Below are 142,848 nucleotides of genomic sequence, written 5' to 3' on the forward strand. Positions count from 1 at the left end.
GGGAGTTGGTGATGGACAGCCTGGCGTGCTGTGATTCATGGGGTCGCAAAGAGTCGGACACGACTGAGCGACTGAACTGAACTGAACTAAAGTTTGTGACTGTCCTAGGGATTCTTATTCAGAAAGTATTGGGTGGAATTCAGGGAACTGAATGAAAAAGTACCATTATTCAGTAAACTCCATGAACTGGAGGGTATGGTTCAGTTTTGCTCACCATTCTTTCTCAATCGTCTGACATATGGTCAGGACTCAGAATTATTTGTCAAAAAAAAAAAAAAAAGAACCAAAATGTGATGTATCTGAAGCCCTCTAATTAAGTAATAAACAACTGTATGTCTCAGTGTCTGATGACTTTTATAGGAATTAGGTGAAACAAGCCTTTTGGAAGATGAATATTTCCTTCAAAGCTGCCATTTATTGCAGGGCATCAGTTATTCAATAAATGATGTACTTGTGGCTCATCTAATAGTTCCAGCTACTGATTTAGGTTGTGGGAGAATTTTGAGAAACAAGACTTGAAACCTAAAAGTTTTAACCAAGTTAAATTTTGCATTATTTTTTTCTATCAGGAGAACTTGCCATGCTGAACTTACTAACAAACGGAACTGGGTTCAACGCCTGGCATGCAACAAAGTGAATCTACTGACCCCAGCTTGTGGAGAAGGTAAAATACAGCATTTATTTGTAGAGCACTAAGCAAGGAGAATGGGAACTCATGCTCAAAGACCTGAACTCCCCAGTGGCTTTCAGGAAAGGGTTGTTGAAGAGAGTGTGAGGGAAAGGGTCACAGATGCGTGATCAGCTTGTGCAGTTCTCTGATTGTTGATGATGAGGTAAGAGGGTGATGTTTTAGGAATCTCAATCAACCTTCTGGCTCCAACCTTTCTGAGGTTTCTGTGCCAGTGGCCCCCAATTTTCATCTGGTAGGAGTTTGGTTTCTGTTAAAACAACCCGAGGATATGGCTAGGGATATTATCTGTAGCCCTTGAAGCATCAGGAATCCTTGACTTTGTTTTATAGCTAAATTATTATTATTCTCTTTTACTTGACTGCTTTCCTTTGTGTTTTCATTTTCTCACTTCTCTGATGAAATTTGCTTTTTGGAACTCAGAAGGCCTGGGAGGCTAAAACTTTTCTGTTGATACAAACAAGAGGCAGGGGACACAGGGTGGGGATTTGCCCCATGAAGGCTCTATAGGTTCCTGCTCAGGTTCAAACTCTTTGGGGTTTTCTGATCTTCCTGACTAGTGAGTATGATGTGAGCTCTTGTACCCTACAGAATGAAGGACAATCCTTCTGCATTCCACCTTCGGATATAGGTAGAATAAACTAGAGCTAAAGGGGTATAATTTCCAGAAAACCGTAATTTACATTCGAACAAAAGGCTGTCAGAGCATATATTTTGCTCTTTAAATAGCATGTCACTGATGTATTGATTCTACTATGTGAAAATCATTGTTTAAGACCTTCAGGGAAATCTGAGAAATATTCCTACCCTCCAAGAGCTCACAACCCAGGAGAGAAGGTGAAGCAGGAATACAGCTCGAATCCCTCCTCATCCTCTTTAGTGCTTCCCAGGGCCTTTGCCAGTTGATTTCTTTAATTATCTTTTCACTTCATTGTGGGTTTACTGTCTTTCTGCATTACAAGGCAGAGCATTCTTTTCACAGTTGAGCACTGCCGTGGTTTTCTGTCTCTTGCTTTTCTTTTTCTTGTAAAAATCATTGTTGTTGCTGTTTGTTCAGTCACTCAGTCGAGTCTGACTCTTGGCAACCCAATGGACTGCTGCACGCCAGGCTTCCCTGTCCTTCACCAACTCCCAGAGCTTGCTCAAGCTCACGTCCATTGAGTCAGCGATGCCATCCAACCATCTGTCCTCTATCGTCCCCTTCTCCTCCTGCCTTCAGTCTTTCCCTGCATCGGGGTCTTTTCTAATGAGTCTGTTCTTCACATCAGGTAGCCAAAGTATTGGAGCTTCAACTTCAGCCTCAGTCCTTCCAATGAATATTCAGGATTGATTTCCTTTAGGAGGGACTGGTTTGATCTCCTTGCAGTCCAAGGGACTCTCAAGAGTCTTCTTCAACGCATTGGAAAATGCAAATCAGTAAACATTTACTAACCCTGGATCTGGGCTAAAAGAGTCTTCTTATTCCTTGAAAACTACTTCTTACTGGGGAACTGGGCCTTGGATGGCAAAGGGAACAAAAAGCCCTGCTGGCCAGGGAGGTCTGGCTGTCACTTAGCACAAACGTCCTTCTCTTATGACAGCCTCTCGCAGACTTGACAGGCCTGTCTCCAGGCTTCCAAGGCTCTTCTCTCAGACCTCTTTCCTCCTACCACTACGTGCTAAAGTTAGTTGAAGTTAAGCGTTTTTTTTTTGTTTGTTTGTCTGTTTTAACAATAAATAATACATTGCTCTTTGTAGTGAAAAACTGTTTAAAGTGAAGTATGCAGGGTAAATGTAGACCTCCTCCTCCCCTCTCTCCCAGGTCAGCAGCTAGAGCAAGCCCTCCAGGTCAGTGTATGCAGCTTCAATATAAAGACATCTTTCTGTGCATTTTGCACTACATTTTCCAAATCTTTTCATGTTGGAGCATATGTAAATATACCTATTCCGTAGCATGAATGTGCGTCCTGTAACTTCTGATGGACATTTCTTTCTTTGTTGTCTTTCTCACTCTCTCCCTTTGCTGTTACAAAGGATGCTCCGGTGGATATTCTTACACAGATTTCTGAAGAAAACTTACAATCTTATACAATTAACGAATCTTTAATGTAGCTAAGTTTTATTTTAATACATTAATGTGATATAATCGTACTTTGAAAGAAATAGGTATCCTTTGTTCCCAACCATTTATTTAATAGGCCCTCTTGTTCCTATTAGGACTTCCCTGGTGGCTCAGATGGTAAAGCGTCTATCTACAATGTGGGAGACCTGGGTTTGATCCCTGGGTTGGGAAGATCCCCTGGAGAAGGAAATGGCAATCCACTCCAGTACTATTGCCTGGAAAATCCCATGGACAGAGGAGCCTGGTAGGCTACAGTCCGTGGGGTTGTGTTGGACATGACTGAGCGACTTCACTTGTTCCTATTGGTCTAAGATGTAAACTGTATCCTGAACTAAATTTGCATGTATACCTGCTTCTGACTCTTCCAGTGATTTGCCTTTCTATAGATTTCTTTGTCTAAACCAACCATACTTTCCATGCCATACAGTTAGGATAATCTTATAGGATGTTTTCAAATTTGGTGGGGCAGGTCTTCAAACACTGTTCTCAAAATATTTTCATTATTTTTGTTCATTTTTTTTCCTTATGGCTGAGCTTTAGTGTTAGTTTGTCAAGTTCCACTTAAAAATTACATTGGAAATTTTTTAAAAAAATTAACATATAGTAGAATTAACTTTGGGGGAAATGTACAGTTCTGTGAATACCGACGTGTGCAGATTGGTGTAGGCACCACCCCAGCCAGGATATGCAACACTTTCATCAACCTGTTACTGTCAGACTTTCCTCCAGCTGTAGCTCCTGTCATCCACTGTCTATTCTCTGCCACTATAATTTTGTCTTTTTGAGGATCTTATATGCATGGAATCGAATAGTATGTAGTCCTCTGAGACTGATCTCTCAGTCAGCATGGTGCCTTTGAGATTCACCCAAGTTCTTGAGTGTGTTTCTTGCATTGTAAAGTAATATCCCACGGCATGAATGATTCCAGTTTATTCATTCTTCTCTGCTGAAGGACACTCAAGTTGTTTGCAGTTCGGGGCCACTCTGAAGAGAGAGTCATCTTAAACACTCACGTACAGATTTTCATGTGAACATAAACCTTCATTTTTCTTGGCTAAATACCCAGATGTGGGATTTCTGGGTTGCATGCTGAGTTTCTGTTTAATTGTAAAGACTGCCAAACTCTTCCAGAGCAGCAGTCCTGTTTGCATTCCCCCCAGTCGTGTCTGAGAGTACAGGCCCTGCAATATCCTCATCAGCCCTTGCTGTCGTGAGTTCTTTGTATTCTGTCATTCTGATCAGTGTGCAGTGGGATCTCATCATGGTTTTAGTTTGCATTTGCCTAATGGTTAATGATGCTGAACATCTTTTCATGTCCTTATTTGCCATTCTCACATTCTCTTTGGTGCAAGTGTCTGTTCACATCTTTTGCTCATTTTAAAAATGGGCTATTTGTTTCCTTATTATTGAGTTTTGAGGGTTCTTTATATATTCTGGATGCAAATCCTTTGTTGGTAAGGGTGGCTTCATGGGAGTGTGACCTGTGTGGTCACACAGACCTATGCTCAGAGGAGCCCCATTTAATGTTCTGCTGTTGCAGCTGAAATTCTTAATAAGTTTTCATCAAGGGGTCCCACATTTTCAATTGGTACTGGGCCTCATAAATTATGTAGCTCATCTTATTTGTTGATATAAGATTTGCAGATATTTTTCCCCATCAGTAGCTTGTCTTTTTTTTTTTTTTCTCTTAACAGTGTCTTTCTCAGAGCAAAAGTTTTACATTTTGGTAAAGTCCAGTGGTGTCATGACCAAGATCCCTTTGATCACAAAAAGTTTCTCTTGTTATCTTATAAGTGCTTTATAGTTTTATGTTTTAAAACCTTAAGATATATGATCTGCTTTCAGTTAATTTTTGTGTAGTATATATGATTATGATTTAGGTTTTACATTGAAACTTTGGCAACGTATTTAATTTATAGATTCATTTAGGAAGCACTGGCATCTTTACAATGTAATATTTTTATATCCAAGAACATGATCATGTTTTTTAAATGATTCAAGTCTTTTATGTCTGTAAAACTTTATAGTTTTATCCACATATATTGTGCTCATTTTAGTAGTTTATTCCAAGATATTTTGGAGTTTTTGTTGCCACTTGAGTGAGATTTGTTTTCCATTATGTTGATCAATTCCTTTATAGTTGATGGATATAGTTGAAAAGAAAGCTGTTGTTTTTATGCTTTGATCGTGTGTCACAACCGCTTTACTAAAGGGTCCTGCTCATTGTTTTCTTTAGGCAGGTCTCCAACAATCCCTTCCCTCCCACTTCCTGTCTTTCCCTTCTGTCAGCTAGGAGCAGGAATGGGGTGGGGTGTCAGTCCTGTGAATTCTGCTGAAATGACAGATGCCGACCAGCGCTGAGGGTCAGGAACTGACCCCATTTGCTGTGAGGTACTTAATGCCATTGTTCTTAGCTCTGGGGTTTAAGAGCTAATTGCATCAGATAAACACTAAACACATTTTATCAGTCCATATTTTATTCAGCTCAAGTAACAGACTAGTTGAGTGGCATTTACTTTTTAAGATGTGTTTTGTTTTTCTCACATAACAAGAAATCTGAAGGTAGGCTGTTGCTGGTGTTGGTTCAGCGCTTCAATACTACCACTAGGAATCCAAACTCTTTTAGACTTGGGGGAAAAAAAAAAACTTTTTACATTGAAATAATTTTATATTCACAGGAAAATCACAAAGAAATTACAAAGAGTTCTCATATACCCTTCCCCGAGTTTCTCCTAACATTATTGTCTCCTATAAAGAACATTTGTCAAAAGTAAAAAGTTGGTACATTGTTATTAACTAAACCACAGTTTTTTGGAATTTCATCAGTTTTTCTACTAATGTGTTTGTCCAATTCCACCCAATCCAGGTATCACATTACATTTGGATTTCATGTCTCCTTAGGATCCTTGGAAGGATCTGGTGGCTCAGATGGTAAAGCATCTGTCTACAATGCGAGAGACCTGGGTTCGATCCCTGGGTTGGGAAGATTCCCTGGAGAATGAAATGGCAACCCACTCCAGTACTCTTGCCTTGAAAATCCCATGGATGGAGGAGCTTGGTGCAGGCTACTGTCCATGGGGTCGCAAAGAGTCAGGCATGACTGAATGATTTGACTGACTTACTTTAGGATCCTTGTGTGTCTCTAAGCCTTCACTTGTTTTTCATGACTTTGACACTTTTTGAAGATTACTAGCCAGTTTGTAAATGGTTCCTCAACATGGTTTGGCTGGTGTTTCTGATACTTAGCCTGGGATTGTGGGTTTAGGGGAAGAATGCCCCAGAGGTGGAGTGCCCCTCTCATTGCATCATATCAGGGGCTACATGACCTCGACAAGATTAATCCCCTGTGATGTTAGCCCTGTGACTGTCAACTGGTAGTGCTAAACTTAATTACAGAAGTAGTGTCTGCCAAATCTTTCAGTCTTTTTATTATGGAGAATTTGAAACATACACAGAAGTAGAGAGAAGATGCTTGTATGTCTAACTTCAACAGTTATCTATCTATAATTGATCTTGTTTCAATCTATACTTACACTCACTTTCCCAGCAGCCACCACTGAGCTATTTTGAAGCAAGCTGTAGATACCATAGTTCAGTCCAGTTCAGTTGCTCAGTCATGTCCGACTCTTTGCGACTCCATGAATCGCAGCACGCCAGGCCTCCCTGTCCATCACCAACTCCCGGAGTTTACTCAAGCTCATGTCCATCGAGTCAGTGATGCCATCCAGCCATCTCATCCTCTGTCATCCCCTTCTCCTCCTGCCCCCAATCCCTCCCAGCATCAGGGTCTTTTCCAATGAGTCAACTCTTCGCATGAGGTGGCCAAAGTATTGGAGTTTCAGCTTTAGCATCAGTCCTTCCAGTGAAAACCCAGGACTGATCTCCTTTAGGATGGACTGGTTGGACCTTCTTGCAGTCCAAGGGACTCTCAAGAGTCTTCTCCAACACCACAGTTCAAAAGTATCAATTCTTTGGCGCTCAGCTTTCTTCACAGTCCAACTCTCACATCCGTACATGACCACTGGAAAAACCATAGCCTTGACTAGACAGACCTTTATTGGCAAAGTAATGTCTCTGCTTTTTAATATGCTGTCTAGGTTGGTCATAACTTTCCTTCCAAGGAGTAAGCCTCTTTTAATTTCATGGCTGCAATCACTACCTGCAGTGATTTTGGAGCCCAAAAAAATAAAGTCTGACACTGTTTCCACTGTTTCCCCATCTATTTCCCATGAAGTGATGGGACCAGATGCCATGAACTTCATTTTCTGAATGTTGAGCTTTAAGCCAACTTTTTCACTCTCCTCTTTTACTTTCATCAAGAGGCTGTTTAGTTCCTCTTCACTTTCTGCCATAAGGGTGGTATCATCTGAGGTTATTGATATTTCTCCTGGCAATCTTGATTCCAGCTTGTGCTTCTTCCAGCCCAGCGTTTCTCATGATGTACTCTGCAGAGAAGTTAAATAAGCAGGGTGACAATATACAGCCTTGACGTACTCCTTTTCCTATTTGGAACCAATCTGTTGTTCCATGTCCAGTTCTAACTGTTGCTTCCTGACCTGCATATAGGTTTCTCAAGAGGCATGTCAGGTGGTCTGGTATTCCCATCTCTTTCAGAATATTCCACAGTTTGTTGTGATCTTCAGTACGGATCACTAAAGTATAAGGACTTCAAGAAAAATAGCCACAATATCACGGGGCTTCCCTGATGGTAGAGTCTTCCCAGATGGTAAAGAATCTGCCTGCAATGCAGGAAACCTGGGTTTGATCCCCGGGTCGATATCATTACCATTTCTTAAAAGCTTTATAATCTTGAAGCTGTTTCTATTTTCCCAGTCTGCCCTCCTTGGCGTGTGATTCTTTATCTTGCTGTTTAACAGTTGCAAGAAAGCTACTCTATCTTCAGCCATCACATTGAAGTTCAAGGCAAGACACCACGAGGCAGAGTAGCAAGAAATCACCTTTCCCAGACCCCTCCTCCCTCCCTTACACCCGCAGACCTGAGTGAGGTCTCGCCTTTCATCTGCCAGAACTATGTCGGTGGCTGCCATTACTAACAAGGCAAGTTGGAAAACTGAGTGTTTGTCTTTCCAACCTCTGTAATAGAGGATTATATGGATTAATAAGGTGAGGCATAGTTGCTAATAAGCCAACATATAGTATCTTTCACACTAGTTTTGGGAAGAGAAAAGTTTTACTTGGCACCTGTCTCCATTCTGTGAAACTAATCATTAGAACTGGATGAGGACAGAGTGGAATTGGCAGCAGGAGTAGCTGAGCTGCTGAGCCGTGGCGGTGATCACATGTTGCTGCTCTTGGCCTGATGAGGCCTTCAGGATGAAGCACGAATGAGCATATTAGTGGAGGAGCCCCAGGTGTGGGTGCTAGAGCCACATGGGGCTGGAGCCTGGCAGTCATTGTGCTGCTTCAGTCGTGTTCAGTCGCTTCAGTCGTGTTCGACTCTCTGTGATCCCAGAGACGGCAGCTCACCAGGCTCCCCCGGCCTTGGGATTCTCCAGGCAAGAACACTGGAGTGGGTTGCCATTTCCTTCTCCAATGTACGAAAGTGAAAAGTGAAAGTGAAGTTGCTCAGTCGTGTCTGACTCTTCGAGACCCCATGGACTGCAGCCTACCAGGCTCCTCCGTCCATGGGATTTTCCAGGTAAGAGTACTGGAGTGGGGTGCCATTGCCTTCTGCGGGCAGTCATTGTAGTTTGTCTTCAAACTTCAGGGACATGGGTGTTAAAGAATGTCATTCCGTAGGTCATAAAATGGAGGCTTTTCTAGATTACTGAGTAGGCTAAGTAGGGAGTCTGAGAAAAGTTTGATTTTGATAATTTTAGTAAGAACTTTGCAAAATAAAAAAATTTAGAAAGAAGATTCCAAGTTTCAATGAATCTAAGATGTATCATTAGTTTATATACTTCTAGCAACAAAAATATGCTACCAGTAAACCATGATGTGCCTTTGAGTATAAGGCATATCCTGACTTCAGAAATGTTAAAATGTGTGGAAATGTGTCTTAGTATTGATAAAATATGGTGTTTTAATTATGTTAGACAAGTAAATTTCAGGTTTTATATATTACAGCGTTTAGACTTTATAGAAATTGAGGCATAATCAGATCAATGGACTTTCACTTGTACTACCACCAAGATTAACATATAACACTTTTCCACCATCTCAGGAAGTTTCTTTGTGTGCCTTCTCAGTCAGAGCCTACCACAAAGGTCACCACTTCTGATTTTTCCACCACAAATCAGGTTTGTCTATTTGGGGACTTCATATAAATGTAATCCTTCAGTTTGTTCTCTTTTGTGTCTGGCTCCTTAATTCAGTGTAATGTTTTTGAGATATATTGATCTATATAAAAGTATAATCATTGTTTATAAAGTATAATCTATTCTCCTGTTGATGGACATTTGGGCTGTCTACATTTTTTCTTTTTTACTATTGTAGTAAAAGCGTCTGTGAGCATATGTGAACAAGTCTCTGTACAGACTTGAGTTTTTATTTCTTTGGGATAAATACCTAGAGTGGAATTACTAGATCATAGGGTGGAGAAGGCAATGGCACCCCACTCCAGTACTGTTGCCCGGAAAATCCCATGGATGGAGGAGCCTGGTAGGCTGCAGTCCATGGGGTCGCGAAGAGTCGGACACGATGGAGCGACTTCCCTTTCACTTTTCACTTTCATGCATTGGAGAAGGAAATGGCAACCCACTCCAGTGTTCTTGCCTGGAGAATCCCATGGACAGAGAAGCCTCGTAGGCTGCAGTCCATGGGGTCGCACAGAGTTGGACACGACTGAAGCGACTTAGCAGCAGCAGCAGGGTGGTGCAGGCTTAACTTCATAGTAAGGCACCAAACAGCTTTGCAGAGTGGTTTTACTGGTTTATACTCTCAGCTACAAAGTAGAAGAGCTCCAGTTTCTCCATATCCTCCAAACATTAGAAATTGATAGTCTTTTAATAAAATTTTAACTAAGTAGTACGTATAAAGAAGTATCTCATTGTGGTTTTAATTTGCATGTCCCAGACGGCTAATGAAGTTGAATGTATTATCATGTGCTTTTTGACCACTTGGATATCTTCTCTTGGGGAATTCTCATTGAAATCTTCTATCTATTTTTAAAACCTGAGTGATTTGGTTTTTTTCTTATTGAATTGTAGGAATTCTTAATTCTTAAAGATTTTCAGGGCAGACAGAACACTTGAGACCACCACCTCCTCTTCCTTCTTGCTCTCCCAGTTATGTGTAGACTTTGTCAGGGTGTCCATCTCACATTAAATCTGGTATTATCATCTTTACCTTCTTTTTGGTAAAACTGACAATTACTAGTATAATTCATAGTCATTTGCTATCTAGGTAAAGCCTTTTTGTTATGACTCCCCAAAACTGGGAGAGTAAATGACCCTAAATGGGAATCAAGTCTATTAGCAGGACATGTGATTTCCAAATCTTTGTTTCCAACAAAATTAAGAAAAAACTCTAACTTACCTACTAACTGATCATTAAAAAAGTTTTTTGCATACCACTTTATGATTTTAGCTATATGACCTGTGAAGCTAATAGTAAAATATTAATTTCTTTGATAGAATCCCTTTTCTTCTGTTTATTTATATGAGTGAAGTTTCAGCACTTACATCTATAAAAAGAAAGACAATAGCAAAAGAATTAACTCTGGAAACCTTTTCTCAAAATTAGTAACAGCTATCCATGGATTTATGAACTAATTAAAATATAAAAACAGCCACATCCATCTCATTAAAAAATACCTTTTCAGTACAACTTTACTATTTATGTTTGGTCATTACTTATCAAAACATCATATATTTAGATTTTTTAATTAAATTTTTACTTACCAAAATTGTAATAATAGCAATGCAGAAAAACCTCAAAAAATTAATCTCAAATAATAGACATATTTTATTGCATGAAGGAATGATGGCTCACTTAATAGCAAAAAAGAACATTCATTACATTGTGATCAAATTCTGGGGAAGAAATAAAATAGAAATACAATTTTAAGTAATAAAAAGAACAGTGGAAATTTGGCCTGTTATAGAAGATCTTGTTCACATATTTTAGATTTTGGAAACCAGATGCCATGGTATTTAGATTCTGTTGTAGCCACATAAAAGAGTTAATTAATAGTTTTATTTAAAAATGTCAAAATGTCAAAAAATGTCAAAATAAATGCAAGATTATTTCTTTTCCAGCCATTTAAAACTGATAATGAAGGATTTTGGATGTCAAACTAAAAATATGGGAGGGGACTCAGTTTTTCAAAATTCCCAGTGGTACATGAAGGATAACAACAAATTGATCATGGCTTCAGTTTTGGTTCAGGCCAGTGCCCCCTCCATCCCTGGAGGTAGTAGGGTGAGGGGAATCACCTTCTCTGGAACTGTCTAGAAATACAAACAGAAAGCGGAGAATATTGGGAAGGGGCAAAAGAGGTTGGCTGATTCAGAGGCAAGCAATCAACAAGTATAAGAGGAGAGACCATTGAAAGGTCAGTAGAGTCAAGGTAAGCATTTCCCCCATCTTCAATAGGAGTAAATGCGCTTGTTTGAAAGCAGAAGGGAAGAAGCACTGGTTAAATGGGGTCTAGGGGTCCAGTGGTGATGTCCTGGGGGAGGAGAGGAAGGGAGGAGAGAGAGACAGTGGGTGTGTGACTTTGTAAACAGGTTGTGGCAATTGACTGACGCCCCTGAACTTGAACTGCCTGGTAGGTGGACAAGCACAGCCCGTTATGGCTGAGTAGAGTCTCCTGGGGATTCCTGTGGTAACAGAGAAGCTTTTTTCTGCAAGGTCTACTCCCAAGCCACAAGAGAGCAAAACACTCTGTTGAGTAAATGGATACTGTTCAGACAAAGGGTCCAAACTTCCAGTTGTAAGATGAATAAGTTCTGGGGATCTAATGTTTAGCGTAGTGATTATAGTTAATAATTTTGTATCATACACTTGAAAATTGCTAAGTGAGTACATCCTGTATGTTCTCACCACAGAAAAGAAATGGTAATTATGATGTAGAGGTGAGTTTAGGTTATGGAGGTAATCATTTAAAATACGTAAGTGTATCAGATCAATACATTGTGTACCTTGAACTTACACTTGTATCTCAGTAAAGCTGGGGAAGAAAGGGATATTTTTGTTGTTTGTTAGGCATACCCCAACAAATAAAAATGCACTTCCAGGGTATAAGACTGAGTCCCTGAACTTATTACTCTTTATTGGTTTCAGGCAACAACCATTGCAGTAGTTTGACCAGAAAAGCTCTTGGTAAATCATATCTCCTTGGTAAATCATATCATAACTGTCTATAGCTCCTGTATCTTTATGTGAAGATAGCATGTTTAGTTTTTAAAACTCTTTCTTGAAGTATAATATAAACACAAAAAGGTAAATGTATCATAAGATTATTGCTTGATGAATTTTTATAAGCCGAATCCACCAGGTAACCCTCATCCAGGTAGAAAGAGAACATCACCTGCACCTCACCGCCCCTTCTCCGTGTTAATCTGATAGTGTTTAAACTTAGCTTAGACCTGAAGCTAGGAAAACAAAAAACGAACCAAAAAAAATTATAGTCTGCCTTTGAAATAACACGACAGCGGGTTTAAACTGTTAACTTAGTTCTCTGAGCATTTCACTGCTGGAAAACTGATTTCAGAAACACTTTGGGCCTAAAAACCACATCTTTAAGCAAAAATCTGAATTGCTCATAGAATGATTTTCTTCTTTTGATACATCAGCAGAATCTGTCAAATGACTGGTGGATTGGAGAGAAGTAGAAGATGTGAGTTTTTATTAAGCAACAATGAATGAGCAGAGAAGCAAAATATTAGCCAAAAAAGTGGGAACTAGACCTAATTTGACCTAGGATCCTGCTTTATAAGTGTGCTCTGTGAGTGAAGTGTACCTAGTAGCTTTGTAAGGTGTTTTATTTTGTAAAGGTGATTATTGTTTGGAGAAGCCCTTTTTTTTCCACCTTGTTTTATACTATAATAATGTCAATAGTGTCTAGTCACAGTATCTAGTTTTATATTTTTATAGAGTGTCAATACATTCATTTTCATTGTTCTGATTTTTTCCTTTTTTATTTTGTAGCTATACAGATCTGATGTCTATCCTCATTTGTTCTAATTAGCATACCTATGCTTATGTCAATGGAGGGTGAGGCATATGAGTGGATATGGGGCCTGTCTTTTATAAAACACTGGTGTAGAGCCCCCATTTCTTTTTTTCCCCTGGAGTAAGATAGAAAAAGCAGTTGAGGGTTGGAATGGGAAAGGGCAGGATGGGAAGGGAAGAGATCAGAGTCTGAAAAGTCCTGGGAGTTGTTTCTGCTGAAGCTGTTGGTTAAACCAGGGGACCAGATAGCCAAGCAGAGGTAGACAGGATACTTTCCCCGTGTCCTGGGCTCCCTAACCCCACCTGGCTCTGCAGGGTCTGAGGGCTAGGAGGCAGCTGCCATTGGCTGGTGCCTTCCAGTTCCCTTTCCTCTAACCATGCCCTGGCTCCTGGGGCTGGGCTAGGTCTTTTATAAGTACACGTATTTATTAGTGCACACCCTCAGCCTGGCGCATCTAGCTATTAGAAAAATAGCATTGACAGCTGTTTGCTTGATTATCAACAGTAGCCAGAGAAGTCAGGTGAGTGTCAACTTTTTTTTGGTAGTTAGAACATTTAACATGAGGGTGAGAAACATCAAAGTGTTAGTTGCTCAGTTGTATCCAACTCTTCGCAATCCTATGGACTGTAGCCTGCCAGGCTCCTCTGTCCTTGGGATTCTCCAGGCAACAGTACTGGAGTGAGTAGCCATTCCCTTCTCCAGGGGATCTTCCTGACCCAGGGATCAAACCTGGGTCTCCCACATTGCAGGCAGGTTCTTTACCATCTGAGCCACCAGGGAAGCCTCTTAATAATTTTTTAAGTGTACAATAAATACAGCACTGTTAGCTCCAGACACGATGTTGCACTGCAGATCTCTAGAACTTTTTCATCTTGCATGACTGAAACATCACACCTGTTGACAAGCAACTCAGCATTTCCCCCTCCTTACAGCCCTGGAAACCACTATTTTGCTTTCTGCTTCTATGAGTCTGACTATTGTAGGTTTTGCATATAAGACGAATCATGTAATATTTATCCTTTTGTGACTTATTTCACTTAGCTTGCTGTCATCAAGGTTCATCCATGTTGTGACAAATGGCAGGATTGCCTTCTTTTTCAAGGCTAATATCCTATTGTGTGTATAGTATAAAACACATTTTCTTTATCCATTTATCCACTGATGTACATCTAGGTTGTTTGTACATCTTGGCTACTGTGAATAATATTGCAATGAACAGGTGAGTATAAATACCTCTTTGAGGTCCTGACTTCAATTCTTTTGAACAGATACCCAGAAATGGGATTGCTGGATCATATGGTAGTTCTATTTTTAATTTTTTGAGGAACCTCCATACCATTTTCCATAGCAGCTGCACCATTTGTGAATATATGATATGTTATCTTAAGTTACTTAAGTAACTGTCTCATTGCAGTATGGACACCATGTGTACCATTACCACTTCTCAAGAAATACCTATGCCAGTAGTTATAACTTTATAGGCATTTAACTTTTGATAAGAAAGGAACTTGAATATCAGAAAGGAACTTGGAAATTGGGAAGATCTTGCCCTTTGATTTTTAAAAAATATATATGATTTTTTTTTTCTATCAAAGGTAGTTACCACTAGCTTTTCCTTTTTCCTTCCCAATTCAATACTTTAAGTTTATTACTTTTGGGCTTCATTTAAATGTCCACTTAAACTAATTTAAATGTAATACATGGCCCTTGACACTCTGCTACTTTCTGTCAAAATGGACTATTGAAAATGCAGCCTTTCAAGGGGAAAGGTTTCTGCCCACAGAGTGGGGTTGTATCATCACTCTGTGAAACAACAGTGACTCAGAAGCTCAGACCTGTAGGCAACTGACATGTTGAGGTCAAAAAAGTTACAAATGTGTTCCTGTTAATGGAAAAGTGTGAGGGTGTCTGGTGATTGGAGATCAAGTAAAATATGGAGGGAGGAGTTAAGACAGTGGGCTGCGAAGCTGCAGGGAGGAGGCTGTGGGGGTTGAGGACCAGTATAAGTTTTGGAGGACACTGGTGATGGGAGAGCAGGGCTCAGCCAGTGGAGAGAGGAGGAGAAGGAAGCAGACAGGATGAAATTAGAAAGAGTGAAATAAGATGAGAGGTGGCCCCTGGAATACGAGAAGAGGGCATCATGATACTGTGGAAGGAGGGATGGAAGGAGAGCAGAGAAACCGAGGATGGCAGGACAGGTAGATGGGGGGAGGGCAGTGAAATTGGTTTCCAGTAAACCCACCAGCATCCTATCTGCCTATAGAACTATGGCCTTGAAATAGCTCCCATGGAATGCTAGAATATCTAGAAAGGTAATTGGATGCAGAGCATCTGTCAGTTTACTGAGCTTCGGGAAAGGCAAGAGCTTGGTTTCCTGACTTGTGAATACACATTTACTCCACTAAGAAAAATTCAGGGACTCTACCTCATCCAAAGCAAAGTGAGTCCATTTTTTTTTGATCAGCTTAAAAAAATCTTTTCACTTGTCAAAAGTTCCAAAAGTAGTACATAAGAATATTGGTATTATATATTTTGCTAGCAACTAGTAATAGTTATATCAGGCAACAATCTTAATAGAAATGAGCATGTCTTATGCAGAGATTTCTTCTTTATTCATCAGTCCATCAAAATAAAAGAGTTTAGGCAAAGAATTAAAATCTCCCAGCTGAAATGTTCTCACTGTTACTGTCCTGAAAGAATGAAATAAGTTCATATGCAGGAGAGATGCCTCCATTTAAGAAATGAACTGTGTCTGCTAGTAAGGAAAGAATACTGCCTGCCCTGCGTCTTCTGAGGCTTTATGCTGCCCAGGCACATCCAGAGCCTGGAGTGCTAACTAGATTGTTACCCTTGGGTGGCTCATGTTCAACTCGATGAAAGACGACTTGTGTTGAAAGACATGCCACCTTCATCTGGAACTCGTAAATTTGAGCTGGGACACATTTCTCACATAGCAACCTTGAAATAAACAGGGTGGCTGCTCACCCAGAAAAAAGTTTTCATATGCTGAGGGGGCTGGATTAGATGATCTTTCTGATCTTGATACAATTCTAGTCCTCTGTAGCCCATTCTTCTGCCTTTTAAATATGCCTATGGTCAGGGGTGGAGAAGGCAATGGCACCCCACTCCAATACTTTTACCTAGAAAATCCCATGGACGGAGGAATGCTGCAGTCCATGGGGTCGCTAGAGTCGGACACGACTGAGCAACTTCACTTTCACTTTTCACTTTCATGCATTGGAGAAGCAAATGGCAACCCACTCCAGTGTTCTTGCCTGGAGAATCCCAGGGACGGGAAGCCTGGTGGGCTGCCATCTATGGGGTCGCACAGAGTCGGACACGACTGAAGCGACTTAGCAGCAGCATGGTGAGGGGTTCTCAACTTGTGCTGCTGGTGGTATACACTGAGGCAGTGTCTCTAAGAGGGCAACTTGGGAGTATCTATCAACACTTGAAATGCACAAATCCTTTAGCCAAGCAGTTCTGCTTCTAGAAATTTAAATTTTACCCTTAGTCATACTGGTGCACCAGTATATATGCTGAAGACTCGTTGTAGCAGTTTTGTAACAGGAAAGAAAAAAACAAGATGGAAAAGGCCTGTATATCCATCACTGGGAGATTGAATGACTATGTCATGAATACACATTCAGTGAAATACTACTAATCTGTCTAATCAGTATTAGAAAAAGTATGAGATAAATTTACATGTGTTCTTACCTCTGTTAAGGCATATATTTTTGTCTTTTCCCCCTCCAACACTTACAACAGTACCCAGAACATAAATAGGTACTTGTAATTATTGTAAGTGACTAAAAGAATAATGAATGGGTTTTTAAATGAGTTTAAAAATACCTATTATAAATGCCCAAAGAGCACTCTGTAGTTCCCAGGCCATTTCATAACTGGATCCTTGGTCTTTTCCAGTTGTAATTGTAGGAGGTATAAATATTTTACACTACTCTATCCTTGAAGAGTAGTTTGTTTTGTTTAGTAGTGATTAGGCTTCATCCCAAATTCCAGTGACACCCCCTGGGGCTGTAGACTGTGAAAGAACCACTGAAGAGCCACACAAACACGGTTCACCATTCAGAGCACTCACAGACGAGATGCTTACAGCCACAGGTGGCTTAACTATGCTTGAAAACTGAATAGAAAACAGATTGCCAGCTGTTCCATTTAAAAACATTTTCCTTGATTCCATGTTAGTTTTAACACAAACTCAGCAAAGCTCACTCCTTAAATGAGACAAAATATTTCAAAAGAATGTGTGTTTGCAATGAACATGAAGTTTCCTGTCAAAGAGTTTAAAGTGTTAAAAAGAACCTTCAGGCCCCAGCTGGAGTCACTCATGCAAAGTCCCACCAAGACTGATTACCTAACCTCACTGCAGTTTCAGCCAGGAGTAGAATTTTATTTTATTTTATTTTTTTTTTGAGAGGAGTAGAATTTTAAACCAGGCAGACTGGAAATTTCTAGTCAACACCAGTGAGCTAGTCTGCTGGAGAAGACCCCCTGTCCTCCCCTAAAGGCACATGACCTTGCCTGAGATAATCCACTCCTTTAATCTCTCTGTCTGTCCTTCCTTCTGCCTATAAAAGCTTTCCATTTTGTACAACTCCTAGACCACTCTTCTGTTTGTTGGGTAGGATGCTCCCTTATCAGGACTCTTGAATAAAGCCAATGGGATCTTTAAATTTACTTGGTTGAATTTTTTTTTTTTTTTTTACTAAAGATATATACTTAGTGAAAAGAAAATAAAAGTGTTCTTTTCTTGAATAATAATGTAAGAAACTTTTAAGTCCTACCATGAACCTATTTGTTACTATACTTTGAAAGGTTGGAGAGCATGATTTCCTTCCCTTTTGCTATTTCATTTCTTTACCTCATGTTTATTTTTATTTTTCTACTCTGTGCATTTCAACAAAACACCTGGGGATATACTCTTACAGGAATTTGAAATTTATAGGGCCACATTCCCAAGTCCTTTGTAGAAGAAATCATAAAGCCAAATAAATACAGCCACACCTGTTGGTTAAAGATACATGTTACAGGAAATAGAGCTGTCACTCATTTTCCTTTGCGTGTTTGTGAGAATATTTAAGGACTTGTTTCAAAAGAACTGCTGAAAATGTAGAAACCTAGCATCATCATAAAACTTGCTGAGATGCTGGGTCCTGGATTTACAAATACACTCCCTCAGCACCCTCGTTGCACTGGATAAGCCAAGCCTTGGCAGCCTGTCATGGCCACTGAAATCGGTATGACTCTTGTATAGTCTGACTTAGAAACTTAGAAGAGTATAGCTTTGGATTGGCAGCTCTAGGACCTTAAGGACCACGATATTGCCCTCCACACCTTCTTATTTGGGGAGACAGAATTGAAGGAGATGAATGACGTCACTGCTTACTATGAGCTAGATCCTGCCTGCATCCCTGCACCTTTCTAATGGACTAACTGAGGAATGTGAAGAAATGTGTTGGAAATTTGGACTCCTCGTATAAGTGGAGCCTAAGGCCGCTTTGTCAGTTTATTCTATGGCAACAGTTCTCCCCACTTCCCCACCCCCACTTTTTAATGCCTTTAAAACATCCAACAGATTTTAGTTTTCCACCTCATATTCCTTTCCTGTCCCAGGATCCTGTGCGGCACACCGCATTTCACTGAGCTGTTCATGAGCCTTTAGGCTCTTCTTGGCTGTGACGTTTTCTCAGACGTCACTTGCTTTTGATGACCTTGACGGTTTTGAGGAGCACTGCTCTGGTGTTTTTTAGGATGGTCCTCTAATGTCTGATGTTTTCTCATGACTAGGTGGGCTTTGGGTTGGGGATTATTATCCCAGAGGTAGAATACATTTTCTGATAACACTGACTTTGACTACATATTGGTAGTATTGGCCAGGTTCTCCACTCTGAACTCTTCTTTCCCCTGCCTGTACTGTGTTCTTTGGTTGGCTCCTGTGTCCCTTTGACGTAATTCCCATTATTGTGTGTGTGTGGAGGGGTGGGAGGGTATTGGTTTCATCACTTCCTTACTTTCTAGCACCATGAGATGCTCCAGGCTCATTCTATATTTCCCTCCCAATTTTTCATTAAGCTATTTCTCCAATAAATCCTCTTTCCTTTTATTGGAGAATGCTTTTGGAAACAAGTATCTAGGTTTAAGGTGTGTTTGTTGCTCCTGGGGTCTTTTAGGCCTTTGCTGACAGCAAAGAAATACATGTGTATCTACTAATCTGTGTACATACACATTTATGTAACTATCTATCTATTAAGCTAAACATGAGTTCATCCTGATGAGCTTTAATCTAGTACCACAGGGCTCATTCCAGCCTCCTTCCTTTGCTTATATGTAAACTCTCAGTCCAACAGGAGACACTTGGCTCCCAGTACTGGCCATTTACTTCATTGTTCAGCTTCAGTATACATGTATAGAAGCATCAGAATTATCATCCTGTACCCCAGTCCATTCTAAAGGAGATCGGTCCTGGGTGTTCATTGGAAGGAATGATGCTAAAGCTGAAACTCCAATACTTTGGCCACCTCATGCAAAGAGTTGACTCGTTGGAAAAGACTCTGATGCTGGGAGGGATTGGGGGCAGGAGGAGAAGGGGACGACAGAGGATGAGATGGCTGGATGGCATCACTGACTCGATGGACATGAATCTGAGTGAACTCCGGGAGTTGGTGACAGGGAAGCCTGGCGTGCTGCGATTCATGGGGTTGCAAAGAGTCGGGCACGACTGAGCGACTGAACTGAACTGACCCCCATGAAACAATTGTATCAACTAGAGCACCATGCTCATGCTGAGTCCCTTTTGCTTTTGGTCTTGTAGACCTATTTCCAAATTACTTAGGTCAGCACTTTTTAGCCTGACTCCCTTCAATAAAGTGGTTTCATACATTTGTAATATAGTTACAGTCTCTTAGAGTCTGCCTTCCTTACTGGGATCCCCTGACCTCCTAAATTTTTTTTCCCCCCAAATTGCTTACATCAAAGTTCACTCTTCATGCTATAAATTCTATGGGTTCTGACAAATGCACAGTGTCCAACAAGTAGAGTATCATGAAGCATAGTTTCAGTGCATGTCAGACAGAGAAAGAAAATACTGCATGATATCACTTACATGCGGAATCTAAAAACCACAACAAAGTAGTAAATGTAAGAAAAGAGAAGCAGACTCATGGATATGGAGAACAAACTAGTGGTTGCCAGTGAGGAGTCAGCCTGGCATAGGGTGGCGGAGTGGGAGGCACAAGCTATTGGGTATAAAACAGGCTTCTAAGGATGTATTATGCAGCACAGGGAGTGGAGCCAATGTTTTGTAGTAACCGTAAATAAAAATGAAAACTTTTGAAGTAAAACCTTAAAAGAAAAGTATATAACAGATCCAGGAAAATGAAACAGTTGTTTCACTGGCCTAAATATCCCCTGTGATTCACCTGTTCATGACACTCCCTTTCCCTGAGCTCCTTGCAGCCGCTGATCTTTTTACTGTTTCTACAATTTTGCCTTTGATAGAATTCTATATACATAATTGGAATCACACAGCGTGTAGTCTTTTTAAAGTTTTTTTTCACATAGTCATATGCACGTACGTTTCCTTCATGTCTTTGTGGTTTGGTAGCTCTCTGTTTTTATCATTCAGTATTCACTCCACACAGTTTGTTTATCCATTCACTTATTGAAAGACAATTTGACTGCTTCCAGTTTTTGACGACTTCATATAGTTGTTAATACACATTCACATGCAGGCTTTTGTGTGGAGATAATTTTTCACATCAATTAGGTAAATCAATTTCATTTTGACATGAAACTCACAGAGAAATGTGAATGTTTTTAATTTAACAACGATAGGAAAGGAGAAGCCACTTTCCAGTGGTTTATGACTCTTTTTCTTTCTAAGTTCTTAAAGTGGCCATGTGATCAACATTTATCCTGTTCTTCTAACCACCATCACCTTGAGTTTTAACTAAACACAGTTGTACTAAGACATTCCACAAGTGGATAGGACTGAGTAGTTTTGGTAGTATCTATTTGAGTATGAGTACCTCAATTATAACTGACGTAATGATGGACGAATTTGGTTCTTTCCTAGCTACCCCACCCCCTAAGCAAAATCTGCCTGATACAAGAAGCCTCAAATGAGAAAATTCTCCAATAGAAATGCAATAACCTATTCTGGGTTCCAGTCAAAGGGGTGGGAGGGTCTGAGTTCTGCTGACATTTCAAGCTCACCTTTGTCCATGTTCCCTTTCCCTGTAGTCTCCTGGGTAGTGTTTTCATCATACTAGCTCCCAGGGTTTTCTCTCATAATAGGCTCCCTGTTGTGACTGGGGAGAAAGAGTTATAGTTCTTAACCCTCACTGAACTGTGATGTTGGCCTGATGCAGGGAGACCTCTCCATGCTCAAAGCCAGGAGCCATGGGCAACAGGATACCGAGAGTTCAAGAAGAAAGTCGTCATAAGGAAACCCAAAGATAAGTGTTTCCAAACTGGGGAGGAGGGGGCTGCATCGTTCTCTTCTGGGACTCCTGCTCACTGTTACAGCTGGTGGTCTGCTGTGGTAATGGGAGGAGCTGTTGTGGAGAGTGGCCTGTGCAGTGGCGAGCTGGGTCGCAGCCTCTGCAAGCCTCCTCCTTCAGTGTGCTCGAGACGTCCCTCGCCTGTTCTCAGGATAGTCGGCAGTGTCATATTGCAAGAGAAGTTTCCCAAAATTCTGGGTGTCAGACTGATCTATATACTACCTTGGGACCCTACAGAGGTGTAAGGAAAAGCTGGAGTTTCTTTCAGTTCTACTCTGAAATCTTTCATTCCATATCTCTATCAGGTTATGATTTGTATTCCACGTTTATAAGCACAGTTTGCTAAATTGCCTTCTTTTTCATATATATGTTTATACTGGTGTTTCAAAGCCTCTTTAACAATTCATTTCATGTACATATTTGGCAATGTCAACATCCTTGTTCTGTAAGAAATTGTGGCTGGCCCTATCTACAGATTAAATAAGATCTTATTTAAATATCTAAAAGCAGAAGATCACCTTCTAACTTACCAACAGTGACACCACTGAACTCTTTAGATAACTGTTAGTAATATGAAGCATATCGTACATGTAAAGGCATGTACAAGGTATATGCATAGTTTAAATAAAAATCAGTTTTATTCACTTTGAGGTTGTGGCCTTTCCTGATGTGGAAAGACCCCATGCATGTCACCTTGGGTCTGCAGAGATTTTCTGACTTCCAGCAGCAGGATTGGAACCTGCTTCTACTCATTCTTGATCCAGTGGGCTGTCACTGTTCAGCTATACAATGCTATTATATTTTCTTTTTCTCTTTCGGTTTTACTGAGATACAGTTGACATGCACAGCATAGTGGATTGACTTACACAGGCCATGAAATGGTTACCACAGTAAGTTTAGTGAACATCCATCATCTCATGTAGATACAAAAAAGAAAAAGAAAACAAACTTTTTCCTTGTGATGAGAACTCTTAAATTTACTCTCCTGACAACTTTCATATATAACACACTGCAGGGTTGATTATTTTTATCACGTTGTGTGTTACATCCCTCCTACGTACCTATTTTATAACTGCAACTTGTGTCTTTTGACGGCCTTCATCCAACTCCCTCTCCCCCTGCCTCAGTAACCACAAGACTGATCTCTTTCTCTATGGGGAGTTTGTCTTAAAAAGCATATATTTGACATTAATTCTGAACAAGAACCATCCTTCAAGTCAAAGTAGGTGCCTAATGATTATTATCTACAGCCATTCTCTATTACTTTTCACTTGATATAAAAGTTCACGTGTTTTGGACCCTCAGAGGAGCAAAGACCCCAAAAGTTTGATCTCATTGCATAATGAAGGTAGTGAGTGGATAGAAATAGTTTCTGAATTCTAGAAATGATGACCACATGGCTTTCAGACAGTGACAGATTCTAACAAAGTGCAACTTAGATTCCTCTGTACTCTGGTGCTACTCAAAAGTGGTCCACAGACCAGTAGCATCCACATCACCTGGAAGCTTGTTGGACATGCTGTGGCCCTGCTGAATCAGCATCTGCATTTAGCAAGACCCCCAGGTGATCCTCACGTACCATAAAGCATGCTTCCTAGTCCAGTGTCCAGGATGCATAGTCAGACATTCACCTAATTCACATTTAGGGCACAGAAGATGATTCCCCAAATTCTAGAGTCTCACGAGGAAGTAAGAATGGGGTTTTTTAGAATGACTTTATCTCCTAACATGTTGTTTCTTATATACACACATTAATGTATATCTTAGAGTGAGTAGTCAGTCTCTATGTCTTTGTCATCCTTCTACTTGGCCGCCTGAAGCCGTCCTGAGATACATACCTAAGAGTGGGAGCCAGTCTTGTCTCTGCAGGGCTCAGGACTAGAGAGAGAGCCTATGAAATTGCAGCTTACATCAAATAAGCTGGAGTCAGCTTCATTCAGTGTCATTGTTAAATGACAGTTTTGAGGATGTGGAGATAAAATGAGGAAATCAGTTGAGTCAGCAGGGCAAGACTCAAAGATGAAATGCTCTACAGTGTGACTGAGAGTAAGCATCTCTAAAATTAATTCTCATGTCTGAATTTTTGGTTGTCAATCATATATCAAACCCCGAGCTGTAAGTCATGAGTTTCATGGGTTTGTTAGCAGATTGACTTGTTTGAAGTAACGCTTGAAAGACATTTCAAGCATCTTAAACTTTGATCTCCCTATTCCAGGGTTTCTCAAGCTGTGCCCTGTTGATGTGATCATTCTTTGCTGTGGGGGCAGACCTGTCTTTGTGCATAGTATGTTTAGTAGCATCCCTGGTCTTTCCTCTATGAGACACCAATAGCATCTCCCCTCCTGAGGTGTGACACAACCAGAAATGTCCCCAAGGGGGAGCAAAATTGCCCCCAGTTGAGAACCACCACCATATGCGAAAGTGAGTATTCACGAGAAAGGTAATGTCTGTTCCTTGGGAATTCTGCCTAGGTCATGACCACAGTATATACCAGTGAAGCTTCTGCCTGGTGCCTCTGCAGCCATTAGAATCTGGAGATCCTGGGAGACAGCTGTAAACCAGGTAGGGCATTGTTTGGATATGCAGAACCATCAATTCTCAAGAACAGAATGGTGACTCTTTCCGAAAAAGCCTCACAGCCATGGTGACCCTTGGTCTTGTCTTCCTTGACCATAACCCTGGACTCCCGGTGACCCTATAATTTCTTAGTCAGTTCAGGCTGCTCTAACAAAATAACAAAATTGTCCCCAATTCTTAGATTCTACATCCAGTGCAAATATCCTCTTTGAAAAAGCTTTAGGAATGGCTGGTAATAACAATAGCCCCTAAAATGACCTCTGAGACTTTGCCCTTCTTAAGACAGATCAGCCTTGGTCACTGCAATTCACATAAGTGCTGACTCAGGGGGAGTTTCTTCTCTTGTCTTCTCCCCAGCCCTGACTGTCTTCTTAGATGTTAGCTGGGTCACAAAGATCATCCCTCTAGTCCTTTTGCTCCTCTTGAGACCCCTCCGGTTCTTCCACATTCACAGTTACTCGCTACTTCATTTACCCGCCTGCTGCTTTTTCTCCCTGCCTGCTATTTGCCCAAGACTCATCTCGGTTTTCATTTGTCCAACTTCTCTCCTTTGAGATCCCACTCCCACCTCTTCCCAAGATGCTTGTGTGAAAGGACACTCTGAGAACATCACTGACCTGTCCTCCCATCCTGGAGAGAGCCTTCTGTGCCCCCTCTGTGAATATTGACTTCGTCGTCCTCTTCCTGGAGCTCTGTGCCTCGAAGAGGGGACCGCTCCCGACAGCATCTCTTTCAGCCTCACCGCACTTATCCATCTGACTGAACTGTGGCTTTTATCATTTGTGTGAAAATAGGGGGAAATTATATCACTCTAATGGATAGTTTGTACAATTGACTCTCTCATTTTTTGATGATTCTACATTTGCTAGTTTGCCTGGTTGCTAAAATTAATTGGTACCCCACTCCCAAAATAAGTGCTCAGGAACTTTTGTGGCTGGGACGGATTGGGGGCAGGAGGAGAAGGGGACGACAGAGGATGAGATGGCTGGATGGCATCACTGACTCGATGGACGTGAGTCTGAGTGAACTCCGGGGGTTGGTGATGGACAGGGAGGCCTGGCGTGCTGCGATTCATGGGGTCGCAAAGAGTCAGACACGACTGAGAGACTGAACTGAACTGAACTGTGGATAATGCTTAGGGTGGTGAAAACTTTGAGTCACCAAAGTTGGACATTCTCAGCTGAGGGAGAGCAGGGTGACACTCTGCCTTCTCACTGAAAGTATCTTCTCAGGGTCTATTTGGTGTCACCTTTTTTTGGTAACTTTTTTTTTTTTTTTTTTGCATTTTTATGACTGTGTTGGTGATCTTGCTGTTTAAAATGGCCCTCAAGCATAATGATACCATCCTGTTTCATGTTCCAAAGCACAAAAATGCTATGATGTGCCTTATGGAGGAAATAACGTGTTAGATAAGCTTCTTTCAGCCATCAGTGATAGTGTTATTAACTGTGGTTTCAAGGTCAATGGATCAACCACATGTATTAGACAAGTTGTCTTTAAGCAGAAACACACAAAACATTGCTTATTGATTGATTGATGAAAATATTGTGACCAAAAGTTAGCAGGAACAGAACCTTGTATTCCCCCTAGGAGCAATCAGCCAGTATTCACTAACTTAGTGTTCACAGCAGCAGTTTCATAGCATGTGACAACCACGAATAACAAGGCTCATGTGTACATCGGTGTGTATATGTGTGTATGAGCGCTCACTTGAAGGATATGCAGACCACTACTAGCACTGATTGCTTCAGAGACGAAACCAGGCAGCTGGGGAACAGCAGGGAGGAGACTTCTTACTATAATACCTTTGTGTTTTGTGCCATATAATTAATACCCATCAACAAACTAAATTAAAACAGTTTAAAAGCAAATAATGAAGACAATACAGTTTAATCATTTTCTCTTCCATTTTAGGGAAGCAAAGCAGCTCCCACCAAAACTCCAGTCACTCAGACTCCCTCCCTGGTCTTCTAGGCCCTGCAGAAGCCGCCCCCATGCTCTGCCTCCCCAGCTGTGCTTCTCACCACCCCCTTCATGAGCATCTCAGGCCATCCATCTGGTCTGCTCATTGCTCAGCACGTTGGCGACTCTGCCATCGCTCACTCCATACTTGCCATCAGAAACACTTTTGTCCCCTCTCCCTAGCAACACCTTGCTTTTCCTTCAAAGTCTTTGGCAATTTTCCTGATTGCCCCACCCAAGGAGGTCTTTCTCTTCCTTGTTGCAACCCCTTACAGAAGTCCATGGCCCAGGAGTTTTCCCTAGTTTGGTGATTTTAAAGTCTGGTCCCCAGACCAGCAGCATTAGCATCACCTGAAACATCTTAGAATTGCAACTTCTAGGGCCCCACCCCAGACTCACTGACATAGAAACTCTGGGGCAGGGCTCAGCAATCGTGTTTTAAACCCTCCAAATGATTCTGATGTATATAGTAAGGTGTGAGAACCACTGTTCTTGAAAATTCACGGGAAAGAAACACAAATAAACAAAGGAAAGTCAGTAAACAAATGAAAAAGCACTCAATCTCACAATTAGGGAAGTAGAAATGAAAACAACAAGGAGATATACTTTTTATCTTTCAGATTGGTAAAAATTTTAAAGATTGATTAAAATCTCATGTAGCAGTAGGAGCCAGGAAACAGATACTTGCATATCCCACTAGAAGCATAAACCAATATAACATATTTGGGAGAGGGGGTTGGTAGTTGAACTTATAATTTAAAAATGCACATCTCATGACCAAGCAATTCCTCTTCTCAACTTCTCTGCTAGAGAAACACTTGATTCAGTGCATAGATAGACACACAAAGACATTCATAGTGCTGCTGTTGGCAATGGGAGGAAGCTGGAAAGCGCCTAAATGTTTCAGTAGAGAAGTGCCCAAGCACCCTAGTACAGCCACTGAGAAGTATTATGCAGTAGGTGAAAAGGATGGGGTGGCTGTTTATGTACACACGTGGGATTTACCCTGAGACATTGCGGAATGCAAAGGCAAGTTGTAGAAATATATATAAAATATGGCACCATTCAAGTTAGAAAAGACACACCCAAATGCTCTAAATTTTCTCTGAGTGTGTAATTATGAAAGTGCATAGAAAAGCAGAACAATTATTACCTCTGTAGGGGGCAGAAGTAAGGAAGACAGATCTGGAACAGAATTTTAAAAAGACTTCCAATTTAGCTATAATTTTAAAATTTCTTAGAAGATTTGTGTATGCAAGTATTTCTTGACCAATAAACAATTTTCAGTAGCAAAAAAAAAAACCTTTGGAAATAATATACTAATTTGATGGTTCTTAATCATTTTTTGGTCATGACTTCTGAGATTTTAATGAAGACTTTCCCCCTACATTCCACAAAGTTATAGAAGTTTTAGTTTCATTTCAGGGAATTTCTAGATACTCCAAAGCCCACCCCTAGAGCTCTCAGGCTTTCTGGACCCTGGGCTGAGAGTTTCTGGCCTGCATGAGGATCCTTCTTTGCTTTTTGCTCTGGGCTCCATGACCCTCTTTGGCATCCGTGTCCCAGAGGAGTCATAACGTCTGACAGCTATGTTTATGAGTGTCAGCAACTCTTCTTCGACAGATTAAATTTCCCCAGAAGGTAGATTTTCGCTGACATCTTAATACTTGGAAAGGAGCGGGTGATCCTTGAGGAGTGAGTGAATATAGCATATGGGTTGTTGAGCCACAAACAGAAGCTGATCTGTGTCAAGGAAGCTTCAAGCGCCCTGCATCTGATCTTGGAATTCATCGGGTTCTTTTTTTAAGTTCTGCCACGTCATTCTCTCATCACATGCACACGGACCCTTTTATAGTGTTTTCCACTTGGCTGTAAAAATAGATTTTGGTTTTTGCTTTTATATTTTTAAAGAAGAAAAGGTGAAGAAAAGGGCTGACTGTTAGCCCTTCAGCTGACCACCATTTTCAGCCCTAAAATTTTAATCAAATTTTCTTTCCACTGTTTCAAAATGGTTGCTGAAGGAAGGCTTTTATTTGCCCCTTTTTTAGTGTCCTTTACGAAGAAGGTGCTGGGAACCCACTCCAGTACTCTTGCCTGGAAACTCCCATGGACGGAGGAGCCTGGTAGGCTGCAGTCCATGGGATCGCTAAGAGTCGGATACGACTGAGTGACTTCCCTTTCACTTTCCACTTTCATGCATTGGAGAAGGAAATGGCAACCCACTCCAGTGTTCTTGCCTTGAGAATCCCAGGGACAGAGAAGCCTGATGGGCTGCCGTCTATGGGGTCGCACAGAGTCAGACACGACTGAAGCGACTTAGCAGTAGCAGCAGCAGTGTCCTTTAACTTCTATGCAGAGTACATCATGAGAAACGCTGGGCTGGAAGAAGCACAAGCTGGAATCAAGATTGCCGGGAGAGATATCAATAACCTCAGATATGCAGATGACACCATCCTTATGGCAGAAAGTGAAGAGGAACTAAAAAACCTCTTGATGAAAATGAAAGAGGAGACTGAAAAAGTTGGCTTAAAGCTCAACATTCAGAAAACTAAGGTCATGGCATCTTGTCCCATCACTTCATGGGAAATAGATGGGGAATCAGTGGAAACAGTGTCAGACTTTATTTTTTTGGGCTCCAAAATCACTGCAGGTGGTGATTGCAGCCATGAAATTAAAAGACGCTTACTCCTTGGAAGGAAAGTTATGACCAACCTAGATAGCATATTGAAAAGCAGAGACATTACTTTGCCAACAAAGGTCCGTCTAGTCAAGGCTATGGTTTTTCCAGTAGTCATGTATGGATGTGAGAGTTGGATTGTGAAGAAAGCTGAGCGCCGAAGAATTGATGCTTTTGAACTGTGGTGTTGGAGAAGACTCTTGGAGATCCAACCAGTCCATTCTAAAGGAGATCAGTCCTGGGTGTTCATTGGAAGGAATGATGCTAAAGCTGAAACTCCAATACTTTGGCCACCTCATGCAAAGAGTTGACTCATTGGAAAAGACTCTGATGCTGGAAGGGATTGGGGGCAGGAGGAAAAGGGGACGACAGAGGATGAGATGGCTGGATGGCATCACTGATTCGATGGACGTGGATTTGAGTGAACTCTGGGAGTTGGTGATGGATGGGGAGGCCTGGCGTGCTGCAATTCATGGGGTCACAAAGGGTCAGACACGACTGAGCGACTGAACTGAACTGAAACTGTGTTAAGTGACGGAGTCAGTTCTCGGAAAAATAAGCTCCCTGGTAACCTACTTCTTGTTCTGTCCAGCAGTTGCCAGTAAATTTCTGGTCCGTATGTGCCGAGCCTGAATCTAAATATGCCATGCATACCTTTGCCGTGCGTGCCTTGCACACAGGCTCTCTGGGGAAGCACTTGGAACCTTCTCTCTGTGCCCTGCCCCAGTCCCCACACCATGACAGGTTTAGGGGAGCCCTGGAGAAGCTGGCTGTGGCTGGATTTATTCATCCTTTCCCTAACTTCTCTTTGATTTACTTGTATCCTAAGTAGAAAACGAGAGGTCCACACACTGTATAGTATTTTCCAGGAAATGTGGATGGGCATTCCTTTAAAACAACAAGAGCAACAACTGTGCACTCTGTTCATTAGGAATGCAGCTGAGTATCCTTGAGTGCTTTTTCCTCTTGGGGAATATTTTCTGCAGGTGGCATGGAAGCCTTTCCATAGGCTGCTCTAACCTGTCTTCTCAGGCTGACTGCTTGCTTCCATGAACTCTTGGGTCCAGCCACACTTTAAAAAACCTTTCCTGCTTCTGAGTTTCTGCTTGTGCCCTTCTGACCCTCCATCATATGGCCTCTGAAACAGTTTTATTCATCATGACTCAGATTCCCATCTGAGTTTCTCAGAGAGAACCCAGATGAGCATCCTCATTCTCCCTTGAGTGTTTATAGAACTTCTCTCTTCCACTCACAGAGGACTTCTCTGTGGAACATTTGTTGTAGCTGCTGCTCAACAAACACGCATTGTTTGGTAAGATGCTCAGGAGGGTTTCCTGTGAGGAAAGAGCATCTGAGTTGAAATCTGTGTCTTCAAAAGTACCAGCCATGCAAGAATCAGAGAAAGAGTATTAGGTCCAAGAACAGTAGGTGCAGAGGCCTTGAGGCAGGAAGGAGCTTAGCATGTGGGTGATCAAAGGTTTCCTTTTTAAAAAGACTTTTTATACAAGGACTGTAACCCCTTACAGCCTCTAGCATGAAGTAAGGCTGCTAGACTGTCATCTCCATGAGGGTAGATTCCAACTCTGTCTCACTTTTCGTGACCAGGACAGCGATTGGTTCATACCAGACACTCAGACAGATGGAGGGATGGATGACTGCTCATTGAGTAACTGAACGACTTCTCTCTGGCCTGATGACAGTTTTGCATCAAAGCCAGAATGGACCAAAGGACTCCTTGCCTTCCTAAATGTGGGTCCGTGCTGAGCAAGCCCCTTCAGCTCTCTGTCTAGGTGGTTCAGCTCACCATGCATTCAGTGAAATAAGAACAGGGCACTTACTTCCTTTTTGGAGGGACATTGTCCACATGAGTGAGATCTCATCTACCAAATGTTTGGAACTTTTGGAAGCTGCTCAATAAATTCAGACAATTCCTACAGCATGGCTCAGCCAGCGGGCAGCCAGAAGCCATCGTATGTGAGGTTTCACCCCAACAGCGTGGGAAGCCACTGTGATGGTCCCTGCGCTCACCGCTGTAGGATTCCAAAGCCTCGCACCTCTGTTAAGCTTTTGGAATGTGGACAAAGCATTCCATCATGTTAGCGGGGCACTCGCTTCCATGGTGCTCGGCTTATTGTTGTGGTCATTCCAGGGCTTCTGTCTGGCCTTTGTCTTGCATTCTCTCATGGAGAAGCCTCTGCTACAATCACTCAGAGTAATCCCTAGTGCAGTGGTGCTTTTAGTGAATTGAGGAGGCCGTCCATTCACAGAAGCAGCTCTGCAGTAAAGTCAGTTTTCAGGAGCATCAGGTCTAATAAAGAATTATAATCAAGAGCTTTGTTAAATAATGAGCCTCCCTACTAATACCTTCCCTCTCAAACAACAGTAACAAGCGCAATAGTTAAAACTCCCGGCCTGCGTCAGCATTCGGGATAAGCATCAGGCATATAAACTACTTTAGACATCTTTGAAATGGCTAAGTGTAATTTATCCTTTTGGTGCTCTACTTTTCAGTATTGTTTCAGGGTTATAAAATAGTAGAAATAGTGGAAGTGGTGGTCACACGTTCAGGTAGGGGAGTGGGTGAAGCACTTAGATGCTCTTTCTCCAGTGATACCAAGACATGCCAGTTCACCCCACCAAGGGGTCAAATGTTCTCTAAACAGCAAAAGGAAGTGCTGGTGGAGTGATAGTTTTTAGAAAGAATTCTCAGCGCATTCCTATTTGCAAAGCCGCCCTATTGCTATTACCACTGCCGTGGCAATCCAGACTTGAGTGCAAGTACAGAGACCAAATAGGAACTGTCCTGTGGTTCGCGAGCTGAGCTAAACTTGTGGTTCAGCTTCGTTTTTGCGCAGCAACAAATGACCTGGGCCGTTTTTCAGCACACACCTAGCTGTTTTCACTATTCGACTTGAAATGTCAGGTCCAGCACTGACCTGGTGCAGTAGTCAGGGTCACACATTGCATGTATGCTGCTGGTGATGGTTTATTCACTAAGTCACGTCCAACTCTTGCAGCCCTGTGGATTGTAGCCTGCCAGGCTCCTCTGTCCACAGGATTTCCTGTACTAATGTATAACTGGTAAGGGTGGGAAGAAGAGACAGGATGCGACGGCAGGGTCCATGCCTCCTGGCCTAGCCTGCTTTACCATCTCCCGATTACTGTCTCAGAGGGCATTGCCTGAGATGCAGTTTGGGCTTAGACACGTGGTAGCACTGGATCTAATCATATGACCCTTTTTGCAAATTGAATTGGGGCATCAGTTTGGCAGCTGAATTCCCCCAGTGTTCCCTGGTGCACATGTCATAGCTCCAAAGCATTGGCCAGCCTCTAACATTAGAGGGCCTCTACCTCCCAGGACTCACAGTCCAGATGCTGCCAGGCAAGACCACCAGTGTGCCCAGGGTAACCATGCTCTGGGTCTCTCTAAGTAGAGCCCAGTTTGGAATGAACTGGAAAGACTCTCTTAGCAGCAGGAGGGCACATCATGAAAGACTATTATTTGTCCCACAGTTATAATAAAACTTGTTTCTAGCTGGTTTCTATTTATTTCCAGAAGAAGCAATTTTCCCTCTTTCTCAAGAGGTCCCAGGAAGGAATGTTTGACTCTTAATAGTCAACAGATAAGGAAAGTCTCCTTGAATCCTTCTGGATGAAAATCTTCCAATTAGACCCTTACGCATCATCAAACAAACTCAGTTTTAAGGGCATGTTTTCCACCTGTTAGGACTAGTTTTCTAGTCCTAAATAAAATTCATGACTAGGAGACTGAGGGTTTACTCGATGGACTATTTTAGCTTTTGCCTTTAGTTCTTTTGGGATTTGCATCATGTTAATATGACTCTAAACCAAAAACTGTGAGCCTTAGAGCCTGCAACTGCAAACCAAACCCTAGGCTAACAATTCTCTCCAAAGTCCTAATTATATTTCCAATTAAATCCACTTTATGCCTTCACTCATACAAAATACTCTGAGAGTCCAATGTAATTAGGTACTATAGTACTAGTATTTATTCACCATAAAGATGAGTGAGATAAAGCAAGAGAGAACAACCATCGCCTCTGCTGAGTCTGGTGGGAAAGACGGACGTGGACACAAATGATAACGAGCAATATGCCAGGGGCTAGATTCATGGGTCTGACACAGTGCGGTGGGGAGAGGAAGAGTCATTCTTGCGGGACTAGGGGAGGTTTTGCTGAGACAAGGACAGAATTGGAATTTGTTCTTGGCCGGGGGCTTCGCCAGACAGACTCAAGAAAGCGCATTCCCATTGGGGAAACCACATGGGTGGGATCTGCAATGTTGGAGCTTCAGGAGGACTTGATGTGTCTGTGAGGCAGGAAGAAAACGCAGAAGTATCTGGAGACATACTAGAGACAAGGGACAAAGGGCCTTCACTTAGAACAGTTCTGGACACTGTGACACATAAGCAACTAAAGTCCAAAGGGCTCTACCATGCAGCCTTTTATTATTGTTATTTATGTAATTTTTTTGCCATGCTGGGTCTTCAGCGCTTCACATTGGCTTTCTCTAGTTGCAGTAAGCGGGGGCTGCTCATCGCAGTGACGTCTCTTGTCGCAGAGCACGGGCTGTAGGACGTGGGGTCAGTAGTTTCAGCACATGGGCTTAGTTGCCCCACAGCATGTGGAATCTTCCTGGACCAGCGACCGAACCCAGGTCCCCTGCACTGGCAGGCAGATTCTCAACCTCTGGACCACTAGGGAAGTCCCTCCCACACAGTCTACCAATAATATTATTACATTATTTGTAAAATAGGGGTAAGAGTAGCTACCTTCTTAACTGGAAACATAAGGAGCAAGTAAGAGAATATATGTGATGTGGTCAATCAATGCTGATTGCTAACTATTTACAAATGTTGAATTCGCGTTAAACCAAGACTAATGCTAACATTTTGTGGGAAACCTATGATTGATGATATAGGCCAGGTCTCCTTGGTCAGGTCAGTGCAGAAGTCCGGAGTTGGGTAGATCAGTTGAGGTCAGGTAACCCCACCACTTGATTTCTGAGAACAGCCCCGATGGGATTTACAGCTTCGGCCCCATCCCTTGGCCAAGTTTGCAGTGTGGGGAGGACATTGAGAAGCTCATTCTGTCCTCAGATTTCTTTCCATGTGGGGATCAAGGAGGGGAGCCCAAGCCTTGAATCATGAAGATGTCCTAGCCTCTCCTTATGTAAGATGATAATGTCAAGGGTGCCTGGCACCAGCAAGGGAATGTTTCCTCCCTCCAAGGCTCCTCATCCCCACATGATGACTAGGTGCCTGCTGATATTAGACCTTGCAGACTGCCTTGAAAGCCCTTGTTTCTCTCCCCCTTTTTCTTTAATAGCTGTATAGCAGAGTGGGTTGTGTTTATGCCTCCTGGCAGTGATTATTACCTTAAGCAAATTTTTAGTAGACTTTTTTTTCTTTTGATCTATCTTATGATCACAGCAAATTGGGCAGAAAGCACAGAGAACGCCCATTCACTTCTTCTCCCTGAAACACACAAGAGCCCCGCCCCCATCAACATCCCCCATTGGAAGGCACAGTTGTGACCGTCAGTGGATCAACAATGACAAGTCATTATCATCCACATTCCATACTTTACTTTAGTCTTCACTCTTGGTGTTATACCGTCTGTAGGAATTGCTGACTTTATATGAGAAACTGTCCCCAGGAAAGCCTGTTCAAATAATTTAGTGTGAGGCTTGTGATGCTAACTTATTTTCAAATAACCTGATTTGAAGGAAAGCATTGAAGGTGGAGTAGAAGGAGAAAAGAGAGAAAGATAGACATGATGGGAGGAAGGAAAGAAAGAAGAGCGAGGACATCCACTCACCCAGGCGGGTCCCACCCCCAATCTCAGAAGCTCATCACCAAGAGAGGTTAATGATTACTCTTGCCTAAAATGCCCATGCTTTACTCCTGTTTCCTAAGTCTTTTTCTGCCGTCTCACAATGTCTCCGGGCCTTCCTCTTCCTGGAAGGAGAATTCTGCCTTTGAATCTTTCCTTGAAGCTTTTCACACACATCCTCCAGGCCTCTGAGATGAGGCCCCCAAAATGTGAAAGAGGAAAGTTTTATTTTGAAATAAAAGGCTCAGAAACAGATTGAGGCAGTTCTAGAGATTTTTTTTTTCAGCACCTAAGATAGCTTATTTTAATTGCTCTTGGAAAGTTCTTCTGAGGAAAGCTAAGTCAGCCTCTTGGGCTGACAGATGAAACCTTCTGAGAAGTTGGCTGCCCCCAGAGCCCTGGGCAATGCTGAGACGTCCTTCCAAACAGGGACCCAAACAGCTGAAGGGCTCCAGTTACCCAAGACGTGAGTGACATGGACACTTGGGCAGTTGGAGAAAAGGAAGGAGTGGGCAAGGGAGCTGGAGGAGGAAAGGTCAGAGGAGAAAGAAGGGCAGTGACAAGAGGGAGGGGGCAGTGAGGAGGAGGAAGGCAGGGCTGGCTGAGCCATGGCTGTCCCTCAGTCTGAGGAGATCGAACTGCCCCTGACCACACCCCCACTGGACTTTGGGGACAGGGTGGTGCCCTGCTGTGAGCCTCAGGGTGTGATTGGCTGTTTACCAACCCTGCTCAGGCCGGAAGTAGAAACCCCTCTGGCCTTCATCATTAAAGTCCCCTCACGCCAAACAACCACGGTACATGAAGCTGGCCGTCCTGGACCCAGCAAGCAGAGTTTGTGCTGAACCTTTGATTCAGGATTTAAAGATGTTATTGAGTTTTTTCCGAACAGTGCATTAAAGTGCACACCCATTTAAATGTGTTGATTTTACCCCATTTCTGCTCTTTTGCACTTTCTGTATTTTTCTACAATGATTGTGGATAGCACTGATAGTGATAAAGATAAATGATTGCCATTATAAACACTGAATTGGCTTGAAAAAATTCACAAAGTAATTTGTAAAATTTTATAGAGAAATCAAAAATTTAACCTTGGTTAATGTGTGAGATGGAATTGAAACAAGGGCTGGGAGTTGCCAACTTTTTAAACCGTGTCTATATTGTTTGACCTGGTAAAAACCAGTGTGTATTAGTTTTATCATTTATTTTAAGGTAAACTCAAACACTTTTTTATTTTTGTCATTTGAAAAAAAATTTGTTGAACGGTATTTTCTTGGCTCTTTAGCAAATCCTTTCTGCCAATTTTGCATGCTTTGGACCACCTGACAAAAATTGAATTTGGCGTTTGTCCCCTATATGAGTCATAGAGGCCTTTCTGTCACAAGCAGATGTTCACTGTATGAATTCATATGTGTGCATTAATTCAGAGCTTCAATAACTTTATTTCAACTATGAAGTTTCAAGCTGACGGAATAGTCTGGAAAATAATTTAACAAATATTCTTGACCCACCATTTAGATTTAACAAATGTTATTTTTCCATGCTTGCTTCACATCCTTAAAAAAAAATAATAAAATACTACAGTTATTTATCCTCTGCTTTCATCTCAGCAGCATCTGTTTCCCTGAAGTTGGTGTGTATCTTCCTCTCCAGTGTTTTACACTTTTATTTTATGTGTGTATTCTCAAACACTATGCACTATTATTTCATATTTTAAAAGTGAAATTGCTCAGTCATGTTCGACTCTTTGTGACCCCATGGACTGTAAGTGCATAGAATTCTCCAGGCCAGAATAATGGAGTGGGTAGCCTTTCCCTTCTCCAGGGGATCTTCTCAACCCAGGAATCGAACCCAGGTCTCTCATATTGCAGGCAGATTCTTTACCAGCTGAGCCACCAGGGAAGCCCAAGAATACTGGAGTGGGTAACCTATCCCTTTTCCAGCAGATCTTCCCAACCCAGGAATCTAACTGGGGTCTCCTGCATTGCAGGCAGATTCTTTACCAGCTGAACTACCAGGGAAACCCTATTTTAAAACTAAACCCAAATATTTTGGTGAAAGTGAAAGTGAAGTCACTCAGTCGTGTCCGACTCTTTGCGACCCCATGGACTGTAGCCTACCAGGCTCCTCCGTCCATGGAATTTTCCAGGCAAGAATATTGGAGTGGGCTGCCATTTCCTTCTCCAGAGGATCTTCCCAACCCAGGAATTGAACCCGGGTCTCCTGCATTGCAGGCAGACGCTTTACCATCTGAGCCACCAGGGAAGCCCTAATATTTTGGTGCTGCTTACATAATTACTTTTTGATGTTTTTCATCAACTTTTTTTTTGAGATTTGTCCAAGTAAATATATGTAGCTCTGGTTCATTCATTTTCATTGCTGAATAGCTATTCTATTGTAACTTATTTATCCATTCTCTTATTGATTCAAGACATTTCTGATTTTTTCCATTGTAAAAAATGCTGCATTGGACATCTTGTCTGTGTCTTCTTGTACACTTGAGTCAGAGTACATTCCTGGGTTGTCTGAGCAGTGGAACTGATGGGTCACTGAAACACCTTTCAAAATTTAAGAAGAGAGAAATGTGCATGGTTTTAGGTTTTCTTCTGGAAGTTTGGTTTTAATAATAATTCTGGGTCATTTCATTTCATCTAAGGATAAATTCTTCACTTCCATTCTCTACTTCTTTCCCAAAGTTTAAAACTGGGAAACCTCTTAATCAAAGCCCAGATTATGAACAATCTATCATTCAGAACTCAAAGAACTGGAAATTCCCTGGTGGCCCAGTGGCTTTAGGACTCTGTGTTTTCACTGCCCAGGCCCAAGTACAATCCCTGGTCGGGGAACTAAGATCCCACAAAGCCACATGGTCAAAAAAAAAGAGAATTAACTCAGCCTGAAGCTAAAGTGGAAACTGGCCAATAAGTTACTTTTTCTTTCTTTTCTCTCCAAATATTGCACAGCAATTTGAAACATTAAACAAGATGCCAAGATCAATGAGCTTATTCAAAAAAGAAAATAGGTTTTGGTAACTAGGATGATGGATTTAGAATCCCGAATGGTTCTGAACCAGGCTGAAGGACGGCCCCATGCTGTTCCCTGATGGGGGTCCCATAATGGCATTTTCCCCTCCTTCTAGATCAATTTCAGCATGTGGGCATCAGCAGATTCTGGGTGATGGATAGGCAGCTTCATTTTAATAGCCTGTTGGTTCCAAGTGACCTATGGCCTTTCCAGAAGAGGGAAGATAAACCCTGCTGCCACTGCCCTGTTCCCACCTCACGCCAACCCTGGGATCCATCACGCCTCTCAGTCTGAGTGCCCCCAAAGCTGACAGGCCTCTGACAGGCCAGCGGCTGCCTGGTACCTGCGCTCACCTGAGCTTTCAGCCCCTCCCCGCGTGAGCACCTGCCCTGAGGTGTGCAGCACCTGTTCCCAACCTTCCTGAGACTTCTCGGTGCTGCAGGCACCTCAGCCCATGCGCCCCAAAGAGTGCCGCAGGCACTAGCTATGACACAACGTGGCCTCTGGTGGCCTAGGGCTAAATCTGTTGCATTTTATTAGTTACTAATTTCCAGGCATATTTCACAAATTTTATTGCTGAAGACAAGGCTAAAAGGCTAAAATAAGCATTTAAGTTAAAAAAAAAGTTTTAAAGAAAAATATTAAGTACATAAAAGTGGGAGTGTCTGTGACACATGCTTTGAAGAGCACGTGCAGGTAACTAGATTTAGGAAACATCGCCTGAGCCAAAGCAGTCTGGGGTAAGGACTCCAAGTCACTGGATTTCCATGCATTTCACTCACGTGTGGATTGGTTTGGGCCTGTCGTTTTGATTCTCTGTTTGCTGCTGCTGCTGCTAAGTCGCTTCAGTCGTGTCCAACTCTGTGCGACCCCATAGACAGCAGCCCACTAGGCTCCCCTGTCCCTGGGATTCTCCAGGCAAGAACACTGGAGTGGGTTGCTATTGCCTTCTCCAATGCATGAAAGTGAAAAGTGAAAGTGAAGTTGCTCAGTCATGCCCAACTCTTAGCGACCCCATGGACTGCAACCATTTTCCGGGCAAGAGTACTGGAGCGGGTTGCCATTGCCTTCTCCGGATTCTCTGTTTACCAACCTGGAAAATATGGGGGTTGGACTAATCAGTGATTCTTAGCCCCGTCTTTACCTTTGAATCTCCTGGGCAGTGTTTGAGTACTGATCCTCCCATCCTCTCCAGACCCACTCAGTTAACATCTCTAGCTCAGTGTGGTTTAGAAGCTTCTCCAGGTAGTTATAGGCAGGCGAGACTGAGACTCACTAGACACAGCGATGTCTGAGGTTCCTCCCAGGTCTAAGGTTAATTGATTTTCTGATCCCGCAGACAGAAAATGAATGCAAAGTAAGTGCCAATGCAGTAACAGCAGAGGAGGCTCGTTGTCCCCTCAGGCTCAGCCCCTCAGGTGTAATCTTTAACCGCTGCCCAGGCCTGGGGCGACGCTGAAGGCAGGGGCCACGTCCTTTCTCTTGGTTTCACCAGTTCCTAGGACAGCAGTTGATGTGGAGTAGTTAATAGATATTGGATGAAAGAATGAAAAATTGAAGTTCAGGAACATAGGTTTATCGGGGCATCTAGGATTAATCATGTGATCAGAGGTGAGTAGACAGATACACAGGAGAGGGTTTTTTTGTACCATGATTCCAGTTTATCAGTTTTTCAAGGGATCTCTCCTGGGTCCAAGAAGTGGAGCCAGTCTTTGTCCCCGGTGGTCTCTTCCTGGTGAATGGGATCAGAAGGATACTTGGTGACCACACAGAAAAGGTGGACCTTCTGTATGTGCTATTTCTATACAGTTCTGGTGATCCCATAACCTGGCCTCCATTTCTTTAAGGCTGTTTTTACGTAAAGGGTCAAAAATCGACCAGCCAGAATCAGAGTCCCTGTTGGACTTCCTAGTGACACGATGATAGATTTTCCTCCTCCAGTTTCCCTTTGTGAATATTCACACAGACCCTCACCCCGCCATTTACACTTGTTACCACAACACTGCCTCCTGAGTGTCGGGTTGTTTTGGGTTGAGTTGGGCTGCTTGCTCACAGCATACTTGGGACAGGCGCTTTAATCTCCGCAGTAAGTCGCTCAGATCACCCTGCAAGATGGGTTACTTCTGGAAAGCCATCCTGGAGACAGCTAATCCTGTCCTTCTTGCAGGCTTGACTTACGGAGATGGCATCTGCTGATCTCGCTTTCTGAGAGCAGTCTTATTTTGAGTACTGCAGTGCTTCGTCCACCTTCTACAATTACTGCGACTAAAAATACTTCAGAGGGTGAAGAATCTTCAAGGGGACTTTGCAACCTGGCCTGTCCTCCTTGTATCTTGATGCCATATTTCAAGGCAGTATCCTTGTTGCTGTGCTAAGCTGCGTATTACCCGCTAGACCAATATTTCAGGTGATGGTTGATTGTAGGCCAGCCTTTATGCTGACCTTTCTGATCTTTTTGCCTTTTCCCTACAAATGCATCCAAGACTCATGTTGCTGTTATTCTCCTGAACCCAGTACAACCACCATTTTGACTCAATGTGCAGAATTAGCGGCCTTCCCTGTGCCTCATGCCAAGGCTTCATTTTCTCACATAGATGTGAGTGTCCACCCATGGGTATCAGCCATGATAACCCTTCAGGCCCCTGCCCTTTCCCACCAACAATAGTATAATTTGGGATATTCCAGAGAAACCTAAAACCAGAAGAACAGAGATGTATTTGTGTTGCATAAGTGCTATGATATTCTAGAGAAAATTATGAAACATACTGCTACAAGTCCAAACTGAACTCTGAGTGCTCCACATTCCTGTTTGCCATTGATTCTGTTACTGAAGGGAACGTGAATCTACTCTCCCGATGTGTAGCAAAGCCAATCTACTGATACCAGTTTGTGCTGAAGGAAAGTACAGGGAGCCAAGCAAGGAGAATGGGCAGCTCATGCTCAAGAGATCTGAACTCCCTGATGGCTTTCAGGGAAGAGTTTTTAAAGACAGGGTGAGGGAGAGGTTCATGGGTGTGTGATCAGCTTCTCCATAATTCCCTGATTGGTTGATGATGAGATAACAGAAAGATGTTTTGGGAATCTCAGTTTTCTGGTTCCAGCTGGTCATACAGCCAACTTCTACCTGGTGGGGTTTTATTATCTGCAGAACAACTCAAGGATATGGCTCAGGGTATTATCTACAGCCCTTGAGGAGCAACTAAAGGTCCTTGGCTTTGTTTAATGACTAAACTATTACTAATTTTGTCCTGTTTGACTGTTCTCCTTTGTTTCTGCATTTTCTCACTTCTCTGATTAAATTTCTTCTTTGGAACTTGAAGAAGGTCTGGGAGGCTAAAGCTTTTCTATAGACAAGAGGTGGAGGACACAGGGGAGTCTCTCTTAGGGAAGGCCCTACAGGTCTTGCTTGGTTTCAATTTGACGAGCTCTGTGTCACTCAGAGTCCCTCACATGCCGGTCAGTTGCCAGTCCTGGATTTCAGTTGTATATTTGTTAGACTCCACCACCTTGCTGCCCCTGGTTTTCAGCATGATAAATAAAAGCAAGTGCTTCCACCATATAAAAATGAAGGAGTGACTTTGAGGACTTGCTCTTGTGTTAAGGAAAATCTTTCTTAAACTTAATTTCTATGTTTCTTCCTGTACCTGTGGTCTAATTGCACCATAGGGAGTGGCTGTGTCTGTAGGTCCTTGCATGTGATTAAAACATTTAAAGGACATACAAAAAAGTGAAGACAGTGATTACTTTAGGGAAGAGTACTGATGAACTGGGTGGGGTGGGAAGAGACATTACTTTTTAATTTACTTTTAACTTTTGGTACTGCTTTAGACTTCTTCATTCATTAAGTAAGACATTATGTCTGAGATTATATGATCTTCTGAGTCCCTTCTCTACACATGTGCTCAGTCACGTCCAACTCTTTGTAATCCCTTAGGCCGTAACCCACCAGGCTCCTCTGTCCATGGGATTTCCCAGGCAAGAATACTGGAGTGGGTTGCTATTTCCTACTCCAAGGAATTTTCCCAAACCAGAGATTGAACTCGTGTCTCCTACATTAGCAGGTGGATTCTTTACCACTGAGCCACCTGAGGAGCAGTCCCTTCTCTAAGAGTTTGTAATTCTCTTGTGTGAGGGTTTATTTTGTACTTTCTTTCTACAGTCTCTTTACTGAATTCAGTTTGGTTGGTTATATAGAAACACCTCGTTTTTCCAAGCATTACCTGAGAATGAAATTTTCCACACTGAATTCTCCAGGTTAAGGATTCTAATTCCTTTACATTGTTGAAGTTTGGAGTAATTACTAATGGAATACTTATAAGTTGTGTTACATCCCTTCCTACCCTCTTTTTATACAGCTTTATTGAGAAACAGTTCACCTACCATAACATTCACCTGTTGAAATTTGAGTGGTATTCAGCATATTCACAGAGATGGACAACCATCACCGCAGTCTAATGTTAGGGCATTTCAACACCCCGCAGAGAAACCCCATACCCAGTAAGTGGTCAGCCCTGCTAATTGTAGTTCTGTCTCTATGGATTGGCCTATTCTAGACATTCCACATAAATGGAATCATATAGTATGTGGTCCTTTGTTTCTATCCTCTTAAACAGATCAGAGTTAACAGGGTTTTGCCTTTTTCTGATAAATCTGGCTTGCTGTTGTTGACAGTATGCTTATGATGACTTCAAGAAATACCAAGGCAGGGAGGCCATTTGACTTACATTCCCTGGTCCATTAAGATGTACATGACCCTCTCTCTTGCCCAAGTCATCAAATGACTTCAATGCCTTGTCCCATGACTTTAACCCCTGTTTTAACCATCATTTCTTTTCTGGTTCCCCCAATTTTGCAAAGTTGGACCAATAGCTCCTAAATTAGATCAGACCCAAAGTCTCATGCCTTCTCTTGACCCAGGCTCATAATATAACTCAAATGTAAACCTCTTTGGTATCTCTCTTTCTCCTGGAGTGATGAAATGAACCGACATCTTCCTCCTTTAATTGCTATCTTGAGCATCTCGTATCATCCTGCCAGCTAAATTCCACTTTAGCAATAAATCCCCACAAGTATTTTATGATCTCTCTGGTTTAAGCGGTGTTAAACCCTTTGATTCCTTGTATCCTTCCTCTCCCCTTTCTTAAAATAGTCTGTAGCCCTATGTCGAGGACTTTCTCCACTTCCCTTTCTCTAAAATTGCCTAATTGTAAAGGAACAGTTTCTCTGAAGAACATGCATGAGCATAACATTTCTGAATGCAAACCTCCAGGCAGGGTGGGGCAGGGCAACCCCTAAGTCAGTGTGGCACATGTCTGCCAAGGCCAAGGGCATCTGAGTGTTTACAGGGAGAGAGGATACTTGACTGTCCTGGGCAGTAGCATCTCTGTAAGTATCTTCTTTATCTTTCGGTGGGCATGGTGTGAAGAGGGCAAGTTTACTCTGGGGCACTGTTTCCAGTTTGGGTCAGACTCTTGCAGGGTTGTTGGAGGTCTGAGTCAGAATGGCAGGGAGGGAGTTGTCACCACTCTGAATTTGGTCAGAGGAACATGAGACGGTCGGACCAGGAGTATGTCACAGGAATTTGGGGTTTCATGGCTTCGTACGCTCATTGTCAGGATAAGCCCAGAAGTTTGAAAGGGCACCCTTGCCGGGAGCAGTTCTGAGACATGGTAAATCTGGAGACCCAAGAAAATTGAGCCTGTGTCAGGGAAACCAAGCCTTCATTGGGCCTGATGTGGGCAGGGAAAGGATGACAAGAGAGCCTGGCATAGAGCAGACCCAGGAAGTATCTGCCCAGTGACTGAACCACAGGTGTTGAGTCCGAGCAGCTGGTGGCAACTTTCTGACATGGGATGCTGAGGAAAATTTTCAGGCTTGGCTCTGTGGGAAAAGCTGTAATTTAGGACTGACCTGCGGGGGTGCAGATGAGCAAGTAGAAGTCAGTGTGCGTGTGGGAGTCCTGGTGTGGGAAGTGAGAAAAGAACCTGGACTTGAAATCACTTAAGTGGCCCTGAATTGAGGCTGGGCACCAGAGAACAGTCTGGGTGCATCCAGCTCTGGACAATCTGATAGCAGGGGAGCCTGCTGACCTCAGGCCTGGGCAAGGGACACCCCGGCTCAACCTGGGATCAGCAGAATCCAGGCAGCCCCACAGCACCGTGCTCGGTGGGTTCACACTTGGTGGGCCAGGAAGCAGGCCTCCATAAGTGGCCCAGCACTGCCCCCTGGTGGTACACCCCATCAAACGCACACTGACTTAAAAGGATCCCTTCAGGAGCCTTCTTTATTTACAGCTTGGTGGATGCTCTCAGCCTTTGAGCTTTGGGACTAATTATGCTAACCTACATGGGCCCAATCCTGCTGTGATGTGAGAATAATAATCAGGAAAAAAATGTACTTCGTGCCTCTGTTTCCACCAACTGTCTAATCCAGTTAGCCCTAAGAAATTCCCACTTAGTAGACGTTTGAGTGTGCATGCTCAGTCGTATCCAACTGTTTACGATCCCATGGAGTGACCCACCAGGCTCCTCTGTCCATGGGATTCTCCAGGCAAGAATACTGGAGTGGGTTGCCATCCACTTCTCCAGGGGATCTTCCCAATCCAGGGGTTCTTCCCAATCCAGGGGTTGAACTCGTGTCTCCTGCATCTCCTGCACTGGTAGGCAATTCTTTACCCCTGAGCCACCTGGGAAGAGTAAATGCTTAGTATGTGTTCACAGGCATTGTGCTAGACCCTTTACAGGCATCAAACTAACTTGTAATTGCTAGGAGAGGTGCTCTAATTATTCACATGTGACAGATGCGTGAGCTGGTACTAAAAGGGAGGTCTCACTCTTGCTGCAAAGGGGTGACCTTCAGTTCTGAGTGCCACCAACCTGTTAGCAACAGAACCCCCCGGCCCCACCCATAACAGTGGGAGTGAGAGTGGAGAATGGAATGGGTGAGGGCACTTCTGTTTTATGTTTAATTAACATATTTTTATGATGAATATGTGTTATTTTTCTAAATATTTTAAAATTAGGCTAAATTCTGGGTGTCCCATGATGAAGGGATGTGGCCCGTCTCACATATCCAGATGAAGACAGCTAGGAAGGAGGGGCAGGAAAAGGAAGCAGGCTCTTTCACCCTGAGAGGCAGGGATCCAGACGAGTTTGGTAGCTGAAGAGTTGGGGGGGGTAGTTTATTCTGTGTGCATTTCCGGAGTGCAGACCTGGGGCCAGGGGAGCAGCGCTCTCAAGGCAGGGTTCAGCCGCATGTCCAAGCATGTTACTAGCCAGAAAGGGCTGCCGCATGGGTGAAAATGGTGGCCTGTGGAGATGAGACATCTCTGGAAGACGCTGACTGGAGGCCACTGGGGAGTTTATACAGGAGACTTGTTGGTTGGGCAGGGGGAGACTCTTTAGAAGGTGGGCCCTCAGTTCCAAAGCCTCTGCTGTCTGTCTGTCCCCTGACCTGCCTTCTCCCCACTGGGCAGGAGTGTGTGTTCTCACCTGTAGGTGACAGCCTTGACTCAGTAGGGGCCCAGCCTGCTCCATGCAGGGGTTCTTACCTTTGGCCCTGTATCTTCCCAAGGAGAAGGGGATGCCAGAGGATGAGATGGTCGGATGGCATCACCAACTCAATGGACATGGGTTTGGGTGGACTCTGGGAGTTGGTGATGGACAGGGAGGCCTGGCGTGCTGCAGTCCATGGGGTTGTAAAGAGTCGAACATGACTGAGCGACTGAACTGAACTGAACTGAACTGAACTCACCTGAGAGTGTTTACGAACTCCTAATGCCTGGAGAGTGAGAGGTGAAAGAGGGGGAGGACTGCACCCCAGAGTGTGATGAAGTTGGTTTGGGTGTGGCCTGGGCAGTCGTAGAGCTCCCCGGTGGTTCTAGAGGGAGTGACTGAGCTGTGACTCTGTCATTTCTGTGGGGTCCGTGGCCCGCTTTTTTCACCTTCTATGCTCTCAGTCTTCTGCAGGGGGTGCCTGGACACACAGGAGGAAACTGGGAGCATCAGGAGAGGTGTCACAAAAAGCTGGAAAGAATACAAGCTCATTAGAAGGGAGAAAAGACTCCCCTGAAACATGGGTAGAGAGGAGACAGGAGCCCACACAGCACCCAGGAGGGAGCAGCAGGCATTGCATTCCCTCAGGAAATAAGTTCAGTCAGGCCCTGCAGAGGGCAAGCAGTCCTCTAGAATCCTCTGGAGGACAGGACTGGGGAGGTTAGACTGGTCTTCTGTAGCAGGGGCTTTGGCTTCTGGCCAAGTGGTGGTATTCCTGGGATTCAGGCCTCTTTGGGGACCTGGCAGAAGTGGATCCACAGGGAGGTTGAGGGTCTCCTGAGACAGAGATTAGCCTGAGGGGAACTGGGCTCCTGCTATGACGGTGAACTGACCCAAGCGCCTGCCCTCAGCTCTGCTCCAGCCTAGCGTTGGTATCCACAGAGAAGGGGCCCTCCATTCATCACAGCACATACAGCTCTTTCTATAGCGCCCAGGTCACTGGGGAAAACCACGCTGCTCTGGCCAGGGTGGGACGAGGGTGAGGCAAGTCCATGTCAAACTTGAGGAGGCAACAAAAGACTCAATTATTAGTAAGACTGGTGAGATTTGACCAATATTTTCAAAATCAGAGTTGATGCAAAAGAATGCGTGATGGACAAAATATCAAGATTTTGAATTAAGATGGGATGGGATTAGTGGGTTTTCCTTTTGCCCTAATTCCATTGTGGCATGGCTCTGCTCTGGACTCTCCACCAAAGCGCAGGCAAAGGGCAGAGGGGTATCTTCTCCCACTTTCCACCTGCACTTTGCCTGAGTCACCCATCAGCTCTGGCACCTAGAGAACTTCAGATCTTTGGTCCTGCTGGGAACTGTGGCGGTGGGCAGAGCAGTGGTGCCACCTAGCGGGAGACTCAGGCAGAGCACCAGAGGGCTTGTTACACATGGGGAAGACGTGGCTTGTGGACTTGTGGCAGTGGAAGTGGGCAGCCAGGGGCTTGGGAACAGATAGACTAGCGGGTGTTGAGCAGTGTTGCTGAGATGCTGTTAGTTCTTAGGGTATGCTTCCCTGGTGACTCAGCTGGTAGAGAACCCGCCTGCAATGCGGGAGACCTGGGTTTGATCCCTGGGTTGGGAAGATCCCTGGAGAAGGGAAAGGCTACCCATTCCAGTATTCAGGCCTGGAGAATTCCATGGACTGTATAGTCCACGGGGTCACAAAGAGTCGGACACAACTGAGCGACTTTCACTTCACTTCGCCTCTAGGGCAGTGTGTTCCCATCACATAGTACCAGGAATCTAGATCATTACAATCAACAGGGGAGCCTGAGATGTATACTCCCAAGCTCCAGCTCGGTTAGGAAGCTTGTGATTGCTCCAATGGCTCATTTTCCAGGTAAGGACTCAAAACCTCGAGAATGAGCAGCCCATGATGGTGAAAGAAACTGGAAGCCACCTTAAGACTGGAATTTGAATTTCCTTACTCCTAGTTCTCATCCTAGTTCTTCTATTGACTAAACTCTCTGTTTGAAATAAAAAGATATTGAGGCAGGAACTGTGATTCAAAGATAAGGAAGACAGTAAGTCCCAGCTCCATAGGAGAGTAGAAGAAATAAAAACGGGTCCCTGGAAATGTATGGTAAGTCTTAGGTTGTGACTGCTGGTGAGTGCAGAGGACCAAAGGGGCCTGAGATATGTTTGGATTTCAACACTTGGAGGTGGCCTTGCGGGAGGTGGCTAGGCAGAAGGAGCATGTCTGTGGGCATTTGGGGCATAGGTGAGCTGTTGTCGCAGGGGTATGTGCTCAGCTGGAGGCAGAGGGGACTGTTGATGGCGTCTGAGCAGAGCAGTGACAGATCAGAGTCGTGTTTTGAATAAGATGACTCGGGAGGATGAAGCCGTCTCAGGTAATTTGTGTGGACTTGGCTATGCTTTTGGTTGCCTTGAACCCGATCCTCTTTTGGCCAGATAGCCTGAGTGGACCTCAGAGCCCATGTCCTCACATTACCAGCCTTCAGAGCCCAGGAGGGGTTTCTGTACAACCATGAAAGGCAGGAGGAAACCTATCAAAATTGCCTCATGCTTTCACTGTGATGATTAATATTCAAACTGTCTTTTTATCTCAGGAGCCCGGGACGATTTAAAGCATGGAACCGCTATTAATATTTCCTTACGGAGATGGCTCGAGCGTAAAAAAAAAAAAAAGCCTGTGTTCATCGTCAAGCCCACATTTCAGACAGTAAAACAAAGGCAGTAGCAGACTGCTCAGGATTCAAGGCAGCACAGGTCGAGCAGGTGTGAGCCGAGTGTCAGCGCCCAGCCACGCAGGCAGGGGCCACGGTCCTGCGACCAGAGTTGGGAATTTAAATCCCTGCATGTGGAGCTGTCTGGGGCTCCTCGTGGCCGACAGGACTGATTCTGGGCGTGGGCGCAGCCCATTGGTGCTGCCGCTCTGACCCTCTCCAGGGGGACACAGAGGAAGGGGGAGAAGTGGCGGGAGACGCTATTTTAAGGCTCCCTGCGATCGCATCAGGACCAGCTGACCCTCCAGGGGGCTTGGCCCCTTTCCGACTGGGTCCCCAGGACCATGGGCTGCTCGCTCTTGGCCATGGGAGGTTGATTGTGGCCACATCACACTGACTCAATGTAAGTCTATGGGCCACTCATGACACTACACCCAGGACCTTCTGTGGTCTGGATTCACTGTGGGACTGAAGGCAAGTCACTTAAACTGAGAAAAACTCATGTCCTTTAGTCTACTTCCAAAAGGACCACCCCATCTTTGCTGGCTTGTAGGCTGGTGTAGGAATGACCTGCGAGTGCCCTTGAGAAAGAGCCTAAATGGTGTCTGGCCACCGCAGGCACGCTCCCCTCATCACCATGTTGGGCTCCCCAGTGTGAGCAGTGGGGTGGGTGGTGCGAAGGGGCCGACTTGTCTCTGCCTCCCAGACTTACTCGGTGGGCGTCTCAAGCAAGCCTGGGAGTGGAAGGGAGACAGAAGGAGATGTTAGGTTTCTGGCCTAGGACCCTTATGCGAAAGGCTGACTCCGGTCCCTGGGCCTGAGGCCAGGAAGCCCCCAAAATAAACGCCCCTGTAAATGCCTTGCTCCCAGTCTCTGCACCTGTTGCCCAGGGGACAGAGACCCCAGGCCCAAATAGGCACAGCTGCCACGGCTGCTAATCCTGCCCCAAGCTGAGGCTGCGCCATATTTGGGAATGTTTGTCCCTCCACCGGCTGGCCCTCCCCACTCGGCCCCGGGAGCTCAGAGCAAGGGGTCTCTCTCTACATGGTCCTGATCTGGCTTTCTTGGAGACTTCTGTTGGCCCATTTCCCGTTCCTGGGCATGGAGTAGGCAGTGGGTGAACACAGGGGGATGAGTCAGTGTGAGACCTCAGGCCTGAGACGGCAGCAGCGTTGGAGCCTGGGGAGGTGCCGCCTCTGCCCCGGGCGGTCTTCACACCTCGCTCCCCACCACCCCCCACACCCCCTTCCAGGGCCTCCTCGCTGATGCTTGACTCTCTACCCAGGTTTCTGAGCCAGTGTGAACTGCAAACAGCCGTGCCCACACCTGCTGTTTTGGGAAGCCAAGAAATTCATGTGCATGGTTAGGATTGTTGACAGATTTGTAAAGAACATCTTCTGGGTTATTATTATGTCTTTACTACTGATAGGAGAGGCAGAAAGTCAGAAGAACCAGTTCTCCCCAAGGGTACACTGAGTCCCCCCATTTCCCCCTCTTACCAGGAGTTGAGTTCAGCTGTGCGTAGAGTGCCTGCTGCGTGCAGAGCACTGTGCTCACCGCTAAAGGGACTGCCTGTCTGTTGGTTTCTGATTGTGAAACATGTCACCCTGTCACCTTCCTCGGCTCCCTGCTACCTCTGTGGTTTGCTTTGTTTCCCATCACCTTTGAGTACTCCTATTTCCTTGACTGTTCTTGAGGCTCTGACTCATTTACTCTGTATCTCTGGGTCACTGGGTAACCCTCTGCTGACGACAATGGTCCATTTTCTTTACCTGAGCTGCCCCTTCTCTCTGCAGGCTGGCGTCAGGGGTCTTGATGAAGGCAGCCTGAGGGTGTCTAGCACCCGCTCCCCTGCTCCTCCTTGGGGCTCTGAGGACCACCTCTTGTTTGATAAAACATGGAGAAGGCCCTCAGATGCCCAGGCTTCTTGCTCCTCACTGCCATGGAAAGCATGACACATCTTAGCTAAAAATAATCGGTACCATCCTGGGTCCCGGCTGCTGCACCATGGGCTTGAGGGCCTCCGGAACGTCTAGGCCTTGCTCAGGGTAACCGGACCGTGGCTGGGCCCCAGCAAGCAGCCTCAGGAGAGCTCAGCCTCAGCTGTTTTTAGCAGTGGGATTATTGGGAGGGGTAGAAATAGACCTCCACCTTCTGGGAGGCTTCCTCAGCCCACATTCCCAGGCACACTTTGCTTTATTAAAGCTTTCAGCTGTCGCAGGGACCAGGCGTGGAGAAAGGGTTGGGAGGAGGGGGGAGGCGGCCTTGTCCAGCAGGAGGAGGAGGAGGCTGCAGAGCACTGCCAATTGTCCGCCTTCCCCTCCCACCCCTGCCATGAGGACATGTGGCTCTTATTAGAAGCCGAGTCCCTTACACGTTGTGAGGAAGGGGGCCCCCTGACCATCATAAATCAGGATCTCCTCACTTCCAAATAAAGCAGTCTGCCATCCTAGCCCACAGTCCCTTTAGAGCTGACAGATGTATTTTTTAAATCCTGTGTTGATCATGTATTTCTTGTGTAATTAAAAAATTATAAAAGGTAATAAAAAATAGAAATCTACTGCCAAGAGATTTGGCTCAGTAAAGACTTCAGAAAGTTTTCTGGATAGTGTAAGAATTACAGGGGGAGAATTAATAAATTCTATGTTCAAGTACCAGGAAAAAAATAATAAAAGGTGAGGCTATCTATGAAAAGGAAAAGTAACTTGAAATGGCTCTTAATCTGAAGGTGGTGGGATTCCACCCAGAGAACTTAGCCTGAAGGGGGGACCCTCACCATTTTTGCCACTCTGTTTTGGGGCTCACGTGCAAAAGGACCAAGCGATATTGCAGATGAGCTAAAGGTCACCGAGTTCCTAGGGACTTGGCCTGTCTGAGGGGAGACTCTCTTAAGACAGAGTGGGCCGGGCTGATGGGACAAGAAGAGTCAGAGTGGAGGCCTGGAGGAACTTAACAGAAATGGTAACAGTCAAAAGGAAAAAAACGTGTGTGCCATGTGTTTATCTGTCCAGCTATGACGGACTCTCACCCTCAAGCCCGCCGCCTCGAGGTCCTTGTCACGTTTGTTTCCCAGCTGCTCAGGGAGGGGTGTTTTGTAGTGCAGGGGAGTTTGGGCGCTAGGGAGAATCCCAGTTCTAGAGGCCAGCGTGACCTTGAGCTCATTACCCTGTGGTTCCGTTTCTTCCTCTGTGAAGCAGGGCCAACAGCCTCGATTTGTCCTCACTGGGTCAACCGGGGATGGAGTTCAGGGGACAGGCTCGAGTCCACCGCCCCCCTCTCTGCTCCCAGACTCAACTCGCCCTGCTCCCACGTAGGGCACGGCTGGGGCTTATTTGGAATGAGGTTCATGCTTTCCTTTCTCTCTGCAGTAATAGGGCTTATATTTTCTATAGTCATGGGCATCCTTTGCTTTGTGGAATAAACGAACACTGGCACAGTTGATCACAATATTAACAGAAAATGAATGTTACCATTTTGTTGTTGTTCGTTGCTCAGTTGTGTCCGACTCTTTGTGACCCCACGGACTGCAGCACACCAGGCTTCCCCATCCTTCATCATCTCCCGGAATTTCCTCAAACTCATGTCCATTGAGTCAGTGATGCCATCCAACCATCTCTTCTTCTGTCATCCCCTTCTCCCCCTGCCTTCAATCTTTACCAACATCAGGGTCTTTTCTAATGAGTCGGCTCTTTGCATCAAGTGGCCAATGTATCGGAGCTTCAGCTTCAGCATCAGTCCTTCCAATGAATATTCAGGACTGATTTCCTTTAGGATTGACTGGTTGTATCTCCTTGCAGTCCAGGGGACTCTGAAGAGTCTTCTCCAACACCATGGTTAAAAAGCATCAATTCTTCGGGACTCAGCTTTCTTTCCAATTGATTATTTTATTTTATTTTATTTATCTTTAAAAATAAATTTATTTCTTTTAATTGGAGGTTAATTACTTTACAATATTGTATTGGTTTTGCCATAGATCAACATGAATCCGCCACAGGTATACACGGGCTCAGCTTTCTTTATGGTCCAACTCTCACATCCATACATGACTACTGGAAAAACCACAGCTTTGACTATACGGGCCTTTGTTGGCAAAGTAATGTCCCTCACCAAATCAGAGCCTAACTGGAAAGTTACAGATTCCTTCCAGAACCCACCTGCTCACCTTCTTCGTGTGAAATGTTGCGCTGTCAGTGTGTGGGCGTGGCAGGTCCTACAGCCTCAGGGGTTTTCAGCTTTATGGCCCCGGTCTACATAAAATGCATTAGGTATCTCTCTCATCAATTCTTTGTTTAAAATTCTATAAAATGAGTTCACTTCAGAGGTGGTCTTGCTTGCCTGCCTGCCTCTTTTTTCTTTCTTCCTTTCTTATCTGTATTTTATTACATATTTTTAAAAGATAAGGACTATTTTAGAAAACATTATCATAGTATCACCTTGAAAATGAACAATAATCCCATATCATCATCAAATATCTAGTCAGTATTCACATTTTACCTGATGGGATATACATGTGTATCCTTACAAGCAGTTGGTGGATAGGGCGGAGTCTCTTTTAATCTAGAATTCCTCCTTCCATTTCTTTCACGGATTTTTTCCCTTGTGATTCATTTATTGAAAAAATTAGATGTTGTGTTCAGTTGCGTTCCCCAGTATCCTAGAGTTTATTGGTTCTATCTTGGGTCTGTTTCTGCTTTCCTGTAAGTTGGTGGATGTGATTAGGGTCTGGATCAGACCCCAGTGTGATTGCTGGATGGGAATTTTTCCTGGGCAGTGATGTATATACTTCTTTCTGCAGGCATGCCATGTCTTGTCTTATTTTTGTGATACTAGTAGCCATAATTCGTCAGGGGTTCATAATTTGTATAAAAATGGTGACGTGCCAGACCTTTCATTCCTTCTTCATCTACCAGTATGAACACCTCTGTAACAAGCTTTGTCTGCTTTTTCCATCCCCTGCTTTCCCTGGAAGGTGGCCTATAGCCATCGGTGTGCAGCAGAGAGGCTCTGGGCAAACGCAACCTTTGGCCCAGCCTTGGTCTCACTGCTGGGATTCCTTTCAACAACAGACCCCCCAGGAGGACACCGCGCGTTCTAGTCACAGCGTTGCCAGAAAGGAGGAAAGCACGAGAGACAGATGTGGTCTTTGAGGTAAGGTGATCTGAAATCAATGACAGGCCACAGTGGCCCCCTTTCTGTGGATGACAAATCCCAGAAGGCGCTGAGCTCTCCTGGTGCTTTAACTCCTCCTGAGTAAGTCTGGGTCATCTCATCCCCCAGAATCAGATAAAGGAGGGCATTTGACAATATTTCTGATAATGACGAACAAATAATTCCAAGTTTGACGATTCTGTTTCTGTAGCAGTTCGCCCAGGTAGTATTCTGACTTCCTACTGTATTTTCTCATAAAGACAGGCTTACCCTGGGTAGGGGTGGGATTTTCTGCTGTGCGGCTTTGAAACCATGTAGACTGAGCCAAGAACTCAGTGGTAGATGTCGCCTGGGGTCCGGGGGAACTGGCGCTATTTCACTGATTTGTGTTTCCAGTACTTAGTGCAGCGCTCACGTGGAGTGCTGCCTAACAAACTTTTCCCGTACTCCAGGGCAGTTCCCTGAGAGGGTGTAGGGGGACTCTAGCCCCTGCCTCATAATCCAGTTCAACTTGAGACAGGGCTTTCCTGAACCAAGCCTTCGTGCTTCCCTCATGTTGTACTGGGAGATGTCTCTTTAGACAAACTCCCCCTTCTCCTGCCAGAGCAGTGGTTAACCTAATCTCAAATGTAAACCAAAAGCAATCTCTCCCTGTCCCCACATACACACCCCAGAAAATATGCAGAATCGCTTTATCAAGCCATCTGCTGAGATTTCCACATTGGGCATAAGTATGACCAGCGAACCATTTCCACACTGGGAAGAGAAGACAAATACAGTGAAACAGCCCCAAACTGAAAACAAAGTTTATTGCATGTGAAAAGCAGTCACATGGAAAGTATCAGAGTCAGGAACCATGAAAATACACATTTTGCATATTTTCCGTCCTGTTGCAGAGGAGGGGGCTCACTCTTCACTCTCGTGGACCACCATCTGGGGGAAAATGGGCAGTTCTAGTTCTAGTTCTGTCAGCAGAGCCTCACTTCCTGCTGCTCCCCCTCCCCGCAAGCATCCGGGGTGCATGCTTGTCTGTCTCAGAGGACACGGGGTACTCTTTGGCTCGCAGGCAAATGGATACACGACTATCTACGTGGTGGCAGTCACCCCAGGCCCGAGAGCCTGGTCCTTAGAACAGCCCAGGGAAGGTCTTCCCTAGTATCTCAGGTGGTAAAGAATCCACCTGCAATGCAGGAGACCTGGGTTCGATCCCTGAGTTGGGAAGAGCCCCTGGAGAAGGGAATGGCTACCCACTCCAGTATTCTTGCCTGGAGAATCCCATGGACAGAGGAACCTGGTGCGCTACAGTCCACGGGTCACAAAGAGTCAGACAAGACTGAGCGACTTCCACTTAGGGACCTACACGCCATGAGTGCGGTGACGGAGGCCGGCGGCAGAGGGCGCCCGAGAGCTCCCTTCCCACGGAGGGATCGCTCCCTGCTCTTCAGGACAGTGTTTTATTGGGACTCCCAGACCTGGGTTTAGCCGGGCTCTTCTCAGCTGTGTGATTCTAAGCAAATCCCAGATGGACCAGTTCTAAAGTCGATGGTGTTCCAGGGTCCCGTCCATCTCAAAAATGTCTCCATCTCGGGGGCTTCCTCCCCGGGAGCCACACCTCCCCTCCTAGCCCTCCCCACCCAGTGCCTCAGGACCACCTACCCGGCTGGAGGTGAAGTCTCGGGTCTTTGCTCGCAGCTTATTGACTTGAGATTCGGCAATATCAGCCCGTTCTTCAGCCTCCTCCAGCTCATGCTGAGCTTTTCGGAACTTGGTGAGATGAGCATTGGCTTGTTCATCCTAAAAGCGAGTCAAGTGGGTATGAGCAGTGAGCCCCTCTCTGGAGCTCCCAGGCAAGCAGGGCGGGTGTCGCCCTGGGATCTTGCTGACTTACAGCCTCCTCCGCCTGCCTCTTGTAGGACTTGACCTTCATTTGAAGTTTGTCCACCAGATCCTGTAATCTCAGCACATTCTTCCTGTCCTCTTCACTCTTCAAGAGAGAACATGGGATGGCAGGTCACCAGGAGGGGACAGGGACACACAGGGTCCCAGTGCCTGGGCTAAAGAGTTTCTTCCTGTTTTCTGGAGAGGACCCAGGGTGAGGTTCCGCGTTACAGAGGAAATGCCCCTGGGGTTTCCTTCCACTTGCCTGGTAAGTTAACTCCTTGACCCGCCGCTCATATTTCCTCAGGCCCTTGACAGACTCAGTGTTCTTCTTCTGCTCCCCCTCAAGCTCGGACTCCAGCTCTCGGATCTGGGGGAGCACTTGGGAAGTTAGTCGGGCTGAAGCATGACCAGGGCAGGCTGGAAAGCTCCGCTTATTATGCTGGGGTCCCTCCCCCAAGTACCCGAGTCTCCAGCTTCTGGATCTGCTTCTTCCCACCCTTGAGGGCCAGCTGCTCAGCCTCGTCCAGGCGGTGCTGCAGGTCCTTCACCGTCTGCTCCAGGTTTTTCTTCATCCGCTCCAGGTGGGCGCTGGTGTCCTGCTCCTTCTTCAGCTCCTCGGCCATCATGGCCGCCTGAAAAGCACATCATCCCACTGAGATGTAAACAAAGGTCAGGTGCTTGGAACTGTCAAAATCTGGGGACTCGGAGGACTAGAGCCATGCTGCTGACAAAGGACACAGGTGACATGATGCCTGAGCCCACCACGCCACCATGGACTCTGGGAAGAGCTGCACCAGGCATATAAGCCAGACAGTGAGACCTCCAAGGGCTGGATGGAAAGTGGTTTCTCCCCTTTCTTAAACTGGCCCCTTTAGGACCTCCCCACCCCCAAGGAAATCCCGTCTTTCATTACCAACCCGTGAGTTATAGGACTCTGAGTCTATAACCCAGCATCACGGGTGTGGGGTCTGGAGGCTAAGGGAACTGGAGATGCGGACGGTGCAGGGCGGGGATAATCGCGGGGTAGTGCTCCCCACCAGCAGCAGGTGGCGCTGTGGGACTCGCGCGTCCAGGGACCGGCCTCTGGAGCAGCAAGGTGGGTGCTGGGGCGGGAAGCGGGCTTTCTGTGAGGTGACATTAGGTACGATCCAAACAAATTGCGGGGGGTGGTGTTGTCTCGTTTTCATATTTGGAATCAGTCATACATAGAACCGAAGAAGAGCATACCTCTCCCAGGGCACAAGACATGAACAGAATTCCGGTCTTTTTCATCCACACTCCTGTTATTTTTCATGCCCCCCCTTATTAATGTGTGGGAGGGCACACGCTGAGTTCTGGGGGTCGGGGGAGTGCTTCTAGAGCAGAGCTCACCCCACATGTGCCCTGGGGAGGCCCCACCCCTTCTGATGGGAACCAGCTCAGGGCTGGAGAGGGTGGGAGGGGCCTCACGTCGGTGATGGCCTTCTTCGCTTTCTCTTCAGCGTTCCTCGCGTCCCTGCTGGCATCCTCAACCTCACTCTGGAGCTGCGCGAGGTCCGTCTCCAGCTTCTTCTTGGTGTGGATGAGGCTGGTGTTCTAGGGCGGGAGGAGCAGGGTTACCACGTGGCACGTCCAAGGCCAGGACCCTGCCCCGCCTCCACTCCGCTCACCTGGGTGTGCAGGAGCTGGACGCGCTCACTGGCATCCAGGAGCTCCTGCTCTGCGATCTTCCTGCTCCTCTCCGTCTGCTCCAGGGTGGCCCGCAGCTCCTCCACCTCGGCCTGCAGCAGGTTGGCTCTGCGCTCCACGATCGCCAGCTGCTCCTTCAGGTCCTCCTGGCCCCGGAGAGCATCATCCAGGTGGAGCTGGGTATCCTGGCCAGACAGTAATGGAAGTGTCTGCTTGAAGTTGAGGCCAGAGGATGCTGAGGCCAGCCCATAGCTGTGCGTGTCTGAGGATGGAGAGGTTCCCCACCAGGGAGCCCACACACCTTCAGCTGCCCCTGGACACTCCGGAGGTGTCTGACGGTCTCCGCGGCCTGGCGGTTGGCATGGCTCAGCTGGATCTCGATTTCATTCAGGTCCCCCTCCATCTTCTTCTTGATCCTGATGGCCTCATTCCGGCTCCGCACCTCGGCGTCCAGGGCACTCTGCATCGTCTCTACTGTTCTCTGGTAGTTCCTCTTCAGCTGTTCGATCTCTTCATCTTTTTCGGCCATCTTTCTATCGATTTCTGATTTCACTTGTGTCAGTTCCAGCTGGATTCGGAGGATCTTGGCCTCTTCGTGTTCAAGGGCGGCCTTTGAAGAACAAAAACAAAACAGAAATGGTACCAGTGATGGGACAGAGCCTGCTACATTCCTCTCTGAGGTAAGAAAACTCCAATGGAATATTTGTAACTAACTCAACAATATTCAAAACTCTTTTTAAAAAAAAATCCCTAACTTACCTTCAGTGCAGAAATAAAATATTTCACTGCAGTTTGTTTTTATTATACTATGAAACAATATTTCTTAGGCACTTAAGAGACTTTATAGATATTTTAAATTCATCTCAGCCTTTTGTAAAATCTCATTTTAGACCTATTTTAACATAGTGATTTTCTCCAGTAATTTCAAGATTATTCGCAGGTATTCACAGGTATTCATCGACGTAGTTTGCTAGGAAAAAAACCAACATGAGGACTGTGACTCTGAGACCCCGAGTGGCGCCAGGCTGGAGCCCCACAGTCACAGCGTCTGCTGCCTTACTGCCTCCCTGGCATTCTGCTCACCTCTGCTTCCTCCAGAGCCAGCTGGATATCAGCCTTTTCCAGCTCAATCTGTTTCCTTGATTTCTCCAGTTCATGGATGGTTTTACCACTTTCAGCGATTTGCTCCGTGAGATCTGCTATCTCCTCTGCAAAGAGAGAAGTTTGATTGCTCTTGAACTTTCACACAGGTTTCCACGCAGAGTAAGCACTAGCCGGATGCTCTTAACTAGTTTATCAAGCTCTAAGGATGCTGCTTGCTGGAGATAAGATACTGGACACAGAGAAGCTCGGAAACAAGCCCTTGGGTGTGGTAACAGACACGCAGATGAGGTTGGGTCCTGAAGTCACACTCCTGCAGCCTCACACTCTGGCGACAGTGTGAAGGGGGATTTTAGACAAACTGCTTACGCTCCAAATTCTTATTTTCTCGTTTCACAGTTTCAAGTTGATCTAAGGCTTCTTCATAGGCATTTTTCAGTTTGAAGAGCTCAGTGCTCAAGGAGCGGGACTCCTTCAGAGATGCCTCCAGCTCCGCCTGGCTCTCCTCACACTTGGTTTTCCACTCAGCGAGCACCTGCAGTGCCGGGGAGAAAGGCACCTCTGTCCATGACCCCTCACCTCCAGCTTCTATCTCAGGACCCCCATGAGTGTGAACACTCTGAGAATCGGGGCCCCCTTGGCTGTGTTGCTTTTTCCTGACTGTTGACTAACCAAGATTTCATTCCATAAATCAATTCAAGATCAGTCACTGGTCAGTAACAACTGCCATCTCCAAAAAGCAAGTGGACCCTTTGGGAAGGAATTAGCTGGGCCTACTTCCCTTTTCCCACTACGAAAATGGCCCTGCACTTCTAAATATTTCATTAAAACCTCGGTTCAAATCAACCATACTTGTCATACTTGCCAGAAACCCTCCCACTAGGACCCGAATTAGATTTCCACATCAGCCACCCAGACAGACCAGCCATGTTGGGGATCAAGAATGCTTGGGGCTGGATGACACTGGAGGAGGTAACTTGTCTCCACTGAAGTGTTTGAAGGGGACCCCCACCTGCATCCCACGCTCCTTTGGTTTAGGGGGCTCGCCCCAGGTCTCACTGCTCCTGGGGCAGTCAGGACTGGGGCCCCACCTCCTGTGCCCACCCCGCACCTTGTCAAAATTCCTCTGCTTCTTGTCCAGGGCGGCAGCCAGGGAGTTGGCTCTGTCCACATCGGCCATCAGGTCCTCCACCTCCGCTTGCAGCCTCTGCTTGGTCTTCTCCAGGGACGCGCACTTCGCGTTCACCGCCTCCACCTGCTCCTCGGAATCCTGGAGGCGCTGAGCCAGCTTTTTCCTTAAAACAAATGAGAAGCAGATGCTGTTTAAGCTTCAGTCCTTCTTGAACATCACTATTCATCTAACTGGAATCACTAACCTATGTGATTCAAACAGCTTTCCTTTCATAAGCCCAGGAGAACCTCCTGTCTGCTAAAAATCAGTGATCAGTAGCCTGCCTGCCTCTAACCAAGATCACAGTCGTTTGTCTCAATGAAATGTGCTCACACAAGTCCTCTGCTGGCACAGAACTGCCTTAAAAGACGGTAACATTCACTCTCGAGCAGTGCTAATGTCAGTGCCCTCTGTCATTTGATCATTTAGAAGTGCTAGTTCTTCTGAAGACAGAGTTGCGTACTTGGCCTCCTCCAGCTCCTCCGTGCGCTGGATGGCGTCCGTCTCGTACTTGGTCCTCCACTGGGCCACCTCGCTGTTGGCCTTAGACAGCGCCCTCTGCAGCTCAGCCTTGGCTTCCTGCTCCTCCTCGTACTGTTCCCGCAGCAGGTCACAGTCGTGGCGGGCTGACTGCAGGGCGTGGGCCAGTGCGCTCTTGGCCTGCAGAAGTCAGGAGAGAGGAGAGGCCCAATGCATGAATGTTTCAGGCTGTGTGCGTGATGCAGTCCAGATGTGTTCCCACTGTCATCACCTATGAATAAAGTTGTCTTGTTTCTGTAGGTGGTTCGTAGAGGTTAGATCAGGGAGCATTCCCTCAGCTATGTACCTTGCTCTCTTCCTCTAACTGCCTCTTGAGCTCTTCTATTTGCTGGGTAAATGCTTGCTTGCTTCTGGAAAGCTGCGATACTGTGCTCTCCTTTTCCTCCAACTGACGACTCAGCTCACCTGTGTCCAGAAGGCAAACATTTTTATTTCATCCGTCTATTCATTCACTCACACATTCCTGCTGTGTGTAAGGCACTGTGCTGAGATCTGGGGGTGAAGGCACGTGTCCATGACAAGGAAGCTGAGCACACACCTGGTGAGATGCTGCTGTTAAGGGTCTCGAGGGTGTTCGGGGAGCAGGGGGTGTTCCGAGCCCCTCCTCACTCCTCTCTCCTTACTGGACTCTCAGTGCTCACCTCCTCCAGGGCACTCTGAATGGCCTTTTGTAGATTATTCTGATTGCCTCTCTCCCAAAAATCTGCTTCCCTAGAAGTCCTCCCCAAACAAATCCTGCCTTTGGTTTTGACCTGCTGTCCCCGGTGGGTGTCCGGGAGGCGCCGCCCCTCCCGTTTCCCGGCGCTCACCAGCCTCTGTCTGCAGCCGGGACTTCTGGGTACTCAGCTCGCTCAGGCTCCTCTGAATCTCCTCGTTCTTGCCCCGGGCCTCGCTTAACTGGTCCTCCAGGGTGCGGCAGATCTTCTCCAGATTTGCCTGCAGGGTAAGGAAGGGGAGAGAGCTCAGTCAGTGCTCAGGTGTGGAGGGCCAATGGTGGGAGCCCCCCGCCTCCCACCCCCAAACCTTAGACTTGGACACGCTCTCCACGTTGCTGCCCAGGTCGTCGAGTTCCAGCTTGAACTCGCTCTTCTCCTTCTCCAGCTTCTGCTTGACCCTCTGCAGGTTGTCGATCTGCTCCCCCAGCTCGGCCACGCTGTCCGCATGCTTCTTGCGAAGAGCGGCCACCATGGCCTCGTGCTGCAGGGTAGCCTCCTCCAGGTCCCGGCGTAGCTTCAGGAACTCGGCCTCCCGCTTCTTGTTCAGCTCGATCTGGGTGGACGTGACGCCCCCTGCCTCCTCCAGTCGCTCGCTCAGCTCCTCCAGCTCCCGGGCGTAGTCGCTGCGCTGCTTCTCCGTCTTGGCGCGGGTCGCCCTCTCGGCCTCGATCTCTTCTTCCAGCTCCTCGATTCGGGCCTGTGCGGGCAGGCCATCCCCGGGAGAATCCTGACTCCCAGTGTCAAGAACAGGCTAGTTTCCCCTCCCATTAGACCAACCAAGTCTTGGGCTGCTCCCAGAGCAATACCAACACTGCGAGTTTCCCCTGACATGAGCCTTTCCTGCAGCGGCTGATAATGAGTATCCTCCACTCTGACTACGGGTTGATATGAAATACTTCAATTACGTATTTTGTTTAAATTGTAGAAAAACTGTTCATTGATACTGTCGGCCTGGACAGACGAGGCCCATGGTCCTGCCCCTTGCTCTGATAACGCACAGCAGACACTCCAGCTTACCGTGTGTGATAGAGTGTGAAAGCAAAGTCCCAAGCGCCCCCTACCTGTAGCTCTTTGATTTTCTTCTGAAACTGCAGGCCCAGAGTCTGCTCATCTTCCACTTTGCTTTGCAGTTGACAGTACTCAAAATCTTTCCTGTGAAGGGAAATGCAGAACATGTGAGGACCAGACACCCAGGCACTGGAAACCCCAGCACAGCGGTGTCAGGGCTTACTTCTTGAGCCGCTCATCCAGCTGCTGCTTGTCGTTCTCCAGATCCAGGATGGACTCCTGGGCGAGCTTCAGGTCTCCCTCCAACTTCCTTTTGTTCCTTTCCAGGTCTACACGGAGCTTCTTTTCTTGTTCCAGGGAGCTTTCCAGCTGCAAAAGGCACCATCTCCTTTTAAGAAAAAATGCTTTGCACCATGGGTGTCCCAGGGGCTCTTCCTGCCCCAACCCAGGCCTCCCAATTGGCATCCTTCACTCACATCATCCACCTGCTGTTCCAGTTTGCTCTTGATTTTGCTCAAAGAATTGACTTTGTCCTCTTCTGCCTGCAGGTCATCCAGGGTCTGCTGGTGGGCCTCCTGGAGGGCCTTCTTCTCTCTGGTTAACTTTGCAATGGTTTCATCCAACCCAGCAAGTTCTTCAGTGAGGTTCTTAACCTAAGAAGATGCCACAAGCAATTATAAGAAAAGATAAAATTGGGTTTGTACTGACCATAGCAGTGGAAAGACCAGGGTGTACCTTATTCTCTGTGGCGTGTTTCTCCTTCTCAACCTTGGCCAGTGTCAGCTCAAGGTCATCTATGTCTTTCTTCAGTTCTGAACATTCGTCCTCCAGTTTCCTCTTCTTGGCCGTCAGCTCAGCATTCATCTCTTCCTCATCCTCAGCTCTCTCTGTCACTTCCTTGATCTTAGCCTCCAGCTGGAACTTGGCTTTGATCAGCTGATCACATCTTTCCTCTGCATCCAACAGGTTTTCACTTTCCTTTAAAAAAAAAAAAAAAGAATCATGATTTCCTTTAATGGTTTAAAGGTAAAGTCTGTGACATTCCAGTATTTTGTTGAATGAGTGAATTTGAACAAACTCCAGGAGATAGTAAAGGACAGAGGAGCCTGGCACGTTGCATTCCATGGGGTCACAGAGAGTCAGACACAACTCAGCAACTGAACAATTACAAAGTATTTTGTTATAAATGGAATCCTTTATGAAACATACCCAGTAAAGAGCAAAAATCCCACCTAAAATCCAGTTTTCCTAGATAATCAAATCTAGGAGTAAAAAATTTAAATTCCTAGACACATACAGCTTGTACTTGCAGCTGCAGGTCGTTCTTCTCTTGTACTAGAGTCACCAGTTTTTCTTCCAGTTCCTTCCTTTTGGCCTCTGACTTGGCCAGTTCATCCTTGGTTTTCTGGAACTCTTCCTTCATGGTGGCCATCTCCTTCTCCGTCTCTGCACTCTTGAGAAGGGGCTTGATTTTGAAAAAGAGTTTCATCCAAGGCCAGTGCTTGACGTTCATGAAGGCTCGGATGTTGTACTGGATGCAGAAGATGGACTCCCTGAAAACAAAACATCAGTTATTTCTAAGAGAGACTCCCCACTTCTCCCAAAGAGCTCAGATCTGAGCACACACCCCGCTCGACCTTCTCTGCACCATCTTCTGGAATTCCACACGCATGAGGAACCCTCTGCACACGGCCTGCGTCCGGGTGATCAGCTTGGCCAGGCGGTCATCCCTCATTTCCTCCAGGGTTCCCAGCAAGCCAGCCTTGAAGAACACCTTGAGGGGAGACGGATGCCCTGGGTCAGTTTTCTGGAGGGGTCTGTCAGGGACCTCAGGCCAGTGTCTGTTGGAGCTGACACAGTACCTTGGTGTGTCCAAACTTGTACTGAGTGTGGTCGATGTCAATGGATGCCAGCAGCTTTTCACACGCCTTCTTACTGTCGATGAACTGCCCCTCGGGGATGGCACTGGCATTAAGCACTCGGTATCTGCCGTGTGGACACAGAAACGTCATAGGCTATTAGCAAAGATGTGAACTTTGGAAATCAGCTCAGGCCTCTCTTCCAAGAGGCAAGAAGGCCGAGGTCCTGAGCGGGAAGGAAACTCGCCATTGGTCACAGGCCAAACAGTGGCCTGAAATCTAGGCCTCCCGACTCTTCTTTGCCACATCCTTTTCTGCCATGTGGTGTATCGGAGAAGGCCCTGAGAAAGTGTGGCAGAAAGAAGCATGTGTACCTTGACCAGATGGTGGTTAAATCGTTTTACGTGGAGTCCACAGCTGTTCAGTGTTTTTCCCTCTCAAATTCCAGCATTTACACACCTCCTCAAGAAACAAATGGAACATTTCTATTACATATGCATGTTCAGTTGCTAAGTCATGTCCAACTCTTTGCAACACCACAGATTGCAGCCTGCCAGGCTCCTCTGTCCATGGAACTCTCCAGGCAAGAATACTGGAGTGGGTTGCCATGCCCTTCTCCAGGGGATCTTCCTGACCCAGGGATCAAACCCGGGTCTCCAGCACGGGCAGGCAGGTTCTTGACCGCTGAGCCACTGGGGAAGCTCTCTTACCACGCACCTCTGTTTGAAGTCCCCATAGAGGATCCTGTTGGGGAAGCCCTTCCTGCAGATGCGGATGCCCTCCAGCACCCCATTACAGCGCAGCTGGTGCAGGACCAGGCTGTGCTCCATGGCGCCTGAGAAGAGAAGCAACGTCAGCTTCACACAGACTCTCCTAAAACCCGACCCGAGTGCCGCCTCCAGACCAGTGGGCATCTTACCTGGGGTTTTGGTCTCGTTGGGAATTATACAGCGCACAAAGTGAGGGTGTGTTGTTCTTAAATTTGACATCAACTTGTTCAGGTTTTCCTAAAAGAGATTCAATTTGACAGTGAGCGGACTGTAGGCTTTTACAAACACAGAGATACAGTATAACAAAAAAAGATATTTTACACTTCTTGTGAATTCTAATAAAGGTCTTATTTAATTCTTTTCAAAAGGTCTTTCAATAGTCCATTTGGCAAGAAGTGTAGGGAGGTCACTGATATGACAGTCTTTTGCTTCACAGTGAGCCAGAGACTAGCCAAGTACAGGACGTCTGCTGAGTTAACTCGGGGGAGCTATCCGGCTCCACTGGGCGCCTGAGACGCTGCTGCCTGTGTCCTTCAGGCAAGTCAGAAAGTTCACGCTGAGGACTGGCCTCCCAGGCAACCCGGCCGGCTGCGTGTAAGATGGGGGTTAAATTCTGGTCCTCCAATTTTTAGCACTTATCTGCATATACCACCACTGTCCTAAGTGACAGGAAGCAGATTAAGATCACATCACTCTTCTTGAATAAAGCAAGTTCAGCATCTCTACGTTGCTCATTTAGAGATGACTTAAGCCAATTACAAGCAAATAAATTCTATCTTTCTTACCCTGAAAAGGGCAGAGACGGTTTGGAAGGAAGAACCCTTTTTCTTGGCAACTTTCTTCTTTCCGCTGTCAGCTGAAAGAAAAGATGGTGTGTGGTGTTAGCAGGCCTCCAGAGCTGTTTCCTTTGTGGGCTGAGTTGGGGGAGAAGGGTGGATTCGAGGCAGCCTGGGAGTCTGTTACCGTCCGCGGTGGTGAAGGTGGCGTAGAGGTGTGCCAGGAGCCTGTTGGAGGACTTCTGGTACAGCCCGACCACCGTCTCGTTCAGGGGGTCCTTGTTCTTCTCCAGCCAGCCCGAGACACTGTAGTCCACGGTGCCCGCGTAGTGAATCAGGGAGAAGTGGGCCTCGGCTCTGCCCTTGACCACCTTGGGCTTCTGGAAGTTGGCAGACTTGCCCAGGTGCTGGTCATACAGCTTGTTCTTGAAGGAGGTGTCCGTGGCCTTGGGGAACATGCACTCCTCTTCCAGGATGGAGAAGATGCCCATAGGCTGGACCAAGGCAGAGTGCACACGGGGTGAGTGGGTGTGAGCTGCCGTGACAAGCACCAGGCCTGTGAGGGCGGTTACCAAGCACACATGGCAGGTACCTTCTCGATGAGCTCGATGCAGGCGGCCAGGTCCATCCCGAAGTCGATGAACGTCCACTCGATGCCTTCCTTCTTGTACTCCTCCTGCTCCAGCACGAACATGTGGTGGTTGAAAAACTGTTGCAGTTTCTCGTTGGTGAAGTTGATGCACAGCTGCTCCAGGCTGTTATACTAACATTAAAAACATAACGTCCACACGGAAGGTTAGACTGCTTTCAAAGTCAAAGATGCACCAACCTTCTTCTTTCTCCTCCTTGTTTCTCCTTGTCTTGGGAGTAGCTCAGCTAGGCTTTCAGGTGTGGTCACATTCTTGGGCTCAGCTCACATCACGTTTTCTCCGGAACTCAAGCTAGAAGATACCTCTCCGTCTCCTAAGTCCATGGCCTGGGCCTCTCCTGGACCCTGACCACGGTTTGTCTTATCTATAGTTGGTCTTCTGAGTACTTACATACTTCTCGTCATAATCTACAAACTACAAGCTCATCTTTTATTCACCTGCAAGTCTTATAGCTGGTAGACATTGACAACATGCTCTAATGGGTGTACATGCTTCTACCTGACCCACCCTCCATCTAGTGCTCCTCCCAGATGTGATATGGGGTGACAAGTGGCTGCCTGGACATCTTGCCTGTGATCCTGAGAACCAGCCCCCCACATAAAGACACCTGAATATTGAGAACGCAAACCTCGAAGATCTCAAAGCCTGCGATGTCCAGGACGCCAATGAAGTGCTGTCTCGGCAGCTTGGTGTCCAGCTGCTGGTTGATGCGGGTGACCATCCACAGGAACAACTTCTCGTAGACGGATTTGGAGAGGGCGTTCACAGCATGGTGCACCTGTGTCGGGGGGTCAGCACCTGTGTTGCGTCTGTGGGCAGTAGCCATCGGGTGCCTGCATCCCTTCCCAGCCTCCTGGCAGTCACTTACCTGATCAACGGTCTGGCCCTTGGTAACATACTCATTCCCAACTTTTACTCTGGGGAAGCATAAAGCTTTCAGGAGGTCCGAAGAATTCAGGCCCATCAGATAGGCTGTCTTGTCAGCCACTGGCAGGAAAGAAGGCCAGTTACAAGGGAAACCCCAGATAACTGGCAAAGCCAAAGAACCCCTCTGAAAATCCTCCAGATGTTTCAAGGCTCAGCTCAGCTTGTCTCCATGTGTTTGCATTACATGTCTCTAAACCGCTCACCTGTGGGCGCTAAGTCACTCAGAGAATATAATGGGCTTTGTGAAAAGGCAGCACTGGGTTCCACAAAACCCTGGTCACTCCTCACCGTGTCTGAAGCAGGACCACTCGAGTGACTCAGCAGACAGGGCAGTAACCTGTCAGCATCTGACCCCCACAGAGGTTCATCTCTCCAGGGGGAGGAGGATTGATCACTTTCAAGGGAGGCCCCCAGCTCTAGCGCACGCCCCAGTGGGTGATGGGGTACCTTCTGTGCCGTCCGGCTCTGCCTGCTCCTCCCGCTGCTTCTGCTTGAACTTCATATTTCCGTAGTGCATCACGGCGCCTGTCAGCTTGTAGAGCCCAGACTTCTCCTCGGGGGTGAAGCCCAGGATGTCAATGGCGCTCTGGCATTGCAGGAGAACGTGTCAGCCGGCTGACGTCAGTGATGGAGCAGGAGCCCCCGCCACACACACATCCTTCTCCCTGATCTACTTACATCCGTGGCCAGCAGCTCCTCAGCATCGTCAATGCTGGCCACCAGGATCTCGCCCTGGCTGATGAAGGGGTAATCATAAGGGTTGGTTGTGATGAGCAGCAGCTCTGCAATGATGACCAGTTAGAGGGGGTCACATGGATGCAAAGGAAACACCCCCGCCTGGGGCTAAACAGCCTCTCATACTCACTCTGTGGCTGAATATAAAGTCCAAGGAAGACTCTGCACCCACCCCGGCCACACAGGGTACAACCCCCAGAGAGAACATTTAAACCCTTTTGCTTTGTGTGCAGACAGCACAGATCCATGTCGGTTGGGAAAGATTAACCAGGAAAACAGGCTGAGTGTGGGCCAGGACACAGAGAGCCACTGGAAGAAAGCCCAGATGGTTTGGTAGAATCGTCGTCTTTTCCAAAATCTGTTGAAAGCTGCAGCCTGTTTCCAGGATTGGGCCCAGAATGCTGAGCAGACATAGCCAGAGAGCAGAGAAGGGCACAGAGCCCCTGTTAGGTGCCAAATGAAAAGCGGGGTGGACATCCACCAGCTGGCGGTTCCTCTGACTTGGCGCCGGCCTCACAGCATTTGGTGGAAGATTGGTTTTGTGGCTGACCACAAGGGGGCATCAGAGGACCACTAAACGCTAAGTTGTTCAGCCAGTTTCCATGAACCAGAGCTGAAGGCAATTGTGCCTCATTCTTTTTCTGTCCATTGGATTGCATTTCTCAAATTGGCACATCACTGTCAAAACAGCCACACCCTATTTCTAAAACAAATTTCTTCTGCGAGTAGGCACAACTCTCTTCAGTCCACTCACCTAAGAGCTGACAGGCCCCAGACCAGCCCCTCTGGGGGCATCCTCACCTATGAGCTCAGGCTTCTTATTGGAAAGAATCTGGTAGAAGATGTGGTAGCTTCTCTCAGCCTTCAGCTGGAAGGTCACTCTTGACTTTTCCAGCAGATCTAGGAACGCAAACACAGGAGTGTCTTCCAAACTGTTGCCCCAATGTCCCAAAACATCTGATTCTAGGAATCTACTTACATGTTTCAATATCTGCAGAGGCCAGCTTTCCCGTGGTACCAAAATGGATGCGGATGAACTTGCCCTGTCGGGGAAGGGAGACCAAGTAACCTGACTCCAGGTTGTTCCTACCCACCTGGGGAGTGCAACAGAGCCTTTTTCCCCAGGAACTTGCAGTTAAGTGTCCTTGTCGCCTCTCTCCCTGCTTTGCTGTGCCTTCCTCCATCCCCTTGTTCCACACTGCATCCACATGCCACCCCAGTCAGCAGAGTCATATTCTGTTAAAGATGCAAATCAAACCATATCACTTCCCTCTAACAGGATCCTGACTTCTGGAATGAAACCAGACCCTTCTCCTGGCCTGCATGCTCCCAGGCTCCAGGTCCCTTCCCACTGCCCCTCCTCACTTCCCCACCTCATCTCGCAGAGCCTGCCTTACTCCAGCCACTCAGACCCCCTGGAGATCCCTTGACTCCACCAGTCCCCTCCCTGCCTCTGAACTGTGTCCCGCCTCACCCTGTGGATCTCGGGTTCACAGGTCAGAGCCCCCCAGGAGGGCTCCCCTGCTGGCCCTGTCTAAAGGAGACCCGGCCCCCTTTACTGTCCCATTTACTAGGGAACTGTCAGACTGTTTTGTAGACTTGTTTCCTCCTCCTTTCATTATCCACCCCCAGGACTGCAGGTTCCTGGAAGCAGGGATCGTGCCTCCTCGCTGGCCTTGGAGGACACCCCAGCTTGACCCAGCACAGACTCACAAAGCGGGACGAGTTGTCGTTCCTCACGGTCTTGGCATTCCCGAAGGCCTCCAGCAGTGGGTTGGCGCTGATGATCTGGTCTTCCAGTGTCCCCTGGAGCAGGGAGTCAGGGCAGGAAGAGCCCCGTGTGAGGGTGAGCTCCGATGCCCCTCCTGCCCAGTTGGTCCCTCCCCTGCTCCCTGCTTTCCAACCCAGGGCCCAACCACATCATCAGCACCTCACTCAGAGCCCTGTTGCCAAGTCGCGTTTGGCTCTGGTTGGGTATCTTGACATGAACCTCATTTAACCCTTCAGTTCCTTCATTCTCCAGGTGGTGAGGCCACCTGTGTTCACACCATATTGCTGTGATATATTCATTTTGAAAGGCAAGTGGATGCGACAGTTCTCCCTGGGTGGTGTGTGTGACTCTGGTGTATGTCAGATTGACTTTTCTCAGCGGAGCCTTAGAGCTTGTTTTCTTGGCAATCGCCGGATCTGGTCCTGTGAGATCACCAATGTGCTGGATCGTCTAGGACAGCCGGCTGTCCTGTGCGATTTCCAACCCTGCCAGCACTCCTTCCCTGAGGAGATGGGCACCTCCCACCCCACACATGCCCTATGCCTCCTTACTCTGAAGTTAAGACAAGGGTTGGCAGTAGAAGCAGAGCCAGCCTGCCTCCTCTTCTTACCCTCATCTTGGAGTCCTTCTTCTTGGCAAGGTCTCCAGTTGCTGCAATTGTTGCAAAGTACTGGATGACCCTTTTGGTGTTCACAGTCTTTCCTGCCCCGGATTCTCCACTAGATCGAAAGAGAGAGGAGGAGGAAAAGAGTCCTGTGACTGTAAACAGCCTCCTGAGCCACATCAGATATGAGATTCCCAACAAAGAGGAGCCCATTCGGAGAGACAAGGGCCCTGGGAGACCGGCACCACTGAACACCCTAGACGGGGAACCCCAGCTTCTTGAGGCCTCACACGCCTTCTGGCCTGTCCCCCATGCATCTTTGCATCACAGACTTTGTCCTCTGTACTTTCTCACTAATAGAACAAAGCAAGTGGCGTCTTCCCCTTCTGCACTGGGGACAGAGAGCCACAGCTGTGAGAACGCTCTACACCTTGGATACTTACGTGATCAGAATAGACTGGTTTTCACGATCTGCCAAAGGGAAAAATAAAATAGGGTTGATGGTATTATAAAAGGAACTTTCTCAACCTAAATATCCATCTACAGAGGAGTGGATTAAGAAGATGTGGTACATACACACAATGGAATATTACTTGGCCATAAAAAGGAATGAAATAATGCCATTTGCAGCAACATGAGTGAGCTAAAAATTACCATACTAACTGAAGTAAGTCAGACAGAAAGGCAAATACCATATATCACTTACGTGTGGTTATATGATACGACTGAACTTAGTTAGAAACTAGAAACAGACTCACATAGAAAACAAACCTATGGTTACCGAAGGGGAAAGGGGTGAGGGAGGAGTAAACTGGGATTTGGGGATTACCAGATACAAACTACTATATATAAAATAAATAAGGTCCTACTGTACAACACAGGGAACTGTATTCAATATCCTATAATAAGCCATAGTGGGAAAAAATCTGAATATATATATATCTATCTATATCTATATATATCTGAATCACTCTGCTGTAAACAAGAAGTTAATACAACATTGCAAATCAATTATATTTCAATCAAAAATTTTTAATAAAAATAAAAAGAGCTTCCCAGTTCTCCATGTCTCCAGCAGTCAGAGTTCACTGCACAATGACTCTGTTTTGTCGTACATGGGAGCTCAAAGAGACTCCTCCATGAGAATACAGATCAAAGAGGTTAAGCCCCTGCTTACAGCCAGCCACCGGCTGCCCATCATATTAGGTTGAACCATATGAAACTATCAGTCTTTGTTTTGGGCCCACAAAAACGTCAGTTTCACATGAGGTAACTCATGCTTGCATTAAATCCAAGCTTCTCACCCAGGCCTGCAAGGCCCTAAAATCTCTGGCTTCCTTTTTTTTAAGCACCTCCAGCCAGTTGTGTGGAGGCTGCACACTGGAGGGGCGGCTGATTCCAGACCTGCAGCCTCCCTGGGCCCTGCCCGCCTCTCCAGGCTTCCTCCTTGGAGACCTACCTGTGAGCATGAACTGATAGGCGTTGTCAGAGATGGAGAAGATGTGGGGCGGGGCCTCCTGGCGCTTCTTGCCCCGGTAGCCCTCCACCACCTCGGGGTTGTACACCGGCAGCCACTTGTAGGGGTTGACGGTGACGCAGAAGAGGCCCGAGTAGGTCTGTGGGGGCGTAAAAAATATATATTTATGTACACATGGGTGTGTGCCTATAAAACCCTCCCCCTTTGTTATTTCACTTTTCTTTATGAGAAACTCGTAAAGGAGGCAAGATACGATTTCTCTCTGTGGATGAGGCAGCTGAGACCTGAGGGGTGCAGCGGCCATCCACAGCTGCTGAGTGGCAGCACCAGGACCCGGCCTCAGCCCCACCCCTCCTCCGGTCCCCTCCTGGCCCCACTCATCTCTCACTTTCTCATCCTCCATCACTCTCATCCCCCTTTCTTCATTTTCCGTCTTTTGTTCAATGGCCTCAGTTCAGTTCAGTCACTCAGTCGTGTCCGACTCTTTGCAACCCCATGGACTGCAGCTCGCCAGGCCTCCCTGTCCATCACCAACTCCCAGAGTTTACTCAAACTCACGTCCATTGAGTCAGTGATGCCATCCAACAGCCTCGTCAAACACTAATCCTTCTAAAGCCCATCTCCCCGTGAGCATCTCCACACCACCCCCACCCCACCCAAGGTCCCAGGAGCCCGCAGACGTGGGCACTGACATAGATCATCCAGGAGGTGTAGCGGTCCTTGAGGTTGTACAGGACGGCCGGCTCGTTCAGGTGCGTCAGCATGGCCATGTCCTCGATCCGGTCGAACTTGGAGGGGTTCATCGCGTACACATCCTCTGGCTTCACCACCAGCGTCTGCAAGGGAAGGGGTAGGGCGCACATCTGGGCTTCTCTGTGCACAGGTGTGTCTCCCACGCCCAGATCAGAAGGAGGGGGTGCTGGAGGAAAGGCCCATCTGACAGGGAGGGAGTCCGGGATGGGGCGGCTCATGGTGAAGGAGATGGAATGGGGTTCGGTTCTGATACTCGGGCTTTTGTTTTTTCCATCTCCAGTGGTCTGAAGTGAGGGAAGGATGACAGAAAGGAGAGGAGGGTCTCGGGGGGATTTGGGGAGGAGGACGCAGGCCCAGGAGCCAGCGGGAACTCCTCAGCTGGGTCATGCTGGCTGGGCAAAAACCTGGCTCCAGCGGCTCATGGGTCTTGGCCGTCTACTTAGAGGGCACGGCAGGTGGATGGTGTCCCCGAGGCAGGGTGAGAGAAGAGGAAGCTGGTGGCATGGACTTCCAGGCTGGCAGCTCGAGTCATCCTGAGCTCCCTGAAAGCAGCTCCCAGCCCCCACCCTGCATCTCACCCATTCACCCCCACCTGCCTGAGCTGTGAAAGGGAACCCCCTACCCCACTCCCTTTTTGGGACAAGAGAACTCCAGGCTGGAAGGAACCACCATGCAGAGCGGTGGTGACAGGCATCTTCATGCTCCCCTCGAAAGGAGCAGACCCCCGGCCCAGTGCCCGGGGTGTTGGAAGACCTGGCATCATGGCGTGGAGCTCACCTTCCTCTCTCATACCCTCCACTCACCCCCTTCCTGTCTGAGACCTCCATTGCAGATGATGGTTTTCCCGGCCCCGCGTCTGGGCCAAGTGGTAGGAAACCTGCCTTCTAGCCGGGGTTCACTAAAACCATCCAGGCCACAGCTCTCCAGTGAGGAGGTCTGGACCTCTTGGACTGTCCTCCACCAGGACAGTCTGTGCTCCCTGCAGCTTCGGAAGCCATTCCCCACTCTGTCATCTGAAATGTACCGAGAGCTGCCCTCGAGCTTCAGGGCTTGGAAGATGGTTTCAATGGGTGGTTTCCATGCTGTTTTCTTTCACATCCAACCCAATGATACTATTTCCTTTACTCCTCTTATTTGGATCCCCACCCCCATTTTATTTGAACCTTTCTTAGAACCTTTCTGGATTCTTCTGGTCTAAATTCCAGAGAGTTGGGATGTCCAGAAATCCTCCCAGCACCCCCATGCTAGCCTGGGCAGAAAGGAATGGGCTACACTGCCCATTGCCTTCGTGATATGGGGACACTGCTACTTCAGTCAAGCTTGTGGTCCACTAGGGCCCCTGACCCGCTTTCCTTACTTCCTTACATACTATATCACCAGAAGAATCAGGGGTTAGAGTGACATGAACCTCAACAAAAGCGCTGGAACATGACTTGCTTTGGCCAGCCGCAGGCAGGCGGTTCTCCCACCGTGCAACCCGAGGCCAGTGTTCACTCTGCTTTCTCTGAGGACACCTGGGAGGTATCACATGTGGAGAGGGCCAGGTGTGGGGCAGACACACAGACTGTGCAGCCAGGGGGCAGACAGAGGGCCAGTGGCTCGCAGAGGGAGTGGACGGGGCTTACCCTGTTGTCTTCGGTTTCCACCGTGACCTTCCCGTCCTGGGTGCTCTTGATTCTCCCCTTGGCATACTCTTCCTTAGAGTCAACCACGAAGCAGTAGGTTTTGGCATCAAAGGGCTGGTTCTGGGCCTCGATCCTCTCCTTTTCTGACTTCCGGAGGAAGGGAGCGGCGATGCCGAACACTTCCATCTCGGTGTCACTACTCATGGTGTTGGCTGGAGGGTGAACCCACCAGGTCAGCCCCCTACCCCCGACTCCAGCCCTGCCCCCTTGGGAGCCCACCAAGGTGGGCCCGGAGCATCTGATTTTTCCCATCCATCCCCTGGGAAAAATCAAATGCACACGTTTTGTGCTGACTCTGTGCAAAGGGCACGGAGTGGATGCCACCCAAGCTCCCCCATCCGGCGGGGCTCAGAAGGGTGAAGGAACCCGAAGGAGGGGGCAGCTCTTGGGACTGAGTTTCCTTTTCTGAAAAGCCCAGGTGTTGCCAAGGGGAAATTTAAAAATAAACACCATCAGAAATAAACACCATTCTTCAAAGACAGTGTGCTAAATGGCAAACAGCTAAGGAATTTGGGGACTGTTTCGATTCAAGGTGGCCACCTCTTCACACAAGGAAACTGGCTTTTGCTTCCTTCGATTCTGTTCTGAGAACAGAGGTGGCATCTGACTTCAGCATCTGCCGAGACCCTCTCCCCAACCTGCCCTGTCCTGGTCTAAGGTCCTCTCCAATCCACCCTGTCCTGGTCTAAGCTCCACAGGCTCTTGCCCCCCAGGCCACTGGAAGCGGGAGGAACTGGACCCTGGAGACTTCTGAGCCAAGGGACCCAACCCGCTTCCTCACCTGAGAGTCACTCCCACAGGACGACAGAGGACAACAGCAGCTGGGAAATCAGACCTGCGGTAAATATGCAGGAAGCAAGCTCAGGACACCGGACAGTGTAGTTCAGTTCTGAATCGGGTCTTGAATTAACCAAATAAGGGGAAAGGACTAATAACTTAAAAAGAGTCTTACCCGGGAGACAGGCTGGAAGAGCAGATGGGATGTGACCTACAAGTGATTCATAAAGGTAGTCAAAGCCCCCAGCTGCCCCCAAACCTGGCTCCCACCAGCCCACTAATGCACCCTCCTCAGTCTGCATGCAGTGCCTCTCTTTCAGAACGAGGCAGGAAGGACAGCATCTCTGTCGAAAAGGCCTGTGGTTCCAGGCTAGGATCGGGCCCCCTCTGACTTCTGTGAACAAGGAGAAGTCTCAAATTGGCAAACTGAAACAAGCCATCGAGGCCTTGAGATCAAGGACACCCACTCGCCAGGCACACAGCGCAGGCAGGGGAGGGTGAGGGTGGGGGCGGGGGCGGTGACCCCACAGCCTCTGCACAGATCAGAGTGGAAGGGGGGGGTCATCGGGCCACACTGACAAACCGAGGTCCGTGGAGCATCCAGAGGGATCCTGCCCAAGGGGGCCCTCGAAGACAAAGTCAAGGGGAGCTTGGGGAGGAGGAAGTGGGGTGCAGGAGGTGGAGACCCAGCTCCACCTCTAACTAACCTCACCACAGCCAGGTGTGGTCCTCCGAGCCACACACGGAAGAGAGCTGTGCGGGGCGCTCAGACTCCTCCACCCACAGCAGCGCCAGGGGGCTGCCGCTGCGGCTTTTATAGCCTGTCCCCCCACCACTCATTCCTGCTCTATATTTGGAAAGGGAATGACCGATGCCATGAGCAGAGGGCCAGCTCCCTTCCTCACGTTTTTTTTTGCTGTTGCCAAGGGTGAGGTATATATAGAAATGAGCAGGATCCATAACCATTCTCCAGCTGGAGAAAGCTGGAAGTTTGAGATGCCTTTCTCTGAACCTGGGGCCAGGGTGTCTTCACTCAGTGTGAGGGGTGGCCTCGCGGGGGTCCTGCCTAAACTCCATCCTGCAGGCGCCACGTGCTTGAAAATCAGGGTGCATTCTGGGGACAGAAATCTCGTCCTGTGGGGAAAAGGAGTGCAACTTGAGGACAGAAAGACGAAAATCCTCTTGGCACTTTGGGCAAGACGTTTGTCACAACACAGGGTTGTGACAGAATTGTGTGACTGTAAAACTTGTGCCAGGAACGACAACAATTATAATCCTCCTCCTCCTCCTTTCACTGCGTAACTTTCTGTCTCATCAGTGTCATTGTTAATTTAATCCTTTCTTAAGCGCCAGTAGGACCAGCAAGTAAATTAATTACAGGGAGCCACCCCGCCGGACAGTATCCACAGCAACAGCTGCTTGAGGACCTGTTGTTATTAAGATACATGACCAATTAGGAAAGACCAGCTGCTGGCCAGGGTGGGGGTTAGGGGGTGGCATGCCTGCAGAGAAACGGGGGGGATGGGAGGAGAGGGTCCAGCGAGCATGGCTCTTTCTAAATCAGGGTTGAAGGAACAAAGCCAGGAGACCAGAGGTATGGCTGAAGCTCGGCCCACTCCTGTCCGACTTTACATCTGCTTCTTTTCTCCCTACCTTTCCTGACAAGCCTTTGGGAGGGTGGCTGGTGGGCACCCCGTGGTCATTAACTGTCACCAGTTCCCCCTTGAGAGGAAGAGATGCCCCCTCCCAACACACAGCGCTCGCGCAAGCGGAAGAGGTGCGGGCGGGGACGGGGCAGCAGGGCTGTGGACCCCAAGACACAGGGACATACATTAATCGCCCATTGTATGCTGGCCCCAGTGCAGAGCACCTCAAGAGGGCACAAAAGGAAGGGAGACGCGGCCTTTACTCGCAATGGTTCCCAGGATAATGGTGAGCCGACCGTTTTTGAGATTCAGGTGATTTTAGGTCAAAGCACACTTGGTGAACTGCCTGCTCAGTGAGGGCCAGGCAGGCACGTGGCTGAAGGGCAAAAAAAAACAGGAAGCCTGCACCCCTCAGCCTGCCATGGGCTCACGGCGTGTGCACCCCCACCTCCCTGCTCCAGCTGGGCTGAGACCCCCATCCCTAGAGACCCTCCTCATCCAAGAAGACAGCCCAAGGCTGCTCAAGGGTCCGTCTGTGTCTGAAACGGGGTGGTCTCCTTGAGGTCCCGTCCTGCCTGCCCAGTGACACATCAGAGTCCACATCTTTGTCCACTGGCCGGCCATCTCCTTGGGAGGCCTGGTCAGGACAGGTACAGGTCACCTGCGGAGCAGAGGTGTGAGCCAGCCCTGTGGGCTGAGGGACAGTGTGAGGGGCCCTGGCCACACCTCAGGCATTGGCAGAGCAGGGCGGCCTCAGGTAGGGGTGGTGTTGGTGGTCCCTCCCTGCCACCCGGAGCTGTGGTTGGGAGGGGTTCTGGGTCAGCAGACTTTTGCTGAGCAAAATTTGCAGTTTGCTCTTTACAGCTTCTTGTCACCAGTTTGCCTGTCTCTCTGTATGACCACTTCCACACCCAACTCTGGGAAACTGCAAGGATGTTTTCCATACAGTGTTTGAGTTCCTTGTAAAACAGTCCCAGGTCACATTAATTGAACCCAACTCTAGCTCTGAGATGCTCCTGGCCTCCTCCAGGTTTTGCAGGTCACATAGCCTGTCTTCCTCTCTGCATCACGCTCCTTCCTCATGCAGGCAGAGAGTGTTCAGCTCGGAGGTCTCACAGGTGGCTGGCTGGTCAAGCTGCTTTTGCTCAGGAGGAGCTGGGAGGCAGGAGGGGCAGAAGGACTGCCTGAGGGCACAGGAGGAGGCTCAGAGTCAGGCAGAGAGCCCTGCTCTCTGGAAATCCCAAGGATGGAGGTGACAACAAAACCGCGGCAGAGAGCACAGTTCTAAAACCAGGAGTCAGGGACTGAAAGGTACGGCCGTTTGGGGACTTCCCTGGTGATCCATGGGTTGGGGCTCTGTGCTTTCACTGCTGAAGGTGCAGGTACAATCCCTGGTCAGGGAACTAAGATCCTGCAAGCTGCACGGTGTGGCAAAAAGAAAAAAAGCACAGCCATTTGGAAACTTACCTGTTGGAGGAAAGAACTGCACAGATAGCAGCAGCCACAGGCTGTGGAATTTTGGGTCAGGGTGTGAACCCCACAGCTCACCCTGATTCACTGTGTGATGGTGGGCATTGTGCCTAACTTCTCTGAGCCTCTGTTTTCTCATCTGTGATATGGGGGTGAGGGCTTTCCAGAGGGCTCAAGGTAAAGAATCTGCCTGCCAATGCAGGAGCCATTGGTTTGATCCCTGGGCTGGGAAGATCCCCTGGAGGAGGAAATGGCAACCCACTCTCTAATATTCTTGCCTGGAAAATTCCATGGATGGAGGAGCCTGATGTCCAGGGGGTCATAAAGAGTTGGACACGACTGAGCACAAAGATGGGGACAATATGGCTGCCTTGCAGACTGGTTATGTGCATCAATAGGTTAATAAAATGTCAGGCACACCCAATGCTGTGTTTAGCACATTGTAGATTTTACGTTTTCTTTTCTATCTGAAGGTGTCCACGTGTCACACACGGTACTACTGGTTATCTTGGTGTTGTTGAGTAGATTCACATTAGATATGTTTTACTGAGGTGATCAGGGAGAAGGGACATGTGTGTGTGTTTTAAAAGATTTCCATCCAAAGAGGGATACATCTTAGAGAAGGAGCCTCGGGATGCTGAAACAGGCCGCTTTCAGGGCTAACTGGCCCTGTGGCTGGTGTGAAACCCTTCTCTGATCAGCAGGGGACAGACGGCATAGCAGTGTATTATTAGCCAACTTTATGGGAACAGGAGGAGGCCTTGTTCCTCCAGCCATCACCCAGCGAGAACCAACCCGCACAGCCTGGACCGAGCGCTGTGTCTGCTCCTGGGCGCGCTGGAAGAGCGTGCTGTGTGTCTCCAGGACGCGGGCAGCTCAGGAGGCGCTAACTGGAGAGCAGGCAGCTGAGTCCCCTCCCCAGATGTTGGCTTTCTTCTGAGTGGTTTTCCTCCACTCCTGTGTGATGTCTGCTCCACATGTGGACACGGGGCTCCTTGGGGTGGCCGTGGTCAGACTAGGAAGTCAGCCTCAGGAGTAGATGCCTCTGGAGTCAAGTGCCTTCTCCACATCCTGCTCGAGGTGGGTCAGGTGTCACTGGAAGCAGCGAAGTCGGTTATTCTGAGCTAAGACCCTTCCCCGCCCCTGAGGTGAAGGGCAGGTGTCCCGAACCGCTGTCCAGAGCCCCAGGTGGAAATTAAAGCTGAGAGGGCCCATAATACTCCTTTAATGCAATTCAGCAAACACCCACTTTCCCCACCTTTCCATTATGCACGATGTCAAACACACGGAGAAGATGAAGCACGGTGCTGAACATCCAGGGTAACAGTGCAGCTGGATTGGATACGAGCTACAAACCACCTCACTCACTACACGAGAGGAGTTCGGGGGATGGGTGGTTCTAGAATTATGACATGAGACAGAAGTTTGTGAAGTCCATCAGAGCAAACTTCTTGAAAATGTCAAACCTCTATCTGTAGGTGAAAGGATGCGCATGGGTGCTCCGACTCTTTGCGACCCCGTGGACTGGAGCCTATCCGGCTCTTCTGTGCGTGGGATTCTCCAGGCAAGAACACTGGAGTGGGGTGCCACTTCCTCCTCCAGGGGGTCTTCCCGACTCAGGGGTCAAACCTGCGTCTCTTGCATTGGCAGATTCTTTACCACTTAGCCACCAACAGCTGCTGCTAAAAGGGAACCAGGTAAAGAGAGGATTCCATACTCGCTGAAAGCCAGAGGAGAAGACTAAAGATGAGAGTGAGAGAAGGTTTGAGAGACAGTCCCTGGCAAAGAAGAGATGAGCCCCGTACCCGAGGTGGGGCAGCCACAGCCGCTGTCAAGAGTCTGCATGTGATTCAGAAGATTGATGGGCCCTTGTGGTTGGCAGACTGGAGCAACATGATTGAAGCAGGGAAGAATGCTTTGAGAGGGACAGCAGAAGACAGGCATTCCAAGGGGAAGGAGGTTATAAAGAGAAGGCATGACTCAGGGCTTTGCCAGGGGATTTGGGGACAGAAACGAAGAGTAGCACACGTGGGTTGAACAATGCTATAGAGAAGGAGGCATGAAAACTAGTCCACCTGGTGCACAGGAGTGTGGAAAGTAAAGGTCAAAGGTCACCCGGAGGTCACCTCCGGAAGGAAATGGAGAACAAACAGCTCCATGATGATAGAGAACTTGGAAGAAAGGTGGTCAGTCTGAGGCATGTTAGTTGATTAATTTAAGCCATAACCCTTAAATTGAAGGATAACACTGACTTTTCATTTAAAGTTGTGTTGTGTTTTTCAAGAGAAAGGACCCAAATAAACAAAATAAGAAATGAAAGGGGAGAAATAACCAATCCTGCAGAAATACAAAGATGCCATAAGAGAATACAGTGAGCGAAGATATCCCCACAAACTTGACAACCTAGAAATGGATACAGTTCTAGAAATTTATAGCCTGCAAAGCTGAATCAAGAAGAAATTGAACAGACCCATCACTGGAGGGGAAACAGGATCTGTAATTTTAAAAACTCCCTGTGAAAACAACAAAACTCACTGCAAACAAAAGTCTAGGGCTGGGCAGCTTCACTGGGGAATTCCACCAAACATACAAAGAAGAATGTACATCCATCCTTCTCAAACTCTTCCAGAAGACTGAAGAGGAGGGAATATTCCCAAAGACATCCTATGAAGCTATTGTCTCCCTGATACAAAACCAGACAAAGACACCACCAGAAAAGAAAATTACAGGCCACTGTTTGATGAATAGAGATGGAAAAAATCCTCAACAAAATACTGACAAACCTAATTCCACAACACATAAGAAAAGTGATCATACACCAGGATTATCCTAGGGTCACAAGGATGGCTCAACATACACAAAAAAATGTGAACAAAAGAAAAGACAAAACCCACACGATCATCTCAATAGTTACAAAAAAAGCATTGGATGAAAATCAATGTCTATTTGTGATAAAAACCCTCACCAAAGTGGGTATAGAGGGAACATATCTCAATACAATAAAAACTTTTTATGACAAACCCACAGTCAACATAATACTCAATGATGAAAAGCTGAAAGTATTCCTGCTAAAATCTGGAACAGGACAAGGATTCTGACCACTTCTATTTAATATCATACTATAAGTCCTAGCTACAGCAGTTAGATAGGAAATAAAATGGATCCAAGTTGGAAGAGAAGAGGTATTATAATGCATATAATATTTGCATTATATGCAGATGACATGATAACTCTATATAGAAAAGTCTGAAGATTCCACACAAAACTATTAGAACTGATAAATGAATTCAGCAAGGTAGCAAGATACAAGATTAACAGTCAGAAATCTGCTGCATTTCTTTATACCAGTAATGAAATGCCAGAAAGAGAAAATGAGAAGACAGTCCCTTTTAAAATCACATAAAAAGACACCTAGGAATAAACCTGACCAAGGAGGTGAAAAACATTTACACTGAGAATAAAACATTGATAAAGGAAATGGAAGATGACTCAAAGAAATGGAAAGATATTTCATGCTCTTGCATTGGAAGAACTAATACTGTTAAAATGGCCATACTACCCAAAGCAATCTATGGATTTAATACCATCCCTCTCAAATTACCCATGACATTTTTCACAGAACTAGAACAAATAGTCCTAAAGTTTATATGGAACCACAAAAGACCCAGAATTGCCAAGGCGATCCTGAGAAAAAAAGAAGAAATCAGGAGGCATAGCTCTCCCAGACTTCAGATGATACTTCAAAGCTACAGTAATCAACACAGCATGATACTAGCAAAACCAAACACTTACATCAATGCAACAGAATAGAGAGCTCAGAAGTTAACCCACACACTTATGGGCAATCTTCAACAAAGGAGGCAAGAATACATAATGGAGAAAAGACAGAATCTTTAGCAAGTGATGCTGGGAAAGCTGGACAGCCACATATAAATTGATGAAGGTAGAACATTGCCTCACACCATACACAAAAATAAACTCAAAATGGCTTAAAGACTTAAATATAAGACATGACACCATAAAACTCCTGTAAGAGAACATAGGCAAAACATTCTGACATAAATTGTAGCAGTGTTTTCTTAGGTCAATTTCCCAAGGCAAAATAAATAAAAGCAAAAATAAACACATGGGACCTAATCAGATTTATAAGCTTTTGCACAGCAAAGGAAATCATAAACAAAAAGACAACCTACCGAATGAGAGAAAACACTTGCAAACAAGACAAGTGACAAGAGCTTAGTTTATAAAATATACAAACAGCTCATATAGCTCAATATCAAAAAGTCCCAAATTACCTAGTCAAAAAACAGACAGAACACCTAAACAGACATTTCTCCAAAGAAGACACGCAGATGGCCAACAGGCACATAAAAAGATGTTCAACACCACTCATTACTAGAGAAATGCAAATCAGAATTCCAGTGAGGCGTCACCTCACACTGGTCAGAATGGCCATCATCAAAAAGTCTACAAATAACAAACGTTGGAGAGGGGATGGCAAAAAGAGAACCCTACTACACTGTTAGTAGGAAAGTAAACTGGTGCAGCCAATGTGGAGAGCAATATGGAGGGCCCTCAAAAACCTGAAAACAGAGCTACCATAGGATCACCAGTCCGGCTCCTAGACATGTACCTGGACAAAACTGGAATTCAGAAAGCTATGCTCCCAGTGTTCACAGCAGTGCTATTTACAGTAGCCAAGACATGGAAGCAACCTAAGTGTCCACTGACAGACAGATGGATAAGGAAGATGCAGTACATTATGCACAATGGATTAGTAGCCATACAAAAGAACGAAACAGTGACACTTGCAGCAAAACGGATGGACATAGAGATTAGTAAGTGAAGTAAGTTAGACAAAGACAAATATCATATAATACCACTTACATGTGGCATCTAAAAAAAATGATACCAATGAATTTATTTACAAAACAGAAAAAGACTCATATACGTAGAAAACAAACCTATGGTTATCAATGGAGAGGGGTGGGAGAGGAATAATTTAGGAGTTTAGGATTAATAGATACACACCACTCTAAATAAACAACAAGGACCTACTGTATAGCACAGGGAACAATATTCAGTATCACAGTATTCAGTATCTGGTACTAACCTATAATGGAAAAGAATCTGAAAAATATGTGTGTATGTGTATATATATCTGAATCACTTTGCTGTACATCTGAAACTAACGACATTCTAAATCAGCTATACCTCAATAAATAATAAATAGAGTTGTGCTTCTCAAATTTGGCTGTACCTTAGAATCATACAAGGAACTGTTCAAAAAAAAAAATAAATTTTGCATAACCAATTGGAAGATATGACCTCCTATGGAAGAAGGGACTCCTTTAGCAGCAAATAAGATAAAATACTAAAGAACAAATTTAAGAAGATATGGGCAAAACCTTAAAATAATACAAAAAGACAAACGTGTAGGTTTTCCTTGCTATTGGATAGGATGATTCAACATCATAAAGATTCTAGTTATATCCAAATTAATATATGAATTTAATGCAATCTCAATAAAAAATACCAACTTTTTTTCTGGAGCTATATAGCTAATTCTAAATTTCATGCATACAAAGTAAAGAAAACGAAAACCCGGAAAACGGAAAAGTAAAAGGCAGGACATCTTATCAGATATTAAAACATACATGATAAAGTCTACATAATGCAGAAGGTTGTACTGATGCTTGAAGAGACAGACTGACCAAAGGAATATACTAGAAAGGCCTCTTACTGAAGAGGCCTAAATACATTTGGAAATTTGATTCAGGATGAAGGGGGCATCTCAAGTCATCAGAGCAAAGATAGATTCCTTAATAAGTGGCAGAGTGACAACTGGATGGCCATTTGGAAAAAGATAAATTTGGATCCATACCTCATACCACACACATACCACATATTAAACAACGAGTGTATCACACCCAAGTGTAAAGAAATGAAACGAGTACTAAAAGAAAGCATGGGTGAATTCCTTCCCAATTTTGGGGTGGGAGAGGCCAACTCTGACTCAAATTCAGAGCTGTTAAAAAAATAAATAAATAAAGACAACATCATAGCAAGGAACAAGAACTCCATGGCAAAAAAAAAAAGAAAAGGTAACAAAGGACAAATTGGGAGAAAATATTTGCAATTTGCATCACAAAGAGCCAATGTCTTTAATATATAAATAATTTTTAAAAGCTAAGAAAAGGATTTTTTAAAAAACCCTCATATGGAAATAAGTGGCAAGTAAACAAGTAGAAAATTCACACAAAAACATATACAGGTGGTCTTTAAACGTGTGAAAAAATGCTCATCATTATTTCAAGAGAAAAGCATATTAAAACCACAATTTCTCACTAATTAGAATGGAACGAATCCAAATGCTGCGCAAAACATTCTGTTGGCAAGCTGTGATAAAACACACACTCTCATAATTTTCTAGTGGGTAAAAAATTGCATAGCAACAGCTGTGGAGGGGAATTTAGGGAAAAAGAAAAAACACCTAAATATGCAGTTTCCCTTTGACTTATCAAACCACTTCTAGGAATCAGCTCCTAAGATGTACATCCACAAATACTAAAACACTGCAAGTGCTGGGCTATCTACTGTGGCACGATTACAGCAAAAGGTGAAAAGTAGCCCCAATATCCATCAGCAGAAAGCTTATTGAACACATTATGCTCTATCCCCATGGTAGAATATGTGGCTTTATGGAGAGGCAGCCATGAAAAAGAAGCACTTGCCTGGTGGTCCAGGGGTTAAGAATCCACCTGCCAATGCAGGGGACACGGGTTCAATGTCTGGCTTGGGAAGACTCCACATTCTGCAGAGCAGCTAAGCCTGAGAGCAGAAACTTCTGAGCCCATGTGCTGCAACAAGAGAAGTCACTGGAATAAGGAGACAGTGCACCGCAACTAGAGAAAGCCCACACACAGCAGTGAAGACCCAGCGCAGCCAAAAATAATTTTTTAATGAGTTAAAAAAATTAGAATGAACTCTATAAGCTGAGATGGAGTCATTTCTAGGATATATTGTCTGTGAAAAAAGAAAGGTCCAGAACGTTGTATACAGAATTCTAACTTTAGTGTAAGAAAGCAGATATAAGAATATCTCTGTGTATTTGCTCAGTTTTGCACAAAGAAACCTAAGAAAGATAAACCAGAAACTAAGAAAATAGTTCCCCATACTCCACAGAGAACGAATGCAAACCATATACTTTCTTACATGGTTTTGACTTTTAAACCATGCCAATGACTTATTCAAAAATAATTTTTAAGAAAAAGGAAAAATCCAATTCCTAAAATCAAATTTATAAAAGCACAAATAAACCCAATGCATATCAAATTAATAACACACTTAGAAAAGAATAATTCCTGTCAATTTTGAAAAGTACTCTGTACATTCTTCATGAGATGTATTCAAAGCATAGAAAGAAGTATAAATTTGGAACCTTTCCCAGTAGGTTAATTATCAGTTGCAATCTGGGTTAAAATTGGAAACAGTTGTATGTTTTTAGATAATGCAAATGACTAAATAAATATATTCATCTTACAAGAACCAAGATTTTCACCCTAATAGAAAAAAAAAAAAGGAGTATAAAATAAAAGAAGGTAAGAAAACCCCCATGTTAATTTGAACTGGACCCGTTCATCTGAATCATTTAGAGCATCTGAAAGAATGACCTTATTGAAATACCAACACATTGAGTAAGAAATAATCTGTGAGTCCTAAGGTGAGACAGGGTTGGGCAGCATGCGGCAGCAAGGAAGAAAAGCTCTTCTTCCTTAAAGAAGGATGCTGGTCATATATGTAGACAGAATAAGAAAAAGAGGGACATTATCACCTTGCCACTGCTAATAAAATAAATGATCCAGGCAAGGATCACCGTTGATGCTAAAACCACTGGGGGAGAGAGTTTTAGGGAAGAAGACAGTCACTGCTTTCGCCAGGCGAGGAAGCAGCGCCAGTAATACTGGACAGTTGGCCAGCCTGCGACGAGCAGACGCAGGGTGCACTACGCAGCACCCCCGGGAATGGACCTGCCGGCTGCCTCACCGCGTCTATTCAAGCCTCTGTCCACAGCTGCAGAAAGCAGAGACAGAAACAAGGGAGTAAGACCATGAAGGAGCAGTCACTCAAACCCAGAAAGTAGGATTCTGCAAGGACTGGCCTAGACAGTTCAAAGTGAATCAAAAAAAATTTTTAATGTGTTTCAGGGGAAAAGAGACAGCAGAGATGGAACCAAATGTAACACATGGGCCTTGGTTAGATCCTAGAATGGAAAAGAGAACAGAAGGGAGGGGAGGGAGAAAGAACAAACCTAAAGAGGGGACAAACAGAACATCCGAACGTAAACTGGAAGCTAGATGGTACTTAAGCAATTACTGCTACTTTGCTTAGGTGCGAAAATGTGATTTTGGCTATGCAGAAAAAGTGATCTTATTTCTAGATATTTTGTGCTGAAGTATCTTAGGGAGATAGAATCTTACACAGGAACTTCAAATGGTTAGCCAAAGGGGAAAAAAAAGAAATGTATACTCTCAGGTAAAGCAAATACAGCAAAGATGTAACAATACTGGTCCAGTGGTCTGATATGGGATAAGAATCCAATGGTGGTCCAGTGGGTAAGAATCTGCCTGCCAATGCAGGGGACACGAGTTCAATCCCTGGTCCAGGAAAATTCCACACGCCACAGAGCAACTAAAGCCCATGCTTAGCCACTAAAGTCCACACGCCCTAGAACCCGTGTTCCACAACAGCAGAAGCCACCACAAGGAGAAGCCCATGCACTGCAGTGAAGAGCAGACGCCCCCTTTGCCACAACTAGACAAAGCCTGTGCATAGCAAGAAAGATAAATGCAACCAGATATATAAACTAAATTTTACAAGTAACAATAGGTTCGCTCTAAGGAAAGGTAAGTCTGCATTCTGTGAGTTTGAAAATGTTCAAATAAAAAGTGAGGACAGCTGTTTCTGCCATCTTTCCATGCCACCAGATGGTGCGCATGAATGTCCTGGCTGATGCTCTCGAATATCAACAATGCCGAAAAGAGAGACAAACGCCAGGTCCTTTTAGGCTGTGCTCCAAAGTCATCGTCAGGTTTCTAACTGTGATGATGAAGCAAAGTTACATTGGCGAATTCGAAATCATTGATGATCACAGGGCTGGGAAAATTGTTGTGAACCTCACAGGCAGGCTAAATAAGCGTGGAGTGATCAGCCCCAGATTTGACGTGCAACTCAAAGATCTACAAAAATGGCAGAATAACCTGCTCCCATCCCGCCAGTTTGGTTTCATTGTATCGACAACCTCAGCTGGCATCGTGGACCATGAAGAAGCAAGACAAAAATGCACAGGAGGGAAAAATCCTTGGATTCTTTTTCTAGGGATGTAAGTCAAAGTGAAGTCACTCAGTCGTGTCTGACTCTTTGCGACCCCATGGACTATAGCCTACCATGTTCTTCCATCCACGGGATTTTGCAGGCAAGAGTACTAGAGTGGGTTGCCATTTCCTTCCCCAGAGGATCTTCCCGACGCAGGGAATGGAACTCCGGTCTCCTGCATTGTAGGGAGACGCTTTATCGTCTGAGCCACCAGGGAAGTCTAGGGATGTAATACATACAAATAAAATGCCTCAGAGGTGGAAAAAAAAAAAAAAAAAAGCAAGGGGAGAATGTAAAAACCAGCAAGAAAAGGTCCCAGCCTTGCCCCTGCCCCAGACCAACCAAATCTCTAGGCTTGAGTACCATCTGTGAGGTTCCCCCATCTAGTGCACCCCAGATTCTAAAGGAAACCTGCATGCGTACTAACCATTCAGAGTTCCAGGGGGTAGGGGAAAGAACCTAGGGTGATAGAATTTTGAAGTGAAGACACGGATCCGAGAGCACACAGATATTCCCCGAACAGCGACTGCAAAGAGCAAGAAGAGGATGCAGAGCCAGCTGGTGTGGGTGTGTGACAGGGGAGGGGTGGTTCTGGAGGGAATGAGGAGCCTCTCAAAAGAGCAGTGACTGAAGCTGCAGCCAGGGGCCCAGAGATGCTCAAACACTTCTCCTGAAGTAGCTGATCTAGCCGAGGTTTCTTAACCCAGACCCCATTAAGTCAGAATCTCTGGGGGCTGGACTTGGGCATGTGGGCTTCCTAAGGCTCTCCAGGTCACGCTGAGGAAGGCCCCTGGGTAGGAGCTACTATCAGACCAAGTTCTTCAGCTGCTTCCAACCCTGACGGACCTGATTCCCAAATCTGGGAGGGCTGGGCGGCCCTACCACTAACTGACCAGCTCTTTCCTTAGGAGATGAGACCCTTTCCCCAGGGAATCCAGAAGCCTTGGGGAAAAGCAGGGGGCAGGGCTGTCCTCCTCCGCAGGTCCCAACATTGTGTCTGGACTCTAACACCTGCGGGGGATGGGGAGGGGAGGTGTGGGCACAGGACAAAGAACACAAGGAGTTTCGGTCAAACATTTTAGCTTCCTGGGTGGAGGGGCGGGTAAGAGGGGCGAGTCAGACAGCCTCGACCTGAGACTTTGGCTCATCCTTTCTCCTCACCGGGTGTCAGTCCCCTCATTTGAGAAACGGGTCCCTCTGATTTCCTAGGTCCCCAAGCTTCCCTCTTTTCTCTGATTTTACCATTCTCATTAAAGGGAAGCATGAACATGCCCTAAAAAGGTTGAGGTGGGCTCTGATATGTCACAATATTCATTCTACCTTCATAGTAAAGCAGGCGGGAGGCATGTGGATGCCAGGCACACCCCACTGGGTAGCCACTCCACAGTGGTAGCCCCTGGCCAGCTCTGTCTCCCTGTGAGACTGCCCTTGTGAAGCAGGTACAGACTTCCAACTACAGGGGAAGGCAGAGAAGTAATTGCCACTATTTCTTCTTAACAGTTTCTGACTTCGTTTACAAATGTCCACTTCCACCAGAGGAGAAAACTAAATTCTGTCACTTCACAGTAACTGAGTGGATTCCAGAAATGTTCTATTGTTTGGGAAACAGTCCATTCAGGATGCTGCCCCCTTCTCCTTCCTGTATCCCCAAACCTGCCCTCAACATGGTGGGGGGCACCTTAAGTTTCATCCTGGGGGTGGGAGAGGAGCTCTGATCTACAATTGCCGTTGTCCGGCGGGGGTCACCACAGGGAAGGGGCCCTGTCCCCACTCCTCCAGTCCCTGAGGCCTCTAGACTTCAGGTCGGCTGACACACTCTCAGGCCCCCACCCAAAATAGAGGCCCCCACGGATGTGCCCGGGCCTGTGCCAGGCAGCCAGAGCCAAATGGTGAACCAGACGGACCCAAAACAGTGCAACTAACAGATGAATTCCATACCTTTGACCTTGTGGGTCAGCTTGTGCTGAAAGAGGAGAAGCAGGGAGCTCAGGAAGGAGCCCGGCGAAGCAGGAGGCCTCCCCACTCTGGCACTTCAGGGACACCTTAGTATACCCACTTGTCAGCTTCAGTGCAAAACTTCAGCACTCGCCTGTTTTGCACAAGAAACCCAGCTGCAGGGAGCATCCCATGGTTTGTGTCAATCTCAGGGACATGGGAGGGGAAGGGGGACATCACCTGCCTCCATGTTACCGTCTCTCCTTCCAGATTCCACTCACCATCCTCCAGCCTGGGAGCCTGAGCTCCTCCTCTCTTGGTCGTGCTGAGGAGCTCGCTCAGTGTCTCAGACCTGGACACAAGTCCACCTAGAGCCTTGGCCCCCACCTGCCCCACCCAGGAGGGTTAGTAAACGTCCTTCCAGGCAGTTTCAAGACACCTCACACATATCCCTCTCCGTCCCTCACCAAATAACACTCCCTCCATCCCAGGGCCTTCTCACCCACACCCATCTGTCCCTTATACCCGCTCCAGGGGGGCTGTAAGGGCCACCACCCAGCCCTCTGGCAGCAAAAGTCGGCTCCCCCCGGCCTTGACCCTCCTGTCGCCATGTCCCCCGTCGGTCACCTCATCCATTCCCTCATGGGGCCTAAGGCCTCCTTCTTCCCTCTCTAGTTTTTCCTCCCAAAGTGTGAAAGCACCATGGCTTTCTCATCCCTGGGTGGGGCCTGGACTGTGGGCTCAGTGGAAACGTGAGTCAGGTTAGGGATCATCCCCCAAGCAGAACAGTCAACTCTAGAAAAGCAAGCTGTGGTCTCTGCAGGAAACTGGGAATGACAATGAGTGAAGAGTTAACTTAGAAATGATTTGGGGGACTTCCCTGGTGGTCCACTGGTTTAAGAATCCACCTACCAATGCAGGGGACACAGGTTTGAACCCTGGTCCAGGAAGATCCCACATGCTGCGGGGCCCATGTGCCACAACCACTGAGCCCACTCGCCCAACTACTGAAGCCCCAGCACCCCAGAGCCCGTGCTCTGCAACAAGAGAAGCCACCACGAGGAGAAGCCCGCAGACGGCAACTGGAGAGTAGCCCCTGCCCTCTGCAACCAGAGAAAGCCCACACGCAGTAATGAAGACCCAGCACAGCCAAAACAATTATTAAAAAAAAAAAGAATTGCCCTAACCAGATCTTGTGGGAAAATGCTCCCTTCCCCAAGGTTTTCTTCTGATTGTAAAATTAATATTTATACAAAAATTTAAATTAAGGAAATAGAAGATGAAGGCAAATCATAACCTCCCACTCAGAGCTTAGTCACTGATGTTATATACTGCTTCCAAACATTGCATTCATATTTGTCTTTTCAAAATAAAAAGGAGCGACTTTTATGTATTTTTATTAAAGCAACACATGCTCACTGTAAAACCAAAATCCTGCCATACAGAAATGTAATTGTAACCACCTTTGCTTTTATTTGACAGACTGGACATCTTTCCTTGTCAAGGACTTCAGATTCACATCATCACTTTTTAAAATTATTTGGCTGCACTGGCTCTTGGGGGCTGTATGTGGGATCTAGTTCCCTGACCAGGGATGGAACCCAGGCCCCCTGCATTGGGAGCATGAGGTCTTAAGCCCCTGGACCACCAGGGATGTCCCCTCATCATTTTCAATGGGGCCACACAATTCCATTATGCAGAGGTACAATAATTTAACAAAGTTCACCTTTGAAAATATCATAGTGAGGAACACCCTTACCTCTTTGAACGTTTATCCGGTTATTTCTTTAGGATAAACTTCCAAAAATAGGATTACTGAATCTAATGCTTTTGGCACATATAGACATAGTGATCTGAAGGACTATATCCATTTACAGTCCCCCACTCCCACTGTGGAGGGCTTCACTTCCCGTCTTTGCCAACTCTGGGTATCACCACTCATTCGGGCCAGTTTTATAAGTGAACAAAGTGACTCACGGATGCTTTGCTTTCATTATGAGTGAGGCTGAACCTGCTGCCGCCGGTCATTTGCTGTTCTATGAATAGTCTTCATGTCCTTTGTCCTTTTTCTGTCTAAATGTTAATCGTTTTCTATTTCAAGAACTTTCATATATCAGAGATTTTAGTAATCTCTCATGTATATTGCAAATGGTTTCCTCATTTGTTCCTCATCTCATGTGAGCCTCACAACAATCCTGGGGGGAGGGGACTGGCAGAGCAGGTGGAATTATCCCCACTTAATTGATGTGGAGACGGGGACTTGGTGAGGGATCCTGGCTGGTGGTGAGAGGCCCTGGGTGGACCATGGTTTCCTTGCTGAGTCTGGTGGCACCAAGCTGTCCTGCTGCTCCAGCAGGGCCCTGACAGCATCGTCTAGTGTTATGGGGGCAGGAGGAGGGCTGGGTTGTCTTTCTCCACGTATGAGGTGCAGGGTGAATGTCCACGATGGCATGTGACTGGGAGCCTTTCCTCCCTGGACTTCCCCAGGTGGGAATCCAGAGCTGGATCCTGGCCACGTCTCTCTCCAGTCAGATTGAACCCAAGGAAACAGTGATAAACCCCAGCGTCTCCACGTCTGCCCGCTGGCTGCCACACTTTATATTCCACCAGTTCTATGTGAGGGTCCATTTCTCCTGAGCCGCCTTCTTATTGGGCAACATTCTTTTCAGTGTTTTGTCAACCTGAGAGAGAACACCTCCACTGATTTAATTTGCATTATTTGACCACTATTGTTTTTTGCTGGCTTTTTTTTGTAGGTATGGCTGTGAACTATTTGATATTCTGTTCTGAACTCTTTATGTCCTTTGTCCAGCTCTCATGGGGTGCTCATCTTCTACTTCCTTATGGATTTGTAAACACTCCTTTCATATTAGTGATAGTAACTCTGTTGTATGATTTTGATTAAGCCTAGCAATGGCTTACTCTATGCTTTTTGCCTTTATTTTCATGTTTACAAAAGCTTTCACTACTATTTTAGTCTGCCTTTTATGGTTGAAGCAAAACAGAAGCTCATGAAGAAACTCCGGAGAAAGGGGCTGGAGTGGGGAGGGCAGGCACTTTAAGAATGGGTGTAGGTGGGATCTAAACCCGGGACGCCACAGACTCCAAAGCACTCATCCCAGACTCAGGAGCACATGCAACAGGGGGTTTAGGAAGAAAATACCAGCCCTTCTACTTATGTGCACATAAAGATTTTTACAGGAAAACAGAACATACATAAGGTGTACAAAAATATATTCAATTTATAGAATAATACTCAGGTATCCACTCCCTGGGCTAACACCACCACTTACTTGCTGTCTTGTCCTTTCAAATTTCTGTTTTTTTCCATATGCTACCCCTGACAACCAACTTGCCAAATACGTCTGTGCAATAGCACACGTATAATGAAAGTGAAAGTCACTCAGTTGTGTCCAACTCTTTGCGACCCATGGACTATACAGTCCCTGGAATTCTCCAGGCCAGAATACTGGAGTGGGTAGCCTTTCCCTTCTCCAGGGAATCTTCCCAACCCAGGGATCAAACCCAGGTCTCTCGCATTACTGGTGGATTCTTTACCAGCTGAGCCATAAGGGAAGCCCAAGAATACTGGAGTGGGTAGCCTATCCCTTCTCCAGCGGATCTTCCCAACCCAGGAATCGAACCAGGTCTCCTGCATTGCAGGCAGATTCTCCACCAACTGAGCAGGGAAGCCCACACGTATAATATATAAATCAGTAAATGTGCATATATTGGAGGAGGCAGGTCAGGCTTTTGACTTTCAGCGACCGCCCTCCCCACCCCGTCTCTGCCCGCTGGTTTCTTGCCCCGCCCACAGGCTTCCTTTGCTGCCTGGTTTGCACCCCGTGCTTCAATTTGCATATGGCTGGTGGAGGCTGCTCTGGCCGCCTTTCTTCAGCCCCCACTGCTGATTGGCTGACTTTCAGCGACCGCCCTCCCCACCCCCAATCTCTGCCTGCTGGTTTCTTGCCCCGCCCACAGGCTTCCTTTGCTGCCTGGTTTGCACCCCGTGCTTCAGTTTGCATATGGCTGGTGGAGGCTGCTCTGGCCTCCTTTCTTCAGCTCCCACTGCTGATTGGCAGGGCCTTCTTCTTCTTCTGTCCAAGTTTCAGGGCCGGCTCCGGGCTGCGGTGGGGGCGACCCTGTGGTGCAGTGGGCAGCACTGCCCCCCAGGGACCCGCATATGTGGGCTGCTGCCCTCCTGCGTGTTCATTTTAAAGGAGGATGTAGCACTGGAATTCCTTTTTTCATTTCGTTAAGTTCATTAAGTTGCAGTAATCATTTTTAATAATCTTCACCAGCACAATATACCACCTTCGTTATACAGTCAAGTTTGATAAACCATGTATCTGTTTCCATACTTCTGTGATATGACCCATCTGTTGAATTCTCGGTATTAAGTCATCATGGCTTTGTAATGTATTTTAGTAACGATAGACAAGTCCTTTGTCCTTGCTGTTATTTTTACTGTCTTCCCTTATTTGCCTGTATCTTGAACTGTTTTTCACATTTACTTTTCCAGATTAATTTCAGAATCTTTTTGTTGAGCTCTTAAAAAAACGCTGCTGCAAAGTTTTAGTTCACTGAGAAGTGTATTGTGTGTGTACCAAGTTACATACTCCATGCTTGTCCCTGTCAAGGGTGGGACAATTCTTAATTCTTGCTGGGCTCCATAGCCCCAGTCTCTTCTGTAACTCAGAGCCTTTCTGAGTCTGAGCTGACCAGGAGACAAGCAATTTAGCCTCTCCCAGCTTCATTTAATCTCATCAGCCGTTCTCATCAGCCTGACTGCACAAGGGCAGGCTGACGGTCAAATGCTCCTCATCTGGTTTCAATTCAATATTTGAAAATGCTCAAATGGAAACACTGCAATTAACCTTACAAAGCCTCACAGGCTAACCAAACAGCATTTCTCTGCTTTTTGCTGGAATTACAGCCAAGTCAGTGCAGAAACCCCTGGTATCCTAAGGCTGAACAGAAGTTCTGACAGGGAATGATGTATGTCTTTGATTAAATTTTTTAAATGGAGTGATCAGTTACCAGAAAATGGAATCTGCTTACTTGAGAGATGCTTTCAAATTATGTGTTTCATGGAAGCAAAATTAATTAAAGAGCTTCCTGGTCAGGGTAAGATGAATTACTTCATTATTCCTTACTTTTCTCCGTTGGGGGGAAGTAGGAAGGCTCTGTGGTGTGGGGTGGAAAGCTGACGTGCAGAGCAGTGGCTCTCAAACAGTAATGTGCACAAGAATCACATGGGATCTCGTTAAACTACAGCTTCTGACTGGGGACACCTGCGTGGAGGCTGACTCTGCATTTCTGGTCAGCTCCCAGGTGACGCTGCAGGTACAGGACCACGTCTCGGTAGCCAGGGTGGAGACAGACTGGCAGACGGGTTCCCCCAGCCCTTCCTTCTTACACAGCAAGGGCAGGCGGGATGCTCTCTACCACGTCTGATACGTGATGACACCACGTCCTCCAGATCACCACAGAGACCTGGGAGCCCAGCAGACGCAGAGCCCAGGGGCCTTGAGACTGGGGGGCTTGCGCCCCGACTACAAAGTTCAACTTGGCCTCATACCTCTGAGTCATCCTGAAAGGAGACTGGATAGGGGCCCCCAGCTGCAGACCGCCCCACCAGGAGTACTTCACACGGCTCGTGTCTAAGGACAGCACCCAGGACTCAGCAAGCACACAGACCACCAGCCCCACGGCAAGACTGACAGTGACCTAGTGCCGCTCACTGGACCTGCAGGGAACCTGCCGGCTCTGTACTCTGGTTAGTCCCCGCTTGGTGTCCCGGGTCCCAGAAAGCACCCCCAAGCCTCTCAGAGCGGGACCAGCATTCGCCTCGACCTCTGTCTGCTCTCCTGCAACTCTGAGTGGTGCTGAGGAGCCCTCGTCTGATGGCCTGTGTCCCCTCCCAGCCCCGTTTTTCCGGCCCCAACCCACCTCTGCTTCGTTAGAGCTCTCGGAGGGTCTCCGTTCAGCCCCTTCTTACCTGTGACCTGGTGGTGCTGGGAGTTCGAGACCCGGTCTAGGCTGTTGCAGTGAGGGCGCATGATGGCCGATGCCTTCTCTACCTCATGCTGTTCTCTCTCAAGCCTGGCCTTCAGGAGAGCTCTTTGTCCCTTCTACAATTTTTTTTTTTTTTTTTTTGAGCTATAAACAATCAAATGCATACATCTCAAGTTTATACTTAACACCTCTTGAGCTACACGAGTCACCAGCCAGCTCCAGCTCCGAGCATCTCCACCGCTCCTGGAAGGCCTCTGGGCCCTCTGGCCCCGCCCACCTCCTGCCACAGGTGAGCACAGCTCTGATTCTCAGCACAACCATCCATTAGTTTTCCCTGTTCTCAGTGTGTCAACTCGTCCGCTGTTTCTCCTGTTCTGCAAATAACAAACCCAAGACAAGTGACTTGGTCTTTCTGACCTGGTCCTATAACTGAGAAGGACTCTGTGGCCTTCTCAGAACAGATTACCCTTCCCCTGTCCACATCCCCAGTCCGCCTCCTGTCTGCAGAAGAGCTTCTGCCTCCTTGGCCTTCCCCGAGTTCCAAAGAGTAAAATTAATCCAAGAAGCGAGAAAATACAGAAAGGAAAAGAGTCAAGACTTAGTTTAGTCATTAAGAAAGTCAAGGTCCTTCAGTTCAGTTCAGTTCAGTCGCTCAGTCGTGTCCGACTCTTTGTGACCCCATGAATCGCAGCACGCCAGGCCTCCCTGTCCATAACCAACTCCCAGAGTTCACTCAGACTCACGTCCATCGAGTCAGTGATGCCATCCAGCCATCTCATCCTCTGTCCTTCAGTTGCTCCTAAAGGGCTACAGATAATATTTTGAGCCATTTCCTTTGCTTTGCAGATACTGAAACCCCCACAGGTGGAAGAAACTGACTGCATGTTGATCACAAGCACACAGACCCCAGAGTAGTCGAAGCCAGGTTGATGGAGTTGACTCCTGATTACCTCACCACCAACCAATCAGAACAATGTCCTCCAGCGGATCACACACCCCACGACACCTTCTCCCTCCCCATGTCTTTTAAAATCTTTCTCAGAATTTATCAGGGAAATTTAGGCCTTTAGAGCATGAGCTACCTGGACTCTCTGTTCAGTGCTGCGATAAATGCTGCACTTCCCTTCACCACCAAGGGGTGTCAGTAGACCGGCTTTACTGCCTATGGGTGAGTATTTTCTGCTTTATTGACTATGCCAAAGCCTTTGACTGTGTGGATCACAACAAATTGTGGAAAATTCTTAAAGAGATGGGAATACCAGACCATCTAACCTGCCTCTTGAGAAATCTGCATGCAGGTCAGGAAGCAACAGTTAAAACTGGACATGGAACAACAGACTGGTTCCAAATAGGAAAAGGACTATGCCAAGGCTCTATATTGTCACCCTGCTTATTTAACTTATATGCAGAATACATCATGAGAAATTCTGGGCTGGAGGAAGCACAAGCTGGAATCAAGACTGCAGGGAGAAATATCAATAATCTCAGATACACAGATGACACCACCCTTATGAAAGAAAGTGAAGAACTAAAGAGCCTCTTGATGGAAGTGAAAGAGGAGAGTGAAAAAGTTGGCTTAAAGCTCAATATTCAGAAAACTAAGATCATGGCATCTGGTCCCATCACTTCATGGCAAATAGATGTGGAAACAGTGGCAGACTTTATTTGGGGGAGCTCCAAAATCACTGCTGATGGTGATTGCAGCCATGAAATTAAAAGATGCTTACTCCTTGGAAGAAAAGTTATGGCCAATCTAGATAGCATATTAAAAAGCAGAGACATCACTCTGTCAGCAAAGGTCCATTTAGTCAAACCTATGGTTTTTACAGTAGTCATGTATGGATGTGAGAGTTGGACCATAAGGAAAGCTGAGCGCCAAAGAATTGATGCTTTTGAACTGTGGTGTTGGAGAAGACTCTTGAGAGTCCCTTGGACTGCGAGGAGATCCAACCAGTCCATCCTAAAGGAAATCAGTCCTGAATATTCATTGGAAGGACTGATGCTGAAGCTGAAACTCCAATACTTTGGCCACCTGATGCACAGAACTGACTCATTGGAAAAGACCCTGATGCTGGGAAAGACTCAGGGGGGAGGAGAAAGGCTGGCAGAGGATGAGATGGTTGGATGGCATCACCGACTCAATGGACATGAGTTTGACTAAGCTCTGGGAGTTGGTGATGGACAGTGAGGCCTGGCATGCCGCAGTCCATGGGGTCGCAAAGAGTTGGACATGACTGAGCGGATGAACTGAACTGAGTGGGCCCAAGTTTGATCGGAGTCTGACCTGAATACCGTGGTAGGGGTGCTGCCCGGCTATTTCACTCTAAGCCGCTTGTGTCCTCCCTGACTGGGTGCAAACCCAAACCCAGAGTCACACTCGTGATGTGGACAGGACACCCCTCCACAATGAGGTGTTGTGGCTCCTAGAAAGCAAAGGACCCAATTATAAACTTGACTTTTCACTGACTGGATATTCAGTGATATTAAACAAAAACAGATTAACTTTTTTTGGTGTGATAAGGAGACTGTTGTTATTTTTCAAAGACTAAGCAAGATGTGCACACATGCGGGACTGGGTAGGAGGGGGTGGAGGTGTAGAAGAAATGAGCTCAGCCGTGTTGAGAATTACAGAAGCTTGGTGATGGGCATATCAAGTTCACTAAACTAGGCCACTCTTTAAAATTTCCCACTATAAAAAGAAAACTCAAAGCTTTTCTTTCAATTAAACATTCACAAAGATGTTTTCCTGAAATACGATACAGGGTGAGTGACTTTTAACACCCCCTGAGGGGGTGACATTGGCACCCACAGACTCCTACGTGGTCAAAGCAACAGTCACGGTGGGCACCCTGGCGGGTGGATCAGATCAAGCACTGCTCTCAGCCCTTCCAGGGCCCCCTCAACACTCAGAACAGGGTCCCTGCCATGAACTCTGGGGCCTGACACACATGGCTCCCGGCTCCTTCTCCAGCCCTCCTGTCCCTGAGACTCACCAGCCACTGTCACACTGGGCTCCTGCTCTTGAGTGCCTTCAAGCTGGAAGGTCTCCCCAGATACACGGCTCATTCCGTTTCCAAACAGCCCCCTCCCAAAGGAGTCCTTCCATGACCAATCACACCGTCACCCACCCTCGTTGCTCTCCAGCCCTTACCTTCTTTCTTCTTTCCAGCACCTCTGACTATCTGACCTGCTCTATGTATTTCACTGTTGACAGTCTGTCTGCCACACTGAAGATGAGCTCCCCTAGCAGGAAGGTGCTCGGTCCCTACCCTACTCCCTGCCCGTCTCCAGCACAGAGGACAGGCCAAGACACAGCAGGGAGGTGCTCAGCCCCCTCCCGTCTCCAGCACAGAGGACAGGCCAGGACTCAGCAGGGAGGTGCTCAGCACCCCATCCCATCTCCAGCACAGAGGACAGGCCAGGACTCAGCAGGGAGGTGCTCAGCCCCCTCCTGTCTCCAGCACAGAGGACAGGCCAGGACTCAGCAGGGAGGTGCTCAGCCCTCTCCTGTCTCCAGCACAGAGCTCAGGCCTGCACTCGGCAGGGGCAGGGAGGTACTCAGCCCCCTTCTGTCTCCAGCACAGAGGTCAGGGAGGTACTCAGTCCCCTCCTCTCTCCGGCACAGAGGACAGGCCAGGACTCAGCAGGGAGGTACTCAGCCCCCTTCTGTCTGTAGCACAGAGCTCAGGCCTGCACTTGGTAGATGGGGAGCAGATGCACAATCAACACCGAAGAGACAGACACACAGGCTGCTGAGCAGAGCACCTCTAGAAGGGTGTCCTGGAGCCAGACATGAAGAAATGCTCGCTCATGACCTGTTGATGGACCCTCAAAGGCAAGAAGGTACCACCTTGTGAACCGAGTGTAAGCAGAAATGGCACAGAATCAAACCAACTTTGCCCGCAATGGGAGGAACCAGGCCTCAGGACAATCTGAGCAGTGACACACAGCGACTGGCTCCTGAGGTCAAAGTGGGAGTGACACACCACTGCTAAAACCAGAAACGCTTGACAGAAACGGTCATGGTCTGATAGAGCAGCTACACCCGTGGTCAAAGCCCTCGCGAAGCCAGGAGCGCTCCAGCCACCCGCTGTCCTGAGCATCACATTCTAGAACTTGGGAGAACTGCCTCCTCCTTAGCAGACTCAGAGCTGCTGGAAGTCCAACAGCTTCACAAGGCCCCAGCGCCCACCCACTCCTGAAGCAGAACCTGCTCTGACCATGACCATGTGCTCACGCCCTGCTGTTCCTGTCAGGACCAAATGCCTCCAAGGTCCTGGCTTCAACTTGATGGCTTTCCCCACAACTCTTCTAAATCTGGACACCACTTAAGAAAGCAGGTGTGAACAGTTCAGTAAGGCGAGGTAACCAAACAGCTTCAGGTTCAGCTATGTGTATCGGGGTGGGGAAACAGCAAGAGGTGGGGGTTCCAGGCATTAGGATACAGACAGGCTCGAGTTGGGTAAGGGTGGAGGGAGGGTAAACACACACACAAACCCACTGTTGACACCACCTGTTAAGCAAGCCCCAAACCACCACCCTCATTAGGACCAAAAATAACATGAAGCATCACTCCCTGAGCACGTGCTGGTGCTCTACACTGCTTCTCTTACCCTCACACCGACCCGGCCCCACCAGTGCTCTTAAGCTCCCAGGTTACAGGTAAGAAAAGGAGGCTTCGAGTTACCTTAGCACTGTCAGGATTGAAACCACACTGGTTTCAGCACACGAGAAGCTATATGAGGTGGAGAGCCAGGCTGTGTGCATGCACTGCACAGCAACCGCACCTGCATGGGGGAAGCCAGCCTGGCCAGCTCTGAAGGTCCCTGGCCTGTGGTTCCCAGTTCCATGTTGTCGTCCTGAGAATGAAGTTTCTCCAACATACCTGAAATGATGGCATCATTCAGCAATGGTGAGGGGTGAGGGAACAACCGAAGCTTGCCCTGAAAACATTTTTGCTCTCCAGTTAGTCCACTACGTAACTTTGGCATGAGGGGGCTATTTTGGGCTACCTTCTATATTTACCAAATTCAATAATTAACTATAGAAAAAATATAACAAAAATAACAGCTATGTAAAAAACTTGAGTGGCACATGTGCTAGTTGAAGTGTTCATAACTGGAGCCTGAGAACACAGCCCGAGTGGGTCCTTAGTATTCCGGAATGACACCCAGCCAGCATTTAACGGCAGCTGCCTGTGAGGATGGTGGCGAAGTGCTGTCTAGAGGCTTGAGCTTGACCTTGACCTGTTAACGTTTAATTTTTTAAAGGGACACGTTGGTGGATTTCCAGTTCAAAGACTAAAGTTGAAGATTCAAAGGAAATGCATCCAAAGTTTCCTGGTGGGCGAACAATGCTGACTTAAACATTCCAACTTTTCTGAATATTACAAATGTTTATGTTACAATTGTGGAAAGATTAATCACCTTTAAAATACAGTCTTAAAATGAACAGAAAACAACCCGTAGGTTCTAAAGGGGAACATATGGCTAAAGAGGTTATTAATTGCACCTCATTAATAGGAATAACCACCCATATCTCTACAGAGTAATGTAACTAAGAACCACAGGCAAAATGTATGAGCTCAATGGATGAAGAATGCTTGCGTGACTGGTCTTTGAAAGGGTAGCTCTTGCAACATACACACACTCATACGACTTAACTGTGCCATATGCAAAAAAAGACATTATTTAGAGCAGTACTGGTGATCTGAAAATTTTAATTTCTTTTAACCTTATATTTAAAAACAACATAAGATATTTTACAATCTCTTATACAGATATTCACAAATTCAAACCATTTACTGGGTTCACATCAGCTGTCAATCCACACAGGGTTTTTACTGGTATTCAGCGAGTCTCAGCTCTTAGACCCGAAGTATCAGCTATCTCACCGATAGCCAGGTGCACACAGTACTTTCAGGCCTGCTGCATGGACAGGATTTTTGTAATTTTCAAATAAATGCCACTTCTTAAAATAGTAATTCCACTTAAGAGTCCAGCAAAAACACAACCCATCCAGGTCAAGGTTTGCCAAGTGGTATTTTATTGAGAGGCAGCCTTGACTTTAATTTCCGGAGGCTTACAACGAACGGGTGCCGCATGGCCACAGTGTACCCCCTCCCCGCATCAGCTTTTGTCTGGCCCCCATGAACACCCCATGCTTCCCTTGTGGCTCAGCTGGTAAAGAATCTGCCTGCAATGCAGGAGAACTGGGTTCGATCCCTGGGTTGGGAAGATCCCCTGGACAAGGAAAAGGCTACCCACTCCAGTATTCTGGCCTGGAGAATTCCATGGACTGTATAGTCCACAGGGTTGCAAAGAGCTGGACACAACTGAGCGACTTTCACAGGCACCCTACAGCCCTGGGACAGGCAGGGACCTGACCACAAACTGGGACCCAACTTCTAATGCAGATTCAGGAGTGAGGCCAGCACTTCATCTCTGGGAGTGTCCGCCCCTGCATAGAGACATTTGGACGTCATCTCTGAGGTCTTCTGTCCAACTTCTAAGCCTTTAAACTTGACACTGGAGTGAAGAGCAAATAAACGGCCTTTTTCAAATGCTTCTGTTCCTTTTCTGGATCATGACACAGGCTCTAACCTGCAACAGCTGAGAATGAAGATTGAATTTTCTCCGGTATAAGCTGCTGCAAAGTGATCTGCACAAATGTTCTGTGGCTTAAAACAGACCATCTTTTTACATGTCTGGCATTTCAGATACTTAAGATCTTCTTTGTTATGTGAGACTCGGCTTTTACTGGGGCTTCCACTGGGGTTCAAAGTGTAAAGAATCTGCCTGCAATGCAGGAGACCCAGGTTCTTCTAAGTTTCTCACCTCCTTGACAAGGTTCCCAGGAAAGTCATCCCAAACCAATGACTTCTGCCTGCGTTTAGGTTTATATAAACTAAATCTGGGTAGTTTTGTATGAAGGAGCCAAAGGGAGAATGGTACTGTGGCAGTCCTCTAGGTGCTGTCACAAAGCATGACTGCCCCAGCTCCTGAACAGACGTCGTCTCATAGCTCTGGCACCCAGAAGCCCCTGATCCAGGGAAGGGCAGGGCTTGTTTCTTGCCTCTCTCCGTGTCTTCACGTGGTCTTCTCTCAGCCTGTGTCCCAATCTCTTCTTGTAAGAACAGGAATGCTGGATGAGGGCCCACCTGAAAGGCCTCATTTTAACATCTGAGACCCTATCTTCTCACAGTCTCATTCTGAGGCACTGGGGTTAGAACTTCAATGAACGTATGAACAGCTTAGCCCAGAACAGCTCGAGTCTGACTTTCTTCACACCCCTTCACGTAAATATTTGTAGTAGGTTTAACTTAAGTATTGAGAAGAGGATTTAAAACCCAAAAGATAGAGCCATGTCACAGCAACAGAACTGATGTGAAGGCAAAGTCCACGTCTGATGAGGCACCACACCTGTCAGGGTGTGTGGAGGCTGGCAAAGGCTCTGCAGCAGCTTCAGGTGGAGAACGGTGATAAGACAGTGAAGTCCAGACTTCAGGGAAGTTAAATTCTGAAATAAAAGCCAGCGTCTCCCTTAATGGCTCTGACTCCAGCACTTTGTGGATGGACATGCCAAAGATGAGCAGAGTCCTCACCCAGATCCAAACCTGCCTTCCCCACATCCCTCCCACTGACCCCCAAAACAGCCTCTGAGGCCCCAGTCCCCAGCCATTGCATCAGAGGAACCTGGGTGGCAAGTGTGAACCCAGCCCTGGGCCCGGGCACCTGCACTTTAACAAGACCTACCTACCAGCCCCAAGAGCTATAAGCTGTCCCGTCTGCACCCATGAGAAAGGCCATGCTTGTCCAAGCTGCAAAGCTGAGCACACCTTTATCTCAGGCAAATGCAGCCTAGCACAGGCAGGCGGGTACTCTGTACACGTGCATGGTCCATATCCTCACACCCTCCGGGAGGTCCCTGGAAGCCCCACACATCATATTGCTAAAAATCACAAGAAAGATCCCTAGGGAACCCGATCTAATAGTTTGTCCCAAACAACAGATTCCCTCTGAGTAAAATCACACTGCAAACAATGACAATGATTCTCATTCACAAGGAAGACTATACTAATGCTTTCAAGCGTAAAGATTAATTATGAATGTCAGAGAGCCTGAGCTGATTGCATCAGCCACCTCAAAGAGGAAAGCAAGCGACACTCCTCCTGGAAACTCAGTACAACCTGTCTGAGCAAGGCCTCAAGACTCCAGACAGGCAGCCACGTGACCAGAGAGCCCCACTCATGTGGGGAGATGCCTAGGATGCGTCTTTTCCAGCTGTATCCTTCCCTGAGGTCCATTCCACTGGTTTCAAGACAAATGGGTTCTCTGGTCTCAAGGCCACAATTTGGGAGACTTTGGGTTGTAATCTATACAGTTCCAAGAATTCATCCTTGATGAACCCAAGTGTAATATGCCCTGTCCAAAATTCAGATTTTCTCCTGGTGTGAAGTCCTTTCTGTAGGCTGCATGTATGTACATGTATGTACTGGCTCCTACGGGAGATGAAGTCCTTCCTCTTTGGCAGGAGAATAGAGCATGGCTAGGCTGCGTTAGCTATTAGCTCTTTTTCCTGTGGGTCCTCATGTGTGCAGCAATTGAACCAGCTATTTCTGCATTCTTCTTGTTCTGGCCAAAATAATCTAGAAATTCACCATCTGGTCCAATCAAGTACATTATGATTGTATGATCAACCTGCAGAGAAAAGGGGAAAGGGAAGGATGACAAAAAGTTCACCAAAATAAGCTCCTTACTGTACTGAATGAATCCTGCAGGTAAGACACTAACTTCTGCAGCATCTATTATTTCCATCATTTAGGGACTGGGCCTAAGTCTATTACAGTCAATTCACAACCACAAATTATCTAAAATCTTTTGTTTCAGAAATTTGCCCTAACTATTGCTTGACACATCAAGCGAGAACTTGGAATTCTTTCAGTTCAATCCTTAACACACTCATCTACACAATTCTGAGGAAAGAACACACTTCTAAGAAATGGCTGCTGCTGGCCTTCACAAAGCTGTGGATCACTGATGCCTGCTTGGAAAAAGTCCATGTTTAAGAGTAAAACACTTTATCTGACCCCTTAACCACATCATAAAGAGATATCCCATGGAATTAAAAGTGTTGGTAAGAAATTACTTTCTTTATTAAGTTCTTGGGTATGTTCTTTTATGTTTTTGGAAGAACTAGTTATCATTCATCACATCCTAAATTCTACTTACCATGTTTTATGAGAAAAAACCCAGACCACTAACCACTAAACACATAATATATATAAATTCCAACACAGTATTTAGTTCGGATATTAGTGGTTCAAAAGGAAACATGAAAATGAGCAGAAGACTTGGCCCTTGGAATCTTTGGAATTTATTCCAGGCTTGACTGCTATTTGGCAAGACAAAGACAGGAATGTGATCACACATACCAGACTGGAGACACCCCAAATATACCCGGACACACATGCTATGTCTGTGAAGTTGTCATGCTTTTACACACACACATTTGTAAAGAGAGAGCAAATGGAAAGAGTCACTAGCCTACTCACATCGGAAAGAATGCAGAGCCAGGGGCTCAGACAGCTGCTGCTCTCAGGGGTCTGGGGATAACTCACCTCGGGAGGGCAGGGGCCTGCATTTCTCCAAACAGCTGACAGTCAGAACGAGGCCTCCAGGCATCTCCTGAAGCCCTACTCCATAGCTCACACCTCTTCTTTTTTCACCCCATTTCTTCCTTACTCTTACTCTTTCTATTCTGTTCTCTCTCCTCCTTAAAAAACCAGAATTTCAGTGTGTGTTTGGCTTAATTTTATGAGTATCCCTCATATAAATTACATTCTAACACATAGTAAAAATACTGTCCCACCCAAACTGTCAGACTGGTCAGTGGCCATGTCTCAGTGTTCACTGGGGTCATGGGCAGAGCAAATCATCATGCTTCCACTGTAAACTTCGAGTAGTTTCTAGTGCAGAGAAACGATACTACCATCTGCTGACAAGCACCTCCATGTGCCATCTTAACCCAGGAGACAGGTATTACCTCCTCTGCAAGCGACAAACAGGCTCCAGGGGGGCAAGTGACATAATTAGTAAGTGCCACAGCAAGCTTAGAACCTAGATCTACCCCATTTCAAAGTCCATAGTCTTTGGACTGTCCCACCTCCGTCTCTGCAGGAATGCTGGGGCGCAACCACGCAGTGTGTCTAACATGCAGTTTGTACACATACATACATACTCCTTCAGACTCTCTAGGTTCTCCTCAGGGGGTGCCTCTGCCACCAGGTCCTGCTGGATTCTTCCAGACAATCCTTTTGCATTTATCAGTGTGTCAATACCCACCCATTTCTTTTTATGCAAAAGTGACAACACATTATGGGGCTTCCCTGGTGGCTCAGTGGTAAAGAACCCACCTGCTAATGCAGGAGACGCGGGTTTAATCAATGGGTTGGGAAGAGCCCCTGGAGAAGGAAACGGCAACCTACTCCAGTGTTCCTGACTGGGAAAGCCTGTGGACAGAGGAGCCGGGCGGGCTATAGTCCTTGGGGTTGCAAAGTCAGACACAAGTGAGTAACCACCACCACACTATACTTTTTTCCCCACGTGGCAATATACTGGATGTTGTTCTGTATCAGTACATGTATAGAAGCCTTTTAAAAAATGGTTGCTTGGTTTTCAGTCCATTTACAAACAATGCTGTAGGTTTTATCTGTAGGGCAGATTCCAAAACATAGGGTCTCTAACCTAAAAAGTATTTAAATGCTTTAAATGCTGATGATAATACGAATGGCCTTCTGAAGAGTGTGTATCAGTTGAATCCCATCAACAAGGCATGGAAGTGCCAGTGGGTCCAATTTCACTCACTGTAGTGTTTCCTCTTTCCGTAAATAAGATCATGACAATATATTTGGCCTTTCTGATCCAACAGGTGAAAGATGACATCACATTATACAACTCACACTTCTTTTATTAAGACTGAACATCTCAGGTTTGAAAGCCACGTGTATTCTTTTCCACAAGTGTTTTCTAACTAACACTTAGAAAATAATACAACATTACACATATCACACGATGGCTTGCACACGTAGCTGTCAGGAATGTGTAGCACGTTCAGGTTATGCACACTATGGGTCTGAGGACGCCATGAGCATTCAAAGCCAGAAGCTCATCTCTGTCACTACTGAGATTAAAAAAATCTCCTTCCTTTACCTCTCCATCTTAAAAGCACTCCCTCACTCCCTGCATGTCCTTAAATCTTAAGTTCCCTTACCATCTCCTCAAGAAACAAAACCACACTAGTTGAAAAAAACCAAGAAGCTGGAGAATGTCTCCTCCTACTGGTTGATTTTGCAAGTGTATAGCAGTGAACGCACTGATTCTTATCAAAACATTGCATTCTATGGTAGATCAGTATTTATTTCTCAAAATGGGGTCTCAGATGGGTTCTAGAGGGTTTAAGAGATCTCCACAAGATTTAAATATTCACATTTTAAAGATTAAGATTAATACCCATATTCTGGATTACCTGCACGCCTATCTTAGGGTACACATGTCAGCACCTGTGTTTGGTTTATGTTTATGAGCTCACTGGCACCTTGCCTTTCACTGCTAGTTATGGTCAGACAAGAAAAGATGAACTCTTACTAAGTGAAGACCAACCAGCTCAAAGGTTTCAAAGTATTTTTATCTGTCTGTCTGCCTATCTACCTGTCTACTGCACTGCTCAACCTGTGGGATCTCAGTTCCCCAACCAGGGACTGAACTCTGGCCCTTGCAATGAAACTGTGGAGTACTAACCACTGGACCACCAAGGAATTCCCTCAAGTATTTTAAATAAAAAACGATGAGAGTCAGTTGCCAATAGAGGTGGGTGTCTGACAGCAGTGTGACCCAAATCACTTTCCTATGCTAAGCAGTGCTCTGGGTTCAGCAAAGTATCTCTTAACATTAGCTGAATGTTTTAACTGAGTATTTTAGGTTGTTTGGTCTAATCTGTAAAATTTAACTTTAGAATTATGAGCTATAAGCACAAGACTAAGAAGTGTTAACTAGTTGACAATTGTGTGTATGTTTAATTTAATAAAGCTGTTCAACCCTGGAAGTCTGACTGACTAGCTCAAATGCTCCCACTATTATCAAAGTTAAGTTCAAAACCAGTCAGTACAACTCTCTTTTACAGAAAGATAAAGAAGTCTAAAAAGCTCTTTCTCCTTGGCTTCTTCTCATGCTATTAGTGTGACAAGAGGAAACCACAGTAGGTCCTTCTACTTTGCTTAAACTTAGAGTATAAGAAAAAACGCTGATTTTTCTCTTTTTCTCTCATGAACTCAAGTTTCCCTAAGTCTATGAGGCACCAGAACTAAAAATAAGATTACTATGTGGGTTTAAGGCAAAGGGACCAGAAACACACCTTTAATTTAGGCCAAAGGCTATGGGGCACCCACATGCTCCAGGTTCAGAGGTGGTGGGGAAATCACAGTGGGCTGTAGAGGTAGCCCTGCAGTGAGACGCTCCCTCTGCACATCCTCCTGGAAGCTGGCCATGGTCCTGCTGGCACACCAGCGTTTCAGGGTCCTGACTGCCTTTCTACAAAACCAGCTGTGCAGCTGGAAAGTCTCTTATGATTCATCACTTTGTCACAACAATATTTCAGAGAAAATAGAGCATGGCAACCGAGGAAAAATCTTGAAATAATATTAAAATACAATGTAAGCACTTCATGTGATAGGGAAGTATGTCCATGTTGGGAAGGAAACTGGGTGGGTAGAGGTGGTGCTTATGCTTCACTGAGAAACCACTGACAAGAAGAGGAACAAGGTGACTGAGACTCCTGGGTACTGCTGATGAATGTGAAGACAGCTCTCTAACGTAAGGGCTGCAGAAGAACCACCTAATAGAATTTGTTCTTCATTTTAAAAAAGCATATTGAACACCTAATTATGCAGAGCCTAACAGTTGCAAATGCAACTAAACACAAAATTATGTAAATGTATAAAGTTGGTATGAAAAGAAATCTTATAAAAAGTAACTGCCTATGGCTTTCTTTTCTCCTGGTTTTCAGAATTCTTACTCACTCAACCCGAAAATGCAGGTCCCTAAGGCCTAATACTGCTTCTCAAAAGAAGCATATTTCTTAAACCTCTTCATTAGGGGGCAGAGAGAACCAATAGTGTTTATAAACTAAAAATGAGCTTTGCCCAAAATGATTATTTTATCTCTAGTGAATTTAAGATAGCCCAGATTTTAATATACTGCTCTACAATTTTACATGGCATGAGAAAAGTGGGCAATTAAACTATTAGAACAAAAAATTTAATCATCCTTCAAAAACTATATCTACTTTTCTATCCTCTCAGATCAGATCAGATCAGTCACTCAGTCATGTCCGACTCTTTGCGACCCCATGAATCGCAGCACGCCAGGCCTCCCTGTCCATCACCAACTCCTGGAGTTCACTCAGACTCACGTCCATCGAGTTAGTGATGCCATCCAGCCATCTCATCCTCTGTCGTCCCCTTCTCCTCCTGCCCCCAATCCCTCCCAGCATCACAGTCTTTTCCAATGAGTCAACTCTTCACATGAGGTGGCCAAAGTATGGAGTTTCAGCTTTAGCATCATTCCTTCCAAAGAAATCCCAGGGCTGATCTCCTTCACAATGGACTGGTTGGATCTCCTTGCAGTGCAAGGGACTCTCAAGAGTCTTCTCCAACACCACAGTTCAAAAGCATCAATTCTTTGGCGCTCAGCCTTCTTCACAGTCCAACTCTCACATCCACACATGACCACAGGAAAAACCATAGCCTTGACTAGACGAACCTTTGTTGGCAAAATAATGTCTCTGCTTTTGAATATGCTATCTAGGTTGGTCATAACTTTCCTTCCAAGGAGTAAGCGTCTTTTAATTTCATGGCTGCAGTCACCATCTGGAGTGATTTTGGAGCCCAGAAAAATAAAGTCTGACACTGTTTCCACTGTTTTCCCATCTATTTTCCATGAAGTGGTGGGACTGGATGCCATGATCTTTGTTTTCTGAATGTTGAGCTTTAAGTCAACTTTTTCACTCTCCACTTTCACTTTCATCAAGAGGCTTTTGAGTTCCTCTTCACTTTCTGCCATAAGGGTGATGTCATCTGCATATCTGAGGTTATTGATGTTTCTCCCGGCAATCTTGATTCCAGCTTGTGTTTCTTCCAGTCCAGCGTTTCTCATGATGTACTCTGCATATAAGTTAAATAAACAGGGTGACAATATACAGCCTTGGTGAACTCCTTTTCCTATTTGGAACCAGTCTGTTGTTCCATGTCCAGTTCTAACTGTTGCTTCCTGACCTGCATACAAATTTCTCAAGAGGCAGATCAGGTGGTCTGGTATTCCCATCTCTTGAAGAATTTTCCACAGTTTATTGTGATCCACACAGTCAAAGGCTTTGGCATAGTCAATAAAGCAGAAATAGATGTTTTTCTGGAATTCTCTTGCTTTTTCCATGATCCAGCGGATGTTGACAATTTGATCTCTGGTTCCTCTGCCTTTTCTAAAACCAGCTTGAATATCTGGAAGTTCACGGTTCACATATTGCTGAAGCCTGGCCTGGAGAATTTTGAACATTACTTTACTAGTGTGTGAGATGAGTGCAATTGTGCAGTAGTTTGAGCATTCTTTGGCATTGCCTTTCTTTGGGATTGGAATGAAAACCGACCTTTTCCAGTCCTGTGGCCACTGCTGAGTTTTCCAAATTTGCTGGCATATTGAATGCAGCACTTTCACGGCATCATCTTTCAGAATTTGGAATAACTCAACTGGAATTCCATCACCTCCACTAGCTTTGTTCATAGTGATGCTTTCTAAGGCCCACTTGACTTCACATTCCAGGATGTCTGGTTCTAGGTCAGTGATCACACCATCGTGATTATCTGGGTGGTGAAGATCTTTTTTGTACAGTTCTTCTGTGTATTCTTGCCATCTCTTCTTAATATCTTCTGCTTCTGTTAGGTCCATACCATTTCTGTCCTTTATCGAGCTCATCTTTGCATGAAATGTTCCTTTGGTATCTCTGATTTTCTTGAAGAGATCCCTAGTCTTTCCCATTCTGTTGTTTTCCTCTATTTCTTTGCACTGATCGCTGAAGAAGGCTTTCTTATCTCTTCTTGCTATTCTTTGGAACTCTGCATTCAGATGTTTATATCTTTCCTTTTCTCCTTTGCTTTTTGCTTCTCTTCTTTTCACAGCTATTTGTAAGGCCTCCCCAGACAGCCATTTTGGTTTTTTGCATTTCTTTTCTATGGGAATGGTCTTGATCCCTGTCTCCTGTACAATGTCATGAACCTCATTAGTTCATCAGGCACTCTATCTATCAGATCTAGGCCCTTAAATCTATTTCTCACTTCCACTGTATAATCATAAGGGATTTGATTTAGGTCATACCTGAATGGTCTAGTGGTTTTCCCTACTTTCTTCAATTTAAGTCTGAATTTGGCAATAAGGAGTTCATGGTCTGAGCCACAGTCAGCTCCTGGTCTTGTTTTTGCTGACTGTATAGGGCTTCTCCATCTTTGGCTCTCAAGCATCCCTAATTATTAAGGAATCTGCTATCATCTCAGATTATTTACCGTTTTCATTTTGCTTTTAAAGCCAGTTGCCATGGAAAGCTTATAAATGTCTGAGACCCGGGTGCCCGCCCAGGTGTTGAAACTGAGCATTTACTTACTATGTAGTCCTCATCTTCGTCCTTGGGGCCAGGGCTGTAATACACTCTGAATGCTCTGGCCACTTGATCGATCTCTTCTTTTGTGCCAGTCAAGCCAATCAGTTTGGGAGAAAATTCTAAATAAAAAATGAGAAAGACAGTGAAAAAGAAGAGGCAAAAAACAACCATCCCTACTTCAAAAAACAGTTATAAAGCTACTGCTACTTTCTTCCTGTGAGTCCCTTAACAGTTTTTCATGTTTTAAAGAAGAAATTAATCTAAAACAAATGAAAAATTCCCTCTGTGATGTATGTCACATTCACCAAGACAGACCACACTGGAATTAAACCAGAAATCAATAGCAGAAAGATATCTGGAAAATCCCCAAAACACATGGAAATTAAACACACTTCTAAATAACACAAGGGCCAAAGAAGAAATCTCAAAAGAAACTAAAAATCAAAATGGAAATACAACTTATTGAATGCATATAGTAGAAAAGAAGACATAAAACGTATGAGTTTCTACCTTAGGATCTAGAAAAAGAGAAAATTAAATACAAAGTATGCAGAAGAGAATTAGAGCAGAAATCAGTGAAACTTAAAACAGGGTATTAATAGAGAAGAGCAATGAAACCAAAAGTTCTTGATAATGTATGTCAAATCGTTTCATGATTATCTAATAAAGCTGGAAGCAATGTATTCTAATTATTTGTCTTAACTTTTGTTAACTTAGTTGTTTTTAAACATTAGGTATAGTTCTGAGATATGCTGAAGTTTAAAGATATTCTTATGAATTAAGCACGACAGTTTTCCATTGCATCATATGAGAAAAAACTTGGCTGATGATTAGTTCATGCCAGGTCAAAACACCTGTGCCTCATTTTCCAGCACATAATCTCACAGCATGCATTTGCTATTAAGTTTTTGGAATTTGTATAAGCAAGCTGGGGAAGTCACAAAACTTGGATTCATCAGACCACTGAGCTGAGTCCAGCATTTAACAGCAGCACTTTCTTTCAAAGGGAGAGGAAACCCATTATCATTCTCTGGTCTAACTCATTCTAAATTGAAAAACTGCTCAGAAACTAAAAAAGCAAGGTGGTTTGTCTTACTTCCCCATTCTCTGAGTAAATGAAGAGAAGCTAAGTGAAGCCTGAACTAGCTGCACTTTTAAAACAATTGCTGAAACTCCAGTAATTTTCTAAATACCAACTTAAATACTTAAAATTCTCCCCAAATGCAACTAGAAATGGTATCATCATCAACCACTGTACTTACTATGAAGAATATTACCATAGGGTCTTGGTATTTCCATTAGGTACAGCAACTCAAACATTTACTCATTTGGGGATACCTAAGTTTGGTTAATATGTGATGATAAGTAAAAGTCAGTATGACACATATTTAAATTTGAGATCATTTATTACCCAATGAGTTACACCTGCTTTTAAAAAATAACAATGCTATTGCTCCAATTTCTGACACACCTGTAAGCTGTGGATATAAATTCTGCTTACATATAATAAAAATTCTAAAACTTCAATGAGAAAATAATCCTTTGTAATCTTGGGTTAGGCAAGTATTTCTCACAGATGACACCAAAAAGATTATCCATTAATATAAAAGAACAAACTAATAAATGGAACTTCTCCAAAATGGAAGTGTGCAGTGAAAAGTTAAAGTCACTCAGTTGTGTTTGTGAATATACAGTCCATAGAACCCTCCAGGTCAGAATCCTAGAGTAGGTAGCCTTTCCCTTCTCCAGGGGATCTTCCCAACCCAAGGACCAAACCCAGGTCTCTCGCATTGCAGGCGGATTCTTTACCAGCTGACCCACAAGGGAAGCCCTCCAAAATGGAAACTGCTCTTCAAAATACATGGCTGACATGACAAGCCATAGGCTAAAAGGAAATATCAGCAAATCATACACCTGATAAAAGACTTTTATCAGAAATATAAATAATAAACAAATACTTAAGTAAAATGAAATAAACAGCTCATAAAAATGAGAGATGTGGAGACACTTTACCAAAGACATACAGATGGCAAGTAACGGCATGAAAAGATGCTTAATATTAAAAGTTATTAAGGGAAATGCATTATTAAAACCACAATGAAACACCACTAGAACACCTACTGAAGCGGCTAAAATTAAAAAGACTGACCCTACCAAGTGTGGGAAGGATGTGGAGGAGCTGGAGCTCTCATGTGGTGCCAGTGGGAGTGTAAAAATGCACAACCACTTTGGGAAAAAGTCTGTCAGCTTCTTAAGAAGTTAAGCACTCACCTATTACAGGACCTAGCCACTCCACTCCGAGGTATTTACTCAAGGGCAATGAAAGCATGTGTCCACACAAAGACGTGCACACGAGTGCTCTCAACAGCTTTATTTGTAAGGATCAGAGACTGGAAATAATTCCAATGTCCATCAATGGGATACTACTGAACAAAAACAATGAATAAACTATTGATACACACCATAACATGGATGAATCTCAACATAATTACACTGAAGGTGTGTGTCTGTGTATGTGTGTTAGTCACTCAGTAATGTCTGACTCCTTGTGACCCCATGGAGTGTAGCCCACCAGGCTCCTCCATCCATGGGATTTTCCAGGCAAGAATACTGGAGGGGGTTGCCATTTCCTTCTTCAGGGGATCTTCCTGATTCAGGGATCGAACCCAGGTCTCCTGCACTGCAGGCTGGCTCTTTACTGTCTGAACCAACATGGATGAATCTCAACATAATTATACTGAAGGAAGTCATTAAAAAAAAACAGCATATACTGTATAATCCCATTTACATAAACTTATAAATCTGCAAACTAATCTGTATCGACAGAAAGCAGGTAAGTGGTTGCCTGGAGACAGAAGGTAGGTGCAGGCGAGAGACATGAATAGCAGGGGCACGTGGAAGCTGATGGGGGTGACGGATACGTTCACTCGGACTGTGGTGATGGTGTCCCGAGTTCTTACATGTGTCAAAAGGAACACACTATGCTGTACTTTAAGTACTCTTTTTATATATCAACCATCTCTCATTACATATGTTAAATAATAAAACATACAGCAGGTCTTTCATAAAACACATTTGAAAATAACTCAAAGTTCTCGAGGGTATGTATTAGGTGTCATATAATAAAAATAATTAGAAAACAATTCATTAGTCCTTCTGACCAGTAGCTTAAATCAATTTCACCATAATTAAAATCGAAATTCCTGATTTTTAAGCACCCACGTTCCAGGCATTAGTATAACTACAAAACCTGTCTGATCAGATTTTTACTCATTATTATTATTATTATTTTTTTTGCTTCCAGTGTTTAATCACACGAATTTTAACAAGTCGTTCTTTTCTTTCCTTTTACATATTTTCTCTTAATTGAATTATATTTAATTGAATTACAGCTGATTCACAATACTGTGTTCTCATCACTTGTTTTAGCTGAAAAAACTTGAATTCAGAGAAATTACCCAAACTCATAAGAACCTAAATTTTCACCCTTAATTCTATCATAATTTCTAGCCTTTAAAAGTACCTTCTAATAGGCTTTAACTACATGTTGAGATGATTGAACTGAAATTCTTCCTTAAAACAGCTATGTATTTATCATTTATACTTTAGATTTATAAAATATGCACTGAGTTCAAAAATGTGTTTATATTTAGTTATTTTTCTTTAATCTCCCAATGAACATACTCCCAGAATCCATGTTTGCCCTAATTTTACGAAAGGGAGAATGAGGTTCTGAGCTGGAATCAGAAGCAACTGAACTTCAGTTCAGTTCAATAGCTCAGTCATGTCCGACTCTTTGAGACCCTATGGACTACAGCACACCAGGCTTTCCTGCCCATCACCAACTCCCAGAGTTTACTCAAACTTATGTCGACCGAGTCGGTGACGCCTTCCAACCATCTCATCCTCTGTTGTCCCCTTCTCTTCCTGCCTTCAATCTTTCCTAGCATCAGGGTCTTTTCCAATGAGTCAGTTCTTCGCATCTGGTGGCCAAAGTATTGGAGTTTCAGCTTCAGCATCAGTCCTTCCAATGAATATTCAGGACTGATTTGCTTTAGGATTGACTGGTTAGATCTCCTTGCTGTCCAAGGGACTCTGAAGAGTCTTCTCTAACACCACAGTTCAAAAGCATCAATTCTTCGGCACTCAGTTTTCTTTATGGTCCGCCTCTCACATCCATACGTGACTACTGGAAAAACCATAGCTTTGACTAGATGGACATTTGTTGCCAAAGTAATGTTTTGGCTTGTTAATATGCAGTCTAGGCTGGTCACAGCTTTTCTTCCAAGGAGTAAGCGTCTTTCAGTTTCATGGCTGCAGTCACCATCTGCAGTGATTTTGGAGCCCAAGAAAATAAAGTCTGTCACTGTTTCCACTGTTTTCCCATCTATTTGCCATGAAGTGATGGGACCGGATGCCATAATCTTAGTTTTCTAAATGCTGAATTTTAAGCCAACTTTTTCACTCTCCTCTTTCATTTCATCAAGAGGCTCCTGATGAATTGCTCAGAAGCAATTACAGCCTCTCAACTCAAGGCTCTCTCTTTCCTTTTTGATATATGAAGACCAAGTTCAATCCTTCCCCTGTGACAAAATAATTTACTTACCAGCCAGAGTCAGAGTTCTGAGCAGCTTTCTACCCACCTGTGCAACAAGTGATGGTGCCACCTGTCCGTGTATCTCACAAGGCACTGCAAGGTGCGAGTGAGCCGATCTTCCAAAAACGCTAAGCACTAAACAGACATAAAGTGTTGGAAATAAAAAATACCTTTTACATAATTGGCGATGGCTTCTTTTGTGTCCCTCTCTGGGTCAATAGTGATGAAAAGTGGAGTTAAATTTGGCAGAGTTGGAATACTGTCTGAAAGAAAGTTCTTGTTAGTTATTATTTACATTCTGTGTGCAGCACAGCAAGGCAGTCAGGCAACACAGAGGGACAGCTAACACCAATTGGGGGCAGGGGGGAGGGGAGCCTCAGGAAGTGCAGGTACAAACATGTCTGTATGTACGTGTATGGTGCAGTCAGATACATATCCTAGCAAACACCTGCATCAGTGCGGACATGCTGTTACTCAGAATCACATCCTGTGGACATCCTGTCTTCTAATCCAATCCAGTGTTTGTAGGGTTCCCGGCCCCGCCTCCCCCCACAACCATTTCTCAAGTGCCAGGAAACTGTTAATAAGGTCTGAATAACCTGGAACAATTCATTTCCTAGTCTAACCAACAGTCACCGGGGGAAAGGCAATGGCACGGTCTGTGATGAAAGGCTACAAAAAGCAAGGGACACAAAGCACAGTTAAGGGAGACCCAGACCACACCGACATTTTTAAGCAATCTAACATTTAGCATCAAAACAAACTTCCTCTCTGGTGGGGAATAAGGTCACAGGAATCACAGCAACTAACAAGTCTAACACTGAGATAACTGAATAATTACAGCCCTCCACCTACCGGTAACGTAAGAATAGAAAAGCATAGTAACCTTAAGGGCATCAAGCAAGCATGTACTTTTTACAGAATGAGACAGTTTTCTTACCTATTTCATCCACGACTTGAATCATTTTTTCTAGTTCTTCTGGACAGATATCTGGACAATGAGTAAAACCAAAATAAATCAATACCCATTGACCCAGGTAGTCCTTATCAGTTTTGGGCTCGCCAGTATGAGTTGTGAGGGAAAATGGGCCCCCAAGTAAAGGCTTTCCAATGCTCCGATGCCGTTCCTTCTCCAGTTCTTAAAAAAAAAACACACACAGAAGGAGAGGAAAAAAAAGTCAATCTAACCACAGGTACTCAAATGCCTCATCTATGGTTCACACTATATTAATGACTACGGGCACAAAATGTGGAAGAAATAGCCTGTTTCCAAGAAGCTTAAAAAATATATTTTAAGAGAAATAAGCATAAAGTAAAATGAAATGAAATGCTATTGTACATAATAAGGACTATAAAAAAAAAAGCAGTAAAAAAAATTTCCTTCCTCCTCCAGAGCAATTCAATCCTTAGCCATTAGGTGTGGCCATGAAGGGGTGGAGGAGGGTCACAGCAGAAGAGAATGTCTGAGACCAAGTGGGAGAGGTAGGTGGCCTGGCAGTGATGTTGGAGCCTGAGTGTACAGGAGGGCAGCTGCATGGGGAGAGGACAGAAGAAATGTGACCTTAGTTATTACATACAGGAGCCTGATCAAACAAGTAATATTAAACGTAAGTGTTAAAACAAATGGAAAAGGAGTTAGGACAATGGAAAGAGACAGTAGAACAAACCTTGAGGTACTGGAAAGAGATGGGAGGTAGTGTATGAACTTATGGTTTCAATACATATAGATACAGAAATAAATATAGCTATAAACATGTATATCTCTTTCCTAGCTCTGTTCACTAAAAGGACGCAGGAGTGGACACACCCCAACAGCAATGAGCTCATATCCTGACTTCCAAATATCATCATCTTCCACTAAAAGGAAATGAGGCTCTTTAGAGAAATGGCTGGTACCAGGGTTAGGGCAGAGAAAGTACATGATCTCAGAACATTCTACCGCACTAGAATTAAGGATGACCTCAAAAGAATATTGGAGGACTGTTGAAAGGAAACAACAGTTTGTTAGAAGGAACGCCCATTGACCAATCTGGGACAATGGGAGTGTCAAACTAAAGAGAATAGTGGACTACAACTCACTGGCTTGCAAGAAAATCATAAGCCCACACTGACATAAATACATGAACTGAATTTCATGGGGAACAGAATATTTACATGCATAAATACAGAATATTTACATACATAAATGGACATCACGAAACACACAATTACATCTTCAGTAGAGAAGCGTGACAAACACCACCTTAATCAAGTGATCAGACTGAACTTTATCAGTAACGGGACAAATTGAATGAAATCACGTGACACCTGAGTAAATACAACAAGAACACAGCATCCTCAATCTAATCAGGAGAAAACACCAGAAAAACCCAAACTAAGGGACAGTCTACAAAATCACTGGACTATAATCTTCCAAGCTGTCAAGGTCATGACAGTCAGGTAAAGGCTGCAAAACTGTTACAGACTGAAGGAGAACAGAAAGAACTAGCTATGAAGTGTGGTTCTACACTGGATCCTTCTGCTGTAAAAGGAGGGCAACAGTTGGGACTTCCCTGCCAGTCCAGAGGTTAAGACTCTGTGCGCTTCCACTGCAGGGAGTGAGGGTTCAATCCGCAGTAGGGAAACAAAGATCCCATGAGGAACGGCCAAAAAATGTTTAAAAAATAAAAGGAGGGTATCATTTGCAAAACTTGAACAAGATCTGAAGATTGAACAGTAGTAATTTTCTGATTTTGTTGATTGTATTGTGGTCATGTTTAAGAATGTCCTTGTTTGTAGAAAATACACAATAAAGTATTTGGAGATGATAAGGCAGTATGTCAGCAAGTACTCTCACTTTTAATACTGTTTCATAATACAAGTTTTTACAAAACAAGATTATTAACAGAAGGTGAAAATTCCAAACTAAAGTCAAAAGAAGCTTGGGTTTTCTAGAACTGTCTCTACTATTATTTTCCTAGTTTGTCAAGTTTGTTTCATTTTGAAACTGAAGCAACTTAAGTGCATATTAAAATATGAAAATCGTAATTAGTAAAACACTACTTGCTACACGAAAGAAATATATGTGTGTATCAGTATGGTGCTTATATTCCTAAGGTTCTAAAGCCTACAATTCTCACTCCCAGATATAAACATTATCCTTTGTATAATGGCATCAAAAGAGACTCTCTAAAGAATCAAAACAGAGTAAGTGATACTTTAGGGATTTACTAGAAACTTCTAAAACAAATCTTAAAAGTCCTGAAATACTCACTAAAATATAAAGTTCTTGTAAACAATTTCTAAACTCCAAGTGTTAATTCAGAGCAGCTCCTGGCGTTCCCACCCCAGGTTCTCATAACTTCCCCTGACCGGGCAGAACCTCATCGAGTGAAGTCCTTTGCTTCTGTGTCTGCTTCACTCAATGCGCGCCTCGATGGCCGGACTGCACCCTAGTCATCTTTGTACCCTCTGGACTTCTTACCATCTGCATCCTAATCTGTCCACAGCAAGTCTTTTCACACAGTTGGACAGTGTGCCCTGAACAGACAGGACAGTGGGAAAACAGATGAAACCCCAATAAAGCCTGTAGTATAGTGAATAGTCATGGTTATACAAGATGGTAACATTAGGTGAAGATACGTGGAAGATATGTGGGAACTCTGTCATTTTTACAATTCTACCATAAACATAAAATTATTTCAAGATACAAAGCTTAACACCAACACCACCAAGATGCTAGTCCATAGCCAGGAAGGGTTATATTAAGAGCTCACTGGATGGCATCTACATACTCTCCGTCTTTTCTTTCTTGAAGTACTTCATTCCAGCCAATAAAGCTCCTCCAATAGCAAACGTGACGGCTAAAGACTTCCAGGAAACAGGCTACTGGGGCAGAGATTTCAAAATTAAAAGTATTAGTAAACTGCATTTAATTACACTAAATTTATTACAGCAGTTTCTAAAATACATACACAGAAGGCTCGATCTTGTTAAACAGACATCTTGTTAAACAGACAGGATGTTTCACAGTACTTTGGGATGAAAAAACACAGTTGCATCTGAGCTCCTAACACAATTACTAAGGCACTTCTTTCCAAGGGAACGTTCCCTAAATCAATTTCTGTTCACCTGAAAACAGCACCCAAGACGCAAGCACCATGAGTGTTACCCCGTATGACTGAGATCCCAACTGCTGATTTAAAAATCAGTTAATCACCTGCTTGTGCAGATACTGAGAAATAAACCAAATAAATCTGTGAAGTGAACCTAAATCAGTTTCCAGAAGTAACAAAGCCAAAGTAGAAGAGACTTAGAAGTGGAACTTCTTGCAAATGGCATCATTATTTCTTTGTACTTTCTTCCAAGTCCCGCGATAAGTAAAATAACTCATTAATCTTCCCCCAGCTCCAATAACCGCTTCTCTTACTTATCACTACAGCCTAGTGGCTCCTACGGAGAAGGCACTGGCGACCCACTCCAGAACTCTTGCCTGGAAAATCCCAAGGACGGAGGAGCCTGGTAGGCTGCAGTCCATGGGGTCGCTAAGAGTCGGGCACGACTGAGCGACTTCACTTTCACTTTCAGGCATTGGAGAAGGAAATGGCAACCCACTCCGGTGTTCTTGCCTGGAGAATCCCAGGGACGGGGGAGCCTGGTGGGCTGCCGTCTATGGGGTCGCACAGAGTCGGACACGACTGACGCAACTTAGCAGCAGCAGCAGCGGCTCCTAAGTTCTTTTGCGGTCCTAGAATCCAGGAAAAACCAAAGGGAAAAAAGCATACCCAGCATGCAACCATGACGCACATTTGCTCAGAATCAGCATACAACACACAAAGCCTCTGAAGGGAGAGTCGAGTGACAAATTATAAAAACGTTAACTCTTTAATTATGGCAAACTTACGGTTGAGACCCCCTGAAAAAACCTGAAACTTATTTTCTTCGCGCAATAGCTAACTAAAATCCAAGTCCGTATCCTTCTTTAACGCTGGAAGTGAAAGTCGGTCAGTCGTGTCCGACGCTTTGCGACCCCATAGACTATACAGTCCATGGAATTCTGCAGGCCAGAATACTGGAGTGGGTAGCCTTTCCCTTCTCCAGGGGATCTTTCCAACCCAGGATCGAACCCAGGTCTCCAGCATTGCAGGCGGATTCTTTACGAGCTGAGCCACAAGGGAAGCCCCTTTAATGACGGGGGTACGTGCAAAACGGAGGGGAACGCGGGATGAGATTCTGTGACTCAGGTGAGCAGGCTGAGTGGTCAACCTGAGGCCAGGTAGAGTGGTTTCTGAAGTCATGACCAAGTGGTATGGGAAGGGCGCAGGGCTGACCGACAGCCGAGACTAGCAAAGGCAAGGCTCTGGTATGTACTCACCCCGGGCTTCGAGGGGCGCATGGGGTCTCCGCTGCCCTTCCACTCCGGTCCTGACGACCCGGGCGGGGGCGGCATTGCAGTGCTGAGGGGGCGGCTCCCCAGGCAGCAGGCAGCGAGCCCCGAGGCCCGCCATGCCTCCTCTGGCCTCGCGCAGAGCCGCCCTAGCAAGACGCTAGCGTTCTCCTTCCCTGGGCCCCAAACCCCGAATCCGCGAGGAAAGAGACGCCAAAGTTGGCTGCCCGGAAGCCGCATTATCCGGCCGGGCGCGAGCAACAGCCCTGCCATGAGCTCGAGAGACCGCGCCTCCTTTGACCCGCCCCTCGATTTCCGGCGCCGTTTCCGCCTCCTCCGGAAGTGAGGGAGGGCCGCTCTTTCCGCTGCGCTCGATGGTGACGCGGTAGCCCATCCGGTAGCCAGGGAGCGTTTCGCCGAGGAGCTGGCGCGCGGTAGGTGGTTCCTCGCGGCCGGAGGCGGGGCGGACCGGGCTGGGCGGGGGTTTCGCGGGCCGGTCCGACCGGGTAGACGGCCGGGCTCGCGGGATGGGGCAAGTGCCTGAGGAGGGGGCAGCCTCCGGGGCTGGGCTCCGCGGCGGGTCCTGGGCCGAGAGGCCTGAGTACAGCTCAGGGACCCCAGGCTTCGGCGCCCGCAGCAGCTGCTCCTCCCCCGGCGCCCCCCGCCTTGGAAAAGAGAAAACGGCGCCGGGAGACGGGCGGGACCGGGCAGCCCCCGTCCCCACCCTGTTGGGCTCCCTCGGCCAGCCCAGCCAGGAGGCCGGTCATTGACCGCTTTGCACCCATTGCACTTGAAATACTGTTTGACTTGAAAAAGAAAAAAAAATTGATTAGGATATTTGGGTAGTGCAGGGTGACAAGGACTAGTCAAGTATGACCGAACTCCCTGGAACTTATATTCCCAAGTTATACGGGACCGAACTACAAATAACGGCACTGTACGGAGTAGCGTTTGTTCAGTGCTATATCCCAGCCCTGGATTTGGTCCTCCTGGGCTCTGTAATTGATACAAGCCTACGTTTATTTAAGCTCTCTGCTAACGAGGGGTGTCTTCCTTGGTAGCTGAGACGGTAAAGAATCTGCCAGCTATGCAGGAGACTGGGGTTGGATCCCTGTGTCGGGAAGATCCTGTGGACATCTCCAGTACTCTTGCCTGGAGAATCCCGTGGACAGAGGAGCCTGGTGGGCTACAGTCCATGGGGTCACACAGAATCAGACATGACTGAGCGACTGACACTAATGAGGGGGAGAGCACTCAAAGGTTTATTTTTAATTCCTTGCGAAAATTTAACTCGCGTTCATTCTGTCTTGCCTTTGCTTCAACATCTGCTGTCTTAATCTTACCCTTCTCCATCTCTGAGGCGGATTTGCAAAATATAGGGGAAAAGGAAAAAAACAAAAAACAAAAAACAGGAGAAACCAGTCTTCTAACTTCCTTAACTTTGGATCCCACTCCTGCGGGGGATTTTTTTTCCCCCAAGGTTTCTTCTGAGCAGAAGCATCTGGCGATGGTGACCCTGGGACATGATATTTTCTATGAACTGGCATCTTTAGCTAGGGTGCTCCTCTGCTCGCTAACCAGGAAGTTGGTGGTCTGCTATTACCCATGTTTCTTGATTCCTGAATTATGCTGGAATTCTCTAGAATATCTGCTGGAAGTAAATATTTACTTAGCACGTCAGATCGTTTTTAATTGAACAAATTTTTCTGTCTTGAACTTGCCTGTGGTTAAGGTCCCCCCCCCACCCCACCGCCCCATGTCTCTGTTTCCCCAGGGAGAAGTTATTCCTCAAATCAACAAAAAGACACAAAAGTTCCTTGCTCATTCAGGCAGTGAGCATATAAAAGTTGTTCACCTCTTTGTTCAGTTGTAGGTTAACTGATCAGACAGCTGTCAGATACATTAAAATTGAATTCAATGTTTTTTCAGCTGATCTGTTAACTCTTACTTGCCAGAGTGATTCTTCTAAAACTTGTTCCTGTGTTTGTTTACTGAAGTATTTTTATACAACTTCTTCATATTAAATTTACAATGTTAAATAAAATAGTAACTTTAAAACAGTTCCTGACTGAAAGTAGGTGTCCTGAGCTTTTGATAGAATTATTTGGTGTCTGGGGAAGAAGGGCACGTGTGTATGTTTAAAATTAGTGTATATTTATTAAAAATTACAGACTTGAATTTGACTTCACAGGAACTAGAATGCCTGTTCATTAATATGTTAATACTCTTTTGTTAATTGCTGCTCTTCTGCAGAATAGAGATTATCTATTTTACAGGTTGAGGACTTGATAATTTGGACTTAAACCATCAGACTTTAAAGCCCATGCACTTTTCTCTACCTGGCTACCTAGTGGATTGACTATTAAGTTTAACATTCATCTAACCATTTTCTTTAGTCCAGTAGGAAATTAAGACATTTATAACATAGTTACCTTTTTCATTTTCTTTATTTAGAAAGCTATTTGGAGGTTATGGATTATAAGCCCGAACCTGAACTCCTCAGTGAGAGCTCAGAACGTCTCTTCTCCTTTGGAGTGATAGCAGATATTCAATATGCTGATTTGGAAGATGGCTATAATTTCCAGGGAAACAGAAGGAGGTACTACAGACACAGTCTTCTTCACTTACAGGGTGCTATCGAACACTGGAATCAAGAACGCAGCCCGCCCCGTTGTGTGCTTCAGCTTGGAGACATCATCGACGGATACAATGCGCAGTACAAAGCATCAGAAAAGTCACTGGAGCGCGTCATGAACACATTCCAAATGCTGAGAGTCCCTGTTCATCACACGTGGGGAAACCACGAATTCTATAATTTCAGCAGAGACTATTTAACAAACTCCAAACTTAACACAAAGTTTCTGGAAGACCAGATTGCCCACCATCCTGAGACTGTGCCCTCGGAGGATTATTACGCGTATCATTTTGTACCATTCCCTAAATTCCGCTTCATTTTACTCGATGCTTATGACATGAGTGTCTTGGGCGTGGATCAGTCTTCTCCAAAATACCAGCAGTGTCTGAAGATACTGAGGGAGCACAACCCAAATACGGAACTGAATAGTCCTCAAGGTGAATTATTCCTTTGAGCTGAGAATCTTATACATTGTCTTTAAATTCTTCAGCTACCTTTTATTCAGCAGGAAGATGGATGATAAGGTAAAAGTATACTGTCCTGTTGTTCAGGGTCAGGATTTCTCACTCGCCTCAAGGCACACGGAGTGGTGGCAGTTGGTTCAAGATTCATTTATGTAGCAGATGTCTGAGGGCCTAATATTCTGGCCGGGCACTTTCACTAGGGCACCTATTCAGAGTTATAGGCAGTACTGACAGCACTGCTTTTTTGTGGACCGAGTGGAGGAAGCAAGAGAAGAAAGTGTGCAGGACAGATAATAAACGAAAGAGAAGTGATAAACGCCACCAAGAAAATATAGTATAATATTACAGAAAAGGACTAGAGGTACCATTGTAGTTAGTTGGCCAGAAATAGCTTCTCTAAGGAGAAAAGCATTTCAGCTGAAACCTGAGTGAGAAGGAGTCATCATCCTTTGGAAGAGTGGGTGGAGCATAGTGTTCAAGACAAAAACAAACACAGAGATGCAAAGCAGAGTAAGACCTTGTTAGTGAAGCACGCACAAGGGTCTGGGGGTGAAAGTGACTTTATAGTGACTCAGTGGACGTGAAAACAGTCTATTTTGTATTCAGTGTAACGAGGAGTAAGGGAAGTAAGCAGAGGAGTATTGAGATCAGGAGTAAGACACAGCGTGATTTACATTGCTCTAAATTCTTTTAGTTCCCTATTTTAAGTCAACTGCTGCCGAGTATTCCTGAAGAAAAAAGCACGAGTCTCCCCCCTGGTAGCTAAGTTTGGATGCCCGAGTGAGAGTAGTGTTGACGTTTGACGGGTGTAAATGACTGGATTCGTTTCAGGACTTCGTGAGCCCCAGTTTGTCCAGTTTAATGGTGGATTTAGCCCAGAACAGCTGAACTGGCTGAATGCAGTTCTTACATTCTCGGACAGAAACCAAGAAAAGGTGGTGATTGTGAGTAAGTATTTACATGATTCTGTTACTCTGGCATTTTAGAGAATGGGTTTAGTTAAAGCATACTAACAATATTGAGATGTCTCTTTTTTATAAAATAAAAGCTTAGTTTAAAACTTTGTTGAGAAACAATCTGAATATAAAATTAATGTTTAAGAATTGTAAAATAAAAAGGAGAAAAACATATATTAGAGATTGTGATTTGGCCTTTTAGGTTTCAAAGTAGAATTTCCCCAAATAGGATCAATTTGTGTAGCAATGTGTGTAAGTGAAAAATTCCAGTCCGGCCCCGGCCCACGTCTCAGCCTCAGGGGTCCTGCTGGTGGGTGCAGTGGCCTCTGCTGCCCACTGAGAGCAAAGCTGGGGTCCCAGGAGACAAGTGTGAGAGGACCGCCTGGCAGGACTGTGAATCCTCCATGTGGTTGCAAGGAAATAAGTGTGTTGTTTTCACTTAGGGTTATTTTTTGCGGCATACTGCCACCAGAGATCATAGGAATCTGGAGGTGCTTAAAGTACACTCAGATGTAGATGTGTGCGGGTGCTTATGCACATTCTCACGCACACACATGAACTGAATTTGGGTTGCGGTATGTCTGGTGTACGTGGTGTGGGGGCTGAGATTAGTTCTCCTGTTTAAAATTGACATTGCCTGAAGATTGGACTGAGGGGCATGGGGATGGCATGCCCTTCTGGCTGTTGTTTCTGTGATCCATGTGACTGGACAAATGTTCAGTGTACACACTGCAGTTTTCTTATGTTGTATCAAATGAAACTGTGAACATGAAGTCCTTTTGAAAGTGACAAGCTTTTCAGATAGTTGGTAATATAAAATTATATCCAAGGAATTCCCAGGTTGTCCAGTGGTTAGGACTTCGCGCTTTTCACTACTGAGGCCTGGATTCTATGACCACTGGCTGGGGAACCAAAATCCTGCACGCCACGTGGGGCAGCCAAAAAATAAATTATATTTCTGTAAATCAGTTTTTACTTCTCTGTCTTTCACTGATGTGATAAGATGGTGCACGAGATGGTGTTTTATTCTTAAATTTTATTCAGAATAAAGTGTTTCTAAAATATCAAATGTCATTCAAGGCTTGGAAAATTAAATAAGGTGCCCTCAGGGGTGATAGCCCTGATGTTACACTGTTTGGTTCTGTAATAAGTGGTCTCCAGAATGGGATACTTCTTGTCTCTGCTTCTTAGTTTTTGCTGCCAAAGTGTACCTGTTAATTTTACCTGTACTGAGTGTACAAAATGTACCTGTACTTAATACTCTGATGTCTTTGAACCCAAAGAGATTGAACCACGTAGCTCACGGCGCGCGGCTCCTGAGTCGAGCCCCTTTGTCATCTCTCCCTCTGTGTTCCCATTTCTTTGCGCTTCTCTCCGTGCACATGTCTGCATTAGCTTCTGATAGGTTTCTTCCATTTCGCTCTCAGCTCAGAGGCCAGGTAAACAAACCTGTAATAACTGAGTGCCTTGGGTTTTCTTTAGCAAAGTTTAAAATGGCTAATAGACATTTTATTTTGTTTCTTCACTTTCATTTTGGCTACTCAGTGGTATTTGGCCTACTCAAGTTTTGGCCATTCAGTTGGAAGGACGGAATTGCTATTAGTTGAGATATGGAACCACGGCAGTAGGAGGGGTTTCGGATGAAGAATTCAGGAGTTCATGTTTGAAAATATTTTTCAAGCGTCAGATGCCTCTTAGACATCAGGAGAGAGACTGAGTAAGCATTGTGGACATACTTGTCAGAAACTTGGAGTCGAAGTTTGGGTTGGATATCTAAATGTGGAAGTTGAATAGACCTGATGTTTAAAATCGTAAATTACTAAGAGGTCACTATGCTATTAGGGGTAGATAGTGTAGTGTATCCCGAGGAGCAAGCATTCGGGCAGCCCGGGTAGGACCCAGAGAAGTGAGACTGCAGTAAAGGAGGGTGAGTATCAGGAGCAGTCAAGGTTAGGAGAAGAGTAGGGGCATGGCGGTGTTCTGGAGCCAAGTATTTCAAGGAGAAGGGAACAAGTGACTGTGTCAGACACCACTGGGACTTGATAGATGTGTCCAGCATAACAGTGGGTCTAGAAAGTCACGTGGCCTCCTTGGACTCTCAGCCCTTATCACAGCTCGAGAGTGGTGGCGGTGATGGGGTGTGTGTGTGTCTCTGTCTGTGTGCCAACCCTCTGTTACCACCTCCCTTTTTTTTTTTTTTAAATAAACTAATAGTTTTTAAGCAGAATAAAAATATTCAGAATAAAAATAAATGGTAGCAGAGAAAAAAAGAAAGTGATTTACTGGGAAGAAGTAAAGACCAGTGAGCTATAGTGCCCATCCTTGGGCATGAAACCGCACCTGCCATGTGATGTGGCCTCACACCTGTCTTGGCATCGAGAATCTGAAGTTCTGCCTCTGTCTCCTGGGGAAGCTAGTGTGAATGTTCCCTGCTCTAACTTAGTTTTCTCGTGTACAATGGCTGTGACCATCTTGACCTGGAAGTGTTTAAAGTGGCACAAGTCAGTTCTTTATAAAACATCGAGTATACAAATGACATATAATCCATGGGCGCCTCCCTAGACTGTTCTGTTACTTCTGAGCAGCTCGTTCTGTGTGTGTGACACTCATATACATGTAGGAAAGTTGGCAAGACTGGATTCCAGCATGGCATCTGCCTGACCGGTGGCTGCCTTTGCTGACCGCCCTGCCCAGGTCGCCCTCCGTCTCCCCTGGTGTTAGTACATTTTGAGACCCTAGGCCGTAGATCTCGGATTTCTGCCTGTACAGCAGCTGCTGTCCCCTTGGGTATGAACCGTCTCCCCCTTCTTTATGCTCCAGAGACGTGGCTGTAGAGTATCTAGTTTTTTGCGGATGTTGATTCTCTCTGTTCTCAGTCCAGGATGAGTAGCAGTACACATTTTCTTTTTCCTGAGTACTCGTTGTTAGCCTGTTTTTTGTGAAAGAGGTATTTCTTGATTGGTTCATAACTCTTCTTCTCTTAAACAGGCCATCTTCCCATTTACCCCGAGGCCTCTGACAGTGTGTGCCTGGCCTGGAATTACAGAGACGCCCTGGCGGTCATTTGGTCTCACAAGTGCGTGGTGTGCTTCTTCGCCGGCCACACTCACGATGGCGGCTACTCTGAGGACCCTTACGGTGTGCACCACGTCAACATAGAAGGGGTTATCGAAACAGCTCCGGACAGCCAGGCCTTTGGCACCGTTCACGTCTATCCTGACAAAATGATGTTGGAAGGGAGGGGCAGAGTTCCACACAGAATTATGAATTACAGGAAGGAATAAGCCTTCCTTCCATTTTTGGTCTGATTTTGTTTACTTTTATAGACAGAGACTGACTTGGCTTTGTGGTTTTGTTTGCCCCCCATTCCCCAAGACTCAGTCTCGTTATTTAGGATTCTATTTGCATAACAGATAGCCATAAATGGCTTCAATGTGTGTTAGCTCGTAAGATACTCTGAAGCGTTATTTTTGGGTAATATATCCCATGCTGAAAATTGGAAAGAAGATGAATGAAAGTAGCCTGAGTAAAGCAGGGAGGAGACTGAGGTGGGAAGGTGGATATAATCCTCAAAACAGACACTATTTAGCCTTACCTGAGATGTTTTTTACTTTTTACGAGGAGAATGTATTCATTCACTGTGTTAGCCATGTAACTTAAAATTCACAATAAAAAAGTAAAATAAGTCCAGGTAAACTTTTTCCGTTTACCCAGCTGTGTGAATGAGCTGTGGACACTTTTTGCTTATAGAACCCATCATATTTGTACTTTTATGGGTTTATGCTATTTTGTAAGCCAAAAAGATCACCAGTTGCCTCACAGGTGAACAAATGGCACCTCCGTTCACACAGGTAGATGCGTGGTTTCCTTGCACACCTCCTGTGATTTCAGCCAGAGCAGGACCGAGCGCCAGTGTGACTGTGCCTGCCATCCTGCCTGTCTGGGCCCCCAGCCGGTGCTGTGTGAGACTGTAGTAGGTAAATGAATTTACCCCTGACTCCCTTCATAGACAAGTGGGGTGTTTTTAACTGAGTTGTCATATATTCTGAGGCTTGTTTGCAAAAACATTTACTCAGTGGCAGATGAGGACTGTTCGAGTGTACAGAAAGTGTGCTTCAGGGCCTAAGGAAGGGGACGACAAAAGCCAGTGCTAGTCAGCGTAGTGTGCCTGCTGAGTACCAAGGCACTGTGGGGTACAGCATATGCGTTTCCACTGGCTGCTGTGACAAACTTCCCCAAACTCGGTGGCATAAGCTGTGTGTGTGTTCTCTGACAGTTCCAGAGGTCGTAAGTCTGAAAACATCTTCACTGGGCTGAGAGCACCATGTCGTCAGGGCCAGGGACTCTGGGGGAGACTGCTTCCTGGCCATTTCCAGTTTCCAGAACTGCGTGGCTTGCTGTCCTTGGCTCACGGCCCCGCCCTCTGCAGAGACAGCCTCACGGCTTTCTCCAGCCTCTTGCTGCTTTATTGTCAACGTGCCTTTCTCCTCTTCTGTCTGTGTGGTCAGGCCTCCCCTTGCCTCCCTCTTGGAACAGTGAGGGCATTGAGCGCTCACCCCGACAGTCCCCATCTCAAGATCCTTAATCACACCTGGGAAGTGCATACTGTGGTGTAACATTCATAAGAATTGGGATCCGGTTACGTCTGAGGCCCTCTATTCACTTTACAGACTTGGCGATAATGTGCTCTCTGCACAGTGTCAAGCACGGCTTGGAGGCTGGGTAGGAATTTGGAATTTGAAAATAAGTCTGTTTCTTCATTTCTTAACTAATAGTTATATATACAAAACCATAAATATGCACCATAAGTGTACGCTAGAACGCTGAAATCCTTTATATAAGGGGACAAACTACCAGACTCTTCACTCTCCTGACATACAGTTGGTGCTAATACTGTTTGGGTCAAATATTTCCTAAATCTCAGGAAACTGTCTTTACTATGGAGTTTGATGCCTGCATACCATCAAACTACGGAATTTGATGCCATCAACTAAAAGGGTTGTATCCGGGTGCTTTAAAACAGCGCTGACCCACAGAAACAACATGTGAGCCACCTTGGTAATCTGAAATATTTCAGCAGGCACATTTTAAGAAGTACACAGAAACATAAAAGTAATTTTCATAATATAATTGTGTATTCCAATACATCTCATGTTATTTCAACATGTAATCAATATAAAAATATTTTACATTCTTTTTATACTAAGTTTCAAATGTAGTGTGTGTTTTATGCTTATAATCCATCCATTTGGACAATAACTTTTCATTGGAAAAACTTGGGTCTGTATTTAGGTACAAAATTTAAAGTTGAAGAAGTGGATTCACATAATTCAGTTGTTCCAAACAAGCTTAAACCAAGTGTTCCAAATACATGTATCAGTTTCCTCATAATTGATGTTTGTAAATTAAAACAAAAAATTAAAACTTTTTCAGTAAGTACATTTCAGGTGCTCAATACACCATGTGGCTTGTGGTCGCCAGATGGTGCAGCTCTGAAGTGATCTCTCCAGAGCTACTTCTGACATTTGTTAAGGATATGTGTATAGATTTTGGTCTGACTTTTCAATTACATGGTAATTAATATTCCCTATCTGCTTCTTTTTGGCCCCAAATTCCTTTATTCTAACTAACTTTCCTTTTTTTCCAAGACATACTTGTTCACTTTGTTCACACAAAGTCCTCATTTAATTCATGGCACCTCATTTAATTCATGGTACCAGTCCAGTCTAACGATGTTAGTTCAAGGGCATAGCTCTCTCCTAAACTCCTATCTATCATCCAAACCCTGCTTCCCTCTGTTACCCTGTGCAGAGGACTTTATGTTTGGAATGCTCTCATTTTATCTACTTTAATCTTCACAATTATATAAATAAGTAGGCAGGCTGGTATTTACAGATAAAGAATTATCCAAAAGATAATTTCAATTATCTTTGGAATTCTTTAATTACAAAGAATTAAAGTAGATTTATATATTTGTCCAAGTCACATGGATAGTGATGAAGCAGAGTTGGAATTCATCTTTCTTAACTTTCCTACTACAGTATGATAAAACAGAATGTCAGATCCTTCTCTTACTAGTCCCATCCAGTCCTGTGTTGGTTCTTAGGATAAAAAAAAAAAAAAATTCATCTCTAGTAGTAACTGAAATAAATTCCTAGGAAGTCAGCTTGTTACAACCATGTTTATAAAAAATCAAGAACTCTCATTTTAAGAACAGGATTCTTCGTTTAAATCACCGTCTTGCAATGATCTGGCCAGGAGGAGCGCATCTCCTTGTTTATATATATGTAGACCCAGGAGATAAACGGGAGAAAAGCAACTGTGGTAGCAATGGCCAGCTGAATTCTTCCACCACCTGGAGCCCTACAGACACACAAAAATGATTAGAAACAAAAATCCAATAAAAATAATGATTTGGTTTGGTAACAAATATGAAGACTGAATTTAATACATCACTGCATTTTTATACAGTTTTTAATTTTTTAAATTGGAATATAATTCTTGTAGTTCTTTATATGTTCCTACTGCAAATCCTTTTTTTTTTTTTTTTAATGTGTATTCTATATAGCTTTTCCTGCTCACTTAATGTCTTGTGAGGAACTGAGATCATTGATTAAGCAGTGTTAAAATGGATCCTCACCTAATGATTTTAGTGTCCTGTTGAGGAAAACTTTTTCTCCTCAAGATTTTGAAGATACTAAATTATCTTTTCTAAAAGTTTCATCGTTTTGATTTTTACATTAGATCTATAATCCACCTAGAATCGATTTTTATGAAAGTTGTAGGGGTTGTTTCTCTTTTTTCTGTATTGATACTCAATTGGTCCATCACTATTTATTGTAAAGATTACCCCAGAGTGCTACCATTGTCCTAAATCAAGGTTCTATATGTACATGGAACTGTTCTAGACTCTTGTTTCATTCATTTATCCTTTTGCCAGTATGGATTTATCGTATACTCACAAAGAATCACTTAGGTGTTCTTTAATATTGAGATCTTTAATTTCTCCCATAATGTTTTATAGTTTTTATAGTTTTGCTTGGTAGGGATTTTGCATATCTCTGCTATATTTAGTCCTGGGGTGCTGATATTTTGATATTATAAATGGTAACTTTTTATTTTTATCATTTTCTGTTATTGCTGATTAAAAATAAGATTTTAGTAAATTGACATAGTATCCAGCAATCATGCCAAAGTCACCTATTTGAAGAAACTTTTAGATTTTTAAAAAATTTTCTACATATGTAATTAATGTTATCTGTGAATAAGGAAAATTTAATTTTTCCCTTCCAATCCTTGGGCCTTTTCTTTCTTTTTCTTGCCTTATTGTACTGGCAAGGACAAGAGCTAGAACAGTGGTGAGAAGTGGCAGCAGTGGCCACTTCTCACTCCTGATCTCAGAGGAAGTATTCAGCGGCTCACCATTAAGGGTTGATCTTTGGTATAGCTACCCTTTATCAGGGAGCTCAGTGTTAAACAATCTCCCTGCAATGCAGGAGACACGAGTTTGATCCCTGGGTCCAGAAGATCCCCTGGAGAAGGAAATGGCAACCCACTCCAATATTCTTGCCTGGGAAGTTCCATGGACAGGGGAGCCTGGTAGACTACAGTCCGTGGATTCATAAAGTGTCAGACACGACTTAGCGACTAAACAACAACCACCCTTTATCAGGGTAAGTCTGTTTCTATGAGTTTTTATTATAAGTGGTTATTGGATTTTATCAAATGTTCTTTTTGCATAGATATTTTTTTCTTTCCATTAATCTGATGAAAAACATTGCTTGGTTTTCAAATGTTAAACTAACTATTCCTAGGAAAAAACCAACTTGGTGGTTGTGTCATGAATTGCAGGACTTGATTTGCTAATTTGTTTAGGGTTTTTCTGTCTGTGGTCATGAATGAGACTGCTGTATAATTTCTTTTTTTCTTTCCTTTTTTTGGGTGGTAGGAGTAACATTCTTGTCAAGTTTTGGTATCCAGATTATTCTGCCCTCAACAAATAGACTGGAAAATATTCCTTCTTTTTCTGTTCTCTGAAAGAAGTTTGTTTAAGTTTGTATTATTTCTTCTTTAAATATTAGGTAGAATTCTGCAGTTAGGCCATTTAGAGTTTTCTTTTAGGAAAAGTTACCTACTCAATTTGTTTAACAGTGATGAGACCATTCTGAGTATTTCTTACTTTGTCAGTTCTGACAAATTGTATTTCAGTGAATTTGTGCATTTCATCTACATTTTCATATTTATTGGGAAAAAGTTGTTAATAATCTCCTCTTATGATTTTTGCAGTGTCTGTTGCATGGGTAATAACTTTCTTTTTCAGTCCTGATTATTGGTGTTTTGTGCCTTCCTTTCCTTGCTCTAATTATTTTTACCTTTTTAGTCTTGCCAGGGTTTATCAATATTATTAATCATTTCAGAGAATGAAATGTTGATTTTTTTTTTATTTCATTGGTTTCTGCTTTTGTGTTTATTTTTTCATTATTTCTTTGGGCTTATTTTGCTGTTATTTTCCTTACTTCTTTGGAAAATTCTTAACTTCTTGGAAGCTTAACTCATTGATTTTTCAGCCTTTTTTTTTTTTTTTTTTCTAATATATGTATTTAAGGCTATAAATGACCCCATAAGCATGCTTTTTAGCCACCATCCCACAAATTTTAATATGTAGTGTTCTCTTTATCATTTAGTTCAAAATATTTTCTAATTTTCATTGTGATTTTTTCCAGATGTTCTTTGGAAGTGTATTTCCTGATTTCCAAACATACAGTGGTTATATAATTATTATTTTTGTTAATGATTTCTAGCTTAATTGTACTGTGGTCAGAGAACATGCTCCATATTACAGTTCTTTGAAATTTGTTGGGACTTATTTCATGCTCAACATGAAGTCTTTTTGTAAATATTCAATGTTTACTTGAAAAGAATGTGAATTCTGTCCTTCTTGGTGCTAGTGTTCTATACATGTCCATTAGGTCAATTTTTTTATTGTGTAGATAGTCTTCTATATCTTTATTGATTTTTAAAATCTTCTTGTTCTGTTAGTAACTGGAAAAAGTATATTAAAGTCTCCCAAAATGATTGTTAATTTTTCAGTTTTTCTTTTTTGGCTTGTCAGTATTTATTTTATCTATTTTGAGGCTATGTTAATTATATATGCCTTTTATTAATAAGTGGTGTTGAGATCACCAGAGAGCCAAAGGGGAAAAAGATAATATTGCATCCATTCTTTTTGCCATTATACTAGGATAAATTCTAAACAGGTCAAAGATTTAAATGTAAAAATGAAACCATACATGTATTAGGAGAAAACTTAAGTAAGTTACTTAAAACCTGAGAGGAGGGAAAGTTTTCCTACCTGTGACTCCAGATCCAGAAGCAGTAAGGGAATGGATTGATCAATTTGGATACATTAAAGTTTTTTTCATGGCAAAGCATACTTTGCATGAGTAGAGTAAAAGGACAATAAAAGCAAAAAAGAATGTTCATCTTATATCACAGACAGAGGGTTAATAGCCCTAAAGAGCTTCTAAAAGTACAGAAGACCAACTGCCTTAGAAACTGGTTAAACCTACATCTCTCAGAGATGAACTAAGGTGTATAGAAAAAGAAATGCAGATGGCTCTTCATCACACGAAAGTACGCTCACCTTATGCTCACCGTAAGAAAAAGGCAAGTGAAAGCTACTACCCGTTTCTCAACTAACCAATTAGTAAGACTTCAAAAATTTCACAATACACTCTGTTGGTACCGTTTTTACTAGCAAGCGATTGGATACAGTCTGAACAGTAGAGGGCTGGATGCATATACTGTGGACATATCAACATAAGGAAAGTCTTCATATACCACAGAATGATCTCCAGGATGTGTAAGGGTAAAATGAAGAATACAATTGTGTATAATGTGCTTCCACTTTATCTAACAGTGAATGCATGTATTTGCTCCATTAAGAAAGCATGGAAGGATAAACCACAAAGTAGAAAAAAGGTTTACCTGTAGAGGAAAGGGGGGAGTTAGGTTTCAGGGATAGAGAAGTTAGAGCCCTTTGAATGTCCTCTGTTTTGTAGATCTGTATGTAGAACCATATAGATATTTTACATAATTATAAAACTATATTTTAAATAAAGTATCCCTAGAAATTTAAAGTAAAATGAAATAAACTATGTATTCACTTGGTGAGATTAGCATACAGAGTAACTATTCCACGTAATTTGAATGTGCATCCCTTAAAGAGATATTCCCTAAGAACAACAACACAAAGTGCCTATTTTCCATAATTATATTGTTATTCTGATTGTGTATTGTCAGATAAGTCAGATGAGTTATGTTGAGGTATCTATGTAAAAATATATATACATATAGATACTTTATATGTATTTTATATACTCATGTATGCATATACATTTATGACACAATACACACATGTGTGTGTATACACACATACATATGTACATACATGTGAATTTCCTACTTCTAACCACTAAAAAGAATGAACTCAACCCAGTAGCAGTGAGCACCATTTATACCCAGAATGTGACTTCTAAATACTATTAGCTACCAAAAGTAATGAAGGCTTTTGGGGAAAATGGTTGATTCCAGGTCTGTGGCATAAAATGTACATCTTAGCGTGGAACATTTTGTCAGAAAGCAAGGAAGCAATCAAAATTTACTAAGACCCAAAAAACTAAAAGTTTACTAGGATCATGTTAAAATTCTGGAGCCAACGTAAATAAGTGCCACTGATCAAAGATGGAACAGTTTAAGCAACTGCCGTGGATTGAAAAAACATCAAGTATGTTGAGATCTATGACTTCATAATGGTACTGTTAAATAAACAAAACTCACTGGTCACTTTTGGAAGATGCCTGGCAAGAAAAACTCATTATTCTGAAAAATGGGAAATTAAGAGAATCAACTCCTTTTCCTCTTACGATTTGTATCTGAGTAGTCAAATAATTGATAAGTAGAAGTTTGAGAAGTTTTCCAGGAAAAGAAATGATATAATTAGAGTATCAGCATTCTGCAACTCAAATGAATTAGTGGGTTTAGGCAATGGTCATCAAAATGTTATAATAATGTTACAGAGAAACATCTAGGTGTGATGTACATTGTGATGGAAGTACATACCACCACCCATGAAGTGGTCTTGCTTGGTGGTGGTGGTGATGGTGGTGGTGATGGTGACGATGATGATAAGAAGAAAAGAAGAAGACAACAACGATGACCAGCCTGTGCCTAAGCCTGTGATCTCACCACCAGTTTATAGGAAATATGGAGCACAGAGGAACAAGCATTTATACAGTTGTGGAAATGTAAACATTGGCTGCACAACTCAATACTGAATAATTACTGTTTTATTTTTGTGTGTGTGATGGTGGTAGAGTGGTTATTTTTTAAGTGCTTACCTTTTAGAGATACATACTGAAATACATAAAACATAAAACAATATGATGTTTGAGATTTATTTCAAAATAATCAGGATAGTGATAGATGATACAAGATTGGATATATAATAAATGTTGAAAATGGGTGATGAGTACATCTGATTCATTATATTAGTCTCTCTGCTTTTGAATATGTTTAGATATTTCAAAATAAAAAAACAAAAATGTTTTCATTACCAAAAACAGTCCTCTACTCTAATGCTGATTTTAAAGTCTACTTTTTAAAATTAAAATGTCTATACAGGCTTTCATGTGGTTGGTGTTTGTATACTGTGATTTTTCCACCTGTTGACTTTCAATCTTTCTGATTCTGTGTACTTAAGAGTTCTCTTTTGTAAGCAGTGTTTGGTTGGGTTTTTAACCTTTTTATCCATTTTGAAAATCTTTGAATCTTTATTGGAATATTTACATTTAATGTAATTTATCATATATTTGAATGTAATTCTCTATCTTAACATCTGCTTCCTGTTTCCCCATCTGTTCTGTGTTTTTCTCTTCTCCTTTCCTGCCTTCTATACTCCTTTTCTCTTAGTGGTTACCTCTTATTTTTCTAAGATTTTTTAAATATTATTTTTCTTAATTATTTTTCTAATCATCTAAGGTTTTCTCTTAGATTATTACCACATGAATCCTTGACTTATCAAAGTCTGATATAAGTTAGTACTTTTACCCTTCCCAGATAATTCAAGGACCCCAGACTGCTTTAGCTCCATTTTTTTCCCTTCCAACTTACATGCTCAGTTGTCATGCATTTTTCTTTTTCTATTACTGTTTTACAAAGTTAATATTCACGTATATATACCTCCAGTTTTATATTTTATTTGCTACTCTCTTTTCCTCTATCTCCGAGCTTCCTTTTGAGATCACTTTCTCCCTGAAGGACACCCTCTTAGACTGGCAGCTCCCTGCGATGACACAGAAAACTGTGTGTTGTGGTATTCACAAAAGTATAAGTGATCATGAAACACTGAGCCAACTATTGTTAGCTTCCCCTACAGAAAGGGAAGATTTCTCTCAAAAGATTCCTGTTTACATTTGTGTCAACATTCTCATTCACCTACTTGAGCACATCTGATTTTAACTGATGGGTCGAAAACTTACTTTGAAGAGCTGTGGCACAGGCCCAGCCATGCTGTGATGATCACGAGACCAAACAGCTCCCTACAAAATAGCAGAGATTTCATTTTTTTTGAAGAGGCTGTAAGTGAGATGCATATCATTCCATTTTCTCCCTGACACTTGATTCTGCTGATTGTCTGATGACTTCCTCCAAGATACAGAGCATCTACAATGACACTTGATTCTGCTGATTGTCTGATGACTTGCTCCAAGATACAAGCATCTACAAAATACTTTCAAGTCTGGCCATGACTCATAAATTACTTTTGTCAGACCCTTTAAAGAACCCTATATGAAAATAAATTTCATCTTATGAGGCAGATATGAACTTTATGATTGTTTCCCAATTTATAGATGAACAGAGAAACAACTACAGTCAAGAAGATAATCCCAGATTTGACCAGGCACTCTCTTCATATTGTCTTAGAGGGGTCAGTGTTAGGCAGGTTGAGCTCAAATCAGTAGTTCAAGTACACACTGTAGGAGATCAGGTCATGTCTTAGAGGACAGGGATGATTTGTCGAATGAGTCAGTCTAATGATTTGGGGGTGGGTATATGCCTCTAGCAGAAAAGGCAATGGCACCCCACTCCAGTACTCTTGCCTGGAAAATCCCATGGACGGAGGAGCCTGGTAGGCTGCAGTCCATGGGGTCGCGAAGAGTCGGACACAACTGAGTGACTTCACTTTCACTTTTCACTTTCTTGCATTGGAGAAGGAAATGGCAACCCACTCCAGTACTCTTGCCTGGAAAATCCTGTGGATGGTGGAGCCTGATGGACTGCCGTCTATGAGGTCGCAGAGTCGGACACGACTGAAGTGACTTAGCAGCAGCAGCATATGCCTCTAGAAATATTTGTTTAAAGGTCGTATCTTCCACACAGAGTAGAAAATAATTGTATTTGGCCAAGTACCACTTGGAAACCCCTCTGATTTCACTGAATCTTGTTGGCTTCAAGTAGATGGGGATTGATTCAAACCATCTGGTCTGCATTCCCATCCCCAACCTGATCTAGTTTCCAAAGATTAGGGCCTGTAACAGCAGCACAAAACCAGTGGGACTTAACCTACAGGACTCTCAATCTTGGTGTTGGCAGATGTTAGCAGTGGGACAGAAAGGAAAGGAATGGGGGCTCTTTGTGAGGCCAGGGAATCAAGGGTGGGGGGAAGCAGAGGAAAAGATGATAAAAGCCGGTGGGGAGGGGGGGAAGCAGTGGAAGAGGTGACAAAACAAGAGCCAGTGATGGTGACAGAGGGTGCAGAGGACAGGAGATGTACAAGGGCAAGGCTGGCAGAGGTCCCCCTCTGAGGAGGCCAGTTAACCGTGTAAGAGGTGGCTTGTACCAGGACTGAACCCGGATGCTGACGGAGTTTTCACCTCATTAGATTGGACTGAACATTATGGCATCACAAGGGGGCCAAGGTCCAACTGCCTGATGGTAATATAAGGTGATGTGTAGCAACTGTCACAGAGTGTGGTAGGCAGTGCTGGGTTTAAATCCCGGCTCCAGCTCCGTCACTGCCTCAGTTTCTTTAGCTTGTAAAGGAGATATCTTCCCTGCCCCTCGAAGTGTAAAGTTAAGTCGCTCAGTTGTGTCCAACTCTTTGCGACCCCATGGACTGTAGACCACCAGGCTCCTCCGTCCATGGGATTCTCCAGGCAAGACTACTGGAGTGGGTTGCCATTTCCTTCTCCAGGGGATCTTCCCGACCCAGGGATCGAACCCAGGTCTCCCGCATTGCAGGCAGACGCTTTAACCTCTGAGCCACCAGGGAAGCCCTCCTCAAAGTATTGGGGGAGTTAAATCACCAAGATAAGGTGTTGTGAAGACACAAATTTCCCAGTTCTTCCCCATCCACCCCAAACTGTGAAAACCACCACTCACTCACCTGCCTTCCTCTTCATGCAAGAGGTTCTGTTTCTTATGAAGCAAGAGGTTGTATGCCAAGCTGATAGCCCACAGGACACAAAGGAATATGTGTATTGCAGACACACTCTTCCAAATAAAGTTACCTAAAAACAGATATCCTGGTGCTGTTAATCATGGAACCACGCCCCAGAGAAACAAGATTTCTTTGTATTGGCTTTTCATCTGCCTTCAGGGAAAGCATACAGAAAAGGCTGGGGGTTTTTTGGCTGTTGTTTTGATTTGTCCTCAAATCAAAAGGTTAAAACAGAAGTGAAAACAATACTTATAAAGTTAAGTGGACATTTATTATTTTGGTTGTCCATAGTCTCCCATTCGGATGCTGACGACCTGTCTTTTCTCTGGGGAACCACCCTTCCCACACTCTCACACATGTTCCAGTGTCCCAGACGACTGGACACTAACAAGGGCAATGTATTCCATCCCTTTGGTGACAGTGATTTGTCTCAGGATGAACAGATAACCAATCAGGAGCACCAGCTCCATCCTGAGCTTTTGCGGAGCGATCAGGGAAGTGGATTCTAGATTCTGTTGGACCTAGCATGGTGAAGCTGTGACCTTTGAGCGGCAGGGCCACCACGTGGAGCCCTGGGCTGAAGTGCAGCTGATGTGCAACTAAGACTGCAGAGAAGTGTAAGTTCTGAGCCGCCACCGGCGCCTGAAGCCAGCACTGCCTCAGTGTTTTCAGTAAAGGATCCCAGTACATCTCGCTTCAGCTTATAGGCCATTTGAGTTGAGTATTTTTTCCTTGCTTGCAACTAACAGAGCCCTAATGGATACACCTTAAAGATGTAAACAGAGTTCTAGAGGGCTGTACAAGGAGCCTGTACATCTGGGCCACGGGAGTTTTCCCCACCCAGGCGGGAATCATTCGTCTTTATTCTAAGGCCCTGAGAAATTTCCAGCCCCATTAGTAGAAGCTGATTTAAAGAAAGTGAAGAATAACCTGCAGGACTGATATTCTCCACTAATAAGAAAATATTAGTAAACAGTGAAAAAATTTTTTCTGCTATAAGACACTTTTATAGAATAAAACTGTCCAATTTAGGTTTAATGAATTTTTAGGGCCGTAAAAGGTGAAGCAGCTATGTTTTGCCCCTGACTGAGGTTGGTGACCTGTGGCCCATACAAGCCAGCTATTTTAAGTGAATGTTTTATATGTATTCTCACCTGGGATATATATGTGTAAGGAGTCCAAGGAGAAAGTTATGAGACAAATACACGATAAAGCCTCTGTGTTATACAGCCATTCATTGACTCAACAAGCGTTGGGTACATGAGTTAGACATGATCCTGCTTTTAAAGGGCCTACAGTCTAGATGGAGGAAACATATATAAAAGTGTGCAGGAAATTGCTGGAGTTACTGTGATGGATTCCCTGGTAGCTCAGATGGTAAAGAATCTACCTGCAATGCAGAAGACCCAGGTTCGATCCCTGGGTCGGGAAGATCCCCTGGAGAAGGAAATGGCAACCCACTCCAGTATTCTTGCCTAGAAAATCCCATGGATGGAGGAGCCTGGCAGGCTACATTCCATGGGGTCACAAAGAGTTGGACACAACTGAGCGACTTCATTTTCACTTTCACTGTGAAGGTACACAGGGAGACTAGAAAGGGCAATATGTACTAATGAGAAATCCAGAGATGTGTTACAGACATTATAGACAGTTTCTATATAATAGTAGCAATTCAGATACATAGCAGTTCATTCATTTTGAATGAATTGAAAATCAGAAAGTGATGAACCAGAGTGGTACTGGGAGAAGGATTCGTATAGAGTAGATAAATAATAGACATTGATCCCCACTGAGCATGGAAACAAAGTTAGCAGTTTGATTGTTGCTGATTTTCCATTAGCTTAGTGGCTTAAGAAATAAGTGCAGTGACTGAAGCCCATCTCTCTCGGGCTGTTCCACATCAGCATCAGAGATGCTGGGATCCAAGTGCATAAAGCCTGTCTTAGTATGGCACGTCCGCATCAAGTTTTCCTGAAGATGGAAGGGGATGATCTAGACTGGAATTCGCCTCCTCTTAGGATCAGAAGGAAGAAGAAAGACATGGAGGGCTCCAGTTTTTTACTGGGAGTTGGGCAGACAGACTCTCATTATTAAAAGGAAATCTGATGTTCCGTATCACCATTGAGAATTCAAGGTTCATACCTGTGACAAGAGGGTTAAGTCCAACAAGCAGGGTCAGAGTGGCAGGAATCGTATACATAACCTGTGAGCAGAAAGGAAATTATAGGGGTAAGAAGGATGCCCGATACAGGAGATGTTCCGAGACGTTTAGGGAGCAGAGAAAGATGACACCGGTGGTGGTCCCACGTGCCACGATTTACCTCCAGCTTTTAGTAACAGCCAAGGAAGTGGTAACCTCGGCTTTTACAGCACTTACCGTGTCAGGGTGTCATTCTACCTGCCTTCTTCCTAGACCGTAGGCTCTTCCAGGAAAGACTTTTTCATTCTCAAGCTCTAGCAGTGAGCAGAGCTTTGATCTCAAGACACAGTGACCTCCTAATCTCTCCCAAGCGACACCCACGCCTAAATGGCCTTCCCCTACTTTTCAAAAATTGCTCTATGAAAAGCAGGACTTGAGCAGCCATAATTAGCTACGTGGCCCTGCTGAGTCTAGACCCATGGGCCATCCAGCCCCATACTCCATCTGCAAGTGAGACCACAGAAAGTTTACTAACAGCGTATGGATCACATGTGCCCAATAAGATCAGGTTCTTCATTTCTGAAACTGATAACTTGGTTTGGAGTTGCGAAGACTGGCCCTGAAGAGGCCTCATTCACAGCAAGCAGGCAGATTCAAGAAAAACCTATTGCTTGTATGTTGTGGGCAGAGGACAAGCAGAGGTGGGAGGTTTATAAGAAGCATGGGGGCCTCCCCAGAATGTAGCTATGAGCCACATCAATCGTGATGGCTAGTTAGAAACCATTAGTTTATCTGGATGTTGTCAGGGCTCAACATTTTAAGTGATCTGCTGTCACTGTGAAAACACACCTGTCTTGACCCTGGGGAGAGATGGTATCTGTATTATAGACCATGTTCATCCCTCCCAAAGGGTCCCCAGTGATGACTGGAGTATCAGCAGGTACCGACATTTGCAAGGACAGCCATGCTGCTGAGGGTTAGACCAGACGTTAGTGTGCATATGAATTATCTGGAGGTCTGATTAAAATGCAGATCTGATTCCAGAGGTCTGGGGTAGGGCCCAAGATTCTGCTTTTCTAATAAGCACCCAGGGGACACTGCTGCTGCTTTTCCAAGGACCACACTTAGAGCAGTAAGGGGTTAGTTAGTTCCCCCAGTGAAAACCTACATGACTTAGCAACTGAGGGAGAGACGGAGACAGACAGACAGACAGAAATTAAACACATACACATCATACAGTATTTAACTGTGCTCTCCATAAGAAGTGTTTGGCGGAGACTTTTAAATGTGCATTTAAGTATAACAGATATCTGTGATTAAAGGGTCTAAGATCTTATTTCAGTGTATTGGAAACACATGACCAGGACAAATCTTTAAGTAATCGTTTCCCAAGGTAGCTGTGCCATGTTAATCCTTATTTAAATGCTTATCTCTGTTTTGAATGAGATTAAGGATTTTCTTTTTTTACATGCAGAGAGACTGAAAGTAATTGTTTTTAGTACACAAGTAAAAACAATGCATAGTATAAACACTCATTAATGAACTCAGTAGAATCCAAGTATAATGGTCTTTTATCTTTTTGTTGGTGGATTTTTTAAACTAAAGGGTACTGTAATATTTATTTACTATATTTAGTTTAATTGAACATATAGCCACTGAGACCCATAATAGTCATTTCTAACAATGCTCTCCCCCGTCTCCCTGCCACTATAAAAACTAAAAAAGCCAATTTGTTTTCTTACCCTTTTTAGCAGTGAGGGGCCATCATGTTCCAGCAATGAAATGTACGGAAAAGTCTTCTGGAGGCAAGGCTGATATGCAGAGCCCTTAACACTCAATATTCATGGGTACTGACCCAGCAGGATGGATCCTAGACCATAAGCCTTATTAGTAGTAATATGTACTAACTGGGCAGCAGCCTGTCTGGGGAGCTTCTTGGGAAACATTTGCTATTTGATGAAAGGAAGAAAAAGCACAGAGGAAAACTGGTTTTACCTCCTGCCTTGTTTCTTCCTACTTGCGATGCTTTTGTCTAGGGATGAGATGTCTGGAGCTGTAGCAGCCATTTTGTAAACATGAGGATATGTCGCCTACCCATTGAGGACTGGCAGAGAAACAAGCAAGCAAGTGCAGGTCCTTGATGACACTGTTGACCATTAAGCAGCTGCCTCTAGACTTCTTCTCATGAGATGGTCTGTATGTTTATAACCTGATGCTAGTCAGATATTCTGTTATTTGCTCCTGTATGCATCC

The 142,848-nt window shown here is 45.0% G+C and overlaps 4 protein-coding genes, 1 long non-coding RNA gene, 1 other non-coding gene and 1 pseudogene across 9 annotated transcripts in view; 3 read left to right on the forward strand and 4 right to left on the reverse strand.

The window, feature by feature from the left end:
* Nucleotides 1–571: 571 nt before the first annotated feature.
* On the forward strand, nucleotides 572–55,056 carry LOC138992094 (uncharacterized). The gene is made up of 3 exons (XR_011467955.1): nucleotides 572–664; nucleotides 52,745–52,923; nucleotides 54,837–55,056. It is a non-coding gene; the product is annotated as an uncharacterized lncRNA (long non-coding RNA).
* On the reverse strand, nucleotides 36,711–36,782 carry TRNAC-GCA (transfer RNA cysteine (anticodon GCA)). Its single transcript has one exon. It is a non-coding gene; the product is annotated as a tRNA-Cys (tRNA).
* Nucleotides 53,699–74,587, reverse strand: LOC102283722 (myosin-3). Its single transcript, XM_070389502.1, has 42 exons — nucleotides 74,500–74,587; nucleotides 73,968–74,003; nucleotides 73,797–73,850; nucleotides 72,956–73,167; nucleotides 71,270–71,413; nucleotides 70,560–70,716; nucleotides 69,544–69,571; nucleotides 69,107–69,215; nucleotides 68,439–68,531; nucleotides 67,705–67,768; nucleotides 67,527–67,625; nucleotides 66,669–66,772; nucleotides 66,438–66,576; nucleotides 65,932–66,050; nucleotides 65,692–65,841; nucleotides 65,006–65,176; nucleotides 64,601–64,907; nucleotides 64,423–64,493; nucleotides 63,787–63,874; nucleotides 63,585–63,702; nucleotides 62,871–62,994; nucleotides 62,646–62,782; nucleotides 62,306–62,561; nucleotides 61,744–61,986; nucleotides 61,485–61,661; nucleotides 61,232–61,377; nucleotides 61,062–61,152; nucleotides 60,308–60,697; nucleotides 60,094–60,220; nucleotides 59,571–59,689; nucleotides 59,208–59,404; nucleotides 58,685–58,868; nucleotides 57,943–58,108; nucleotides 57,556–57,680; nucleotides 56,774–57,082; nucleotides 56,454–56,657; nucleotides 56,254–56,379; nucleotides 55,266–55,436; nucleotides 55,067–55,171; nucleotides 54,812–54,907; nucleotides 54,580–54,717; nucleotides 53,699–53,856 (listed from the first exon to the last, which is right to left on the reverse strand). The coding sequence occupies exons 4-42, from the start codon at nucleotides 73,157–73,159 to the stop codon at nucleotides 53,830–53,832; spliced, it is 5,823 nt and encodes a 1,940-aa protein (XP_070245603.1). The 5' UTR covers nucleotides 73,160–73,167; nucleotides 73,797–73,850; nucleotides 73,968–74,003; nucleotides 74,500–74,587; the 3' UTR covers nucleotides 53,699–53,829.
* An 11,308-nt stretch (nucleotides 74,588–85,895) lies between these two features.
* On the forward strand, nucleotides 85,896–86,286 carry LOC102283434 (small ribosomal subunit protein uS8-like; annotated as a pseudogene).
* Nucleotides 86,287–99,938: 13,652 nt separating this feature from the next.
* SCO1 (synthesis of cytochrome C oxidase 1) lies at nucleotides 99,939–120,211 on the reverse strand. The gene is made up of 6 exons (XM_014481983.2): nucleotides 119,889–120,211; nucleotides 118,309–118,399; nucleotides 115,476–115,673; nucleotides 114,706–114,798; nucleotides 109,942–110,057; nucleotides 99,939–102,935 (listed from the first exon to the last, which is right to left on the reverse strand). Exons 1-6 carry the CDS (start codon nucleotides 120,171–120,173, stop codon nucleotides 102,801–102,803), a joined length of 918 nt encoding a protein of 305 aa, XP_014337469.2. The 5' UTR covers nucleotides 120,174–120,211; the 3' UTR covers nucleotides 99,939–102,800.
* Nucleotides 120,212–120,248: 37 nt separating this feature from the next.
* ADPRM (ADP-ribose/CDP-alcohol diphosphatase, manganese dependent) lies at nucleotides 120,249–133,030 on the forward strand. Its single transcript, XM_005907197.2, has 4 exons — nucleotides 120,249–120,334; nucleotides 122,355–122,972; nucleotides 123,831–123,947; nucleotides 126,944–133,030. The coding sequence occupies exons 2-4, from the start codon at nucleotides 122,372–122,374 to the stop codon at nucleotides 127,237–127,239; spliced, it is 1,014 nt and encodes a 337-aa protein (XP_005907259.1). The 5' UTR covers nucleotides 120,249–120,334; nucleotides 122,355–122,371; the 3' UTR covers nucleotides 127,240–133,030.
* TMEM220 (transmembrane protein 220) overlaps nucleotides 130,183–142,848 on the reverse strand; it is a 15,682-nt gene continuing 3,016 nt past the window's right edge. For 2 of the 4 annotated variants that reach the window (XM_070389503.1, XM_005907196.3), the window contains 4 exons: nucleotides 140,598–140,658; nucleotides 138,402–138,525; nucleotides 136,495–136,554; nucleotides 130,183–130,318 (listed from right to left, as the gene is read on the reverse strand). In XM_070389503.1, the coding sequence (XP_070245604.1) occupies nucleotides 130,183–130,318; nucleotides 136,495–136,554; nucleotides 138,402–138,525; nucleotides 140,598–140,658 (381 nt within the window). The remainder of the gene's footprint in view (nucleotides 130,319–136,494; nucleotides 136,555–138,401; nucleotides 138,526–140,597; nucleotides 140,659–142,848) is intronic. The other 2 variants (XM_070389505.1, XM_070389504.1) reach the window with 1 other exon arrangement.

This window comes from Bos mutus, chromosome 19, assembly GCF_027580195.1.
Source record: "Bos mutus isolate GX-2022 chromosome 19, NWIPB_WYAK_1.1, whole genome shotgun sequence".
Classification (NCBI taxonomy): Eukaryota; Metazoa; Chordata; class Mammalia; order Artiodactyla; family Bovidae; genus Bos; species Bos mutus.

Coding starts and splice junctions, on each gene's coding strand:
- LOC102283722 (XM_070389502.1), bottom strand. CDS start 73,159: ATGAGTAGTGACACCGAGATGGAAGTGTTCGGCATCGCCGCTCCCTTC. Junction 66,051..66,437: donor AGAGCCGGACGGCACAGAAG/GTACCCCATCAC, acceptor CTTTCCTGCCAG/TGGCTGACAAGACAGCCTAT. Junction 65,842..65,931: donor AGGGCCAGACCGTTGATCAG/GTAAGTGACTGC, acceptor CCCCCGACACAG/GTGCACCATGCTGTGAACGC.
- ADPRM (XM_005907197.2), top strand. CDS start 122,372: ATGGATTATAAGCCCGAACCTGAACTCCTCAGTGAGAGCTCAGAACGT. Junction 122,973..123,830: donor GGAACTGAATAGTCCTCAAG/GTGAATTATTCC, acceptor GATTCGTTTCAG/GACTTCGTGAGCCCCAGTTT. Junction 123,948..126,943: donor AGAAAAGGTGGTGATTGTGA/GTAAGTATTTAC, acceptor TCTCTTAAACAG/GCCATCTTCCCATTTACCCC.
- SCO1 (XM_014481983.2), bottom strand. CDS start 120,173: ATGGCAGGGCTGTTGCTCGCGCCCGGCCGGATAATGCGGCTTCCGGGC. Junction 118,400..119,888: donor TGCGCCCCTCGAAGCCCGGG/GTGAGTACATAC, acceptor CTGCCCCAGTAG/CCTGTTTCCTGGAAGTCTTT. Junction 115,674..118,308: donor CAAGAAAGAAAAGACGGAGA/GTATGTAGATGC, acceptor TTTTTTTTTAAG/AACTGGAGAAGGAACGGCAT.